Source organism: Lagenorhynchus albirostris, chromosome 17 (genome assembly GCF_949774975.1).
Source record: "Lagenorhynchus albirostris chromosome 17, mLagAlb1.1, whole genome shotgun sequence".
NCBI classification, from domain to species: domain Eukaryota; kingdom Metazoa; phylum Chordata; class Mammalia; order Artiodactyla; family Delphinidae; genus Lagenorhynchus; species Lagenorhynchus albirostris.
Genome location: NC_083111.1, coordinates 79,663,456 through 79,803,504, shown reverse-complemented (window position 1 = coordinate 79,803,504; position 140,049 = coordinate 79,663,456). Strand labels below are relative to the sequence as shown.

Genomic DNA, 140,049 nt, shown 5'->3' with positions numbered 1-140,049 from the left:
ACCTGAGCCCAGTGCCAGGCACACGCTGGGCTCTCCAGAAAGATCCGTGCTTGTGGGGCCGGGATCAAATCCCAGATCCTGTCCTTAGTCGCTGTGTGACCTTTGGGTAGGTGAGTTGACCTCTCTGAGCCTCATCGGTAAAGTGGCTATGCTCATGCTAATTTGAACTTCTCAGGTTGTTGTGATGAAAATGCAGGGGAGGGGATGAGGGGTTCAGCTGACCTCTACCCACACGTTAATAGGAACAGTCCATCGATGAGCCACTCAGCGAGCACTTACCGAGCACCTGCCACGTGCTGCCTGGCGCAGCGTGAAGGACACAGCCACGGTCCCTGCCTTGCGGAGCCCACCGTCTGCTGCAGGGTGGCGAGGTCCTGGTGGAGACCACGGAGGGCTCCACTGCCAGCCAGGGGGCTGGGGGGGCTTTCCAGAGAAAGGGGCATTTTGCTGAGTTTTGGGGGATGCATACAAATCTGGCCTTCAGAGAAGCAGGCTAGGACATCTCCCGGGGTGGCAGAGCCCCCGGGCGGGGGGGGGTGGGGTGCAGCTACGTCATGGAAAGCATGGGGTCAGAGGCCAGCTGCCCGGCAGAAGGCCCTCAGGCAGGTCACTTCCCTCCCCAGCCTCAGTTCCCTCGTCTATAAAATGAGGATAAAAATGCTGTCTCCCCATGAGATAATGGCCATGGAAAGGGCCAGGCGAATGCTAATATTCCCTATTTAATTTTCCATGTTCTTTTTTGAGGCCAGGGTTATTTCTGTGCACACTTGGCTATTTCCAGGCCAGAGCTCGCCCTTTCCCACAAAGGATCCCCACTCCCAGGCTGCGGCAGGAGGACAGGGCCAGAGGCACAAGGAGGAACAGAAATGGAATGTCTTCCCACGAGGGCAGCACAGACCCCCCAATGCGCAGGGGCCCAGGGCGCCAAGAGCCCAGCTTGAGAGCCCCCAGCACACAGCTCCAATTCCAAGCCGCCCTTTAACAGATGCCGTGGAACTGATGTCCACAAGATGTCAGGAGGAGGAGACGAGAGAAATTACCAACACCATGTGTGACCTCATCACCCCCCCGCCCCAGGAGCCCCCCCCAGGAGCCCATCCCCCACCCAAAGGACAGACCCTGGGGCTGACACCTGGAGGACAGGTGGGCAAGGAGGGAGCACAGGGTGCCACGTCACCTCCTGGGGTCTTCCCCTGCCCTCCAGCCAGGTTCTCTGCCGCTGGCCAAGGAGCCTGGGCACCCTGGGCAGCCTCCCCCAGCCTCTGGAAAGCCCTCTGTCCCCACCACCTCTCCCCACAGGAGAGCCTGCAGGACCCTCTCTCGGGGTCCACCCCGGCTGTCACAGGCCCTACCTCAGGCACAGGATGGAGGGGGGCAGGAAAGACCAGGGTCCCCCAGGGTAGGAGGGGGCAGGGAGGAGCCTGGGGGCATGAGAAGGGGGGTGGGAGGCCAGGAGGGAGGGAACGGTCAGCTGGAGATGAACAGTTTGCTGGAAGCAGGGGCCAACAGGCCTCACCCCAGTTGGGTGGAGGTCCCCAGCCCAGGCCCTTGCAGGGACCCTAAGGCCCAGCTAGCTCGATTAGTGATATCTGCTGTGGGGCTGTGGGTGGGGACGGGTATCTGCGCAGAACTCTTCAGCTCCTGGAACCTCGGAAGCTGAGTGTTTAAGAATCTTCAGATCCAAGAGCTCTGAGACCCTGGAACTGTAGGATTTGCCAATTCTGGAACCTCAGGCCGGAAGGTTATCTGCAGAATATCTGCTGTGCTCGATCTCAGTCTGGAGGGACCTCACACTCCCCACCCAACCCCTCCCCAGCCCAGCCTGACACGCACCCTGGAGGGGGCAGAAGCCCCCAGTCGCTAGGGGAGGGCAGGCCTGGGGTGGTGAAGCCTGTGGGAGAGAGCACAGCCAGGACTCCGCAAAGAGTTCAAACCCCGACTTCAGCACAGTTAAACAGCCATGCAGTGGAATATTATTCAACCATCAAAAAGACGGAAGCACTGACACACGCCGCAACACGGATGAAACGTGAAAACATTACGCTACATGAAAGAGGCCAGACACACACACACAAAAATCATAGTGCATGATTCCATTTAGAGGAAATGTCCAGACAGGAAAATCCACGGGGACAGAAAGGAGATTAGGGACTTCCCTGGTGGTCCAGTGGGTAAGACTCCACGCTCCCAATGCAGGGGCCCAGATTCGATCCCTGGTCTGGGAACTAGATCCTGCATGCATGCCGCAACGAAGACCCAGCACGGCCAAAATAAATAAGTAAATAAATAAAAAATAAAATCTTTAAAAAAAAAAAAGAAAGGAGATTAGTGGTTGCCAGGGGGTGGGGGCAGGGAATGGAGAGTGACCGCTTAATGGATCCAGGTTCTCCTTTTGCACTAATGGAAATATTCTGGACCTAGGACTTCTCTGGCGCAGTGGTTAAGAATCCGCCTGCCAGTGCAGGGGACATGGGTTCAAGCCCTGGTCCAGGAAGATCCCACATGCCGCGGAGCAACTGAGCCCGTGCGCCACAACTACTGAGCCTGCGCTCTAGAGCCCGTGAGCCACAACAACTGAAGCCCGCGCGCCTAGAGCCCGTGCTCTGCAACAAGAGAAGCCACCGCAAGGAGAAGCCCGCGCACGGCAACGAAGAGTAGCCCCCGCTCGCCGCAATTAGAGAAAGCCCGCACGCAGCAACTAAGACCCAACACGGACAAAAATAAATTAATTAATAAAAACTATATTTATTCTGGACCTAGATAGAGGGGGTGGTTGCACAACACTGTGAATGTACCAAATGCCACCAAACTGTACACTTCACTGTGGTGATTTTATGTTATGTGAATTTCACGTCAATAAAAAACAAAGGAAAAAAAACTATTAAAAAACCCTTATCTGAAAAACAGGGGTAACAACACCCCACAAGACCGCGGACAGGATTAACCAGAAGTACCATCTGTACGGTTTGTGGCCCGCCTAGCACGGCCTGCAGCCAGCCTGGTGCTCAGACAAGGCCGGCTGAGGCGAGTCAGCAGGGGAAGGGCAGCCTCACCACCAGCTCCAGAGTCTCCAGGGAGACCCCAATGTACCCCAGAGAGTGGCCAGGAGACTCCACCCACTTCCGTGTCACCTGCCACCCCTGCCATTCCCCTAGGGACCCCAACCCCACACAGGGGGCGGGGGATGCCTCCAGAAGGGCCTGCCTGTGGCCCGAGGGGATCACAGCCCTGCACCAGTCCGAGCCCTAGCCCACCCCTTTCCATGGGCCTGCGGGCGGGGCACTGCCAAGGGCTCCTGGTGACCGCCACTGGGGGTTCGGGGATTGGCCTGACCCAGCCCTGCTCCATGATGGCAGCTGGGCGGGCCTCGGGCCTCTGGGCCTGGAAAGCCAGTCGTAGTCTCCTAGGGCTGCTGCACCACACATCTGGCGGCTTAAAACAACTCACATTTAACCTGTCACAGTTCTGGAGGTCAGGAGTCCTGCGACCCAGGTGCCAGCAGGGCTGGTTCCCTCCGGAGGCTCCAGGGGAGAATCCCTTGCCTTGCCCCTCCTGCCCCTCCCAGCCAGGGCCGCTCCCCTCAGGGCCCCTGCAGGGGCCCCGCACCCCGGCCCAGGATCCATCATCTCCAGGCACACTCCTTCCCTCGCCTCCCCCAGCAGACTGGTGCCCCGGGTGGGCGGGTCCTCGGGGCAGTGCCCCCTCGTCCCAGCGCTGGCCACAAGGCCTGCTGCCCAGCAGACCCTGGGGACGGCGACCAGGTGCCTGAGAAGGGACATCCCAGGCGCTGTCCCTGCCCTCACCCCAGCACCCTCTGCCCAGCCTTGGCAATGAACTCCTGTCTCCCAAGGCCTCGGCTGCGCCAGCCACTCACGTAAATAAATGTTCCCATCGCCACTGACTCACGGATGAGAACACCGAGGCCCCTGCCCGGGGCCACCCACCTCCGGCCCGCCTGGGAGCAGCCCTTCCCCTGGTGGGGACGGTGCCACGAGCCAGCCGCATCAGGGCCACCTTGGCGTCCTTCCTATTAGAGTTCAGGGTCTTGGTGATCTAGCTCCAGACCGGGGGCCAAGCTCCCTCCTGGCCCTGACCTGTAGGGAGCTGGAACCGGCCGCTAAGCTGGAGGCGGCTTCCTGGCGCTCCCACCCGCGTTCCAGTCCCCCTAGCGAGGAAAGCTTCAGCTCAGCCTTCCGGGACCTCAGGGACCCCATGTTCCAGGAGACCGCCCCCCCAAGCCACAGGGACCTCAGAGACCCTGTGGTCCGGAAGACTGAGACCACACAAAGAACTCAAGAGAGAGCAGAGCTCTGGACGGCCCCTGGACGCCTTCGGCCCCCTCCCCTAGGGGCCGGGCAGCTGGGCCCGGCTGCAGCCCTTCCTGAGCTGGGAGGGTGAGCTGTCCTAGCTGAGAGCCCAGAGCGGCCCGGCACGGAGGCATGCTCAGTGGTGGCAGGGCTACTCTGTTCTGAGGGGTGGCAGGACGAGAGGGAGTGTGGGGACACCCGGGGGTGACCAGCCTGCTGCTCCGACACGGCTCTGGGTCTTGGTGGGGACCACGGTGGGCCTCCATTTCCCCCTCCATAAAGTGGGCGAAAGTGGAGCCGGCACTCAGGGTTCAGAGGGCTGGGGGAGGGGTGGGACGCCAGGGGCTTGACCAACACCAGCAGGAGCCCTCCCTCAGCTGGTCGGCTCCGAAGGTGCAGCTCGGGGATTGGAACCCAGCTTAGGCTGAGCGCAGAGCCCACCCCGAGATGGACGTGGGAGGAAAGGATTGCTGCCCAGGCCACCCGGGCCAGGGCCTGGGGACCTGGGTCTTTCAGCACATTTTGCAGACTGAAAACTGGATTAAAAAAAAAAATTCATATTCTATGAAAATCTACTTGGGGTATGCTCTCATTTTTAATAAGTATTTAAGATCTACAATAGCACAGGACGTCTAGGAATGTTTGACTCGGTTATTTTTAGCAAACGTTTTGTATGATCACCTTTCGAACGAAAAGCTCCTGAACATTCAGCGGCACCAGAGGTGGGACAGGGAAAGGAGAGGGCAGGGAGAGGTGTCTCCCTCCTAATCAAGGTGTGGCTAAGGTCAGGACATCACTTACAAACAGAACAGTGGATTAACCGGGAGAGGGAGAGTCCTGGAGATAGGAAGCAGGAATCGATGCTATCAGGGTTGCTGAAATGTTAATTACAGACCTCCCCAGGCTCACAGACCAGAGCGTGCTCTTTATCTGCCAGCCTTCTCACCTCTGCTCTTCCCAGGCAGCCTCACCAGGAGGGGGAGGGGGCTGTTTCCTAGGTCACAGAGTAAACAGGCACTAGCACACAGGGGCCTCCGGAAATCCCGCCAAGCACAGGGTGAGATGTTTGGCCTGAGAGTACCTACTCTTGGGCTAAGCATTGCCCTGCATTTAAAAAACAGAAGGATCACAGAAGACCACCAACACCCTAGCGATATCACCGTGATATCCAACAGGACCGAGTCTAGGGAGATCTGAGTGTGGTGTGAGGCTGGAGCCCCCAGTCGAAAGGATTGCCTTGATCCACTGCAGCCATAGTGGTGAGCCGCTTTTCCCCATCTCTCTAGGCTTCCTCTGCTGTGCCATGCAGGGTGAGCCTGTGCCCTCTCTGGGCTCAAGTTGCTCCCTGCAGAATGAGAGAATGGGCCCCCCTGCAGCAGAGACGCAGGCCCTTCCTCAGCTGGCTGGGGTCAGCCGGGGTGGCGGGGGACTGGGGGGTGGTCCTGCCTGAGGCACCTCCTTCTGATCTCCACCCCACATTACACTGAATCCTCACAACATATTTTTAAATCATAGCTTAGTAACCTACTTGATAGAGGAGGACACTGCGACTCAGAGAGGTGAAGTAACTTGCCCAAGGGCACACAGCTCTTTCATGGCAGAGTTTGAATCCAGGACTGTGGGACCCCATCCCCATCCCAAGAGCCAACTCCTTTCCCTGCCATCTCAGCTGCCTAATCAGCTTCATTCAGCCTGTTTTCAGGGGTCTGCTGCTCCCATCAGGGTTAGGGTGGAGGTTCTAAAGATGAATCAGGGTGCTCCCAGACCCATCAGCACACAGGCAGGGTTCCATCCTGCTTCTGCCACCCCCCAGCAGGATGACCTTGGGCAAGCTCCCTAACCTCTCTGAGCCGCTGTTTCCTAGTCTGTAAATGGGCTGTTAAGAGGATTTATTTCCTGTATAAATAAGAGATAATGCAAAAAAAAAAAAAACGAACAAAGCCTGCTACACGGGACACCTTTAATAAGTGTCAGCTGCTGGCAGCGTCTCATTAGTGTTTGCTTAACACTGAAAAATCCAGGAACGTTATAGAATCAGAGGGATGTGACCCCAAGGGTGGCGTTTCAAGGCTGTGACAGTAGTCGGGGGAAGGGAAGGCCTGTAAAGGCCCAAGGCCCACGTCGAGGCCCCTCACCGTCCGCTCAGTCACCAGAAAGCCATAGCTCAGGGGATTACGGGGTGCTCAGGATGGATCTTATCGGATCAAGTGCTACCCTCCACTCAAGAGAATGAGTTCCCATTTCTGCTCAGCATGGCCTATCTCCCAACGCGGCGTGACACCCTGCCATCCCCCCAGAACTTTGGCTCTGAGCACCGTCACAGCCCAGCGACCCCCTCGTCCTTCAAAGTCCTGATACTGTGAACAGAAATAGGTGCCGGCTCAGAGCCCCCCTTGCGGCTCATCCTGTCCCAGCGCCCTGGCTTCATCCTCACGCCCATCTGCCCACCCGGGTCCTTGGTCACAGGCCCCAGTGAAACTGAGCAGGAACCTGTTGGGCCCTGCTGGACACAGAAGCCTTTCTGTGTCCCCCCCCCCATTTCTTGTTTGTAGGAAATAGGCTTCATTCGGCCTCCTTGACCTTCCCTGAGTTCCAAAGGGCAGATTCAAAGAGTTACTAAGCAGGGAAGGGAGAGGATGGGGGGGGGGGAGCAGTCAGGAAACAATAGTGCAGCCCCGGGGCAGGGTCCCGGCTCCTCCTCAGGGAATATACATATCAATACCTTTGAGTTCTCCGTCAGGAACTAAGGCCCCACCTACCCAGGTAGAGGAAGGTAACTTCAGGCGGAGATCAACATTCCTGGAGCACCGCCAACCAATCAGGAGAAGGCCACTCACCCTGCAGCCCTCACTCCAAATCCTATCTGTAAAAACTTCTCCCCGAAAACCATCGGGGAGTTCGGGGTTTTGAGCCCGAGCCGCCAGTTCTCCCTGCTGGACTCTGCGACAAACCTTCCTCTGCTCCAAACTCCAGTGCTTGGGTTTGCTTGGCCTCACTGTGTGTTGTGCACACGGACTGGTAACACCAGGACCCGCACCTTGCAGGCTAAGCTGGTCTGGCTCCGCAGTCCCCACCAGGCAGGCAGCTGGGGAAAAGGAGGCTGAAGCGGGTGCCCCTGGCCTCATAGGCACAGGAGGACAGGCCTATGGGGCTCCTCCCCTCCCCTAAACGTCCAGCCCTATCTACCCATGCCCACAGCCCAGCTGCAGCCAAACCCTGTCCCCCATCAAACAACAGCTCCCCATTGGGTGGCAGATCCATTCTCCTCCACTTTTCCCCAAAGGGCCAGCCTGGCAACAGACAGCTCACGACAGGGGAATGGAGATGAAATAGAGCCTGATATATTTGAGGCTGGAAGCAAAAATCCCAGGGGGAGGGAGGGGTGAGAACGGGGGGGTGTGGGGAGGCAGGGCCTGAAGGATGCATCAGGGGTCAGTCCCAACCTGTAGAATGAACTCTGGAACTTCAGGAGGGAGACAAAGTCCTGGAGAGTAACCCCCATCCCGCCACCACGCTCTCCCTCCAGCCCACGTGCCGCCCAGGTCTGGACCGAGACTTCGGCTCCTCCCCACCACCACCCACCTGTGCGGAGAGCAGATGATGCGCCCCCAGCTGCCCCAACTTAACCCTCAGTGAGCAGATAAAAGAGTAAGGCAGAGAGGCCAATGCCGCCTTTATTCCTGAGTGAGCGGATACTGGAGAGGGTGCTCAGGAGTACGGCCACAGTGGGCTGCCTCTCGATCCACCCCAGAACGGGGCAAAGGCCGGACCGCGGGGTCCCAGGGATTCAGCGGCCTTAGCAACTGCGGCGAGCCAAGGCTCCCTTGGCTGGGCATGCGCAGTGGGCACGCCGCCGGTAGAAGGGGGCTCCTGGGCTGGGCATGCGCAGAGGGCGGGCCACCTGCCGCCCGGGCTCCGGGGTTGGGCATGCGCAGAGGGTGCACCGCCTGTGGGCGGGGCTCCCGGGCGGAGGTTCCTGCGTGCCGCAGCTACCCTCTTCTCACCTTTTATGCCCCTGCTGTCGTGTCCAACTCGGCCCCACCCTTGCTCCCTCCAAGCACTGTCCCAGGAGCCAGGCTGATCTTTTAGATCAGAACACACCAACCCTGCTCAGTCCTTCCACGGCTCCAGCCTACCCTAGGAGGCCTGCCCGCTCTGCCCTGCCCTTGCCTTCAGCTCCTCCCCACACCAGGCAGTGGAGATGTGGCCACAGGACCTTTGCACTCGCTGCTCTTCCCCCATACCTCCCGATCCCACCTACTTCACGCTTCTTTTAGCTCTCAATAGTCACTTCCCTGTTCCATCCCTCTGCTCTTTGCCCCCCTGCTGCCAGCCAGGCATATCTCCAAAGGACTAAAGACAGTCACAATTTTGCGCCTACTCTTTATTTAAGTGACTAGTGTCTGCCTCCAGGCTGTCAGCTTCAGGAGGGCAGGGCTTTGTCTATTTTGTTCCCAGGGAAATCCCCAGTGCCTGGCATAGCATCTGGGACGTAGTAGGTGCTCAATATATGTTTGGGGGGTGTGGAGGAAGGGGAAAGGAAGGAGAGAGGGAGGCACCCCAAGGCTAGGCATTGTGGGATCTTTGGAGTACCCCGAGTACTTATTCTGAAGGAGGATGGACAGAGCGTGAGGGAGTGAACTCCCAGAGCAGGGTAGGGCTTAGGTCCTGGGAGCACAGTTCAGCTCAGGTGAGAGGAGGCCTCACACCAGAAGTGAGGAGGGGCCTGAAACTTCCATGATGTGGCCACAGATAGCTCTCTTGTGGGGACCCACATGCTCACACATGAGCTCATTGAATTCTCACCCTGGCCCGTGAGAGAGGTGTCCCAATGCCCCCATTTCTCAGAGGAGCAAGCAGAGGCCAGAGAGGTGAAGGGCCTCATCCCGGCCCCACAGCGAGGATGCGCTCCTGACCCCGTTCTCTGGTGCCCCGAGTCCTGGGGCAGCTGGCCCGCTTGCATGTTCCCTGAGAGCCCCAGCTGTCATGTGGGGTTAACCCTGGTGTACCCCCAGACCCGGGTGCTGAGGCAGTTCCTCAGGAGCCCCAGGAGCTGGTGCTGGCCCTCCCTCCCTGCACCCGAGGCCCTTGCCTCCTGCAGCTGCTGGGGGCTGCCCTGGCCTAGTGCCCACCAGCGTGTGAAGTGCTTCCCGAGGGAGTCCCCAGGGAAGCCCCCGCCAGCCCAGCACTCCCCACTTCGGAGTGCATCAAGGAGGAGGCCTTCCTTCCGGGCTCATCCGCCAGGGCCGCCAGGGTCAGGCCTCGGGTCACCCTCCAGCTGCGACAGGAAGCCTCACATTAGTCTGGAGTGGAGGGTGACCTGGCCCGCTGGGGACACCAGCTGTCTGGGCTGAAACCAAATTGTGCTACTCTGTGACCTGCCCGCTGGACACTCGACAGAGTCCAGACCTGGTGCTGCCTTCTGTGCAATCTTGGACCAGTCATTACAAGTCCCTCCTTGTGTGCCCTGCCTAGGCTGGTGTCTGAGGGTGGAATCCTTTCCCCCGGAAGGTGGGAACTTTCCCCCGGACGGTGGCCTCCCATCGGCCTCCCTGTCTCCACCCCGGCCCCCACAGCCCCTCGCCTACACCTGCGCTGTCCAAGACGGTGGCCACCAGCCTCAGGTGGTTGCTGAGCACTTGAAGAGCAGCTAGTCTGAACTGGGACGTGCTGTAACTGGGATTTCGAAGACCGAGTGTGAGAAAAATAATGTAAACTATCTCAGTCATTTTTATTATATTAGGTCAAATAAAATATATTATTAAAAAAAATTGTATGATTTCCTTTTCCTTTTTATAAGATTTCCTTTTCCTTTTTTAAAGTTGCTTATGTGTCTGGCATTGGATTTCTCTCGGAGACCACTGTCCACACCACCAACAGAGGGAACTTTCCAAATCTAAATCAGTCTCCGACTGAAAAGGACTCAGAGAAAGTCCTTCACGCCCCGTGTGGACTTTTCTTAAGACTCAGTGTCATTTCTAGCTGCTAACCCCCCCTTCCATCTGCCCCACTGTGCCACAGGCCCACCCACCTCGGGGCCGCAGGAGCCGTTCCCTCTCCTGGGAGTGCCCTTCCCCCTTTGTCTGGAGTGTCAGCCCTTCCTGGACGCTCCCCTGACCACCTCACTTGTCCACTCCAGCAGCCCCTGATGGCTTGGGCTTGAAGCAGGGTACGCGGTGTCAGGGTCAGGCAGGGTCGGGCTGAATGACACACCTCTGAGGCTCAGTTTGCTCACCTGTAAAATGGGAGCCCACGAACAGGTCCCACTTCACAGGGCCGTGGCACAGCTCAGAGAGTGTGCTGAGGCGCCCGCACGGGACCGGCACACGGTAGGTGCTTGGGAACCTTTGGTTGGAGGTGTTAAATGGGGAGATCACTGAGGCAGCCACCCTCCCAAATGCAGCCAGGAACTTCACAAACTTCCTGCGTCCGGTGCTGGGCTCCCGGGTGGTGGAGCAGATCCCACCCTTGCTTCCCAGCCACCCTCCCCCGCAGTAGCTGGGAGGTAAACCCTGAGCTCTGCTTTCCCCCAGGGCTGAATACAGGTCTTGACATTGTTTTTGTTTTGTCAAGGGTGTGATGGGCTTTTTAATGTTAATGGAGGTCGCCCACACCTTTTGGAGGCCCACATCTGCCAGACATTGAGGTAAATGATCTCAACTACCTGCCTGTATTATCAATAGTTTGCTGGGCTGCCTAACCCGTGCCCCCGAGGGGGCGGGGCCGCTGAAACGGCTGACTTTTATTGTCTCAGGACTCTGGAGGCGGAAGTCTGAGATCAAGGCTCCTTCTGAGGCCGTGAGGGAGATTCTGTTCCAGGCCCTCCTCCTAGGCTTGTAGATGGTGGTCAACGCCGCGTTCTCCCTGTGTAGCTCTGTGCAAATTCTCCCTTCTTAGAAGGACACCGGTCAGATCGGATTAGGGTCACCCTACCTCACTTTAACTTGGTGGCCTCTGTAAAGGTCCACCTCCAAACTAGGTCCCACCCTGAGGTCCTGGGGGTTAGGACTTGGACGTATGAATCTGGGGGGCACAATTCAACCCATAACACCCCCGTTTCCCAGAGGAGGGAGGCCCAGGTGGTTAGGAAGTGGCCCGGGACCACAGCGGGGTGCAAGCAGAGGGGCAGCTGCATTACTTGGAGGCAGGGAGGCTCCGGAGAAGGTGGCTCCCAGCCTGTGGGTGAATCAAGTTCACCAGGGCGGTTGTCACAGTCAAATTTCAAAGTCTGGGCCCTTGCATCAGCCTCCCCCTCCTCCTCTTCAACTAATTGGCCGTGGGTGCCCAGGGGGTGTCGATGTTTCTCCTCCAGGCCGCAGGTGATGGTTCCCACAGACAGTGTGGGTCTCTCCCTGCCTGCGGAGCAGCCTGGCACCTTCCCTCCTGGCCACCCGACCCCGGGGCCGGGATGCTGTTTTCCTCCCAGCCACGACCCAGGCAGGCATTTTCTCCCCTCACTGTGCCCATCTGTAAAATGGGCTGTGAGGAGGGTTGAGGAACAGGAAAGCCCGCAGTAGGTGCCCCAAGGTGCTTTGTGGGGAGCGGGTCGCTGGAAACCCCACTCCGGACAGCGGTCTCCACTCTGCTGAGCTCGGGCAGTCTGTCTAATACTCAGAGAAACTGCAGGGACCTGACCAGTTCGGTTAGTGGTGGTCGGGCTCAGAGAGGAGCAGGGGAGGGCAGAGCAGGGCTGGACCTTTAGGTTAGGCTGAGCCCAACCTAAAACACTCTCACCCTCTGTCCCTCTTTGGCCCCCAGGCTCTTCCTTGCCCCCAGTCCCAGCTGTGGAGTCGCTCCCACAGGGAAGCCTCCCCAGCCAGCCTCCTCTCCGTGGATTTGGAGCTGGTCCAAGCATGGCATGGCTCCTGCTCTTGCATTTGATGGTGGAGAGGAAAGTCTTTGAGAGCAAGGCGGCATCCTTGTTTAGTTTGGACGCAGTGGAGAGTGTGGGCAGGGCCGGGTGGTACCATGGCAGAAGGAACAGCGTGTGTGGTTGGGAGTGTGGCTGACCACGGGCCACCGCTCAGGGCACCCTCATGGTGCAGGTGGGGAGCCTCCTGCAGCCCCCTGCACCCTGCCCCGCCCCCACCCACCCTGGCTCCAGGCCTCAACATTTTTGCACATGCTGTTCCTTCTGCTGGAATGCTTTTCCCTATCCTGTCTGTTAATAGGGACCAGTCCCTCCTCACCACTTGGCTCAAACACCACCCATGCCAGGCGGCCTCCCTCAGCCCTGGTCGCAGTAACACAAGCAGCAGCAAGGTCTGGCTGTGCCCTTGCCCACGCTACAACCCTGCCCCATTTCCCAGGGGAAGAAACTGAGGCACGGAGACCCAGTCACTCTCACGCGGTAGCCAAGAGCCCACGTGAGCTAAGGCAGGGCCCCATGACTTCCTCTGTGAGTCTCACCTCCCAGAGCTCAGTTTCTTCATTCTCCTGCCCCCCCTCGCCCCAAGAGGGCTGTAGGGCCCGGGAGCGGGGGGCGCTGTGGGAGTGGAGTCCTCACCAATGGCAGGTCCCACACTGTGCCGCAGGACGCTCAGAGCCAGGCCACGGCCAGCAGCAGGGGCCCAGGGCCTCAGACCCTATGGCTGTGGCTCCTCTGGGGAGCAGGGAATCACAGAGGACGCCTGGTGTGTGAGCAGGTGGGGATGGGGCTGGGGGGAGCTGCAACCAGGGTGCTTGGTGTTGCGGGTGGGTTTCCTCCACTCTTCTTTTTTTTTTAAATTTTTATTTATTTATCTTTGGCTGCGTTGGGTCTTCATTGCTGCACACGGGCTTCTTCTAGTCGCGGCAAGCGGGGGCTACTCTTCGTTGCGGTGCGCTGACTTCTCACTGCAGTGGCTTCTCTTGTTGCGGAGCACGGGCTCCAGGCATGTGGGTTCAGTAGTTGTGGCTCACGGGCTCAGTAGTTGTGGCTCACAGGCTCTAGAGCGCAGGCTCTGTAGTTGTGGCGCACGGGCTTAGCCGCTCCACGGCACGTGGGATCTTCCCGGACCAGGGATGGAACCTGTGTCCCCTGCATCGGCAGGCGGATTCCTAACCACTGCGCCACCAGGGAAGCCCTCCTCCACTCTTCTGAGGCCACAGTGAGGGCCCACTGAAACCCCAGGAGCTCAGAGTCAGAGATGGACCGTGTGCTGTGGTTACCAAGGGCGTCACCCTGCAGAGACGGGGCAGGATGCTTAAAGTTCCCCATCAGCCTCAAGGAGTCTGAGAAGCGTCCAGAAGGACCTCATGTCTAAGGGGGGCCATGGCCTCGGGGATAAAATTTTGTGTCTCATCCTTGCTGTCTCCATCTTTGCTTTCCTTTATCGAGGACACTTCACGTAAACTACATCTTATATCCTGCCCGCAAGTCCTGTGCCGCAATGCTATCCCATCTTATGGATGAGGAAACTGAGGCTCAGCCAGGTAAGGGCCAAAGTTCCTCCCACACACCGTTGGCAGAGTCCAGGCCCAGTGTCCTTGCTGGGGCCTTGAGGGACAAGCAGAGGCCTCCTGCAGGTGGCCCAGGACACATCTGGCTCCAGAGCCGGCAGTGATCCTGCCAGGGTCGGGCCACTCACTGTGCGCTTCACTCCGTAGCTCTCCACTGGTACACAGGTGGCCTGCCAAGCGCCCCCATTTCACAGGCGAGGAGACTGAGGTGCAGGGAGCCCAGCGCCACACCGTGGTGTGTGCTGGAACCAGGATTGCAGATGGCATAAGGAGCGCGTGGCGGGGTACCCGCTGTAGAGAGACAGGCTGACGCCCAGAAAGGAGGGGCCCCTGCAGACTCTGGCGGCTGCTGCTGGGCCCGGGGGTCCACAGGGCACGGGGCACAGGCGAATGGAGCTCCGTGGGGTTCAAGGGTGGAGAATGGATAGGGAGTGACCTCAGCCTGTGGGGACCCCACGGGGGCCCAGGCGGGGACAGCAGGAAGGAGGGCCTTTGCCGGGCGCCTGGCTGACTCTCTCTAGAAGCCGGCGTCTAGAGAGGGGGCCAGGGACCAGGAGGGAAGCAGAGCAGACACCTGTGCCAGGTTCCAGGTGTGCCTGGGCCCGGGCATAGGAGACAGAGAGACCGTGCGTGTGAGCCCGTGTACGGTGGGAGGTGGGCGTGGCATCTGGGCTGGCTCTGTAGGCACGCGTAGGAGAGTGTGCCCGTTTGTGTGGGCACACGTGTATGAGCGCGTTCGCCTGCGAGTCTGAGGGCAGAGTGTGTGTGCGTGGCCGTGGGTCCACATCAGGTGCCCTGGGGGTCCCCCCACGTCGCTCTGGGAGGTGTCAGAGAATCGAATGACCCCAGACACCTGTGCTAGTGCCATGGGCCGTTACACACGGGGACACCAAGGCACGGAGAGGGGAAGCAGGTTGTCTGGCTTCACAGCTGGCAGAGGGTGGCGGGGACGTGAAAATCTGCATCTGGTTTCAGCCCGCACCCTCTGACCCCAACCCCAGAACTAGGGGCTGAGTCTCTTGGGGGCCGGGCGCTGGCCCTGCACTAAGAGCCATCACTCCACGGACCCCTCCCCGGGCTTCTGTGGGCTGTTCACTGCCTCGAGTTGCAGATGTGGACACGGAGGACCCAGCTGGCAAGGAGAGCTGCCCGCATGGAGACTGGCTGTCTGCATCCTGAGCAGGGCTCGGGAGGCACAGCTGCCGCAGGGTCTGCGTGGGCCCTGGGCCATCACTGCGGCTCACCTGCTCTCACCCGCCAGGCTGACGGACTTGAGGCGTTGCCCGGCTCCTCGTACCTTGCTCGTCCCCTCCCGAGACTAAGGAGCGCATCCCAAGGACCTGCACCTCTGTGGGCACAGCTGGCTCTCAAAGTCCTTGCTCTTAGAGACAGCCAGTGGGGATGGTGTCACCGGAGGGCTCCCCAGGCGTGGGGCTCTGGCAGAGCCAAACCAACCCAGCAGGTTCGGTGGGAACTGGGTGGGCCTCCTTCCATCCCTGCACCCCACCCATGCAGGACGAGGGTGATATTCCTGGCCTTGAGGACAGCCTGGGGCAAGGGACAGAGGGTGAGAGCTCTGCTGTCACCTGCAGTGGGGTCAGGCCACTGTGTTGCTCTCAACCTTTGTTCTGCGTCCTTCAGTGGAGCTCAGGACGTGGCCCGCAGGTTGCAGGGTGATACTCACGTGAGCAGGGGAGGAAAGGGCTTAGCACAGAGTAAATGGTCAATAAATGCCGGCCGTGGTTAATTAGGCTCGATGAGGCTGTGTTTATGAGAGTGGCCGGCACACCAGTGTGAGGTGTCCTGGGCAGGAGGGGACGCAGCAGGCAGGGCCCTCTGGGGGTCTGGGAGGGGCCGGGGCAGGACCCACCAGCCCCCGTTGCCAGTCGCCTCTGAATTCAGATATGCCCCCACCCCATGTCGGCACCACGTTCCACTCTTTTTTTTTTTTTTTTTTTTGCGGTACGCGGGCCTCTCGCTGCTGTGGCCTCTCCCGTTGCGGAGCACAGGCTCCGGACGCGCAGGCTCAGCGGCCATGGCTCACGGGCCCAGCCGCTCCGCGGCATGTGGGATCTTCCCAGACCGGGGCACGAACCCGTGTCCCCTGCATCGGCAGGTGGACTCTCAACCACTGCGCCACCAGGGAAGCCCTCTTTTTTTTTCTTTCTTTCTTTTTTTAATGCTTATTTATTTATTTGTCTGCACCGGGTCTTAGTTGCAACATGTGGGATCTAGTTCCCTGACCAGGGATCGAACTCAGGCCCCCTGCACTGGGAGCGCGGAGCCTTAGCCACTGGGCTGCCGGGGACGTCCTCCACGTTCCTTTCCTGATGGTCCTGACAGCTCTCGGGGTTCAGAGCTCCGGCTCTGGGGTCAGCCAGCCTGGAAGCCAGCCCTGGTTCTGCCGGACGTGGCCGGGGGACTTTAGGTGCCTCATTCAACAGCTCTGGGCCTCATTGTCCTCATCTGAGCAAAGGGAATCATGGTAACACCTGGTCCAAGGGAACGGGCTCTTGGAGGATAGAAAGAGCTGTTGTAGTGGTGCAGCCCCAGCTGCCACCTCGTCCCCCAAGAGCCCCAACCTGCCTGCACCCTAGCTGGCGCCACCCCACCTGCAGGCTCAGGCCGCGTCCTTGGGGTCCACCACCTCCCCAGCCGGCACTGGCACCCCCAGCCCTCCCCGCTGTTGGGTCTCTGAGTTCTCCTCCCCGTGGGCTCTTGGGAGGCAGCCCCGCCCTCTGACAGCCCCACCATCAGCCCTGGAGCCCTGCCTCGGCCCAGCGACTGCCCTCAGGTAGGGTGGGGACACATGAGCCAGGCCGTGGGAAGGTTCCTGAGTAGCTGGTGGCCTGGTCCAGGGGCGGGGGTGAAGGGGAGCCGGAAAACCGGAAGGGGGTTGAGCAGGGCAGAGCCTGGTCCCCTTGTGCTTGAAAAAGGTGACTCCAGCTCTGCGAAGGCGGCTGTGAAGCGGGCCCGACCGGATGCCAAAGCCGAGGTCTGGGCAGGCCGGAGGCGGGGGCCCAGCCGTCCTGCACACCCCCGCACGGCTGGCAGAGCAGAGGGAGGACGCCCCAGGCCCGGGCCTGCGAGCTGGGTGTGGGTGGCTTGAGGCTGCAGGGACTTGGCCAGTGGACCAAGCGCTCAGAGACGACGCCCCGCTGGGAGCCCTGCTGCCCAGGCCCCCACTGCATGTCCCTTGCTGATGGTGGCTCTCCCGGGTCTGTGTGCCGCCTCGCCCGCTCTGCTGCCCTGGCCTCTGCCCAACCTCGCTTGTCCTTCCACCCCTTCCCACAGTCGTGTTTGTTGGCCTCTCGCACCCTCATTCCTTCCCATTGTCTGCTGCATCTGACCCACCCACTGTGGGCCGCCTCCGGGGCAGGGAGGGCCCACCAAAGCGAACACCCTGTCACCTGGAGGCATCTGGCTGGGGCTACCTCTGAGCCTGTGCAAGCATGGCCTCCTGTCCCAACAAGGCTAGTCCGCACGTCACTCTCTGAGCACTGGGCCCTATTTGTCCACAGCCGGCCCCCAGCTCTGACACTGGCCAAGCGCTCACCTTGGCAACCAGATTCCCTTGCTCTGAGCTGACCAGCCCCCAAGCCTTTGCTCAAGCGGTACCCCCTGCCTGGAATGCGCCCCTGCCCACTCCCTTGAGTGAACCAGCCTTCAAAGCCTTCTCCAGGAAGCCTTGAGTCCCGAGGAGAAACACGTCACTGGTCCTTTCTGGGCTCCAGAGTATCTTGTAGGATGCGGACCTAGGCTGAGGCACCAGGGGATGGGATGTCCTTCAGGGCTGCGACTGCAGCTAAGTGACCTTGGAGTTTGAAGCACCTAGAACAATGCCTAGCAGAATTCTTTTCTGTTTTTTTTTATAATGATCGTGTCTTTTTTTTTTAATTTTTATTGAAGTATAGTTGACTTACAATGTTGTGTTAGTTTCAGCTGTACAGCAAAGTGAATCATTTATACATATACATATATCCACACTATTTTAGATTCGAGTAGAAGATTCTTAAATGAAAAAGAGGAAGCTGAATGGGGCTGAGCTGCGCAGAGAAAAGAGACCAGGCAGCCCTGAGTCTACCGCAGGGTTGTAGCTGCCATGTCAGGTTCACGGGCAGCCGCCCCGTGCTGAGCCCCGCGGTCAGTCACCCCTGAGTCCTGACCCCACCCATAGACTCCTCCCAATCCTAGTAACAGACTGACCCCTGACCCCCACTGAACTCTGATCCTAATGACACACTAAGCCCTGATCCCAGTCACAGGCTGAACTCTGACCTTGCCCGTGGACTGAGCCCTGATCCTGGTCACGTGCTGAGCCCTAATCCCTGCTCACATTCTCAGACCAACCTTGGTCAGACGTTGAACGCTGACCCTGGTTATACATTAAGCCCTGATCCTACTCTCCCCTTATCACTGGCTCTACTTTTACTGGCTGAACCCTGACCTTCTTTGCTCCCAAACTGAGCCTGTCCCCATTTCCTGAGTCATGACCCCTTTGCATCTGCTCCACCCCCTCCTCACCAGGCAGCCTGGAGAAAGGGGTCTCAGCTCACTTCCATCCCAGCCCCCAGCTCTGAGCCCCGGTCAGGGGTGGGCCTGGGGTGGCTTCCCGGGCCTGTAGATTCAGGAGGGGCTGATGAGCCTGCCCCCCCACCCCCACCCCCGCCAGAGGCATCACAGCCACCCGCATCGCTCCCTGCCTCCCAGCACGCTGTCAGGGGGACAGACAGCCCCGGGAACTCAGCCCACACGAGCTCCCTGGAGCCAGAGGACCTCAGTAAACACCATGGAAAAGAGGCCCCGCCGCCCGGGGGAGTGGGGTCAGTGCTCTGTGCAGCCCGCGTGCTTGGCTCCGGACTCCAGCCCCCCGGCAACTTCTCTTGGGCTCTCCGACCACAAGGTCAGACAATAACGACCCTGCCACAGGCAGCCACCCAACACGGCTACCACCTTGTCCCCCACGAGGCCTGCCTCCACCCACGCACGGTGGCTCTGGTTCATTACCAGCACCTCATTGCCTTTGGGTTCAGCATCGCCCTCTCCCACCTCCTTTTACAAAGTAAGAAACCGGGGAGTTCCCTGGGGGCCTAGTGGTTAGGATTCGGGGCTTACTGCCATGGCCCGGGTTCAACCCCTGGTTGGAGAACTGAGATCCTGCAAGCCGAGTGGCGCGGCCAAAACACACACACACAGACACACACACAGACACGCACGCACGCACGCGCGCGCGCGTGTGCACACAAAACATAAAAAATAAGAAACCACCGTTTGTAAAGCACCTACTGCGTGCTGTACCCTCCGGGCTAGACCAGGGCCCAGCACTGACCAGGCCTCAGTAAGGCTTCCCACGCTTTCCTGGCTTCTCCTCACCAGAGCCTGGGCAGTAAGGTCCTAGCACCCCACTGACAGGTGAGAAAACTGAGGCTTAGGGAGGCTTAGATAAACTTTCACCGTGAATAATGACTCCACAGCCCGTCCACCAGTCAGTCCTGCGGCTCAGCGCGTGTCCAGCCACCGCTCTTCTCACTGTCACCGGCAGCTCTCCCCTGCACAGTCACAGAAGCCCCCATGGGTCTCCCTGCTCTGCCTCTGCCCTGGAAGACCTTTTATTTTATTTTTAAACATTTTTTAACAAGTGTATTTATTTATTTATTTGGCTGCGTTGGTCCCTGTTGCTGCGCTCAGGCTTTTCTCTGGTTGCAGCAAGCGGAGCTTCTCTTGTTGCGGAGCACGGGCTCTAGGCGTGTGGGCTCGGTAGTTGTGGCACATGGGCTTAGTTGCTCCGCGGCATGTGGGACCTTCCCAGACCAGGGCTGGAACCTGTGTCCCCTACATTGGCAGGCGGATTCTCAGCCACTGCGCCACCAGGGAAGTCCCCGAAAGAGCTTTTAAAACGTTAAGTTCCCTGTGTCTCCCTCCCTCCTGCCCAGACCCTCCTGGCTCACACTCCCGCTCAGGGGGCCTTCCTGGCCACCTGCTGCGGAGAGCAGCCCCCCCCTCCCCGGCCTCCTTCCTCGGCTTTCTTTTTCTCCATAATATTTATAACTATGGGCTCCTATTACTTACTTGTTGCTGTGTCTCCCCACTAGAATATAAGCCCCTGAGAGCAAGGACTTAGTCTGTTTCCCTCACACAGGCTCAGCGAAACCTTGTAGACAGCCTGTTCTATTTGCTGTACGAGCGACCGTGTGAACTGGTGACCGCGTGGATGTGTGAATGGACGCGAGGGCAGCTAGTTTCTTTAAATATTAATTAATTAATTAATTAATTAATGTGGCTGCACCGGGTCTTATTTGCGGCATGCATGCAGAATCGAGTTCCCTGACCAGGGATCAAGCCCAGGCCCCCTGCATTGGGAGCGTGGAGTTTTACCCACTGGACCACCAGGGGCCCAAAGAGGCCCCCCTGCACTTGGTGGGGTTGGGGGGAATGCCCAGCCCCCAGCATGAGACCAGGCTGCTTCCAGGGTGGGCAACCTCAGGGCTGTCCCCTCCCCTCCAGGCCTCTCCCACAGTCCCCTTTGCAAGGGGTGCAGATTGTAGAAGGAGGAATTGTGTTGGTCTGCTTCCTTCACGGCAGCTTCCACAGCCTCTAGGACAGTGCCTGGCACAGACCGGGTACTAGTCCACATTTATTGCATGAATGAATGAAAATACGTGGGCCAGCCCTTGGCACCCAGGGAGGTAGCAGTAAGTGCTAGCCATTGGTGCAACTACCCCCCACCTGAGCTCAGGCCCTTCCCTTGCTCTTAGGTCTCCATCTGCAAAATGCGGACAAAAAAACTGACTCCATAGGGTTCCTGTGAGGCTCCAATGAGACCGTGGACAGGAAAAGTGCCTTATAAAGTGTGCATTGCACTGTAAATGGTGATTCAGGACACAATCAAAGCCCAGCTCTTTTTTTTTTTTTTTTTTTTTTGGCCGCGCAGCTTGTGGGATCTTAGTTCCCCGACCAGGGATTGAACCCAGGCCTTTGGCAGGGAAAGCGCCAAATCCTAACCACTAGACCACCAGGGAACTCCCAGCCCAGCTTTATTTTTGCTGTGTGTCGGGGGAGGCAGGGATGACTGTGCGCTGCAGTGGTCTGGGAGGGCTTCCTGGAGGAGGCATGCATGGACAGGCAGACCCAAGGAGGAGGAGGGAGGGCACTGCTGACAGGAGGAACAAAGGCAGGAGGAGAGAGGAGACCCACAGGACTGAGGGAGCTGCCGACCACGTAGCAGTGGGGGTGGGAGTCCTGGCTGAGGACCGTGACCTGGCTGGAGCACCCCAGAGGCCTACCCTGCCCTTGTTGACATCAGCAGCTGTGGCCTGCACCAGAGGCCCTGGGTGGGGTGGCCCCACGCATCACCTGCCTTCACCCTTCGTTCTGACAGGTCCTGCCAGGTGCCCCACCCTCCACCTGCCATGGGCGGCTGCCTCCCCCCTTCTCTCCAGGTCACCCTGGTCATTTGGTTCATGGCTGAGCTGAAGGCACTCTGACTGCTCCTCAGTGTCCCGACAAGTGGACTCGAGATGCCGAGTGGATGCTGCAGCCCCTCTGCACCCTGACAGTCTGGGAGGTCCTTGCTCCGTGGCCTTGGGCAGAAGACACGAGGACTCAGAGCCAGCAGTCTGCGTTCAAATCCTAGCTCGGCCACTTGCCCCTTGTGTGACACCAGGTCTGCCACCTTACCTCTCTGTGCCTTGGTTATACAGGGACACTGACACGCTGAGCACAGGGCTGCTGTGGGCGTGAGGGGACCATGACCAGGCAGGGCCTGAGCTGGCGTTCGGTCTGTTCTGGCGATCACCCTTTATCATTCCCCAGGCTCTTGAGTCCAAGCCAGATAAGCATTAGTACTGAGCCCATGCACCCAATTTACAGATGAGAACACTAACGCACGGAGAAGCAGAGAGATTCATTCACAGCCAGGACCGACTACACAATTTTTAGGCCCCCAAGTAAAATGAAAAATCGGGTTCCCGTGTTCACAAGTTATTAGGAATTGCAAAATCGAGATGGCGGCAGCACATTAAACCAAGTGTGGGGTCTTTCTGAGCGTAGGGCCTGTGTGAAACTGGCAAGGAAGGGGTAAAGCTGAGACTGGAACCCAGATGGGCTGGTGCCCAGCTGGCCCCACCTGAGGATTCCTGGGTCCCTTTCTGCCAGAGCCCAGGCTGCCCAGGTATAGCCGGGGGTTCCTGCAGTGACTACAGGCCCCATAGGGATTTGAACAGGAGGGATCACTTAATAAGGACACCAGTCATTCCATTGAGAGGCTGGCATTCCAGCTATGGTGTGTATGTGTCTGTGTGTGCTCACCCAGGACACAGAGGCAAGAGAATGGTCTGGAAGGAGCCTGAACTTCCAAGGAGATGCACGTGTGAGCCCAGCTGTCCATATGACCCCGGTAGCTCTGTGACTCTGAGTGGCCACATGACCATGGGTCACCCTATGACCGGGTAGCCATATGACCCCTGGCAAATGTCTGACCACAGGTGATTGTATGACTCCAGGTAGCCATATGACCCCAAGAAGCTGTATGATCCCAGATGCCCATATGACCCCCAAGAAGCCCTGGGAGGCTGTATGACCCTGGGCAGCTGTAGGACCACAGGCATCTCTATGACCCTAGGCACCTAGATGGCTCCGGGCAGCCATACACCTCTGAGAAGCTGTATGACCCCACGCACCTCTGTGACCTCAGGGAGCCTGCTACTCTCTTGCCAATTCCAGCACCTGGAGGTCCCGCCATGGATTTGTCCCCCTTGGGGCTGGGCAGGCACTGTCCTCTCAGGTCTCGGGTTCCATCATGGGCAATTGGGGTACTTTGCCTTGCTTAAGATCTGGGACCTGTAAGGTGTGGGCCCACCTACCCTGCATCCCTGGAAGTCCACACCCCACTCTCTGGGGGCTCCCAGCCTCTGCTTTCACCTCTGGGCTCAAAGAGATGAGGTCTTTCTCCCAAGGTCACACAAGGAAGTGGCAGAGGGAGGAGCCTGCCCCTATGCTCTCTGTTCTGGAGGGAGGGTGTCTGTCAGGCAGACAGCTGCAAACCAGCACCCTGAGAACCCGGCCTGGCTCAGAGCAGGTGCTCAGAAATACATAGTGATAAATGAGCTTACTAACTGAGATCTTGGGACTCTGCAAACGAGTCTGTTTTTAAAAGTGTTTGTTGCTGAAAAAAAACAAAGGAGAGGGGACTTCCCTGGTGGCGCAGTGGTTAAGAATCTGCCTGCCGATGCAGGGGATACGGGTTCGAGCCCTGGTCTGGGAAGATCCCACATGTTGCGGAGCAACTAAGCCCGTGCACCACAACTACTGAGACTGTACTCTGGAGCCCACGAGCCACAACTACTGAAGCCCACGCGCCTAGAGCCCGTGCTCAGCAACAAGAGAAGCCACTGCAATGAGAAGCCCACGCACCACAATGAAGAGTAGCCCCCGCTCGCCGCAACTATAGAAAGCCTGCACGCAGCAACGAAGACCCAACACAACCAAAAATAAATAAAATAAAAATAAATTAATTAAAAAACGAAACAAAACAAAGGAGAGGTTTGCAAAGGAGCAGAGGAGGCATCCACTAAGGGTGTCCAGCCGGCACACACGTCTGTGTCAGCGTGTAGACCGCAGGCTCAGGAGAGAGCTCCTTGCCTCAGTTCCCTAAAGAGATGTGGTAAGGTAGGGAAGGGGCCAGGAGCACAGTAAGCCCTCAAATAATGAGCAGGCTTATTGTCTCAGTGAAATCCGCGCCGTCCCAGGCTACCGAGTTCCAGGCACACCAGCTCCCTTCCCCGTCTAGACCCTGGGAAGAGCTGCTCACTCACGCCGGCGGATGCTAACTCATCCACTTCTCACAACAGCTCTTGAGGCAGGAGCTGCCACTCTTGCCTCCTGGAAGATAAGAATACCCAGGTCCAGGGAGCTGAGGGCAGAGCCAGGCTTTCAGCCCAGGCGGGCGGCTCCCAGGTGTGCTCCTGACTCACCTTCTCCAGGTAAGGTCCCCTCCATTTCGCAGACTCAGGCTCATGTACAATGAGGTCAAAGTTCAAACCCAGGCCCTGTGACCCCCCTGAGCCTGTCTGCGGATCACCCCTTCACTTCCCAAACCCTGTCCTGCCCCGAATCTTGCCCCTCCCTCCTACCTCTCCCAGGCCCATGCTCCCATCCTCCCCCTGTCTCCTGGCACCAGAATCAGGAATGCTAAGTGTCACAGGGGCCCCATGCCCTCTGCTGCAGGTGTCCCGAACCTGAACCGGGTGGGGTCGCAAGATGAAGATGAGAGCTCCTGACCCATGTAGGCATGTGACTGTGGGAAACAGAGTGCTGAGTCCATTCCTCAGCAAGTGCCCAGTCAAGGTTGGCTCATGTTGTTTCAGGGGTCCATGGACCGCCCCCCCAGAGTCTCTGCATGGGCCCTAATTAAGAAATTCCTAGGGGAAATTCCCTGGTGGACCACTGGGTAAGACTCCATGCTCTCAATACAGGGGGCCTGGGTTTGATCCCTGGTTGGGGAACTAGATCCCACATGCATGCCGCAACTAAGAATCCGCATGCCGCAACTAAGAAGAAGTCCACATGCCGCAACAAAAGATGCCACATGCCACAACGAGGATCTCCTGTGCCGCAACAAAGACCCGGAGGAGCCAAAATAAAGAAATTAAAAAAAAAAAAAATCCTCTTCTCTCTCTCATCTGTCACCCTCTCCATCCAAACATGTCTGCAGCCGTACTGTGGGCAGGCTCTGGGATGTATCAGTGAACCTGGCCTGGTACCCGTCCCTTGGACAGGACTCACAGACCACTAGAGAGGCAGACAATGCCCAGTTACAGTTGGGAATGATTGGTGAAGGGGCAGAGTGCCTCAGAGCTCATGGGAGGGAGCCACTCACTCCTCCATGGCAGAGCATCCTGGAGGGCTTCCTGGAGGAGGTGATTCCTGGCAAACTTCCAGAAATGGTCAAGGTTACAGTTTTATATTGATAGTTCTTAGGCCTTGGGGGGGGAGGTCCATGGATGAGAGGGACATAGCCCTGCTCCAAGAGTCCCCAGGTGAGGTGGGGAGAAGGCAAGCTCACACAGGCAGTAATGGAGATGTTGTCATGCCCCAGGCTCCCCACAAGTGTCCCTGCAGGTCAATGTGCTTACAAATGAGGACACAGGATTCGCTCCATCATTTTGTTTAAGATTATTCAGAATGTACAGAGTGCCAGCCGAGCAGTAAAGCAAAGCAGGTGTGAAGCTCTTCTGAGCACAAGGCCTGTGCAACTGCCCGGGTGGCACACCTGTGACAGGTAGGTGCCCACACACACCCTGCTCTGGAGCCAGGCCAGAGTCCAGGGCAAGAGGGTCTCCCATGTGTCCAGCTCTCTCCTTACACGACTGGGGGGCCAGCCATTCAGGGGGAGTGAGGAGAAGCCGGGTAGGGGCCCCGTCGGCCCCGTTCGCAGGCCACGCTGGGCAGCTGGATGGTGGGGCCACAGGCCACAGGCACATTTTCTGCTCCATCTTGGTCAGCTCAGGCTGCTACAACAAGAATACCATAGACTGGCCGGCTTAAACAGCAAACACCTATTTCTCCCAGCTCTGGATGCTGGGAGATCTGAGATCAGGGTGCCAGCAGGGGGTTCTGGGGAGGGTGTCCTCCTCCGGGTTACAACCTCACCCAGCCTTCCTTGGTGCACGCACGCAGAGAGAGCGGAAGACAGCTCTCCCCTGTCTCTTCTCACAAGGGCACTAGTCCCATCAGGAGGGCTCCATCCCCACGACCTTGTTACCTCCCAAGGGCCCACCTCCAAATATCATCCCACTGTGGGTAGGGCTTCAAGATGAATTCTGGGGGGATACAAGCATGCAGTCCACAACACCTTACTTGGTGGTAGCACCTGGATGAGGACCTGGCCGGTTAGGCTGGCATGGAGTGTTGGCAGAGTGGCCCTGTTCCCGGTCCTCGTGCAAATGCGTGCACATGTACATGCATATACGCACGTACATGCACACGTGCAGCGTTGGGCACGTGCACATTGGAGCTGTGCTTTTCTTTAACTTTGTTCTCTGTCCAATCTCTGTGTGGAGCTCTGGATTACAGAAGGCAATTCATCTGATGTTTCTGTATCTCATGCATTTCTTTACACTTTCAGAAACACTTGTGGAGAGCCTACTGAGGGTCAGATCCTACGCAAGGCTCCACAGCTACAGAGGCTAGTAAGCTGCATTGTCATTGCTGTCATTCCATTGTGTGACTATCTCACAATTTATGTATCTATTCTATGGTGGACGGGCATCTGTGTTTCCCATTCCACTATGGGATCCTTAAGGCTAGCAAGCAGATCTTGCTGCCAGCTCTTGTCCTAGAACCTGGCATGGTACACAGCACATAGCAGGCACTCAGTAATTATTTGCTGAATGAATGAAAATAAAGAAGATTCAATAAATACCAGCGTTTAGTGAATAAGTAAACAAAGTTATTAAGTCCTTATGCTGTTCTCCTTACTATATCAAGTCTTCTTAAAAAGTGTTCTTTAATCCTCATGATGACTTGTGGGCTAGGTATTATCAGAAGTCTCATGAGCAGATGGGGACTCTGGAAGGTGAAGTGAGGTGCCCACGACCGTATAGCTGGCACACAGGGCAGGTGGAGCTGCTTCTCCCTCCATCCTCTGGCCGTAAGAGCCAAAACCCAACAGGGCAGGTCAATAGATAGTTATGAGCACTCACAACGTGTCAGGGGCCACTTCGGGCTGTTTATATATACACTCCTGATGTTCTTAGTAACCCCTCATTGAAGTATCACATACACACGGAAAAGCACGCACGTGATGAATGCGCAGCTGGAGAACATTTCATAAACAGAACACGTCCCTGCAACCAGCACCCAGATCAAGAAAGAGAACCTCACCAGCACCCCAGATACCCCCTCTGTGTCCTGGCTCTGGCACTCCCTCCTCCGAGATTAATCACTATCCTAATTTCTACCACCATTTATACATTTCTACCAATTTATCTACATGGAATTCTGCATGCTTTAGGGTCTGGCTTTTTTTCCCCCTCAAAATCATGTGTGAGAGTCATCCACATTGTCGTATGTAGTAACAGATTATTCATTGTCATTGCATTATGTGAATATATCACAATTTATGTATCCATTCTATGGTTGATAGGCATTTGGGTAACTTCCACTTTCTGGCTATTACAAACAGTGCTGCTATGAACAGAAAAAGACTCATATAAGATAAGCATCTAGGAGGTCATAGGGTTTACATAGAATCCAGTACTTCTAAACAGATTTCCAAGATGGCTGCATCACTTTGCAGCCCCACTAAGTGGGGTATGAGAGTTCCAGTTGCTCCACTTCCCTGTCAACACTTCATATTCTCAGATTTCCTCATTTTTACTGCTCCGGAGGCTGTGCAGTGCACTCTTTATGTCTCAATCCCTTCAGCAACCCCATGAGATGGATTTTATGATCTCTATATTACAGTTGAGGACACCCAGGCTCTGAGAGGTGAAGTAATTTCTCCAAAGCCACTTAAACCCTGGCATGGGCGCAGGGCTGTCTGACCTCAGCGCATTATATCATCTGTTTCACTGTTTATCAAGCTGCCTTCCCCGACCTTGTCCCCAGGAGTTCCCATTAGCCCCATCCCAGGGATTACAGCCACTCTGCTTGCTGGCTGATACTGGATCGGTGCCGTGCCATGAGTCAGGCTGCGGAGTGGAAGGCCCCAGGTCCGGGGTCCTCCCCAGCTCTCCGGGGCGCTCATCGACTGGAAGGGGCAGGGGGTGGGGAGGGGGGCGCACTGAGCGTGGGAGATGGGGGTGGCGCGGGGAGGGGGAGATGTATCAGGGCGAGGTAGGGACGACCGAGTGGAGGGTAAGAGGAGGGTGTTTGCCGTCGCAGCTGGCGGCGGAGCCCACCCTTCCCGTCAAGGGCTGGGGGCGGGGGTTGGGCTGGGAGGAGGGAGTTTGCAGAGGTCTAGGCTGGTGGCGGGCCAAGGGGCTCTCCAGGCCCCTCTGCGAGGAGGGCGTTTGGGGAGAGGGAGGAGCGCGGTGAACGGGAGAGACGGGGGTTGCAGGTTCTCCCTCCCGCGGCTACCGAGAGGCACGCAGCCGGGGTCGGGGGTCAGGGCTCCAGGTTAGGGTCTGGTGCTCATGCCTCGAGGAGCGGGGGCTGGGGGGGTAGGCACGGCAGCCCCTACCCCGAGGCCGGAGGCTGGATGCGGCCAGGGGCGGGGCCTCGGCTGGCGGGGCGGGGCCGAGCAGTGGGCGGGGTGCACGGAGACCAATCGGCGCGCACGACGCGAGCCCCGCCCTGACCCCCGCGGCGGCTGCTGCATAGTCATGAGCGCAGGCCGGCGCTGCGTCAGCGGAAGCGGCGCGCGGCGGCTGTTTCCGACCTGATAAAGCGGCGTTGTCCCCGCGCGCCGGCCACAGCCTCGCAAGCGCTCCTTCTGACCCCGGGTCTATCGCTGACTGACCGCCTGCCCGGCCGGCCGGCCGAGGAGCAGCCGTCGCCGGGTCCCGCCGCCGCCGCACCCGGAGCGCCGCGCCCCCGCCGCCACTGCCCGGCCCGGCCCGGCCGCCCCGCCGCGCCGCCGCCCCGCGGCCCCGGCCGGAGGAGACAGGTGAGCGGCCGGGCAGCCGCCCCCGACCCCGCACCTGGGCACCCGGCACCTGCTGCTTCCCATGTCCACCCCACCCCCGCGCGACCTCGAGCTCCGGGTCCCGCTCCCGGCCCTCCTCGGCATCTCTTCCCCGGGGAGGGTGCTCCCACGCCATGGCCGGGAGCCTTCTCCCGCCTGGACACCCGCCCCTGTCCTTGGCCCTCTCCCTTCTCCCCGACTGCACCTGCCCGTCCTCGTCTTCGTCCCCCCAGCCTCCTGGAACATCCCGGGCCCCTCGCCGCGGTGTGCACCTTCCCATGGACCCTGTCCTGGTCGCATCCCTCAGCGTCCCCCACCCCTGTCTTCTCGGGTTACTCTACTCGGAGGAAGCCTGGCGCCTCGCCCCCTAGGTCCCGACCCTTCCCTGCGCCCTCGGTTTGATGTCGCCAACTTCTGAGAGTTCAGCCTCTGTCCCCTTTGCCTGAACCCCTCCTGCCCCCAGCACACGCACGCCCTCAGCACGCCTAGCCGGGCTTCCACACTTGGAACTCCGAGCTGACCCCCGGGGCTGTGCCTGTGTTTTTGTCTTATCTGCACTGTCCTCTGGTCTGTCCCTTTGAAGACACCTCTATTTCCCGCAGCCAAGCTGTGCCTGGAGGAGAGGGGCCAGTGCCTCGGTGCATCCAGGTCCAGAGCCCCTGCCCTGCAGAAGTCCCGGCACATTCATCTGCATCTCTGCACCGCTTTCCCTTTCCCTCCTGCCTCGCCCTCCTAGAGCTCTTGAACTTAACCCATTCCTCCCCAAGGTGTGTTGCTCTTGACTGGGCTCCGGGGGAACACATTCCAGCAAAGGGCTTTTTCAGAGGAGGTATGTCAAAATGGGAGGGGCGGTGGTTTGAAAAAAAAAGCACAGCCTCCTGATTAACCATTCATAGTGATTCTAGGTGTGTGTTTGTGTGTGTGTGGGGGGGACACACACTTGATCTCCTAGGGAGTGTGAGATTTTTTTCCTTTCCAGTGGGGGCACAGATGGGTCAGACTGAGCCAGTCAGCCCCATTGGATACCCCAGTTGACTCCCGCAAAAAGGGGCCTTGTCGCTTCTGGTTTGGGGGGCATCTCGTAGCCTAAGGCCTGGGGCGGCAGGAGGGTGTAGGGGATGAGTGATCGAAGCAGCTGTTGTGGGTTCACATGATTGTCCGGATCGAAGCCTGTTTCTCCTGGGAAAACCCGGGCCGATCTTTGCGGCATTACGTGAGTGAGCCCTGCCCTTCCCTGCACCTCAGCGTCTCTGCTTCTCCCGTCAGTAACGGACAGGTAGGGTTACCCACAGGGGGAATCTTTCGTCTCTTCCATTTTGTGCTTGTAGTAGGAGAAAAAGGAAGAATATAAAAAAACTGGAGCATTGGTTTACCGATGAAGTGTACTAAATGGCTGGGCATGAGAAACAGTGACCCCAGCCTCCTTTAAAAAAAAAAGCAATAATCTTCTCACTTTGCTGCTAGATCTGAATTATGTATTAAAAGAAGGAGTAAGAGTTTGTTCAGTGCTTGAGAGATCTTGCAGAATCCACTTGAAGGTGGGGAGGTGCAGTGACTGTGGCCTGGAGCTATGTAGGCCCCAGGTGGGAAGACCCAGGCAGACATAAAACGCCAGGGGTTCTGGAGAGAGGGTGGGGAGTAGGTTGTCTTAAAAATCAGGACTTTCAGTCCCATTCAGGCTAATTGTTTTTCATGGGCAGCAGCTGTAAAGGGGAGAAGGGGATCTTTTGAGATACATTTGAAATGCATATGAGGTATTTAGTGTCGGGTGTTGTGTGGACTGGGTGTCCCCCCGGGGAGGCTGCCCAGGGGGCTCTGGGCCTGTGAGAGTTGCCAGCTTTCCTTGCAGAGATGCGTGCTGCAGCCTTGGCCCTTGTCGCATCGTGAAAGCAGAGCAGAGATTGGACTGGGTGATCTCCAAGGCGGCTTGCAGTTTTTAACGTCCTGGGGCCCTCTCTGCCTTCAACTTTGCTTGTTGGAGAGTGGGACGGGGCGGGAGGAGCCTGGGAACGGGACCCTGCCCTCTCGGAGCCGGGAGATCCCGCCCTGCAGGTCTGCAGGGGAGGAGGGGCTGCGGCTGTGGCAGCTCCCCAGCCCCAGGGGAGGAAGGGGGCCCAGGAAGGTATTTTAGCCAGCATTTAGGGTACTTGGTGTTGGATTGGTTTTGTCCGTGTTGTCAGAGGGGCGGGTGGGGAGGAGAGTGGACGGGCTTCCCCGGGGTCTGGGCTTTGCTCTCATTTGCTGCCTGTGGCGCCGGTTGGTCCCTGTCAGTCGTCTGCACCCTCTGCCCTCTCTCACTCGTCCTGTGGGGCCCCGAAGCCCAGACCTGTGTAGCCGGCAGGGGTGGTTCGTGACCTAACAGCCTGGCACGGAGTGAGGGTGACTGGTGAGCGCCGTAGGTGGCAGACAACCCCAAATTGCAGTGCCCTCCTCGGGAACACCCCTGGCAGACCCGTGTCTGTAATTTGCGGAGCCGGAATGCGCTGGAAGCCGTTTTCCCTACTGAGGACGGGCGAGGATGCTGCTCCGCACTCGCTTCCTCTGGTTTCCTAGTTTTTTTTTTTTTTTAATCACAGCAGAATTCCGTTGATGAAGGTGTACTCAGCAAAACCCCATTAGGAGGGCTGCCTCGACTCCAAGCCAGGAGACATGAGAGCACTTTAGCTCTGCCGAGTGGAAATCTGACCGGAGGGAAAAAGCCTCCCAGATGAAGAGAGGCCACATAGAAAGGAGGGGGCGGGAGGGGATCCCCCGAGCAGGGGCTCCCAGGCCGAGGCCAGGCCCGCCACCCCTCCCCCACCCGTGCCTGGACAAGGTCCCCTTGTTTACATCAGCTTAATTTTCCCACCAAAGTCAATGAACAAGGATCTTTTTAAACATGGAACTTTCAAAATGTGCTTCGAGTGGCTTTTTTTTTTTTTTAAGGGTATGAAATGCTAACTAAGCCTTTGTGAAATAAGGCACTTCCGCGAACGGGGAGATTGTGGACCTTTTCAATGTGGGTGCAAAGGAGGCTTCCCTGCCTCTGTTCACAGCAGTATTCACGGCAGTCATTTCCATCCCGCTGCCACTTGGGCAGTGGTGACATTGCTTTGTGTCGCTGCTCCTTTGGCAAGTGACTTTTAGAGGAGGCATTTTAAGAAGATTAAGACCCACAGGCTTGCGGGGCAACAGCATGATCCCCGCTGTTTCCGTGGCACTAAGTGTTCCTTTTACACCCGGGTCCTGCAGCAGGGCCTGGACACTTGTCGTTCCCAGCATAACCGATGCGGATGTGCTGCCCGGATGCATGGGCAGTGGGTCTGTCTGGGTCGTTTGTTGAGTGCGCTCATCTTGGGTTAAGTACACTGCTAGCTTTTTGAGAGAGATGATGGGAAAGGAAACAGGTTCCCAAGGTTGGAGAGGTTTCTGAGTTCTCTTTGGCTAGTTTGGAAGCTCACGCAAGACAGAGGTCACCAGGGTCCATAGCAGGGCCCGCAGGGAGCCCCCAATGAGGGCGCACGCTGTGCTGGGCATTTTGCCCCCCAAGTGCAGGGTTGGGGTGCTGGCTGTCCTAAGGTGGGATCCTCCCGCAGCTGGAGGATTTGCAGAGTCTTTTCAAGTTACTGAGCAAGGCTGCCTTGCCCTCACTCCCCCCCACTCTGCTTGGCCCCAAGCCCAGGTGAGGGAAGCTTTGTTCCACCTGGGTCGTTGGTGTTTGCATCCTCCCAAGCCTGTTGAAGGATTTCGCTGGCAGTGAGGAAACCTGCATTCCTGAAGCAGTGCCCGAGAGGTGCTTTATTGTGCCGCCTTGAAAAAGTACTTTCCAACCTGGGATTATGTGGCGCAGCTGGTTTTGAGTTTTTGGAGTTTGCTGGAGGGTCTCTCCTGGGGTTTTGTCTTTAAATCCTGGAGCCAGGTGAACTGGTTGGCAATCAAATTCTTCCCATTTCAAAGAAAGGAAAATCTTGAGTGCAAAATTCATAGCAAACCCTTAATACAGATAAAGAGAGTGCATTTCTGGTCCAGATGTAGTGGTTGCTGTACTTTTACATGCAGATCTCGCTGCACAGTTTTAAGCGACCACTTGGATATTGCAAGGCCAGACAACAGTAAATAAGCTCCTCGTTGCCAACGTTTTCGTCACCATTTTAAGGAAACGTATTTATCCAAAAGAGGATGAGTTTGGGTTTGGAAAGAGAAAGGAATATTTTCCCATCAATTATCTTGAGGGGAGGGGTTTGGGATGAACTTGTTTATCCAGAGGGCATGGACGGAGGAGGGGCACCAGCTGAGGGTGTGGAAGGCTGCGCTTTCACCATTGCGATCACCTGTTAAGTTGGGGCTGTTTCAGAGGTATATTGCCTTAAAGCAGAGATCTTCAGACATTTTTGACCCGTTCTGTAAAATAACTTTGAAAAACTATGGGCACCTTTTTAAGTTGACATCTAAACTTTTTCCTTGTCGTTTAAAATAATGAAACGCTCTAATGACTTGAAAGCCTACCATCGCCCTTTGAAAAAAGGAGCAAAGTGTTCTGAACAGTTTTAACATGTGCATCTTCGTTTCTTCCTGAGCTCCTATGTTTGCTCCACTTTCCCTCCCGGATTTTACTCTAAGGCCACGCACTTTGATACTTGAAAGCCTTTTGTCGATCATTGTTCACACTTCTCTGTCACCAGAGTACACATAAACCGCAATTTAAAACATTTCTGTGATTGTGAGGCTGTGTTAATCCAGAAGAATTTTTTGTCACTGTAAATATCGTCAGTGCAAAAGTGGTCACAGAAGCAGAAATGTATTGTTGATCTCGATAATTACTGGATGTACAAAATAAAAACATTGGCAAGCGTGTCTTAAAGAGCTAGCTGGGTTGTGGGGGGAGGGTCCCTTTAAGGTGCCTCAATTAAAGGAATTACCCACCTGTCCTTGATGCCAGTTACACCCCACCACAGGGACTGAGGAAGGGAGAGTGTGAAGGTGACCTTGGTGGAGGGGGAGGGCACTGAGGCTGGGACTTCACCACCGGCCCTGTCACAGGCAGTTCAGCGCTGAGGATCTGTGAACTCAGACTCTCCAAGTCACCCACACCTGAGAACCCTGAGAACGCCTTTGCGTTTGCACCCATGCCTTAAGGTGCGGTGCTGCTCTGTCACCTTACTGTGCTCGGTGGATGGAGGGGTAGAGTATCTGCCACTACTTCACTAAGTGGTGGCGTCCATGCTGATACACGTGTACTTGCATATTTGATTGCATGTTTCCTAGATGGACTGTGTTAAAGGGCAAAAGGCAATACAGCTTGTAAGTGTGCGCATTTTGGTTAGTGGCAACGCGTTTTTATTTGGTTGGGTTAAAATTGAAGCCTATGGAATAGTGCTTTGAGTTAAAGAGGTTTTCGTTCGCCCTGCGGGGATCCTGTCAGCTTGCTCTGCCCGGCTCCCTTCTCCGGCTGCAGTGAGTGTGTCTGCAGGGAGGAGAGCGCGGTCTTTGCTGGTCTCCAGGGCGAGGGCCCCTGGGCTGGGGGAGGGCCCCTGGGGGTACAGAGGAGCCTGACGGGTCGGGGTTTGTGGAAATGGGGCCTCTCTCCCTGAGAAGCGGGTGAGGTTGGTGTTAGTTCCCAAACCTTCCTCCGAGCTGTTTGGAAGTCCTGGGCTGGTGTTCTCTTAGCTCAGCTGGAGATGCTCTCAAAGCATGGACACTTACTGTGTTTAGCCTAAGAGCCAATTGAAATTGGATAGGAAAGTAAGTTTAGTAATTAAACAACGACAGATTGCTCTGCCTTCACGCCCTGAAACAGGAAGTTCTTTGGCTCCAGGGCTGTAGAACGCGGTGTTGGGGGATAGCCTGTGACCCGTGAGAGATCCTGAGTAGCCAGGGGTCTCTGCTAATTCACGTGGTGGGGAGGAGGGCAAGGCTGCTCGCCCAGCTCTGTGGACGTTGCTCATGGGGGTCAGCTTCAAGTCCTACCATCGTTTGTCCTCAGATCCAGCTGTTAGCAATCCACTTAGGAATGCTTCACGTTGAATGTGGACAACATGGTTCCTCAGATTGTGAGGCAGAACCTTTGTTTCTAGAGATAAGTGAAGGTGGGGTCATGTTCCAGGGATCCTGGGGTGTATCCAGGTAGTGAGGAGATGGGCCAGGCGGTGCAGCCTCACCCGCCCTGTGGAGGGGGGTTGGGTGAGGAGCCTCCATTGAGCTCTGCGCACAAATCCCAGTTTACACTTGGCATTTTGGGCCTTGATGCTAAAATCAAGGGTTAAGGCCCTTACAACAAGGGCTTAGAGACAGGCCTGGGCTGCCCACGGGAGATCAGGGTGCCCAGGTGACCCTGCACAGCGGGGTTCAGTATGCATGTCGTGCTGGGGGAACTGGGATACTAGAGTCACCATTAGTGGCTTTTTAACATCACTTACGTAAAACTGTCGCATTAAAAGCTCGGTGGACAAAAAGCCTCCCCATCAGGCCCTCTGCTGGTTGGAGCTGGGCCTTCCGGGGGCCTCCAGCGCTGCTTCTCTGTCACTCTGGGCACCCACCGAGGGCAGCTGGGATTTGGAGCCGGGCCTTCCGGGGGCCTCCAGCGCTGCTTCTCCGTCATTCTGGTGCCCACCGAAGGCAGCTGGGATTTGGTGCTGGGGAGGATTGTGGGGTTGAGGCTGCCCTTTTCTTGGATTTGCCAGACGGTGGGCTAGGTTCTCAGCGAGACTAGTGGGACGGGCAGCTGAGACAAAGCTCAGGGCTGTCTAAAACATGCCTAGCTAGCTCATCCTTGAATTATTCAGATGTTGAAAGTGTTCTTAATTCTGAAGAGGATCCGGAGGGGCCCTGTGCCTTACTCTGCAGCAGAAATGTCGTAGAGCCCGGGGCTGTGCCATCGCTGACGTGGTGACCTTGGCCCAGAAGCCGCCCACAGCTCGGAGCTTCAGCCTCTGTTAGAAGCAGGGGAGCATAATGCGTATTTGTTCCTGGCACTTAGCAGGCCCAGGGAAGTAACATGTGGAGGGCTGGGTCCTGTGCAGAGCACTCGGCTCAGCCTCTAACAACCCGGCTGGGTCTGTGCTGCATTTCAGAGAGGAAAAGGAGGCACAGAGAGGTTAAGCGACTCGCCTGAAGCCACACAGTAAGCGGCTGAGCCTTGGAGCTCACCCATGGGGGTGCTGGGCCCGAGGTCTTGGGTCTCCTCTGTGGCACCGTGAGCCCTGGGGGTCGCCTCCACCCAGACGCATATACGTGTTTCTGAAGTTTGGGGATCATGGTTTTCTCTTCAGTGCTGTGACTCCGTGTGGAAAATATCGGTGCATTTCCACAGAATGAAATGTTTAACACTCACCAGACGCGAAAGAAAATGGCGACCATGTTTTCAGCAAGTGAACAAGGCGGTGGCAGTCACGCTAACACCGCAGACGGTGAGAAGAGACGGAGGGCTCGTGCGGCATCCTGGGGGTGCAGGTAGACGACGGGCAGTGTCACCGGCTAGCTATCAGTCCTTGGTTAATTCCTGACCGTTTGAGCAACTGCGGAGAGGCTGTGCGCCGATAAGAGCCCTGTGGAAGGGGGCAGTTTGTGGTTGTGAAGTTCAGATAGGCCTTTGATTCAGTCTCGAGGGGCTGGGGGAGAGCCTGGAAGCCCAGGGAGTGCAGGCCATGCCGCCTGCCTGGCTACCATATGGTTTGGGGAGAGTTTTAACAGTTTTTTTTTTTTTTTTTTGCGGTACGCGGGCCTCTCACTGTTGTGGCCTCTCCCGTTGCGGAGCACAGGCTCAGCGGCCATGGCTCACGGGCCTAGCCGCTCCGCGGCATGTGGGATCCTCCCAAACCGGGGCACGAACCCGTGTCCCCTGCATCGGCGGGCGGACTCTCAACCACTGCACCACCAGGGAAGCCCCCGGGTTAACTTCTGAATTTGCTGGTCACTCTGCACGGGAGGGGTGGTATCCCCGGTGTATAGATGAGAAAACTGAGGCCCAGAGGCCTTAAGGAGTCCATCTGGAATTCTATCTCGGGATTGAGTGCCTCTGTTAGAAAATCTGCTAGGGACAGTGGGAGATGCAAAAACAGTTTTAGCCTAAGCAGAGAGGTGACAGCTGAAGAATAATACACAAACAAGAGTGATGACTGTGCTGGCCGAACACACAAGATAATTATTATCATCCTCAGGTGAGCCTATTCAGGGAGGGTTTCTTGGAAGTGGAGGCTCTTATAGCTGGCTCAGGAAGAAATAAAGCCTGACTGTCAGGGCCTGAGGACGCAGTGCTGCTTTGGATGGTGGAGATGGGATGCCCCTTCAACTACATCTATTTTAATAAGTGACGACCCCACCTGGGTTGCCACAGTGATGTGTCCGGGGAAGAGGCACCGCCAAGCTTCGATGGTGCTGCCCTCGCCGGAGCCTGACCGCCTGGACTGCTGGGCGGGGCAAGGCCTTTGCCCCAGAGCTGGAGGACGGGGCAAGATGTGCTGCTGGCCGGCATGGAGTCCTTGAACTTCTCAGATCCATTCTTCTCTGCCACGAGTGGCATCTGTGGGGCCCCGCTGTGCCCTGCCCACTGCGGTTCGGCTGATGGGAAGGAGCTGCCTTCAGCACGTGCCCGTCGAAGCACACGGATTAGCCGTGGCTTAAGTGTGTTTGCTCACGGATCAGCCAAGCCCCCTGCCCCGGTCAGCGCGTGTCGCTCCCCACTCACCCAGCTGCTCTGCTGGCCTGGCTTCCAGTCTCCCCTCCTCAGGGTCCCCGTGTTCTTGCTGCGGCCGGGGCCCCTGGGCAGCTCAGGAGATGAGACTGCAGCTGTACCCGCTTGGTGAAGCCTGCACACCCCCAGGTCCCCGCGGGAGGGTGGCTGCTGCAGGCCAGTTTCTCTGCCGCGGAACCGTCGTAGGGTAGCAGGTGGGGGGCCGAGAAGGGGCTCGTCCGCCCTGGCGTCTGCTGAGTGCTGGGCAGCTTTCACGCACAGCTTCTGGCATTTGAACGTAAAAGAGCCCTTGATGAGCTGTTATCCCCGTTTCTATTGATTGATTGATTGCTGTGTCGGGTCTTCGTTGCTCTGTGCGGGCTTTCTCTGGTTGTGGTGAGTGGGACCTACTCTTCGCTGTGGCTCGTGGGCTCTAGAGCGTGGGCTTCAGTAGTTGTGGCGCACGGGCTTAGTTGCTCCGCGGCATGTGGGATCTTCCCGGACCAGGGCTCGAACCCGTGTCCCCTGTGTTGGCAGGCAGATTCTCAACCACTGCACCACCAGGGAAGTGAGATATTCTTATCTTTAATAATGGGATTGAGGGACTGACAGTGTTCATTTCCCAGCATAACTGCCTCCCCACCCCTGGAAGCCAGAGGGAGCACATGTGGCCATCGGCAGTGGTGCCTTTGTGGTTCCATCCTGTACTTTGCAGAGCGCCATGCGTTTTTTCCACGTTGTGGGTGTGATATAAGTAAATTGCTGTCTTTACGGTGAATTGCTAATTTGCGTTAAATAGGGCCTACATGTCCAGTTTATGTGGAGTTGCCTTTAGGTTCTGTTTTCCTCGCCACTGACCCGAGTGGCAGTGGCTGCACGTATGTGTGTGAACCCAGTTCTGATGAGTCACGTGTGCCTTGGGCCCTGAGGGCACGCAGGCCTCAGAATCTGCTTGCACTTCCTACTTACTGTCTTGCAGCTGAGGGTCAGTTTCAAGGCTGATGGGTTTTGTCTTGATTTGATAACAAATTGACCAAGAACTTCAGAGAGTCCCTCCTTCATACTTGTCTGGAGGTCGCGGGATTTGCCGTTGCCAGCTTCCGTGCCCCGGGGTGACCGCATGTGTGTCAGTGTCATGGAGGGGTACTCTGGCTGTATCGTTCTCATCCTGCTGGTGGCAGGAAGCAGGTGGCCTCCACAGGCAGAGCCGGGAGAGTTAGCACCATACAAAGGGGTGGGCAGGGCTCCGGGACCACAGCAGCCCCTCTGGAAGCCACCCCTGGGCCGAGGGGCACTGGGAGCAGCAGTGACCAGGGCCATGCGAGGGGAGGGGTCTGTAGGAGGTGGGGTGGCCTTCCACAGGGGGTCCTGGTCAACCAGTGGTGACGCGTCAGGGCGGGAGCCTGGGAGCCCAGTGCCCTCGGCTCTCCTGCTCTACCCCTGGGCAGAGTGTGCCGGCATGTGGGACCAGCCTCCTGCCTTCTGCCGCCTGGCGTGGGAGCTGACAGCTGTGGGTTTTATGGTAAGTTGGGGTCTTGGCAGTGCCGCTGAGAAACCCAGGCCCCCCATGGGCTTGTGGGTTTCAGGCCCCTTGTGCACAGGCCGCTTTCTCCTTTCCCGGGGCTGCAGATGGGCTCCGTGGTGTGCAGGGTAGCTTTGGAGCATCTCGAGGGCAGCTTGAGCCCCCTGATGCACGTGCGCTGGGGGTACAGTGAGGGGCTGGAAGAGGGCGGAGAGCCTGGGCTGGATCACGGTCTGAACCCCGTGGTCCCAGCGCCTGGTGGACGGCTCTGGAGCCAGGCACCAAGGGAAGAGCAGGACTGTTCTCTGGGTCTGAGGGAGGTGGGCGATGCCCAGACCCCACGTTTAAGTGCAGATCAAATTAACGTATTACCTGGAGTACAGCTCGTGTTTGTTTATGAAATGTGAGGCCAGTGTTTTGCTGGCCTGTTTTTTTCTCACTCGTGCCTCCCCAGCTTGCCCCGTCCTGGGTTACTTTTCAAAATGAATGAGCTAATACAATATACAGAAGGTTCAAAACAAGCTCATTATCGCCCTGGCGAACCACGTAAATAACATTTATCCTGGACTCCAGTCCAGACATCAGGGCTTGCCAGGCTGACTTTATTTCGTTTGACAGAATGACAGTCGTTTTACTTACAGTGGTTTGTATTTTTGTCTCTTCCTTTAGGATAAATTGTAGAAATTGTGGTTTGATCTTTACTTTCTGATGTCACCGTGTGTGTGTATGTGCGTGCGTGTGTGTGTGTGCGTGTGTGTGTGAGTGTGTGTGTGTGCTCCAGAAAATTCTCAGCTCCGCAGTAATCTGGGCTGGTCCTTGTCGGTTTTCCTAAATTTAGAATTGATCTTTCCACTTTTCTTTGTTTCTACCTGCCTTTTTTGTTTGTTTGTTTGAACCTAAATTGCTCAGCTAAATTCTAAAGGAAATTACAAAAGTAAAGACTGACTTTAAAAAATCATGAAAAGATGATGTAACAGCCCTATCACAGCAAGAATCCCTCTGGGCAGTTGAGTGACTCTGCTTCCCTCCTCCTTCCCTCCACCTGGTTGGGGTCATGGACTCCTTTGAGACTTTGCTGAAAGTTATGGACCTCTTTCTCTCAAAAGTGCAGAGACACCATCTTTTGTGTGTGTTATGGAGGATTCATGGGTCTCCTGACACCCCCGAGTATGGTCCCCCGGGCCCTGGTAGAGGGCCCTGCACGGTGGGCTGCCTGGTCTGTCGCATGGAGCGGCTGGCGCTCCCCGATTGGCAGTTCCAGAGATCAGCCCCGAGGGCGGTGGCTCGAGGTGTTTCCCGGCTGCTGTGACTGGGATGTGGGGCGACGGCCCACTGTACTCGGGGGTCCGTCAATGGCACTGGAGAGTCTGAAAGCCGTGGTCCGAGCGCCAGCTAGAGCGGCTGTGGGATGCTGTCATGACAGTGACATTGGGATGCTCCAGTTCACTTTGTGGGGAACGTAGTGTAGTTAAAATTAGCAGCAGGAGCCTCCAAGAGTCAAGGTTGTCCAAGAGAACCGAGCAATGTCGTATTGGGTGGCGGGTGGAATTCCCAGCCCAAGCTAAGCCGAGGTGGAAGGGTCAGGCTCACAGCTGCCACTCGCGGGGCCTTGGTGCTAGTGCCAAGTCCTCAAGAGGGGCGCTGGGTTAGACCTCTGCCGGCGCTGCCCCTTATGTGGTTAATCCCAGAGGTGGATGTGGCCGTCTGCTTGGAGAGCGGGCCACCCCGCACCTGCGGGTTTCCCATCCACGGATATGGAGGGCCGACCACACCATGCAGTTTTATAGTGTAAGGGAGTCCTGAAACCAGTCCCTCATGGGTACCATGAGACGGATGTATTCATTTATATAAGGTGTAACATTATAGTACAGTATACTCTCTCATATGTGTGTGTATTATGTTATAGCAAGTTATCTGTTATGACATTATTTAACTGTACAGTATAGCATATTGTACATAATACACATTATATGTATGTAATGTGTATAGCGGAGTCTAATATCGTAATGTGTACTTTTTAAGTTTTGCTCTTTTTTTTTTGTTTTGGCTGCGTTGGGCCTTTGTTGCTGCGCGTGCGCTTTCTCTAGTCGTGGTGAGCGGGGGCTACTCTTCGTTGTGGTGCGCGGGCTTCTCATTGCGGTGGCTTCTCTTGTTGTGGAGCACAGGCTCTAGGTGCGCAGGCTTCAGTAGTTGTGGTGCACAGGCTCAGCAGTTGTGGCTTGTGGGCTCTAGAGCACAGGCTCAGTAGTTGTGACTCACGGGCTCTAGAGCGCAGGCTCGGTATTTGTGGCGCACGGGCTTAGTTGCTCCGCGGCATGTGGGATCTTCCCGGGCCACGGCTCGAACCTGTGTCCCCTGCACTGGCAGGCAGATTCTTAACCACTGTGCCACCAGGAATGTGTATTTTATTTCAAGTTCTTTGGGGGGATGTCTAGGATTCCAGTCCCCCACCAGCTCCTTTTCATTGATAACTTGAGGGACAGCGTGTTTCTTAGGTCTGAAGCTGCAGGGCCAGGCTCCCCTTGGTGCCCCTGTGTCCTGGGCCTGCTTTGCCCTGAGTCTGTTTGCCTGGCAGAGCAGGGGGGCCTGGGGTTTCCTCCGGCCTTCAGCACCGGCCTCCTCCGGGCCCCCTCTGCAGAGCCCAGAGCCACCCGGGACCCCCCCGCCCCCGCCTCTGCCACTGGGCCAGTTAGTTTTTCTTGAGACAGGACGTGTGATCCTTTCCAGCCCACCTCCGCTAAGTGGGGAAGAACCCAGAGTCCCACCCGCTTATCAGATCACCTCTGCATGCTCTCCAGAAAAGGAAGCACAGCAGTTCCTGATAATTCTCAGCAATCTCTTACCCCATCTGCAGCCCTAAAGATTAGAATTATGGGAAGCCACAAGTCAAATCACATCTTTGTGACTTTATGCTTCACTCTAATGGTTGTTATTGTGTGTGAAAGGTGAAGTAAAGGTTGTTTTAAACTTTTTTTTTTTTTTTTTTTTTTTTTTTGCGGTACGCGGGCCTCTCACTGCTGTGGCCTCTCCCGTTGCAGAGCACAGGCTCTGGACCTGCAGGCCCAGCGGCCATGGCTCACGGGCCCAGCCGCTCCGCAGCATGTGGGATCCTCCCGGACCGGGGCACAAACCCGTGTCCCCTGCATCGGCAGGCGGACTCCCAACCACTGCGCCACCAGGGAAGCCCTAAACTAAGACTTTTGATCAGGCCAGGTTTTAATTTCTTCCTTGAAAGGAGCAAGCACAGCCCTCGCTGGCTCCCCACCTCGCACCCAGCAGCCTCTCTGTGCCGTTTCACGCCACGTTTCCAAAGTGTGCCGTGGTTCTAGACACCTGTGTCCAGCTGCCTGCCTGACCTCTTCATTTGGAGGAGGAGGATTCCCACGAAGAAGCAAGACCAGGATGGGGCTCTGGCCTCTCCCCTCTGATTCCTGCTGTCTCTCCCAGCCCATTAGCAACACTGTTGATGGCTCATAAGAGCACTGGGAGGCGGTACCGCTGGCAGGGCTGCTGTTCCTGTGTGCCCACCACTTAGCATCCTTCTGGACAAGTGACCTCTAGTGCCTCAGTTTTCTCGTCTGTAAATTGGGGCTAAGAATAGTATTCATCACGTTGAACTGTTGCAAGGATGGAGTGAGTGCACATATAGAAAACATCAGCAATAGTAATTGGCGCCTAGGAAGTACTTGCAGAGTTTCAGCTGCAGTGTTGCACCCGCACGAAGCAGTTGAAGACCCAGTATCTGTGGAGAGACTTGCCGGCTCCCGAGAGGAAGGGATGAGATCGCATGGGAAATCGGGCCTTCCGGGGGCCATCCACTCCTGGGTTGGGTGTTGGAGCGTGTGCCTTCGTGCAGGGGCAGAGCCAGCACTCCTGGGCGCAGGGACGTCGGGCCGAGCTGGGCGGGAGCGGAGGGAGGTGGTGCTGGAGGAGGCCAGCAGGGGGACCGGCAGCTGGGCTGTGCGGCACGCTTGGCTCCGTGTCCTGGCAGCAGCTGTGGAATAGGGCGGGCTGTGAACAGAAGTGAGGTTCTGGTTCCCTGGGTGGGAGCTGGTTCCCCAGTGCCGGGTGGGGGGGGACTAGCTTGGGGTCGGGGCGTGGGAGTGGCCGGCCTGTACGCACAAGTTGTGATCCGGTTGGGAGGGTTGGAATTCTGGGAGCTGGGAGGGGCCTGGGCCTGCACGGGGTGGGGCAGCACAAGAGCCCAGGGGCCCATGGCTTGACCCCCCCAATGGAACCCTTAGGGTGCTGGTCTGCTGCTGCCCGTCTGAGCCCCCAGCCCAGCGGCCATTGGCCCAGCTGCACCTGCTGCAGCCCTTGGAGGGTGGTGTGATGGGAGGTGGCACAGTGAGCCTTTTACGGCCTGAAGTCTTTTCTTGATAGACTTATCAGATGCCCCAAAGAAAAACACCTCTTTAACCAAATACATAATTTTCCTATTTGTAGTTAACTGCCTGTAATTGGCTGTTCAGCCAGCTCGGCCATCTTGGCCTTGGGAATGTTCCATGTTCCTTTGGAGGAATTTGGAAATCCAGATGCACCACGCAGGGTTAACAAGGGGGCCAGCCCTGGGGTGGTCAGGGGGGCGCAGGGGCTTGGAGGGCCTTGGAGGAGGGAGGCTGGGGAGGGCGGTCCCGGGCGAGGTGCGCACCCGGCTCGCCTGACCCTGTTTGATGGTAGCTCACTCATGAAAACACCCATGACACACCCAGGTGACCTCACCTGTCAGGCTGTCAGGGCAGCTGAGTCATGATGCTGTAAACTGTATCCCCAAGGGAAGGTTTGTAGCTGTGGTTATGTCTTCTCCCTGTTAAAATTAGTCTGGAGGGGAGAGTGAGGTGTGCTGAGTTTATAGCTTGTCTATCACAGGCTTCCTGCCAGCCCAGCAGGCCTTTCTCCTGTGATGGCAGTGCTCTCCACGTGTGGTTTTAAGCGGGATCCGAGCTCGTGGAAGTGGGAGAGGTGGGACGGTGCTTGCGGCCTGGAGAGGACAGTGGCTTCCTTGGTCGGGCAGTGGTCTTGGGACCTGGTTTGCCGCTTTGCTGTTCTGGCATTCTTAGTGTAGGGTGATGGATACTGCAGGCGGAGCCCTACAGCATCACGAGGAGCACCCCGCCCCCTGCAGCTGGCGGGGAAGGTATCTCGGCGGGGCTGGCCGCACGCAGGTGTGAGCAGTTTGCAAAGGGCAGTGACTTTTGTTTCGCTGGGGGCAGGTGTGCACAAGGTGGACGACAGCGGCGTGGAGGGGAGGGCTGCTGCTGAGGGGCCGCCTCCTGGCTGGCTGCAGACACGGGCAGTCCTCCCGCGGGTTAGGGGGCTGAGGGGCCGCGGGAGTCTCCTGGCTGGCTGCAGACACGGGCAGTCCTCCTGCGGGTTAGGGGCCCAGGGCGGGGGCAGGTTAATGCAGGTTATTGTGTCCATTGGGCCTCAGTGGGGAAGCGCTTGCTGTTCAGCTGTAACTTATTGGGCTTATATTTGCCTTATTCTGGAGAGGATTTAAGATGGCTTAGGTAGAGAATGTACTTCAAAGGCGTTTTTTCCAGATGCAGCAAGGTATGTCTGTAGCCCTGCATGCTCATACCTCACTCTGCCTTGGTCTGTTTGCAGTGAGCGCACAGGGCTCCCCGCCGGGAAGCTTCCCGGGGGCACAGAGGGGCATTTGCTGTAAGCCACCGTTGTTCCTCCTTGTCTGTTCCCAAGTCCCATCTTTCTGTCAGGGAGCTGGAAGCAGAGGGACTGTGAGCTCAGACTCCCGCCTCGCCGGGGGCTGGGAAGGGGGCACAGGTGGAGGTGTTAGGGCCCTAGCCCAGGGGCTGCCAAAGGGCTGGAGCCAGGCCTGTCTCCCTTGTGCCTTTGAGGCAGCTCTCTCTCAGGAGATGCCCAGAAGGGGGGCCCGAAGTGCCCCCCACGGCCCTCCCTCCATGTGACCCCCTCACGCCCTCCCTCCCCGCTGCCCCTTCCGGCTGACAGCCCTCATATGTGTCCTGAGAAGCGGTGTCTTGTGGACTCCCTGCTTGTGGACTGACGTCAGAGGGTGAAAAGCCCCCTCACTGGTTCTAGAAGCGTTGCTAAAACTCCTGATGGAGCGTCTTCAGGGACTGTTTGGGGAAGACTAAACACCCTCATGTTTGCACACATCCTGGGCTCCCTCGGGTGGGCCTCAGGAAGTGTGTACAAACCTGTGCGTTCAGTTGCTCCTTCCTCTGTCTCTTGAGCGTTTGGTACCAGCCTCTGTCATGGGCCTTCAGTGTGCATCCTGTCCCTGCCTCTCGCTTTCCCCCTCGCCTTGCTGGCCTTGTTTCTGGGGGCGTGCAGGTCCTCGGGAAACACCTTCAGTGAACGTGGGCACAGATGTGCACCGCAGGACATGCAGACGCGCAGGAGTTTAAAGACCAGCTGCTCGGATGGGATTTATACCCTGGGAGTGTGTGTCCAGTCCTCTGAGTTGGGTCCCTCTGCGGAAAAATGGGACACGCTGTGGTCTGGGCTGAGCACAGGGCCTGTCAGCCTGGAGGGGGCACTCAGCGATGCTTCAGGTGAAGGTTGAACAGCTGTGGGTGACTGCCGGTATTGCAGCCCAGGCAGGGACCGGCCGTGGCGCGAGGCTGTGGCCCTCAGCTCAGAGTGATAAGTGGGGTCGTGACCCAGGAAGGCCTGTTGAGATTTTGGGTGTCGGGTGTGGTCCCAGCGGCTGCTGTTGCAGAAGCTCTCGGGCCGAGGCCCCGGGGTGAAGGCAGGGACTCGCGCTTCCTTCTCCCTCGCTGGAGACGGTGAAACGCGGGCGGTGGAGGGAGCCGGCCTGGGCGGTGGAAGGAACCCTGCTGGGGAGCCGCGCTGACCCTGAGCCCCACTCAGCTCCGTTTCTGGTTCTTCTCAGGCCTTTCCAGTCATGCGTTCTCCGGAGTTGGCCTTGCTGGGGGCCGGTGCGTGGGGTGAACGCCCAGGAGACACACGGCGGAGTGGACACTTGCTTTCTCCCGTGTGAGGCCCCGTGGGGACACAGAGGAGTCCCTGGGCTGGGGAGGGGGCAGCGTCCAGGAGGACCCGCCAGAGGGAGCGAGAAGCTTTCTGCATCTCAGCCTCTTTGCAGAACTGAGCCGGACAGGGGCCAATTTGGTATATTGGATTAGGTTTTTATCCCCCAGGAGAGAGACCAAATAAACAGAATAGAGTTACTTTGGGCCACTGGCCAAACGGGAAATATTTTGGGTCTGGTGACCTTTTTCTTCGGGTCACTATTCACTGTAGAAGGTTTTGACCCGTATTCCATTTCAGAATAGGAAGAACGGCTTATTTTTCAGAGTGGCAAATAAGGAAAAGAATGAAAGTATCTCGGAGTCTCTGTTTCCAGAGGCTCCCCCGGGAGGAATATTTTTATAGACACCAGACGTCCTCACCAGCCCCGGCCAACTTTCCATCCCGGGATGATGGGGTATGCCGTGAGCTGGCTGGCGCCTGCTGGGCCCCTCCGCTCGCCTCTAAAGCCAGCACCTGCCCCTCTTGTCGCTGCGGCCAGCCGGCCTCGTTGGGGCCCGTGCTGCGTGCCTCTCAGCTCCCCCTGTGACTGCGAGCTCTCCTGGGATCTTCGCAGATCACAAACCTCAACACGATTGAACTGCAGAAGGTCACTGTCATCCCTGAATCTCAGGGTACAGCAAGTGCTTATATAGCTGCTGTCAAAAGCCGGGGAAGCAGTGTGACCTCAGCCCTTGTTAAGGCAAGGCTGTGCTGTGAAGACCACACAGACGTCCCACGGCTGACTCACTCAACCTTGGTAACGGGCACAGGGTCCACGCAGCACGTGTGTGACGTGTACAGCGGAGGCTCTGCCCCGTGTAGACGTGCGCGTGGCTGGCACGGACTGTGGTGCTGGACCACCAGGCACCGTCCGCCTGCACCCTGACTTCATGTTGCCGTCGGGGTTGGAACTGCTCGGCATCTCGGGTCTCGACTGGGGGGCAAGTCCGGGTCTGCGTGGCCCCTCCCTCTTCTGTGCCTTTAAGCTACGGAGCGGTCGTCATGGAAGAATCCCTATAGCTGTGCGGTGAGGGGACTGAAGCCCCTTTGCTGCCCTTTGTCCCGTGGCCCCGGGGTCCCCCTAAAAGTGTAGGAAGAGTTGGGAGCAGCGTTGACCTGGGATTTCTGGAGAAGCTGAGACCTTGTAGGCTTCCTTGTTTGTGTTCCATGCTGCCTGCGTCTCCCGTGTGTCCCTGGGCACTGGACGGGAAGCAGGGGGTGGGGGTGGGGGGAAGCCCAGAACTTGGGGGCGGGGGCAGCTCCTGTGACCTTAGACACCGGCCTGCTTGGAGGGGCTGCTGCTGGCTCCCCACGGGGAGAAGCGCCAAGTGCCCCCAGCTTTTCTCAGCGTAGAGGCCCTTGACGTCCTTGGGGGGGTCCTAGGCTCGCCACCCTTGGCCCCCCCCAGAAGGCTCTGCATACAGCTCAGGACGTGCAGGGTCGTTTGGTGGTGAGGTTGTGGAGTTCGGATGTAGCAAGCTGTAAAGGAGCAGAGCTCAGGTGGTTGGGTGGTTTACCGATGATCCCCTGTACCTGCAGCCTGGCCAGAAACGCCTGCTGGCCGCCCGGCGCTGGTTCCACGCGGAGCCGGACCCAGGTCCCCTGCACCAGGCCCGCCCCGCTGGACTGGGCGGAGGCCGTCTGAACTTGTGCAGACCCTGTTCTGCCACCTCTCATTCTGGCCTCATCCAGCTTGTGCCACTTCCAGGCGGCCACACAAACAGTAACCCTGGAGCCTTAGGCGGGAAAGAGACAAGTGCAGGCCCCAGACCTGCGGCCGCTTGCTCAGGCTCAAAGGCATAGCCGCCTCCACAGGGAAGGAGGTCGTCTGTTGCGTGCAGCCTGGGCCTTGGGCGATGAGGGGTGAAGTTGGCCACTCTGGAGGGCGAGGAAGGCGAGAGCAGAGGGACAGCAGAGGGGAGATGTGAGGGCGGGGTACCAGGAGGGCTGAGCCGAGACAACGTCCGAGGTGCCCCTCAGTCTGGCTACGCCTTGTGCTGGGGACAGAGGAGCAAGGGGCCTGGAAAGTCAGCGGGAGGAGAGGGGGGAGTGAGTGATGCCCCCAGTGGGGGCAGGACAGCCTAGGGAGGGAGGAGGGGCCACAGGCTAAAGGGAACTGTGTCACTGGTCACAGGTTGCATGGGATGTGGCACACCTGTAGATTCTTCTTGTCGAGACAGGTGAGCACGCGTATCGGGCTGTTGCGAGTTCACAGAGCCCTCCTCCAGCTCCGTTCAGGACAGACGGCCAGGTTTCAGAACTTTGAGGAGGCCCCGGTATGGGGGCACCTGGGAGGCCAGGAGGGGCTGGTGTCTCTGTCGCTGTCGTCCGGCACCCCGGCCTCCTGGCCTCGTTTCTCCTTTGAGGGTGGGGGAAGGGCTGCACCATGTCTGGCTCCTCCAAGCCGCCACCGTCTCTGACCTGGAGCCCGACGATTGTGGCTTCTTGTTCTGCTTCCAGAGGAGCTTCGTGGCCGTCCTCACATTTGCTCCAGGCTCCTTGAAGCCCCACGGCCCACCTGGGTGAACTCCGAGCTCTTGCCCTCCCAGCCCTGCGCGCCCCCGGTCTGCCTTGGGGCTCTGGACAGCACGCCTGACCCCCTCCCAGGCCTGCCCGCTGGGCTGTGCCGTCCACACGTGGGTGTCCCCATGGAGGGGAAGGGCGGGTCACGGTGGAGGGAGCGAACCCACCTGCTCTTGCTGGAAGCCCCGTGCCCGGTGGCTGCTGGGGGGCAGGCAGCGCGGACACAGGATACCGCGTGGTCTAGGCCAGGGCGCCTCCCCTCAAGGCACCTGAAAGTTGGGGGTGGGAGGGTCAGGGAAACCCTCACCTAGACGTCCAGTTGCCCGTCCTGCTTTCCGCTCTCCCACTCTCCAGCACCTGTTTACACACCTCCTTGCTGGTCATCCTAGTGGTAGGGCAGGTACTGTGCAGGAGGCAGGGTTGTGGGTCAGCGGCTCGGGACCTTCCTTGACAGAGAGAGGCTGCACTTGGTTCTGCTAACTGAGTAGGACCCTCAACCTAAATTGTTTTACTAATAAATATTTATCTTTCCTAGTGACCATTCTGGGTAAAAATCCTCAGAAAACTGACGGCATCGTCATTATTAGATTACTTTTTAATTCTTCTGGGCCATTCAAACCAAACTTAAATTCTCAGTTAGCCGGTTCCCGGTTGTTTTGGTGATTTGTGTTCTTTAGGACTAAGTACCTGAACAGCGCATCCTCTGCAATGGAGGCGAACAAAGGGTTCCATTCGCCTGGGAGTTTTCAGCACAGTCTTCTCCGAATGTGATCAGAGGTGCCCGTCCTCCTTCACAGCCCTGAAGCAGCAGCATTATTCCGCATCACTGCATTATTCTGCATGACGCGTCGTGGCATTATTGCATCCCCCAAACTGTGTGTTGGTGTGGCCGCCACCTCCAGGTGTGGGATCTGCAGGCAGAATGTCTGAGTCACAGCTGTTACCAGCGGCTTGGCATCCACATCTCTGCACCGTTTCCTGCCGTCGAGTTCAGAAGCTCAGCTCGTTTCCGGAGCGTTTTGAGCTAACTCGTGGGATGCTGAGACTCTTGAGGCTGCCCTGCTCTGTCTCGGAGGGAGCATGGCATCTGAGGAGCCAGGATGTGGGGGTCCAGGTCTGTGGGACCCCGGCTGAGTCTTCTGTCCCGCCCCTTTTGCAGCCACTCCCTGAGCCACCTGCTTCGGGGGAGCCTTTCGCGTCCCCTGGTGATGCCTTCGTCCCCTGTGCTGTGGCCGCCGTTGTGAGTTTGCATCCAGCTCCTGCTGAGTTTTAGGCTCACAGGCCCCCCGGGGGAAGTCAGGGTCAGTAACTTCTGGAGCCAGTCGTGGGAATTGGCCACAGAGCTGTGCCGCGCGCCCACCCGACTTGGCCACGGGGGTGCTGACCGACAGGGATCCCTGGGCGTCGTGTTAGCCCGCCCTCCCCTGGCTGCTTGCATTTGGCCACCCAGGCGACCTACCTGTCTGTCAAGAAATTAAGTTTAAATCACAGTTAAGCTGGAACGCTCCTTGTTCACTTTCACCCCAACGGTCATCTTAAAATCTCTCCTTTTAATTAACTCCATTTTCCCTGCCAGGGTGGTTTGCAGACAGAGTACCTGTCAGGGGCCCAGGAAGGGAAGCAGGGGCGCGGGGCCCGGGTCCCAGGGCACGGTGGCTTTTGCTCCCGTCCGGTTACTGCTGTTCCTTCTTTTTTTCTTTGTAAACCTGCTTCTTTGGCAGCTTTCACTTCTCATGTAGGCTAGTCCCAAGCTAATATTTATCCTGCGAAGTATCTTAAAAATGCTGGAGGGCGAGTTATTTTCTGAGAGCTTTATCAATCTTTGAAAGAGAGTCATTGTTACATTGATAAACTGAGGCACTGCCTACAATGGCCAGATTGTGTTTGAACTTGCAACCTTTAACGCAACAGTTAGTTTTTGTTAACAGATGGAATAGTGTTGGCTCTTCTTGTAAAGAGGTCTTTATCCTTGTGTTTTTTGTTTGTTACTGGGGTGCACTGGGAGAGGGGAGACCTGGCACAGGGGAGCTGGTTTTGTAATACATTCGGGTGTTACTCATTTTATGATTGGCAGGCTTTTTAGGAATGTGGACTTTTGTACTCGGAGCCCTCACTTTTTATGAATTGTCCCTTTAAAAGTGGAGGTGCCTCCTTCCAATGGGAATACTGGCCTCGCCATGCAGTCTTCAAAGACCTGACAGCGCGCAGGGAAGGAAGAGTGATATAAATAACAAGAATGTGCAGTAGGCGGTATTATTTGTGAGTGGTCACCAGGTTTCAGGTCTAAAGGAAAGCACACTGAGAGTGAACTTAAATAAAGAGCTTTCCTGAGGGTGTTATTTGTCAGTAAAAGGAACCACTTCTGGGTCTTCTCCAGAGCCCGTTTCCCCTACCTGGCAGCCCCGCTCGACTCTGGACTGGGTGGACTGGAGGCGGGGTGCTTCCTGGGGACAGGACGGTGCCAGGGGGCCCATGTCCACGCCCCCGCCCGGTGGTCCAGGAGCGAGTGTTGGGTGCAGGCTCAAGCGAGCAGAGGTGAGTCCGGAAGTGGGTCCTGCAGCTTGGGCACAGGGACAGACGTGGGAACTCGAGCGTGGCTGGTGGGGGGGTGGGTGGATAAAGTCTGGAGACGGAGGTCCGGAAGGGAGTTTAAAACGTAGTTACTGGGGGCTGGGAGCCCGGTGAGGGCGCGGGGCCGGGCCGGTGTGGGCAGAGGGGACTCAGGTGGGCTGCCCTGGGGACCAGAGGTGGGGGCATGTGAGGTGCCGCCCGTGGTGCCCTGCCCTGCGGAGGTCTCAGTCAGCACCGAGCACTTCCTCCTGGTCAGGCGACTCGCTGTTCCTCTTTTGTCTCTTGTCGTTCTGTGTGCCTCTGTCCCTCCCTCCTGACTCACCCCCTGAGCTGCACACGGAGCTGCCATGGCCTGAGGGGGGTCGGGAGGCAGTGTGTGTCCTGGGTCTTCCTGCTGCCTCCCCGCGGTCACACGGGTTCATCCCTGCCCATGCCCCAGCGTCCCTGTGGGTTCAGCATCCACGTTTAAACCACTGATGGTTGGCCGAATTGTTTGGGGGATGCACGGAGCTTCTACAGGGGAAAATGTGATTTCTTGCTCACATAACTCTCCAGGTCGTCTTCTAGGTGTCTCTCAAGCACTATACATCTCCTGAACTTTTTCTTCTCCCCCAGTGGAAACTCTGTACCTCTTAAATCAACCAATCTACCTATCTATCTATTTATTTACCTATGGAGGGATTCCAGCTTTTCATTTTTCCCCTTTTACACAAAACAAAGTAGAAGAGATAAAGTAGGATTAAAACTGCAAAAGTAGTTAATTGGTAGAACACATATACACAGAAAAAATCCGGATAGGAAGACAAGCTTATTTACAATGAGGAAGCACGTGCCTTGCGTTTATGTTTAATACATCTGGAAAGTCATCGTAAGCAGTAAGGTCCTGTGGTTAGTGCTGTGTGTTCTTAAATTTAACTCCTGTTTCTAGAGGTTGAAACACAGGTTCTGGTATGAGGATGCTCTGCTGGGCTGACCTGAGGGTGTGTGTGTGTGTGTGTGTGTGTGTGTGTGTGTGTGTGTGTGTGTGTGTGTGTGTGTGTGTGTGTGTGTGTGTGTGTGTGTGTGTGTGTGTGTGTGTGTGTGTGTGTGTGTGTGTGTGTGTGTGTGTGTGTGTGTGTGTGTGTGTGTGTGTGTGTGTGTGTGTGTGTGTGTGAGTCCAGGGTGCAGCGTAACTGATTCGTGGATGGGAAGTGAGTGCTGTGTTTAAAAAGCGGTGACTTAAGAGCATTATCTTTCGTTTTCAGTAGAGGTAAAATCTACTCTGTTTTGATCCCTCTCGTCTCACAGGCACATGCAGTGACTGTAATACACGTTCAGGTCATGCTGTCATGTGGCGTTTACATAACTAGATACAGTATGTTTATGTATTTGAGGATTCCATTGTGCCCAGGGAGGCTCGATTTTAACTATTTCCCCAGGTTTTAAATACTCTTGTGCTTCCCTCTCATAAACTTTTTTTTTTTTTTTTTTTTTTGCGGTACGCGGGCCTCTCACTGCTGCGGCCTCTCCCGTTGCGGAGCACAGGCTCCGGACGCGCAGGCCCAGCGGCCATGGCTCACGGGCCCAGCTGCTCCACGGCATGTGGGATCTTTCCGGACCGGGGCACGAGCCCGTGTCCCCTGCGTCGGCAGGCGGACTCTCAACCACTGCGCCACCGGGGTAGCCCCCCTCATGAACTTGTGTCCAGCTTAGTGGAAAGGTATCACTCTTTGGGCACTATCGGTGGTCATTCTTTGTACTTACGGTCTTACCCGTGGCTTCCTGACCATGTTTGCATCCCAGTCGCCACTGGATTGTGCGAGCATCAGGCACCCAGGTGGGGGGCCTGGTGGAGCTTGCTCGTCCCCCGGACGGTAGAAGGCAGCACTTGTAGCCACATTTGGCAGCCCCTGTGTCGATTTGCACTGTGCGGTGTGGGGTATCGTTTTGCAGAAGGCAGCATATGTACTTCTGGCCCTGATTGTGTTAGGTGTGCTTGGAACCATCTAGCCCTCGCACCGGTGCTGGCGCTCACCTGGATGGCAGGTGCCTGGGAATTCTGGGCCTCCTTTCGGGCTCAGACTCTACTTCCCGCTGCTGTGTTCTTTTCTGTTTTTTTAAAAATAAATTTATTTATTCATTTGTTTATTCTTGGCTGCATTGGGTCTTCTTTGCTGTGCGCGGGCTTTCTCTAGTTGCGGCGAGTGGGGGCTACTCTTTGTTGTGGTGCGTGGGCTTCTCTTTGCGGTGGCTTCTCTTGTTGTGGAGCACGGGCTCTAGGCATGCGGTCTTCAGTAGTTGGAGCACGCGGGCTCAGGAGTTGTGGCACACAGGCTCAGGAGTTGTGGTGCGAGGGCTCTAGAGTGCAGGCTCAGTCCTGTGGTGCGCGGGCTTGGTTGTTCCACAGCATGTGGGATCTTCCTGGACCAGGGCTCGAACCCGTATCCCCTGCATTGGCAGGCGGGTTACTAACCACGGTGCCACCGGGGAAGCCCCCACTGCTGTGTGTTGGCTGTGTTCTCAGCTCCGGCAGGAGGCAGCCCCTAGATGGAGGGCAGTGCTTAGTCCTGGGGTGTCAGCACCCATGGTTAATGAATGAGAAAGAAAAGGGGCTTGTTGGTGTTTGCAGCCTTGGGCCTGGGGAGTCTGGTGCCCTCTGGGCTGCAGGCAGGGGAAGATGCTTTGTAACCCCTGGACAAGAAGTAGAGCTCCTCAATCCAAAGTGGACCTGTTTCAGACCTTGCTGCAGGGCTTTTCTGTCTTGCCAGCCACTCTTGGCCTGGAGAGAAAAGAGTTGACCCTGACTCCTTGCTGGTAGTCGAGGCTGACCATGAGTACCCCTGAGTGCAGTGCATTGTGGGCGAATCTGTGATGAACAAAGTAGGCGGTGGTGCAGCTCGGGGCGGGTGTCTGACGTCGGTCCAGTGGGGAGAGGGCTAAATAAAGCAGAGATAAATCTGAGCTCCAAGAGGGGCTATAGGTGTTAGCGAATGCAAAGCCCCGCGGTTGAGATTGGAAGCTGGAGTAGCCACCGAGTGAAGGGTCTGGCCAGGGACACAGGAGGGGGGAATAGCCTCCATGTACCAGAATGTTTGGGAGGGATCTGCTGTGTTCCTGGGTGCGGTTATAGAACAATCTTGAGTCACTTTATTGCTGGTGTCAGATTGGGGAAAGCTTCTGAGAGGCTTCTTGGTGATCAGTTTCGAGTCCGTACCAGCTTTCCGTGGACCTGCCAGCAGCTCAGTGAGTCCACAGGTGGCTTTTCAAACCTGCCACCCCTGCCCCTCCTCTCCCATCCAACCCTCTCAGGCTGCGTGGCGTTGCAAACCTCTCTCTGCACTGTCTAGGCCATCTGAGATTCATCTTCGTTGTAGAACACTCCTGAATATCATTCCACATATCAAGGTCTTATGTGATGTTTGGATGGGGCAACCGGAAAAATCTGTTACCTTTTTTTAAATTAAAAAATAATTTGGGGTTCTACAGAAGCAATAAGTGTAGATAGATAGAGAGATAAAATGATGAATCACTCAGAATACCTCTGCATCCATGCCTTAAAAAAAAAAACTTAACGGGACCATAATGTGTACTTGACTTATAACCTGCTTCTTCCCCCCCCCTCCGCCCCCCACAAGTAAGGTCTTTTATTTGTCACCATTGAAAGTCTGATTTTTTTTTTTTTGCGGTACGCTGGCGTCTCTCCCATTGCGGAGCACAGGCTCCAGACGCGCAGGCTCAGCGGCCATGGCTCATGGGCCCAGCTGTTCCACGGCACGTGGGATCTTCCCAGACCTGGGCACGAACCCGTGTCTACCGCATCGTCAGGCGGACTCTCAACCACTGCACCACCAGAGAAGCCCAAAAGTCTGATTTTTAAACAGATTCTTGGACTGGTGGCTCATATCCAACAGCTCGTTCAACTTTAGCACCTGTCTCATCCCCAGTAGCTTTTCCAGAACTACTACCTTCACCATGTAGCCCCATGAGTTTTCCCAATTCAAACTTGGGCTTCTTTAGATTTTTACTTTCCTAACAAAGACTTGATGGAGTGGATAAATAGATTGGCAGGCCTTTTTCTATGTCTTTTTCAATGCTGTCTGGAATCAGTTTATCGACCACCTCTTTCAAGTCATTTGTCTGCACCTCTCGGGTCACGATTTCCATCATCATCTTGCGGATCTGGTGGACCTGCTGGTGCCGGGCATAAGAGGTCTTCTGAATCTGATTGTTGCTTTTTTTAGTAAAACCCACACAGAATAGACGAAGCAAATAACCATCGGTAGTCTTGACATCAACATGAGGTTCAATCATGGTCCGCCATTTTTTGACCGTGGAGCACGTTTTGTTACGGGTAAGATAGTAAGATCCATGCCCTGGGAATTAGTCAGGGAGTTTTTGCCCTGAACATCCTCAGTAATAAGCTTGATTTTCTAAATGCAACTTCATCATTCTGCAGATCAGCAAGGCTCACTGCAAGCACACGACCCTTGAGGCCATCAGATGTGATTTTGGTTCCGTGAGTTCTCGTGACTCGTGTTTTCCCAGTATTTCTTATATTGAACATAGCTGGTGCTTTCACATCACACTAATCTTTCTCAGAAAATGGGCCAGCCGCTGTCTTCTCGGCTCCCTCTTGACCGCCTTTCGTGAGGCGCTTGTTCTTTCTGACTGCCGTGGTGCTTGCTGCTCCGAGAGCCAAAAGGGCTATAATCTGCTTTTTTCTACCTAATTTTCAGCACGTTTCCATGTCAACAGGTAATCCCACAATGTGGATTTTGTGTCAGGATCTGCCTTACTTTATGTGACCAGGTCTTTTTTGGACACTTGCAGGTTTCTCGGTGGTGTAATCAGCATCCCTGTACAGGGCTTTGCTTTCCAGAGAGTTCCAAAGAGCAGAATTGCAGGATCAAAGGGCGTTTACATCTTAAGGCTTTTTATACATACTGAAAGCACTGCAGTTTTTTTTTAAAGAAGACCTTGGGAGTAGGAGTTTATTAATTAATTAATTTATTTTTGACTGTGTTGGGTCTTCGTTTCTGTGCGAGGGCTTTCTCTAGTTGTGGCGAACGGGGGCCACTCTTCATCGCGGTGCGCGGGCCTCTCACTGTCGCGGCCTCTCTTGTTGCGGAGCACAGGCTCCAGACGCGCAGGCTCAGTAGTTGTGGCTCACGGGCCCAGCCGCTCCGCGGCATGTGGGATCCTCCTGGACCGGGGCACGAACCCGTGTCCCCTGCATCGGCAGGCGGACTCTCAACCACTGCACCACCAGGGAAGCCCCAGAAGTCATTTTTGATGGAGCCAGGACTGTCATGATTAATTGCACAGGTGATAGTACTGCTTACTTTGAGCACTTCAGCTTCCGGGGTCCCAGGAAAGCACTGGTTCTGAATAGCTGACCTTTCCAGGCAGCAGGGGGATTCAGGTACCAAACTGGGTTTCTTCCTCACAGAACATCGGGGGCCTCGCAGGTGAAGGGGTTACCCCTCTCTGTAGAGGGGAGGACCGATTCCGTGAGCTTGCAGTCTGATTGGCACCATTCGGGAAGCTCCCTCCTGCCCCTCCCCCTTCGTGGCAGCTGTCCTGTGCGCTCCAGCCGGTCCCCTGAGCTGGGCCGAGGAAGCCACTGCCTTGCCTTCCCCTGTCCCCTGCCTGCAGTGGGCCTGAGGCCCAGCACAGGGGCTCCCCGATGGGGAATGTCCTTGGACCGCGCCTCCCTCTGGGTAAAACCGACTGTAGGTAACCATGAGTTGGTGGGAGGGGTTTTGAAGGGTGTAGAGACTTCACGAGGTCTGCAGTGTGGCTTTAGACCACGTCCTTGGTAGCTCAGCAGTGCCAGTCTGTCCTGTAAATGGTGCAGGCATGGCTCATCCCCTCTGTGGAGTCCTGACCTTCAGCCACATTCAGGTGTGCAAGGGTCGGGGCGGTGACTGCAGAATGGTGGGGGTGGTGGTGTTGTTTTAATTTATTTTATTTTTATTTATCTTTGGCTGCATTGGGTCTTTGTTGCTGTGCACAGGCTTTCTCTAGTTGCGACGAGGTGGGGCTATTCTTCATTGCGGTGTGCGGGCTTCTCATTGCAGTGGCTTCTCGTTGCGGAGCATGGGCTCTAGGCGCATGGACTTCAGTAATTGTGGCACGCGGTCTCAGTAGTTGTGGCTCGCGGGCTCTAGAGCTCAGGCTCGGTAGTTGTGGCGCATGGGCTTAGTTGCTCTGCGGCATGTGGGATCTTCCCGGACCAGGGCTTGAACCCGTGTCCCCTGCATTGGCAGGCGGATTCTTAACCACTGCACCACCAGGGAAGCCCCTGTTGTTTGTTTTTATGGTCTCAGAGAGTAAGAATGAATTTAACCCCAAACTAAAGCTGTGTATGTTCCCTTCATTCACCAAAATGTTACCTTTCCAAAAAAAACTAGTTTTGATTTTAACATTCCTCAAATATATTTCGTACTTCCTCTTTTGAAAAACATTGACATTTTGTGTTTACCTGACACATGGACCGTAATTCACATAATCCCATATTGTTAGACAGTTGAGTTGTCTCCAGTTCTCCTCTTGTAGCACCGCGTCCTTTTTTGCCTTAGGTACACGGAGAGTCTGGAAACTGCTTTGATTTGATATCCCACGTAAGTACCATCAGAAGGGTTCATTACATCTCGGCAGTCTTTAGCGGTATCCCTTAATTCTACCCGTCTTTGAGGTCTATTCTTTTTCCTTTTCGTTTTGGCCGTGCTGTGAGGCTTGTGGGATCTTAGTTCCCCGAGCAGGGATTGAACCCGGGCCCACGGCCGTGAAAGTGCTGAGTCCTAACCACTGGACTGCCAGGGAATTCCTTGTTTTTGATTATATGTATGTAACGTGAGGAATCTTTCTTTTCATTTTTTAAAAGTACCATTTGGTTGTCAGGAGTAGGCAGCTTGCCTGTCTCTTCCATATCGTGGATGACAGAACCTGCGTTTATTGGTACCTGGCCCTGCGCCTTAGATGAAGTAATGCGAAGTTTGGCATTTTAGGTGGAGCCTGGAGCTCAGTTTTCCTAGGCTAGCTGGGCTTCCAGGAAACGCCCAGTTGAAAAGCATGCTGCTGTTTCCATGGTAGCCAAAGCTTCACTCTGACCCCAGCAGCTTAAACTAGCAAATTGATGCTAGAAGCATTCAGAAGAAGGGGAAGGAAAAAAAAACCTCTGGCAGCTTTTTAATTAGAAAACAAAAACCCTCCTACTCACCTGATTGTGCAAATGAAGGAAAACCATGTAAAGGTCAGAGGTGAAAAGTTAGGTGAGCGGGTCTTTCTGTGTTTTCCTAAGAAGGTAACTGTTGCAGAGAATGTTTCCTTTGGGGACAAAGCAGTGTGTCCTTGTTTCAGTGCAATTTCCTCCCACATGAGCATTCTGGGTGTCGGATGCTAGGCCTCGCTTTCCTTCGCGTGCCGGGAACAGTTTGCTTTAGTGGAAGGTGAGGACGGATGTTCTGTTCGGGAGCGTGCTGGAGTTCCATCCTCATGCCGTGCCCTCTCGATTTTAGGAAGCAGGATAGATAGTATGTGCTTTGATAGGGTCCAATATTAAACGCGTCTTCTGTCATGTAAGCTGTCACTAGAGTTTGCCGAGTTTGCTTCCACGTGCTTTTCTGCTTATTTTAACCTGACACTGCTTTTAGATGGTCCGGAGCGGCAGCCGCCCTGTCCCCGGGGCAGAAGGGCAGGGGCAGCACGGAGTCCTGTATGGTGCTCTCTGTGCTGGCGGGGGGCGGGCAGGGGGCTCCCACACACCTGGCATCGGAGCTGACCGGGGCTCCCCCGAGGTCCTCCGGTGGAGGAGAGCCGAGCCTTCCTTGCTCCTTCTGGACTGGAGTCAGGAAGGGGGGCGCTGGCTCCCTGGTGCTTGTCATGAGCTCCACGCCACTCACCCCCTCGTCCTGCTGTAGGTTCCTTTCCTAAGAGATGATGCAGTCCTCCATGTCTGGGCAGGGCTGCAACCGTGCGGGACCTGCAGCTGTGCCCTGTCCCTGGAGGTCCTAGGAATTCTTGGTAGGAGTTCGTGGCTCTGTTGGCAATTCTGATGTTCCCTTTTTGGATGAAAAGGGGGCTTCTGGAGTTGGGTGTGCTGTCAGAGAAAACCCAAGGCCCTGGGAGTGGAGAGAGCCAAGCTGCCTGGCGTCCTTTCCATCAGCGCCCTGCCCTTGGCCGGTTGCTTCGCAACTGGAGGGTCATTGTTCTCAGGGGCCTCTCGGTACCCTTCCAGGAGGGCTCTGCCCCTGGTGCGCTTCACCGCTGTGGGTGCACAGCTGGCCCAGTTCAGCCAGCGTGCTGGGCGCACACGGATGGGCTCGGGCGTGCCTGCCAGACCCTCTGCAGGGAGCACCGTGGGCCGAGGCTCTTCCCCTCTGGTTTAGATGTGACCGCACTTGTCCTTTAGGTCCATCTGAGCCCCTGCCTCCCATCCTGCTCTCTGGGGTCACAGATGTTGGCCGGGGTGGGGGAATCAGAGGTGGTCCTCCTGCCGTGCTGGGGACCAGGAAGCCCAGGGCTGGCGGAAGCCCTTTTGATGCCTACAGATTACCTCTGAGGAGGCAGGGCCAGCGCTGGCCTCCCAGCTGCTCGGGCACGAGTCTGCTTAGACGTGTTAGATGTGTTGGCTCCACACAGGGCACCGGGAACCCCGACAGGCAGGACGGCGAGGGTTTGGGGTGCGCCACATGTAAACCCCAACAGTGAGAGCCACTGCTCTTGCCTCATTGAAGACAGTGGTTCCTGAAGAATCCCACATAGGCGTGACGTTGTGAGATGCTGTGCGCTACCTGGGGTGGGTGGGGGTGACTTAGCAAGTAGTTCTGCGGCAGAGCGCGTGCTCTGAAAGCTACGCACAGTGCAGTGTACCAGTTTAAAGGCGCGTAAAGAACGGTCTCTGCTGCTCCTTGGCACTGACACGTTGGCTTCTGCTTCCTATTCAAGAGAGCAGTGGATTTTCCTCGAGCTCTGCGATTATCCTGCTCTCGCCTCTAAAGGGGGAGGGATTTCTAAAAGTTAGTTTTTCTTTTTTGAACAGAGTAATCCTGCTTAGCCTGGTCCTCTGCCTTCTGTGCTTGCGAATTCATTATTATAGAGCCATCCGGGTGCCTGTGCCCACCCAGAGTGACCCAGGCTGCTCCTCGGTTGGCCCGTGGATGGGCGGCCCAGGCGCACTTACCTCCTGCAGGGAGCGCCTTCTCCCTTCCCCGGGGTGCCAGGGTGGGAGAAAGGTTGGGATGCTGGTGTTGGGTGCCCCCCGGGTCTGATGGCTCCTGAAGGCAAAGAGAGGGCCCAGGCCACCTCCAAGGGTGCCGCGCTGCCAGGACCTTGACAGCCGGGACTGTCTGTCCTGCAGACACACAAGAGGGGCTGAGTCCACGGCTCTGAGAGCTCACAGTGGGTGTGGCGTGTGCCGAGAGCCGCCTTGCAGGGTGCCCTCTGGTTGAAGAGACCGGGCACTGTCTGGGGAGGGATCAGGGTGCAGGGCTGGGCTGTGTAGTCAACAGAAGAGAAGCCCAGGAGAAGCGAGCTGGATGCCTGCAGTGCCCAGGCCTGGGCTGTCTCTGCTCATTGCGGGCTACTCATCCCTTGGGAGGCACTTTAATTAGACTGACTTGTTACGGTGTAGCAGTAGTTTCATCCCCTGGCGCCCTGGGGCCCCTTTCCAGATTTCTTTCCATTCAGTCTCTTAATACTCCGAATATTTGACAGACACACATATGCACGCACAAGAACACACACAGTCACATCCCTCCTCGTCCCCCCCACCCCGACTTCACAGCAGACAGATGGAAAGGAGCACAAGTCAAAAGGGGCGTCAGGTCTGGCGGGCGTCACGTTCGGTTTCTGAAGTGTCCTTGACTAGGTCTCGTGACACAGAACGCTCAAAGGCTGGGTTATGAAGAGGTAAGTCGTAGATCAGCTTTTGGTCATTTCTATCTAGAGGGGCAGTGCGCTGGCCGGCCGGGACCCTCGAGAGCGAAGGGGGCATGGCCGCCGGTGCGCCTGCAGCCAGTGGCTCACACTTGGAGCGAGTTGGCCTACGGGTTCTTGGGCCCTTCGGCAGAGTTCTGTCTCGGTGGGCCCAGGTGGAACCCAGGGATCTACTTGTTTCAGACAGATTCAGTGTCTCAGTCCATTTGGCTACCGTAACAGAATACCGTAGACGGGGGAAGTCTGTCTTGGGGGGCCTGCTTCCTGGTTCATAGATGTCTCTGGGGTCTCATAAGAGCACTGATCTCATTCACGGGGCTCTGCCCTCATAACCCGGTCACCTCCTGGAGGCCCCGCCTCCTAAGCCATCACCTTGGAGGGTAGGGTTTCAACGTGCGTATCTGAGGGGGACACAGACGTTCAGGCCAGAGCACACACTAATCCACATGGATGTTGGGCTGTGTGTTAAACATGTCTAGTTTAAGTCTATGTTAATTTTATAATTCTTTAGCCCAAATACGCTAGACTAGAGGCACACTTGAGTGAGTGATCACAGGAAAGTGACACACATAATACCTGAGGCAGGTCAGTTCGCAACTGGATAGTTTCAGGTGTGAGAAAGGGTCCCCAAGTCATGGCACGACCACCTCTTCATGCCTTTCTGGTCAGATGTTTTTGACTGTGTCTTCTGTTTTTCTAATGTAAGGACACAACATTTAAAAAAAATAAACTTTATTTTTTAGAACAGTTTTAGGTCCACAGCAAAATTTAGCATAAAGCAGAGAGTTCCTCCTGTAAACCCCCATCCTCAGACACACACAGCCTCCCCCATTACCAGCTTCCCCCGCCAGCGTGGTGTGTTTGGTAAATGGTCGATCCTCCATCCACACGTCCTAATCCTCGAGAGCCCAGAGTTGACGTTGAGGTCGCTCTTGGTGGTACGTTCCTGGGTTTGGGCACACGTGCAGTGCCGTGTATCTGCCATTAGATAGTGGTGGTTTCACTGCCCTAAACATCTGTGCTCATTCTTTCCACCCTCATGCCACACACACGGCGGGTGGCAACCACTGGTCCTTTCACTGTTTCCGTAGTTTTGCCTTTTCCAGAATGTCATGTAGTCGGAATCCTCTAGCGTGTGGCTTTCTCAGGTTGGCTTCTGTCACTTAGTAATGTGCGTTTAAGGCTTCTCCATGGCTTTTCATGGTTTGATGGCTCATTTCTTTTTAGTGCTGGATACTGTTTCATTGATGTATTTATTGATTCACCTACTGCAGGACATCTTGGTTGTTTCCAAGTTTTGGGCATTATGAATAAAGCTGCTGTAAACATCCATGTGCAGGTTTTTGTGTGGACCTAAGTTTTCAGCTCCTTCGGGCAAATACCAAGGAGCACGATGGCTGGATCGCATGGTAAGAGTGTGTTTAGTTTTGGAAGAAGCTACCAAACTGTCTTCCAAAGTGGCTGCACCATGTTGCGTTCCCACCAGCAGTGAACGAGGGTTCCTGTTGCTCCACAGACTCACCAGCGTTCGGTGGTGTCAGCGCTCTGGACTTTGGCCATTCTAATAGGCGTAGAGTGGTATCTCATTGTTTTAATTTGCATTTCCCTGATGTCAGATGATATGCAGCATCTTTTCAGGTGCTTATCTGCCATCTCCGTGTCCCCTTTGGTGAGGTGTCTGTTCAGGTCTTTGGCCCATCCTTTTTTGTTTGTTTAAAATGTAAATTTATTTATTTATTTATTTTTGGCTGCGTTGTTGCTGCGTGTGGGCTTTCTCTAGTTGCAGCGAGCGGGGGCTTCTCATCATGGTGGCTTCTCGTTGCGGAGCACAGGCTCTAGGCATGCGGGTTTCAGTAGTTGTAGCACGTGGGCTCAGTAGTTGTGGCTCATGGGCTCTAGAGCGCAGGCTCAGTAGTTGTGGCACACGGGCTTAGTTGTCCCGCGGCATGTGGGATCTTAGTTCCCTGACCGGGGATCGAACCCACGTCCCCTGCCTTGGTAGGCAGATTCTTAACCACCGGACCACCAGGGAAGTCCCGAGAGGAAATAACTTTATAAACAAATTTACCAGAATGTTTTTTCTTTCTTATCAAGGGTACTTTGACCTTGCTTGATTTGATGTTATACCTTTTTAGCTCTTGGTCCAAAAGCTGGTCTTCTGTGTGGTATGCAGGTGTCGTTGGTCCGGTTTCCCCGGCTTCTGTGTCGACCTAGATTAGTGTTGTGTGCTGCAGAAAGTTAGGAAAGTCAGATGGGCTCAGCTGAGGCTAATAGTTGGCGATGTCTTATGAAGATACTAGCAGTTGTAGTGGATTTTCCGAGGGTAGAGATGCCTGCTTTATTAAATGGTGCGTGCACAAAGCCACCAGGCACCGCGCAGCCTGCGCCGCCCGTCTCCCGTGCCTGGAAGGCTGCACGCACGCCTGCACGTGCGGGCCCGTGAAGGGAACAAACATGCGTTAACCCCCCTTCGTCCATTTTCCAGCACGTGTGGGTCACTGACCTTCGTTACCGCATTCACACAGAGTATTGTGATTGTCATGTAGCCTCTTCACTGTAACTGAAGCTGGGATTGCCTGTCAAAAATTAGTCTGGGGACTTCCCTGGTGGCGCAGTGGTTGAGGGTCCGCCGCTGATGCAGGGGACACGCGTTCGTGCCCCGGTCCGGGAAGATCCCACATGCCACGGAGCGGCTGGGCCCGTGAGCCATGGCCGCTGAGCCTGCGCGTCCGGAGCCTGTGCTCCGCAACGGGAGAGGCCACAGCAGTGAGAGGCCCACGTACCGCAAAAAAAAAAAAAAAAAAAAAAAAATTATTCTGCAGTTAACTTTCTGATGACGTGACACAGCAAATGGTAGGAAGTCACGTGCTTTGGCACGAGTTACCCTTAAATTAGAAGCAGGACAGTAGGGGAAGTTGTTGATTGGAACAGTTGTAGTTTCACTTGTCTCAGTGCACCTGCGAATCATAACCAAATCGTTTTCAGTGACAGCCCGGCAGGCCCTGCGGCAGGCTCCAGGGTGAAACCTGTCTTCGGAGGTCGTCTGGTTTCTTTGAAGAGCAGACGCCGGAACAGGTCACAATGCAAACTTCTCCACACTTTTCAGCAGCTCGAGAGGAGGCCCTTAGGAACACGCAGCTGCCAGTGCTTTCGGGAAGCAGCAGCTAATCCTTGCATTGCTTCAGGCTGTTGTCATTTAGCTTGGGCATGTGTTTTTACATTAGGTGCTTCAGAAGAGAGCATTTTCATGGCTTTAGGTATTATATAGTTAACAACACCAGCCTTTGTATGAAATAGCTTCCTTAAAGAAAACAGTTTGCCTGCTGTAAGATTGCTTCACGGCACCATGTCATGAGCAGCGAATCTGGTTTTGTGTGTCCCTTCGGTCCCCTGGGCGTGGTGACACCCTGAGCGCAGGCGTCCTTACTCCACTCACGCCTTCCTTTTCTTCTTCTCAAAGCTGCCCTCCTTCCCTTTTCTGGCAGAGCAGAGCACTGATGTCCTCAGTGGGGCCATCTGTCTTGGGGCCCTCAAGGCAGAGTAAGGGTGGGAAGCTATAAAGGGAAGGCTTTCAGAGCCCAGGAAAGGTGCCTGCATGCCCCCTGGGTCCCTGTCCCACGCCCCGAGCAGGTGCTGTGCTTAGTTCAGACTGGGCCGGGGGTGGGGGTGGGGGGCGAGTCCAATTCTCCATTCAGGTAAGCGGGGGACTAGATGCATGTTGGTAATGGTTAGATTTGCTGTTAATTGGTTATAGTCTCCCTTTCCTCCATTTTCACTCAGTTAAAGAACTAGGTTATCAAATTAAAGTATAAAAATCGCTAGCATTCACTTGATGGGAAGGGACTCACATGGACTTTCCAGGGCATTGGAAATGTTCTGTGTCTCCACATAAACTAGTCAAAACTGATTGAATGGTACCTTTTCACCGAGTATAAATTATAACTGAGGAAATGAACAAGCACTCCTCCCCTTCACGTATGCAAACCGACCAGTTGGAAAATACAAAGGAAGAGAGAATCCCGTCTACAGTGGCCACAAAAAAGATAAAATAATTAGGAAGAAACTTAACAAGAAATGTGCAAAACTGTAGAAGGATCTTTTGACATCCTCCCGAAGGGCACTGGGGTGGACTGGGGTACATGGAGAAACTGCCCTAAGGATGGCAGTTCTCCCTCGGCTAGTTTATAAAATCAGTGGAATCTCACTGAAAATACCAACAGCCCCCCTCCGCCCCCCGAGCTAGTCAAGCTCTTAAAGGTCACACACTCATGAAGCTCTTGCAAATAAAAAGGCAGGAGTGAAAAGGAGAGCTCTGGGAAGAGAAGCTACAGAGGGAAGTGGCTCCCCAGACCTCAGGACCTGCTGGCGGCTCTGTCCTTGCATAGTGCCTTGCTGGGTGCGGGCAGACGGGCTCGCGGGACGGAGAGAACCGGGGATGAACCGAGACATATAGACCCAGTGCAGACGGAGTCAGTGTGAGATGATAAGGGAGAAATCTCCAAGTGCTGGGAGTGGACTTGTAAATAAATCATGTCGAGACAACCTCACGGCCATTGGGAAAATGGGACACAGCGAGGGTGGAGGGCCCTCCTGCCCTGCAGGCTGAGTTCTTCCCTCTGCCCCCCTCCCCCGCCAGAAACAGCGTCAGGGCAGGATCTGGATGCTGGACGAGCCCCCCAACAGGTCACAGCCCCGCCCCAGCCCTGGGCAGGCTCCCCTTTTGAGAAGACGGTGCTCGTGGCCGGGGCTAAAGTGGGACCCATGGGTACGTCTGGAAGTGCACAGTCCCTGGGCCACCAGGCTGGCCAGCAGCACGCCGAGTGTGAAGCAGACTCCGCTGACAGGTTAAGCGGCTGTGCCCGCCCCTGGCTGTGAGGGAGACGGTCACCCTACCCTGGAGAAGTCCTGCGAGTGGAGGCGTCCAGCCAGGGGCTCCCTCCCTCTCCCTCACGTTCTTTCCAGAGGCCACTGTTGGACCATTCTTAGAAATTTAGTGGGAACCCCAAACAGGAGGGACTCGGGTGTGGTGACTTGCTTTGCATCGTAGAGGGGACACGCTTGCACTGACCTGGTGGTCTGTTGGCGTGCGGCTTTCCTAAGGACGCAGGGCCCTTTGCTCCCCAAGGGTTCGGTCTCTACCTCCTTGGCTTTCCCAGTAAGTTCAAGACCTCTTGCTTAGCCATCTTTAGCCGATTCCGCAGGCCCTTCAGCACGTGCAGCCGTAGGCCTGGGGTTGGAACCCAGAGCCTGAACATGATGGAGGCCAGGCAGCTGGCTGTGCTTCCTCTGCAGCCCCTCGCTGGCTCTTACCCACCTTCTCTTTGCAAATAAATACCAGGAAATGCCACCACCTGTGGCCTAGGTGATCGACGGGGAGGGAACAGGTTGCACCTCTTCCTGCTTATAAACCTGACCCTAGACGCCACCCCTCCTCGGGGAGCCAGTGCCTTGAGCTCACCTGCGCTTCCTGTTCTGCTTTGAGCAGAGGCTGTTTTAGGAAAACAAAGGGAAGTGAGTTCACTTCAACTCAAAGTGAAGTTGAGTTTGCAGCTTCTGGGCTAGCTGATTGATTCAGAGTGTGATAAGGTTTCAGCGTTTTTAGGAGAGCCTTTTTCCTGTCTAATAATAACCTTAGGGAACAACCATGCTCTGCAGGATGCTGTGGAGGCATCCTGGCTGCTGCAGGGCGCTGAGCCCATCCCTGACCTCCACTCTGAGCCTCAGTAGCAACCCCTCCCCCTAGTCGTGACGACCAAAAACATCTCCAGGCATCACCCAGGGCGGGGTCCCCAAGGGTGCGGGTTGGCCCCGGGTGAGACCCACGGCCTTAAAATAATTCGAGTGCGCCGTTACACAGCTTTATTGCCTACTTTTTAGCCGTTGCTGAAACGACTCCTAGCGGAGTTTGCTGTATTTCGGGCCTGAGTCTCAGGATAGATACACAGTGGTACAAGGGGTGATGGGACAGAACTGAAGGGTTTGATGATTATAATTGAGTCCTTAGCATTTCTGAGAAAACCAGTCACAGTCGTTCGGCTGGTCAGTCAGTGTTCAAGACACGTCTGGATGTTCTGTCTTCACATGAAAATGACCCCTTACCTAGTGGAAAAAGGCATTTAAAATCACTGATCCTGTTCTGGTGTAAGAGTGACACGTTGGCTCAAGGGAAGGTCCCGAGATTTTTGTCTCAGGATGGGAATCACTCGAAGGGCAGGGGTGGGATGAGAACCGTAGGGTGTTGGAAGGTGTTCATGCTGGGTGTTTTGTTTTCATACTGTTTTGTTTACATTGTATATGTGAGAGAGTTTCATGGTAATGTTTTGTAAAAAGATTGTAGCAGGGCGCCAGTTTGGAAATACTTTTTTCCCCTCAAATAAATTCATTCATTCATTCATGCATTTATTTATTTATTTTTGGCTGTTTTAGGTCTTTGTTGCTGCACACTGGCTTTTCTCTAGTTGCGGTGAGCGGGGGCTACTCTTCATTGCGGTGCGTGGGCTTCTCATTGTTGTGGCTTCTCTTGTTGCAGAGCACGGGCTCTAGGCACACGGGCTTAAGTAGTTGTGGCACATGGGCTCAGTAGTTGTGCCTCACGGGCTCTAGAGCGCAGGCTCAGTGGTTGTGGTGCACGGGCTTAGTTGCTCCGCGGCATGTGGGATCTTCCCGGACCAGGGCTCGAACCCGTGTCCCCTGCATCGGCAGGTGGATTCTTAACCACTGCGCCACCGGAGAAGCCCGGAAATGCTGGTTTTAATCCGGATACTGATTATACAGTAGAGAGGACATTTATAAACGTGATAGAAATCTCAGGTGTGAAGGCTGCAGTTTGGAATTGTCATTAAACTTGAGGCCTAAGAAGCAAATTTGTAGGTAGGATCACTTGGACCTGTGATGCCCTGGGAAGTTTGGGCTGAAGGAAAGAGAGCATGAGGAGACCCCAGCGTGGGGGAGTAGTGAAGCTGGGGTTCCGGAGCCCCAGGGCAGCAGCTCAGCGGTGCCAGCAGTCGGGCTGGGGCTGGGGGCCCGCCATCACTTCCAGGGCTCCCTGAGGAGGGCACCCGGCGTAGGCCACCCCTTGATTTCTGGTCCTTTCTGGGGAGAAGGGGAGAAGGAGTTAAGATCATCTTGGGTTAAGTGAATATTAACCAGAAGTATTTTTATTTAAAACGATGGTTGAAAATTTTCAGTAAGCCCTCAGCTACCGACCTACCTTAACGTAACATCACATTTTCTGTGATTTCACCTCGGGTTGAACGGAAGCCGTGTCGGAAGGCCGTGTGCAGAAGAGCAAGGGTGTTACTGCATCCGTGCTCTGGCCTTGCACAGGGCAGACGGTTGCTTTCCTAAAACCTTTCTAAGGGGACGTTTCTAGTTAGGTTCTCGGCAATCAATCCACACTTGGTAGTGGTGTGTTCATCCAGGTAGAGACAGCGGCACAAAGCTGGGTCATAGGTACCGGGATGGTGGAAACAGGATTGAGGGACGGGTTCCAGGGCCCCGTGGAATGTCCTGTGCGGGTGGGGGTCCTCAGGCCCCTCAACGTGGTGTTCAGTGTTCGGCACGCGTTGCGTGTATGTTTTTTCCCGGAGAGGCACTCTTTCATTTCATTAGCAAAGGGCTTCATAACAAACAGGTCAAGGACCACGGCTGTAGACGGCCCACAAAAGGAATCCAGCGCCTCAGGGTGGACTCTGAGCCTCCCATGTGCCCCTTCCCTGGGCGGGGTCCCCGCACCCAGCGGGCTGTCACTGCCAAGGAGCTCTCTTTCTGTCTCCCTTTCTCCCTTCGTTGTCCCGTCTCTATCCTCCCCCCACGATTGATTCCATGCAGGAAAATGTTGTTCTTCTAAAAACTGGGTTTTGTTTTCTCCGCAGATGACCTAGGGTAAGGACCAGTGAACGGAGGCCCATGGTCTCCGAGAGGCTGAGGACCAGCCCCTCGAGCAGGGCGCCCGGATCCCGGGGTGGGAGGCCCTGAGGCCCCGTCTGACCGGGCAGGGCTTTTCCTCTCTTGCAGATCAACCAGTCCCTCGATGGGGAGCGACGGCGGCCTACCTCTGTGTGTCACCTGCCCACCTCTCTGTAGCAAGGAAAGGAGCTTCAGCACTTCTTCAGTAATGATGATGAAACTGGTATTAACTGAATGGCATTTATGGATTTTTAACTCTAATTCACAGTAAACCAGCAAGCCATATGTTGAATCCAACCAAAAATCGTTCTATTCTGCTGCGTGTCTCATCCGATTGTGAGAAGTTTCGAGATACCTGTTTGTACAAAGAGGAATATAAGTATTATTACTTGCTGGAGGAACACACTGAAGCAGAAAGAGAAGACGTCTTAATTTATCCTTAAAGATATATGATAGAATTATTTATATAGGTAGAGTAAATATATATATATATATATATATTTTTGGTGGTAATGAAAATGGCCCCGCAGAATGCCGACTCGGAATCTCTGCGAGTTCAGGAGTTGCCGGTGCCCCTGCCGGACCTGCAGAAGCCGGGGAGCGCGGAGGCGGAGACGCACGACGAGACCGTCAGCGAGGGGTCCATAGACCGCATCCCCGTGCGCCTGTGGGTGATGCACGGGGCTGTGATGTTTGGCAGGGAGTTCTGTTACGCCATGGAGACGGCGCTGGTCACGCCGATCCTGCTGCAGATCGGTAAGTGCCGCCTGGGCTTCCACGGGGTCCTGGCCCCGGGCCTTACACGCCCGTGGTTGTCGGCACGCACACGGAGCACCGCACGCTGGCTGACGGCTGTCCCCGGCCTCCTCTCCCTTCAGCCTCCTCCGATGGGCTTTCCCCGTGTCCCCTGGCGGGGGTGGGGTGGGGTGGGGGGGAGGTCCTCGGATGCTCTCGTGGAGTCAGAGGTCCCAGCCAGCTGGTGGCTGGGCGTTCGGGCGTGTGTGGCGTTCCCAAGCTCTGGCCCAGCGCGTGCCCACCTCCCCTGAGGCGCCTCCAGACGCGGCCACCAGCTGGGTAAGCCCTTGAACCCCGCTGCCCCTCACTCGTTCGTAAAGTGAGGTCAGTCGCAGACCAGCCCGGGTTGTTGGGCAGGAGACATGCCCGCGCTCAGAATAGGGCCTGGCTGAAGAAGACACCAAAGAATGCTGTGTGTGTTTGTTTGTTTTGTTTTACTTTCATCATATTGTTGTTATTATCGACTTAAATCTGAGTTTACTGTGGACTTTAGGTGGCTGAATGATGGATATTTCCAGAAATTCTCAGAGGTAACACTCAGGTTAGCATTACTAAGCCTGGTATATGAAAACGCTGGCATCCCTTCCAAATTACCACTGGGGGTGCCTTAGGCCCTAAAAATGTGGCCAGGGTATTTAATTTTCCCCGTTGTCTAAGAAAGTTTTAAAATCTGTAATTTTCCAACTGGATAAGGGGCCAAACTATTTAGAAGCATGTTTCATTCTAGAATTCCACATGTGTCTAGTAAAATATTTAAACAATCTATTTATTTTGGCTGTTACAGGAAAGTTTCTCTGAACGTGGTAAAATGTTTCTTGTTCAGAGAGCACAGGCTAAGGCCCAGCGTGGTGCATATCAATTAGAGAAGCATGCGGCCCGTTCAGTTATGAACAGGCCCCCTGGCGTCAGGGCGCTCTGCAGGCAGATGCACTTGGGCATTTCACAGCACAGCAGGTGCCGTACCTGTCTTGTCAGGCACGTTAATAAAGGAGCAGGCTCGTCACTCTTAGTGTTTAGGTTGCTGTGTTTCAACATGTTTTCCCTTTGGCATCGCCGGTGTTTTATTTTTCATCTTTAAAAATAAGAGGCCTGGGCTTCCCTGGTGGCGCAGTGGTTGGGAGTCCGCCTGCCGATGCAGGGGACGCGGGTTCGTGCCCCGGTCCAGGAGGATCCCACATGCCTCGGAGCGGCTGGGCCCGTGGGCCATGGCCGCTGGGCCGGCACGTCCGGAGCCTGTGCTCCGCAATGGGAGAGGCCACAGCAGTGAGAGGCCCGCGTACCGCAAAAAAAAAAAAAAAAAAAAAAAAGAGGCCTGAGAAAGTGGCCCGGATGAGTTAAGAACCTTTTCTGGAGAGCTGGGGGTGGTGGAGTGTGCACCACGTGGGTCACTCTTTGTTCTTTCATCCGTGTGTTGATCACCTCTCATTTACCCTGCTCACCTTCCTCGGGTGCCCACATGTGCCAGGCCACTGGGGGTGGATAGGGCGCCATGTCTGTCCCCGTGCGGCTTAGTCCTCGTGCTGGAGGTGGGGGAGTGACCCGCCTTTGCTGAGAGGAGAAGAGCTGGGGTGAGATGCCGGCCCCCAGAGGTTGCGGCACCCCCTCCCGGGCGGGCTGGGGAGACCTCTCAGGGTGGGCGGCTCCAGAGTGGCAGGGAGGCGAGAGGCTTGGAGACCACCTTTGTGGCCAGACCTCAGGGTGGGGTACATCCGGTGGCAGTTGATCTTACCAAGCATTTATTTTGTCCCTTTGATGTGCAGCGATGTGGGTTCGTGGGTTGAGGCCTTAAGGAGAGCAGTGTGGCTAAGCTCATGGGGTCAGAGTCAGGCACCATTATTTAACTTCTAGATCGTCTCACCGTGGTTATGGTGACAAGTACAGAATTCAGAACCTCTGATTACTGAGAAATAAGTTGGTAAGATTGGTAGAGATTTGGGAGCTCTTACTTCCACATTTCCTTGGTGATAAGTCATGTGTATTGTGGCTCAAAACCCTGGAACCAGCACAGCTCCTTGGAACTTTCACACTTTACAGGCTGTGAGTCTCAATTTCCACACAACTTACATTTCATTGTTTGGTTTTGAGTATTTCGTGTATTACATGAGACTTGTATCTATTTTAGGTATTCCGGGGTAATACGTATTATGTGTTTTACTATATGATACGTAGGCTAGACATTAAATGTAGCTTTTGAAAGTCGCAGGTACGTTGGTTCCACATGAACATCCAGAAATGGTGATGGAAAGAGGGAGGATTGTCCTCACAGGTGGCCGTGACAGACTGACCCAAAGGAGATGAAGGTGACCCTTGTCACTGACCCTGAACACTGCATAGGTCATGGTCATGGGCAGAGCAGGACTCTGGACAGAGGCTGTTTGCCCAGGTTAAAGGAATGCTGCTTAATGAGAGTTGTTCCTAGATGGGCTTAGACTGCAAACAGACGACAGATGGCCAGTGTATTTCTCAGGGTTGTACTTTCATTATACTCTTAGGGGCAACATAGTATTCAGAGTTTTCTGATCTGAGTCAGAGCTTCTTAAAGTTGTCTGTCACACCCAGAGGTGTGGTGTTTATTACTGGATTTTGTATATTAATAATTATTAAAGCTGAAACAGTATTCTCCCACTCAGCGTGGACAGTTTGATCCCCTTGATAGACACATGTCTGCAGTTGGAACCAACACCACAGTTAAGACCAGGAATATTTTCATTGTCCCAGGAGCCTCCCTAGTGGCCCCTCACGTCAGTCCACCTTGACCCCCGTCACCACCCGCCCGCCTCTGTCATACATAGTTTGGCCCTTTCTGAAGTTCGTGTAAACAGCATCACAAGTCCGTGGCCTGGTTTCTGCAGTGCTTTTGTGGTTGAGCCATCCGTCCTGCTGCACTGACTACTAGCCCACTGAGTGGACCCACCCCCCCTTTGCTCTATTCATTCACCAGCTGATGGACAGGTGGATTGTTTCCATTTGGGAGCTGTTTTAAATAAAGCTGCTCTGACATTACCTGCAAGGCTCTGTGTGGACCTGTGTTTCATCTCTCATGAGCAGAGACCTCGGAGTGGGCGTCTGGCCGCACGGTAAGTGCCAGGGTTACTTTATAAGAGAAGACCGTTCCCTCCAGCCTCCACATCCTTCACGGCATTTGTGTTTCCCTAATGAATACTGACTCTCAGCAGCTTTCCGTGTGCTTAGTGGGCATTCGTGTATCTTAGGTGAAGTGCGTGTTCACGTCTTTTGCTGACATTTCAGTCAGGTTGTCTGTCTTCTTAATGAGTTGTGAGAGTTCTTTATTAAAGAGTCCTTTATCAGATATGACGCCCTTGGGCGTCTAGTTCTGTCCGAGGGATGATCCTGTCTTGCACGTCGCTTCTGCGGTGAGTGGCGGTTTAGATGTGATGACGCGCAGCCCGTCCCCGGGCCAGGCTCTTGTGGTCAGTGTGTGCGTGTCCTCTGCCCCCGGGGAGGCTCCGAGCAGCGCCCGCAGCGCCGTCGTCCCGTCACTGTTCCTGCAGGGCCCCGCCCCGCCCCCTTTAAGGGCAGATTCAGACGGGCTCACCTAGTGGCCCGTGCCCAGGGGAGGCTCACCGTGTGTGTGTGTGTGTGTGTGTGTGTGTGTGTGTGTGTGTGTGTGTGTGTGTGTGTGTGTGTGTGTGTGTGTGTGTGTGGAAGGAAAGAACGAGTGACGCGCCTTAGATGCCAGACGTGTCCACGTGGCCTCGTCAAAGGCCGGACTCCTGGTTTCCTCGGTCCCGGACGGCCTGCCCCGACCCGGGCACATGAGGCCTCTGTGGACCTGCTGGCGTGTAGGACACAGAAGGCCTGTGGGGAACTAGGGAACACTAGGGTCAGTGCCCACCCCAAACGGAGCTAATATGCATTACCTCTCGTTCCAATTGCGTGTGTTTGCCCTTTAAGCGGATGTGGCCAGTCTCCGTTAGAGATGCGCAACCACTCAGATGAGGACACACGTAAATACTATGGAGACAGCGTTAGTCACCATCCCACGTGAGGAAGCAGAGGCTGGGAGGGCTGGTCCACCTGCCTCCCACCTGCCTCGGGGGAGCCCACCAGGGGGAAGTCGGGTGTTTAAACCTTGAAGTGTCTGGCCCGTGTTTCAGCTTCAGCATCCTGGCAGTGGAAGCTGTAGGTTTCACTGTGTTGCAGACCTTTCTGGTTTGTGGTCTCACGGCCATCTGCGAATAGAGCAGGTGGGCTGCGCGGTGAGCAGAGCTGAGGGAAGTCGGTGGTTTCAGCTTAAATCCCCAGCCCTCGGCCTGGCCCCTCCCTCCATCTGCATTTCAAGTCCGCTGTGTTGAGGACCAGGGGAGTCACAGGCTGGGAGATGGGGTGCCCTCCACCCCACAGCGGCCCGGAGGGAGGATGGATGGGGCGGGGAGTGGTCGCCGCAAGGTGGTGCTCGGAGGATACACGGAGTGTGCAGGCCCCAGGAATCGTGACTGGTTCCCATGTGCTTCTGTTGTCCCCAGCGGGCACCGAGGTGGGGAGCTCATCCGCCCCCTGCTGGCTCCACTTCACGGGGGAGACACTGAATTCTGAGTCCTCCTCCGGGAGGCGAAGCACACGCCCTAATCGGGAGGGAACAGAGCCCCACGTGGTCTTGGTTCTGATACCATGGAGATCCTGACAGCTTTGGGTGCTGGGCCCCATCAGGAGGGCGCCAGGGTGCGCCTCACCCGCCAGCAGGTTCCCTGCCCCTGCTTCTGGGAAGGTCCTGCCACATCCCCCCTGCGTGGTTCTAACCAGTGGCGGGCGTCCCAGCCCGTGGCCGCCCATCTCAAGTCGTCTGGGATTCACTTGGTAATTTTGTGGCATACTGAAGGGTAGTGGCTTTGTTAGAATCTGTATTTTCTATTTGGTTGGAATAATTCTTTTCATAATTGAGTGTGTCGCTGGAATCGAAACGGCTCCTTCCGAAGGTCGGCGGCCGTGCTGGGCGTGTGTGGGTGCTTCAGGAGTCCGTCTCATGGCGGCTGCTTTGAAACCCCACCATCTCTTCCCAGGTTTCCATCGCCTGGCGTTGAGGATGACAGCTGAAATCCGTATTTAGGTTAGAGTTAACTTCCGTGGTCCGTCTGTGAGCTCAGACCGTGGTGGTGGGGTAGGTACCGGGGAGCCAGCCTCAGCTACACGCCCGGGCTCTGCACACGCCCTTGGAGGAGGCCAGGTCATTTCTCTTCCCAGCGGTTCCGGGGGGCCAGGGCAGGAGCAACCCCACTGACGACAGGTCAGAAAACCTAAACTGGGCCGAGCAGCTTGTTACCTGGGGCACCCACCACCCAGGGAGCTCCACAGGTGACAAACCAGGTAACTTCATTCTCATGAGATGGTTCTTTTGCCAAACCAATATCTATTCCTGGTTCCTGACACGGTGCAGTGTGGTGGCTTCTCTTGTGGCGGAGCATGGGCTCTAGGTGTGCAGGCTTCAGTAGTTGTGGCACGTGGGCCCAGTAGTTGTGGCATGCGGGCTCTAGAGTACAGGCTCAGTGGTTGTGGCTCATGGGCTTAGTTGCTCCACGGCATGTGGGAGCTTCCCGGACCAGGGCTCGAACCCGTGTCCCCTGCATTGTCAGGCGGATTCTAACCACTGTGCCACCAGGGAGGCCCGTAAGTGCAGTTTAAATTGGAACACTGTAAACCGTTTGTGATTGCTGGCCCCTGGCGTGAAGTGTGTGCCCCGCCACCAAGGACACCGCAGCACTCTTGGCCTCGTCCACAGCAAGGCTTTTGTCCGGCCAGTTTGGGACCTGCATTGAGGGCCCCTGATTCCAAGTGAGCACCTCTTGTGCCGGAGCCTCTGGACCAGCAGCAGTGCTATCCCTCAGTGCTAGAAGGCGATGCTGCGTTGCTGGGCTGTGGAGGACAGAAGGCCCCTGTGACAGCAGAGGAGGAGGTGGGTGTGACGCCAGGACAGCCCTCCCTCCCTGGTCCTATTGGCCGAGACCTCTGGTCGGCACAGCATAGGAGGAACGCCCACCTCTCGTGGGAGACACTGCAGGCCAGCAGTCCCATGACTGCCGTCCCGTGAGCTCGGGAAGAAAACGGAGCAGGCCCAGTGCAGCCACCATGGTTCTACGTCGTCCCTCGCAGGGGAGGGTGCCTTTAAAAACTTCAGTTCTGGGCTTCCCTGGTGGCGCAGTGGTTGAGAGTCCGCCTGCCGATGCAGGGGACACGGGTTCGTGCCCCGGTCCGGGAAGATCCCACATGCCGTGGAGCGGCTGGGCCCGTGAGCCATGGCCGCTGAGCCTGCGCGTCCGGAGCCTGTGCTCTGCAACGGGAGAGGCCACAACAGTGAGAGGCCCGCGTACCGCAAGAAAACCCCCAAAAAACAAAACAACTTCAGTTCTGCTTTCTTGAATATACAGCATTTTCACCAAGTTCAGCGGTCACGTAGTGAGACTGCCGCCCCTCCTGCCCTGCAGCACCTGGTGCTGCCCCTGCAGGCAGCCGGTTTCGTGCGCCTTCATCAGGAGGTTCCCACACGTGTGACACACGCGACAAGCCCCCAGCAGCAGCAGAGCATCCAGGGCAGGTAGAGAGCCCAGGTCCAGGTCAGAGCAGAAAGCCCGTGGCTTTCTCTCCAGGCCGAAGCTGTGTGGCAGCCCTGGGGAGGGGCGGGGCGCCTTGGCTCCGCCCTCGCAGGAGGCTTCCCGCTGACCTCGGGGCTGCCCTCAGGTGCCTTCAGCATCACCGTCATCTCTCCCGCTTCCTGACAGGCCAGGTCTGTTAACACACTGGATTCCCACCGTTCGTCAAGCACTGCAGCTTTAGGAGGGGCCTGTAAAAATATGTTCTTAGGGTTCAGGCTCAAAGCGTCAGATAAAGGAGGTCAGGGGGCACCTATAAAAACTGCTGTTTTGTTAGTGTCGAGGGGGTTCTGGTAAGACCCACAAACCCGAGGCGAGGAAGAGGGTGAAGGTGTGGCATGCTGGGGGCTGGGGGCCCAGAGGCCCCAGCAGGCATAGCAGCACCCGTGCCTGCTTCCTGCAGGGCCTGTGGTCTGAGGGCAAGGGAGGGGCTGCCCAGGAGCTCCTGCTCACCAGCTCCTGCTGCATGCTGGCACTGGAGGTAGGTGCCCGTCATTTGCATGCCGTGTGTGTGCGCGTGTGTGCGTGGGTATAATGTGTGCGCGTGTGTGCACGGGTATAATGTATGCATGTGTGCATATTAATGTGTGTGTGCCCTCAGGTGCAGCTGATGAATCTGGCCTCAGAGTTGGGATCAAGTGGGAGCGTGGGGTCCCCTCTGAGAGTCTGGGAACAGCCTGCCCAGAGCCCTGAGCAGACCTCGCTGAGGGGCAGGCGCCCTCCTGGGCTGACCCAGTCTGTTCCCAGACAGCCTTTTCCCTTGGGAAGCAGACCCCCGCCCGTTGTTTCCTTCTTGGTTCAGGAAGAGTCCTGGAGGGAAGAGGAGAGTCATAGAGGAATGTCCTGTGGTCTCTCAGTTGACGGCGAGACGCGACTTCTCGAAACCTGCCTGATGATGGTCGGGGGCGCCGTGATGGCCTGGGAATGACCAAGTGGTTTGCAGGGTTATTTACGCGGAAGGTTAGGTTTAGTCTTGTCTGTCTCGTTCAGGAGGGGTGAAACTTTGTTCATTTTGTATATGTCTAGTTTTCTTCTTGAAACACTTTTCCACTTTCTGTCCTAGCTTAATGTGAATCAGGATTCCTAGGATATGATTTGTCCCAACTTGAACCTCACCTCTTCTTCCTGTGGGAAAAACCTACCCTTTAAAAGCACGCCTTAAAGAAAACATTCGAAGTTTAAGTGCCTTAACTGCTATAGTCATTTTCCTCCACTCCCCCCCCGGATTGCTGAGGGAAACTGACAGCGAGGCCAGCGCCGCTGCAGCAGAGTGGGAACGTGACCCGGGGGCAGCCCCACTGAATCACCCGCCGCATCAACACCCTTCTGTAATCCAGGCCCCTGCCCCCTCACCCCACCCTGAGCTGGAGGTTACAGCCGGGCCCGCCCAGTGCCTTCTTGTGCTGTTGACTCAGGCTAGCGTTCAAAATCCACAGGGCAGCGCCCGGGAACACAAGTCTTTGGTGAGAATTGAGCAATGCAGGTTCATATGCTGTATCCCAAGTGCAAACGCATGTCCCCTGTGGCGTCCTTGAGTGAGCACGATGTTGCCCACAGGTGACCTGCTGCGAGTTAACCTTTTGCACGACGCATCTAGCGTGGACCTTACAGCAGGTGTGCTTTACACTCTGCAGCGCTTCTGCGGCTCAGATGTGCCCGCTGCCTTCCTGGGAATCCCCTCATGTCTCATGGGCCCAGGGGCCTTCTGCAGGTGGCCCTCTCGGCTGGGCTTTCTGTTTTGTGAAAGGAGGTCTAGCACCTCACTGCCCTCGGTTTCCTTTGTGCCACAGAATTCCTGAGGCATACCTTGCTGGTTCACCTGGCACTCCTCGTTTTTTTTTTTTTTTTTACATCTTTATTGGAGTATAATTGCTTTACAATGGTGTGTTAGTTTCTGCTTTATAACCAAGTGAATCAGCTATATATATACACACCTGGCACTCCTTGATTTCACGAAGCTGCGTCACTTACGGGCTATTTTCAGAGAATCAGGCCACCATGTCGCCTGAAAGAGGGACAACTCAAGGAGTCTGGAGGCCTCGTACCAGAAGGCCCGGGAAATGGGCAAGTGGTCCAGGCGCGAGTGGTGGTTCTGGGGACCAGAACCCAGGGGAAGGACACAGCACCCAGCTTGTAACTGTGTTTGCTTTCGTTGCCCAAGCCGAGGCGATGCCCACAGGCCTCCAGAGGCTTTCAGGCCGCCGGCCCATGCCTGGGACATGTGAGGACCCTCGCTGTCACAGCGGGCAGGGGGTCCTGAGGCGTCTGGTTCTGGGCCCGTCCTCCGTGCCACCGCTGTTCAGTGCGTGGGAACCTCCCCTGTGTGGGGGTTCGGTCCTGGGCTGAGAATAGCTCAGAGTCTTTGAGTTTGGATTCTGCGTTGATGCTTCCAGTTTTCATTTTCAGCGAAAACCGGACCAGGCTTGGCCATCCTCCTTCAGGTGGTGGAGGGTTTCTTTGTTGTGCTTCTTATCCAATAGTTCTTCTCACATCGCTGGAAACTGATGCTGTCCAGTCCTGGAGAATGCTATCAGAAGGCCCTCTGGGGATGGGTTTCCCCTGGACCTGCCCGCCCTGCGTGGCGCTTGGCTCACCCTGAGGCTTATACTGGGTTGCCCGTCTGCAGGCCCGAGGGTAGGGGCAGGTCTGCTCTGCTCCCCAGGGTCCCCTGCTGTTGGGAGACGGTGCTCAGGCTACTCCCGTTGGGACTTGGGGGACGATTGTCTGGCAGTCGGTCCTTCCCTGTGGAGAGAGCGCTGGGCTCAGTCCTCGTCGTCCCCCTGCCCCCCGAGTGCCATCTAGCGAGGGGGCAGGTGCCGCCCACAGGGCTGGAGGATGGGCCTTGAAAGACTTTCAGTCTAAGTGAAAGAGTACAGACGCAAAAGGGCAAAGGCTGTGTGATCCCACTCCCATGAGGCCCCGCGCGTAGAATGTGGGCCCTGGGGGAGGGGCACGGGGAGTGAGTGAACGGGTCAGAGTTTCAGTCCTGGGGGGATGGTGGGGATGTCCCTATCACTGAACCCAGCGCCCACAGGTGGTGAGAGTGGTCACTTTTACGTGATGTATATTTTACCCCCATTTTTTAAATGTGAAAGAAACCTGGATGGGCCTTACAGAATATCTGACTGAAAACTGGATTTCCTGCTGACGAGAGACTAAGGAAGCCTGAAGGGTGACACATGGCCCAGGCTGGGAGGTGGCAGACTGCCCGCTCTCTCAGTGGACGAGAGTTCCAGACACACATGTGTGTCCGTGCCCGGGAGCCCTGACGTGACCGCCCACCCAGGCCGGGGGACCCTCGCAGTGCCCCCCAAAGCACAGGCAGCATGCCGGGGGGACCCATAAACGGGCAGGAGTTTGTCCAAGTCTCCTGAATTTTGACTGAGGTGATTGAAAACCTGTCGTGCAGGGCTGTTTTGTTTGCGTTGGGAAGTCTGGATTTCCTTGTGTTTCAGATCATTGTATTTTAGAAACAATGAAATGTCAGCTGCAGTCGTTTTTCCCAAGGAGCTCTGTGCCTGTTGTTCTTCCATCCAGCGCTTACTGAGCACCTACCTGCCAGGTGCCGGGGGGTGGGGGGGCAGTGCGGGAGCAGCCTAGGCTTCTGCTTCAGGTGGAGCCGTGTGCACGTAGGGTCCGTGTGGGCATGCCGGTGCCCTCATGCCAGCGATCGAAGGGCCCCTGGTCAGGGAAGGCCTGGAGGGAGGTCATGTAGCACGCTGGCGCCGAGGCTGTGCCTGGTGCTCACGGGGCCTGGGGTCAAGGTTGTGATTCATGGTCTGGAGAGGAAGAGTAGGAAGGGCAGTCAGAGTACAGGTCACTGCCCGCTCTGTCAAAGGGGAGCATGCGGACAACAGGAACAGAACAGGAGGCAACTCCCGGGCACAGAAAGGGGGCGGGGGATGGGGAAGCTGTGTGGAGGACGTGGCCCTGGGCCTCCTGGTCGCAAAGAGTAATAAGTAGGGGGTCAGTGAGCGAAGGTGAGTTGGCACATTCCAGGCCGTGGCACGGCAGGGAGAGGCGTAGAGGGAAGTGCGGCGTGTTGGGGAAGCTGTGACTAAGCCTGCGTGGCACGAGCTTGGTGCAGAGTCTGTTTGAGGGAGCTCTGGCCCCTGGTGGGCCAGATCCTAGGAGGCCTTCTGTGCCACTCCAAGGAGGCGATTTACAGAGAAACCCAAGCGATTCTGCCCTTGGCCAGTATTGCACACACGAGCAGCGGTAAAGCAAGAATGGTTTTTAGAAGTCTTTTTTTTTTAAATTTATTTATTTATGGTTTGGCTGCATTGGGTCTTTGTTGTTGCGCGCAGCTTTCTCTAGTCGCGGCGAGCAGGGTCTACTCTTCGTTGTGGTGCGTGGGCTTCTCATTGCGGTGGCTTCTCGTTGCGGAGCACGGGCTCTAGGCGCACGGGGTTCAGTAGTTGTGGCTCGTGGGCTCTAGAGTGCAGGCTCAGTCGTTGTGTACGGGCTCAGTTGATCCGCAGCAGGTGGGATCTTCCCGGACCAGGGCTTGAACCCGTGTCCCCTGCATCGGCAGGCAGATTCTTAACCACTGTGCCACCAGGTAGGTCCTACTCTTTGCTCTTAAAAGCAACCCGTATAGAATGTGTCCACCAGCAAAATATTTCCCAGATGATGGTAATTTTGTCATTAAAAACCCAGCTATTTAAATCTTACACGAAATACATACACATATATCAGTAAATTACATAAATCGTATGTAGATGAATCATTTGTCTTGGGGTGAGTGTAGGTTGTTTGTCCCCCGTTTAAGTGGAGAGAGGATGTGGGGTGTATCTTACAGCTTGTAAACTGATGGAAACATCACAGAAAGAAACTTGAAGGACTGCCACCCATCATGTTGAATTGGGAGTGATTGTTAGAAGTACTTTTATCTGCAAATCCCGCAGTGGAGGTGTGTGTAGCACGCAATGCAAAATGGGCAGAAACTGAAAGCGTTTAAGCCTCCGTTTGAGGCGATCAGGGCTGGGCACCTGTGTGCTGTGCTGTTGACCGTGGCTGGAAGAGCCCTGCCCCTGGGCCCGCACAAGGTCAGCACAGCCAAGGGTCAGGCCACAGGCTCCGCTCAGGAGGGGCGGGGGCAGCGAGCCTAGTGAGAGGGTGTGAGGCTTCATCAGTTTCAACCAAATTATTTATGTGTCCTTAAAGTCCCTCTAGACTTACACACCCTTGCATTTTGCTGTCATTTCACAGCACGATTAGGGGGTGTCGCTGCCTGCTTTGATGGCAGGTCTCTGGGCCCAGCAGCAGCTCCGCAGGGCCACTCGCTCTTCCTCTTCCTCAGCCGGGAGCCTGACTCTGCCCCCTCTCACTGCCGCCCTGCATTGCAGGCCTGGCCGAAGGCCTTTGGTCCCCGGGTCCTCCCCACAGTCTCCGGACTATGAATAAGTCCTCATTTTCTTCGCCGTTTTCCGGGCTAGACTGTGACAGCAAAGCAGGGTTTAACCACAGCCAGACCGGAAATGCAGTCTGTGTAGACCCAGCCACCATTTGGGTTTGAAGCGCCTTTCCAGGCACCAGCCGGCCCCCTGTAATCCGACACTCATGACTTATAAATGGGGCCTGTCGTGCCTCTCATGAATTTTAGTCATCCCACCTAATTGAAGAGCAGGGTAGGTGTCTCACGCTGTTGGTTTCGCGTGGGGTGGTCGCCAGTGGTGTGGCCTGGGGCAGGGTGGGCCAGGCCCAGCCCTTGCAGGTCGTCTGCGTCTCTTGGCCCACGTGTTCCACCTTCCCTGGCGGTGAGGCCACACGTGCGGGGGCACTGCAGCCCCTGTCCTCGGGGAGGGTAGGCCAGCTTTAAGGGGAGGACACCCACTTTCACAGCGGGTTCCGAGGTCGCCACGCAGGACAGCACTGCAGGCCGGGGCACGGAAGCCCCGAGAGCCCGGCTGCCGGGAGGAAGGCTCAGAGCCGAGCCTGGACGGGGAGCCAGACTGCGACCGCTGGCTTTCCCACATCACCAGCTCCGGGGCCCTGCCGCGCTGCAGTGTGGCGAGGCCGTGGCCGTGCAGAGGAGAAGGTTCTGGAGGCAAGCTGCCTAGGACCAGGGCAAGGGTGGGGCTGGCCCACCCCCTCACCACCCCTGGGACCCTTTTCTGGTGGGCGGGGTGGAGGGATGCTCTAAGTGCTAACAGAAGGGCGATGTCGAAACGGGCTCGTGAATAAGGCTCCCACGCTGGCCCAGGGATGTGGCCTGTCATCCGTCAGTCCTCCCCAGGGTCCTGGACAAGGCCCTCTGTGCCGAGGGAGCTGGGGCTCAGGAAGGGAGGTGGCTTGCCCAGGGGTCCATGGCCAGAAAGTGTAGACTCAGAATTGGAGCCTCTCCTTTTCTTGAGGGCAGGCCAGGCCTGAGTCTGCAGCAAAGGAGGAGAGGAGAGCGGGGCTAACGGTGTTGGTTCCCACTTCCCGCTCTTAGAAGTGAGGTGTGCGGACCCCGTGGTGACGATGCCAGCAGCAGCTGTTCCAGCGACCTAATCCCTACACGGATCTGCAGGTGACATCCTCTTACAGAGTTTTGCAGGTGAGGAAGGAGGCGCCCACAGAGTCAGGTCAGTGGTGGAGCTGGGATTTGAACTCGGCTCTCAGCGCCCCTGCCCCTCAGGAGCTGCGCCTGCTGCGCTTGGCGGAGATGTGATAACGGGAGATGGGGTTAGAGGTTTTTAAAAAACACTCCAGATCTTTATTGACAAAGGTAATAGCAACGTTTAGTAAGAATTTAATTTTTTGAGTTTCCAGACACTTGTTGGTTTTCGTGTAATAGCGTTTCAGGAGGCAGGATATGATGCGCAGACCCTGAAGGCCGCGCTGCTCGCAGCCCGGGGCGCTGGGGCCACAGCTCCTGAATTTCCCAGAATCCTCTGGGTCCGTCCTTGGCTGAGCACATCCATTATTTAAACACTAATTACGCGCTTGCAGGTGAATTGCGTTGACGAGGAAGGTAACACACTCACGTGCCTAACTACCTATCCATCTACACTTCACTGTCCCCAGCCCTTGGAGGTGACCTCTGTGTGTCGTGTCTGCGTGTGGAGATGTCACGCAGAGCCTCTCTGAAACCCCGGTTCACTGACCTCGCTTCGGTACCGTGAGGTCGGCCGGAGGGAGCACTGACTCACACCAGGGAAGTTGGCCGGCGTCCGCAGGAGGGGTCCCCCCGCCCTAGCGCGTGCTCCATAACCTCGCTCCACCGGAGCTTTGGGGGTGTTGCTGCCCACTTGTTATTAAAACCAGAGCTGTGGATCGCAGCAGATAGGGTGGTGGCTGGGTTCTTTCCCCTGACCCTAATTCAGGTCGCAGACTCTCAGAGTTGGGAGAGACCTTGGCTGCCACTGTGTCCAGGCCTTGCACAGGGGCCAGCCTGGGCTGGGGTGCCGAGTGGCCGTCGCGGGGCTCGGGGCGGGCTCGTTCCCCCCACCCCTGCCCTGGGCACGCTTGCTTAGTGCAGCATCTGTTTTGAAGAGTGTGGGATGGGTGCGTGGGGGGGAGGGGCCGGTGCTCCAGTCTGCAGTGGGCTGTGCTCCTGGGAGCTGCGGGAAGAAGGACCCCCGCAGCCAGGCCCCAGCAGAGCAGGAGGGGCGCCCATGGGTTTCCCAGAGCGTCAGTGCCTGCGTGCACCTGGCCGAGGGCATCCTGCTGGGCCCTGGAGGCTCCTCCTCGTTCCAGCATAGGACCAGTGCTCCCACCGAGGTGCTGGGCAGCCCCCGGGGGGGGGGGAGCTGGCGGTCTACTCCCTAGAGACTAAGCCCAGCCTCAGGACCAACATGAGGGGCTGGAGCATGTTTATTTTACCGGAAGAAAGGCCGTTCGGAACCTTCCGGAATTTGACTAATGGTGCCTTTGGTAAGTGCGAATCTGCTATTTCCAGACTACTGCCTCTCCATCCGAAATAGCTCATTCGGCACCAGAGTCCACCCTCAGGGAGCACCTAACGCATACACCGAACGAACTCTGCGTCACATGGCTCTCCCCGCGGCACTGATGTCGCTGCTGTCCCCGACGTCACTGGGACTGGCCCCCGCGTGGCCCAGGTGCTGGGGTCTGCACCTTCAGGCACCCATCCCTGCTCTTTAATGCTGTGATGAGGGACATCTGTGTTCGGTTCTGGGCTCCCAGGTCCAGCCCGGGGCGAGTGCCTGGACTCTGGGAAGGGGCTTGGGCCGCACAGGAGCCCCCGCGGACACCCACAGGGTCCGGCCAGTTGCACTCGGAACACCAGGGGTTGCTGTTCCAAGGGGGAGGCCCAAGAACAGGCATCTGAGCTTCTTTTTCTTAATCCTTCTTCCTACCTTCCTGGGATTCTGGAAGGCTCCTTCAGCTCTGTGGCCCTCCCTCCAGCTGGACGAGGCGTTGCCCCGCTGCCCAGTGCAGACCCTCTCTGCTCGGGGCGGGGGCGGGGGCTTTCCTTGGGACCATGGCTGCGTCTGGGCCCCGGGGCCTCGGCCGGACCCGTTCACGGCTGTGGCCCTCAAGGGGGCTGCTTAGTGCCACGTTCCCCGCTGGGTTGGTTACGTTCATCCCGGGTTACTGCAGGCTGCCAAGGTTCCCACAGAGAGCGGGTTCTCATGGCTTTAATGTTATCATGAAGGTTTTGTCTGAGAATACAAGCATATCTTGATGGGGAAGGCTTTGTCTATTGAGAGAAAGAATGTAGTTCCTATTCCCATTTCAGATCTTTTGTTAAAGATTTATAGGCAGCTTTCCCAGTCCCCTGGCCCCCTCCCCCCAGAAGAACCAGTTTATCAAAAAAGCCGCTGGCTGTGCTGAATGGGAGGCCGCGCGCGCGTGACTGAGCGTGGCCGCTGTCGCCCGTGACCTCACACAGCCCTCAGCGAGCGGTGACACCCTCGGCGTTTCCTGTGAACGGGGAGCCTTTCTGGTCCCACCATTGTTGTTCATTTTTGCCGGGAAGAAAACAAAAATTATTTACTACGCACCGGTGCTGCGTGTGTTTAGAGCCTTGCTGGGAAATGCCGTGTCCGGGGCATCCCAGCGGCAGCCACGCCAGGGACGGACGGGGTTGGGGCTGTGTTCTCAGGGCTCGCTCGCTCCTCCGGGGCTGCTCTGGGGACGTGATGGGAAGTGTTTGTCTTCCTTGCCCAGCGCGGGGTGACCCCGGCTGTCCCCACACCCAAGCACTCAGCTCCTGGTGGGTTCGCACTCCTTCTGCAGCCCAGGGGGACGTTAAGGAGAGCTGGGGACAAGGCAAAGGAGAACAGAGGCCGCTGTCGGTCCAGTCGGGCCTCCTGGGCGCTCCTGCCTCCTCGGCCTGACCAGCTGCTCCTGGTCCTGCAGCCTCTGCCCGGTTGCCCCTCCACGGAGGCCTTCCCTGGGTGTGGGGTGTCCCGTGCTGAGGAGGACGGGGTGCGAGTGGAAGGGCCCGGCAGCGTCTCGCGCAGCAAGCACGTGGTCCTGGCGCCCATGCTCACCGGGCTCTGCCGGGAGCTGGCATTTGTGCCAATGCCCTCTACCCTCCTGGGGCCTCCGGCCAAGTCTAATAAACAAGGGCCAGCTGGGTTGGCAGGTAGGTGGCCTGGTGACCTCCGAGGGCAGTTTCGGGATGGGGGCGGGGGTGCAGTAGGTGGAGGGAACGGGAGATGAGGAAGGAGTCGTTTGAACAGGGTCGGGTGGGGGGGCGACGATGGCACCCTAACCAGAGGAAGGTACAGCCCAGCCGCCTCGGCAGCTGTCGGAAGGACAGGCTGGAGCTGGTGGGGGCGGAGGGCAGAGCTGAAGGGGCAGGTGGGTCGAGGGTCTGACTCCCTGCCAGCCCTGAGCCATGTCCCTCGGTCTCTCGGGGTCGGTGCGCTGGTGAAGGTGGCCGAGGCTCTGGGGAGCCTGCAAAGCAGGTAATCCATACGCACCTGCAGCCCCTCCAGCTCCCTCTTGAGGCGGCCAGCGCTCTGGGTGGTGAGAAGCCTGGTGATGGTGGTGTTTCTGGGCGAGCAGGACACAGGTTTGGGGTGAATTGCTAACCAGCACCCAGCTTGACAACTTTCCTAATGAGTTCCTAAGAGTCACTTTAAATTGCGTGCCCGTTGTAATTTCAGTTATGTGCGTGTTTTCAGAGAAGGTGGACAGAAATTGCCAGTTTACATCTGTGAAGCACACGGGTCAGAGGTCACCTGCGTCTAAGGGGATGTGGCCGCAGAGCACAGGCTCCCCCGGCAGCCCTGCCCCGAGAGGCCACCTTCATCAGACTTAGCACAGGGCACAGCTCGGTGCAAAGGAGCCTTTTGGGGGGAGCGGGCGGGCGCTGCAGCCCGAGCAGAGTCATATGGAATGGAGTCTGACTCTGGTGACGCGCACTTGAACCTCAGAAACTGCGTGCGGGCTGAGCCGCGCTCTTAACCCGGGCAGGGCAGTGTCCTCAGCACAGCACCTCCTTGGGCGAAGTACACACACGACGGCCAGCGGGCACAGGGGCCCCGGGAATGTAAGTGCCGCTGCCCGAGGGGAACCGGCAGTGGGTCTGCCTGTCGGGTGCTGAAGCGTGAGCTGCCACGTGAGGGCTCCTTTGGGCTCCTGTCGCGGTCCCGGGGCAGTGCAGACTGCTCACGCCGTGCTCCCTCCCAGGGAGGGGCGAGAAGCCCGGGTTTCCAGGGGGCGCCTTCGGTGAAGATGGCCTTCTCTGTCGCCTTGCATGGCCAGCCTCTCCACGCATGTCCATGTCGTACATGTCGTAGTGTGTACTTGGGAAGAGCACAGGCTTTCCATCGGCCAGACCCTGTGTGTCCCACATTTGCCGGCCCGGTCAGTCAGGGGTGGGCAGTGGGCACTTAGCAGCCAAGGGCGAGCTGGGGCCGGGGCATGTCTCCCAGGCACTCCCTGTGTCCTCTGTGGTCAGTCTTCAGTTGCTCCCGTCTGACGCAGAGCCTTGCAGCTCACAGCCGTTCACAGAATGTTTGTGTAGGCCAGAGAGAGAGAGAGTGTGGACAAGCAGTTCTCTTGTGACCAGGCCCTGTAGCCCCTCTCAGCACATGGTCACCACTGTGGTAATGAGCCCATGGCCAGCAGCAGGCACTTGGCCACTGTCTGTGCCCCTCCAGCTAAGAGGCCGAATCTTCAAGGAACAGTTTTATCCGTGCAGTTTCCCCTCTAGTGCCTGTCAGCACTAGAGAGCATCCAGAGTAGGAGAAGGCCGGGCACCCGGTGAGCTTCTCATTGTGTTTTATGGCTTTTTCCCTGAAGATTGGCCTCACATGATGCCGCCCAGAGGGGCTAAAACACAGCTGGGTACCCGAACCCAAGGGCAGAGTGAGAGCTGGGGAACCCCTAATCCCATGTGTCATCTCTGCTCGTATCTCTTGGCAATTCCTGAAATGGGACAGATTTTAGCTAAAGCTAAAAAGCAGGGAGACAGTTTTGAGTCCGAGTCCAGCCAAGTTAATTGTTTGTTAAAACAAAAGTATCAACGGTGGTAAAACCCGAGAGGGACTGGGTAGCATGAGCGCGTCTCCTAAAGTTGGCTTCTCTACTTCTTGTTACGTGTTAGTGTTGATCTCATTTAAAACAGACACTCTTATGTGCTGGATTTGTGAACAGTACGAATGTATCTCATCCCACCAATGTCAGGACAAAATTACTTTTTTATACTCATTTCTTTTTCAAAACAGAGATCCTGAATATAAGAATAACAGTCCAGCATTTTGTCAGTGTTTTTCAAAATTGACGTATTTTAAGATCACGTTATTCCTAAATAATGTTCAAAGAGTGATGGGTAATCTGGATAGATACTTTTTTCTTGTATTTTCTCCTAGGAAAACTTTTAAAAGGCAAAAGCTTAACCAATAAGAGTATCAAATCAAATGTCAAGAAAGTATTTCCAGTGTTAGGACAATAAACGCATGTGCCTCAAGTTAAGCTGCAAAAATTTGTTATTAATTTCTTGGGTTTTTAAGCTCTGAAATACATATCAAGTTAAACTTAGTCAAGGCTGTTCTAAGACGTACTTAAGGAGAGAAGGAATCTTTATGTTCATTTTTTATATGTGTTTTATACCTGCGTATCTGTGCAGAAACGCTTTTACCAGAATTATTCATCGAAGTCCAGTTATTGACCTTTGTGTGGGGGGGAAATACATCGTTGTTCATCAGAGGAATGTAACAGAATATAGTCTCTGCCACACATCGTTTTACAATGTCTACGCTACAACTCAATACTATTAGGCATTTGGGGAGAAAAGAAAACGGAAAACATGACCTTCACTCCAGAGAAAAGGCCACAAGGCACCTGACCCCAATATGATGACTTGTGTTGGAATCATCAGACACGTTCTGACTCTGCTCGGGGACATAAAGGAAAACAGGCTCCAGGTGGAGAGTAGAAGATCTCAACAGAGAAATAGAAGCTATTTAAAAATCTGGAATTGAAAAATGCAGTATCTGAAATAAAAATTAACCTTAGGGATGAGAGAAGATTCAGTGCACTAAGAAATTGGTCTGTAGAAATGACTTAACATGAAGAACAGAGAGAACAAAGGTTGAAGAAAGAAATGAGCAGAGCTTCAGGAAGCAGTGGGACAGTGTCTGATATACGTGTAATTGGAGCCCCGGAAGAGAGGAAAGAGAACGGGGCATCAAAATGTGAAGTAAGAAATAACTGAAAACCTCCTAAGTTTGGTGGAAGCTTAAATCTACAGCTTCGTGAAGCAGGATGAATGTAAAGAGAGCCTCGCCTAGGCTCACCATAGTCAAACTGCTGAAAAGCAGCAACAACTGCTGAAAAGCAGCAACAGAGGGGAAATCTCGAGGCACCAGAGGAAGAAAAGATGTGTGTGTGGTCATGTGGGCTGCAGCCTCCTCAGAAGACAGTGGAACCGTGCCTTCCAGTTCTGGCGGGGAGAGGAGTTGGCCCAGAGTTCTGTATCCAGCAAAAATATCCATTAGGAACAAAAAGTGAAGTCGAGAGAATTTAGGTAAATTCTAAGAGCATTTGTCATCAGCGGACTCTGTAGGAAATGCTGAAGAAGCCAAAAACAGCTCTTCAGGCTGAAGAGAAGTGACAGCACACGGACACTGGGACCTCGAGGAGGAAGAAGGAAGGGTACGGAAATGGTAAGACGGGTGGTAAAGATAAAAGACCAGCTTCCTATTAATTCTTCTAAAATGAATGACTGTTTCAGGTAAAACTCGCAGCACAGCGTGGGGTTTATCGTGTCTGCACGTGAAACGTATGTTCCAGCTTCAACGTAAAGGGGCTTGGGGTCAACGGGCACAGACAGTCACTAATTTCTTATGTGATGTGAACGATATCCACTAATAGACTGAAAGCTGACATGTAAGGCAGTCTCTAGAGCAGGCACTACAAAATGATGCTAAAATGCCAACGTGTAAATTAAAATGGAAGGTGGAGAAATAGTTAACCAAAAGAAGGCAGGAACAAGAGGAACAGAGACCCCAGGAGGGGGCAGACAGGAAGCAGGTAGCAAAACGGCAGCCCTGACATCACCCACGCGAGCAGTTACTCGAAACGCAAGTGACGAAACACGCCAGCGAGGAGACACACCAGAGTGGGTGGAAGAGCAAGACCTGCCCATCTTCTTGTAAAACACCGTGACTGACGCAGAGGGTTGAGGTGAAAAGGTGGGAACAGGCAGCCTGAGTCGGCTGGGGGGAGTATTAAGCCCAGATAAAGGGGGCTTCAGATACAGACGAAGCACTGCTGGGGGTACAGAGGGCAGCTCACAGGACGGAAGGGTGGGCTCAGGAGTGAGGTGCCTGTGCTTCTGAGGAACAGAGCCTAAGACACGGGTGAGGCAAGGACAGGCAGAATCCAACAGTCATTCGCCGTCATTGTTGGGAAATTTCACACCCCTCTTTCCTCAGTAATAGGGCCGACTGAGCACAACTCAGGAGACGGACAAACCCTGGACGACACACAACCGCGCTGCATCTAGAGCAGGGGTTGGCAGGCGGTTCCTGTTGGGGCCAGAGTGAATGTTCCTGGCGCTCTGGCCGCGTGTCTGTAGCAGCTCCAAGCTCTGCCATGGAGCTCAAAGCAGCCGTTCATCAGCGGACAAGTGTGGCCTCGTTCCAATAAAACTTTATTTACAGACACTTTTTACATGTCAGGAAATGTGCTTACTTTGATCTTTTTCGACCATTAAAAAATGTAGCAACCTTCTTAACAAAAAGGGGCCACAGAGTTGCTCAGTCGTGTTCCAGAGCATTGACCTTGAGAAGGAGACGGGTTGGAACGAACACCTGTCCTCTGAGCAGCGTTGGGATGACAGTGGGGCCCTGCTGGCCGCCCTGCCCAGCAGCCTCCCTCCGGCCACGCCGAGCCGAGGTGCCAGGAGGGATCCAGTGCTGACTCCTCCCGTGTCCCCGACACCCGGGCAGCTGCGACGGATGATGCTGCAGGTCCCGCAACTCCCGTCCCTTGTCCCCTGTGAGAGGCCCGGCCGGGCTCGCAGGGCCTTCTGCTCTGTAAAGAGCTCCACCTGCCATGGCCAGAGAAACACCCACCCCCTCTGCCCCCGCCGCCCGGCACCCCATCCGCTTCTCTCCCTCAGACTCAAGGATGCTGCCCTCCCGACCCCTCAGTCCCTGAAGCGCCACGGGTCACCCTGAGATGCTTGTCGCCTGGTGAGTTTGCTGATGCCCGTCTCCCTGGGACTGGAAGCTGCCGAGGCCAGGAACCACCGCTCCCCCGCTGCATAGCAAGCACAGCCGGCCCCAGGGGTGCTGTGAGCCCAGTCTCCCTGCTCCTGGACAGTGCTGAGTGCGTTCGGCACCGGGAGCCAAGATGACTGATGCCAGGAGGCATGTGTGTGGTGGGCTGGCTGGGGGTGGGGAAGGTGGCCTGGGGCAGATGGTAGGCCTGGCGGGTGAGGGCACCGGGGGGTGGGGTGGCCAACCACAGCTGAAGATCAGACCCGGGCTGGGGGCTGGCCAGCAGCAGTGCGCAGGGTCAGAGGTCGGTGGTTGGGGTCTTCAGGCTGACCCCGCTGCAGGGGCACCTCGGGTTTGGTTCAGTTCAGCTGTTGTTGGTACCTCTGTGGGTCTCCACCCTCAGAGCTGCCCGTCTCTTGGGATCGCATACAGGTGGTTCAGCAGCTGTGGACTTAGAGCAGTGGTGGTGAGCCCTGGTGAGTGGGAGCCTCCTGGGTGGGTGACCCGTCAGTTCTAAGAGGTACCAGGTAGGGAGGTGAGAGTCAGCAGGTGCAGAAGCCCAGAACACTTCCTTGTGCCTGAAGCAGGAGGGCCAGGCCCCCGGGGAGACGGCAGGCACACGTGCCTGCGTGTGCGCAAGTGCATGCGTGCTGCAGCTCTGCACGGAGCCCCGTCACCAAGCTAGTCACCGTTCACGAGTAAAGTTGTGGCGTTTGAAAAGCCCAACAATAGTTAAGAGTCTGTCCATTGGGGTAAAAATGCTTTCCTTTCTCTCTGAAACCGACTACACCACACGCGCTAAATGGTTTTGTGAGGGAGCTGTTTTTGAGAAGCCTGATGCTTCGACACTGTGCGTTCTTGAGCATAGGAAGTGTCGCCGCGGCCGATGTGGCCGGTACCGCTGTCGTTTCCCCAGTGCCTGACTTTGACAGTGAACGCCGAAGACCCGGGCCTACCATGTAAACCACCGCTTGTCAGCAGAGCAGACTCGGCGAGCTTCTCATTTCCTGAAACACCAGTGTGTTCTGCTGACTTGAATCAGGAACAGAATTCGCCCTTCCTAAGGTTCTGTGTGGTGTAAAGGTCGAGGCTGACACCTTGAATTCTAGGCTGAATGCATAAATATTTTAATGGGCACGTTAGCAACGATTTTGAAAGGTGCTTCCCTCCTCCTTTGAAAACGATTTCCTCCTCCTACACAGTTTATTTTTCCTAGTAGTTCAGCACAATATTCCGTTTCTCAGGGCCTTTGGTGGTGTAAGACATTAGCTAACAATCGCTGGGGTGCCAAGGCACGCTTTTATTTTTTTTATGTAAACTCTTCACTGAAGTATGACACAGAGAGAAGGTGCATGGTCCAAGTCTCCAGCTGGGTGAGCTGTCACCAGGGACCCCCATCCAGATCAAGGTCAGAACACACCAGCCCGAAGCCCCTGCCCCTCCCCCGGGCGACCAGCACCCTGGCTTCTGCCAGCAGACACTCCTTTGGCCCCGTTGGACATCCTGTAAATGGAACCCACAGTGTGTGCCCTTGTGCACCCAGCATGTGCGGGATTCTGCCGCGTTGTCCTGCGTATGAATGAGACAGACTCAGTTTCTCGTTGTTCCAGTGGCGATGGGCGTTGGGTTTGTGTTATAGGGAGGAAGCATGTAGAGTGGGGTGGGGGGTACATAGACTTCGAAATCAGGCAGCCCTGGGTTTAAGTCCTAGGCTCCTACTTTTTCGCTCTGTGACCCAGGGCAGATTGCCTAGCTAAGCCTCTCTGAGCTTCGGATTTCCCGTCTGTGAAATGGATACAGTGATCCCTGCCTCCCTGGGCAGTTAGGAGGATTAAGCGCCGGACACAGCCCCCTGGTTCCAGCTGGACACACTGAGGCCGCCCCTCTTGCCGCCCCTCGGTAGCCGCTCCGAAGCCCACTGCTGGGGTCATTTAGTGCGTCCGTGGCTGCAAGAACCCTCTGCAAACCCTCGTGATTTAGATTTCAGCTGTGAGGCCCAGGATCCCGGGAGCGGAGCGTCAGTCCCCCGCCCGCCTTGTTGTGGGCTGACGGGCTCAGTGCCTGGTTCCCGAGGGTGGCGTTGAGCAGCCCCTGAGACCCCAGGCCCTGGTCAGTGCCAGAGGAGTGAGAGGGTCTTGCCCTCATGCTGCTGCCCCTGCAGGTGCCTCTCCATGTGTGCATGGCGGCCCGGGCCCGCTGGGTCCTGTGTCCTGCACAGTACGCTGTGTGCCCGCCTGCCGAGTGCGCCCTGGGCAGGTTCCAGGACACGGGCTCTTCAGCCCAGGTCTGGCCTCGGGCCACCTGATGCTTCACCGTCGGGCTTTGGCTGATTTCAGACACCGGGCCTGGCAGGTGGGGACGTCTGGCTGGGGGCTCTCTAGCTGGTAGGGGTGTGTGCGCGCGGCCCGAGCTGCCTGGGGCAGGCGGTCTGCAGCGCGCCCGCCCGCATGTGTAACGGCCCGCGTGTCTGTTGCAGGCCTTCCGGAGCAGTACTACAGCCTCACCTGGTTCCTGAGCCCCATCCTTGGCCTCGTCTTCACCCCCCTCATCGGCTCCGCGAGTGACCGGTGCACCCTAAGCTGGGGCCGCCGGCGGCCTTTCATCCTCGTGCTCTGTGTGGGCGTGCTCTTTGGAGTGGCACTTTTCCTTAACGGCTCTGCCATCGGTGAGTGTCCTGCAGAGCCCTGCCTGGGACTCGATAAGATGCGCATGTTTAAAGAATTTAGACCGGCTGGTCCCGGACTGGGCAGCTGTGCAGAGCCCTGGGCGCCCGGGCGGTGGCCAGGCCACGGGCCCCACGTGGGAACGCCGTGGGAACCTGTTCTCAGGGAGCGTTTCCTGTTGTGATCCGTTTGTTTTTAATGTGTATCTGACACCACGTCCTGTTTCCAGCATTATTTCAGAAATTATCTTTTCTCTTTTTTTTTTTTCTCCTTTTCTTAGGCTTGGTATTGAAAATGTCCAGACCTAGTGTGATACTTTTTTGTTTCTTTCGTGTACTTGTGGTTTGTTTTGCTTCTTTTTGTTGTTGTTTTGTTTTCAAGTAAAACAACTACATGTGGGAAAATAGCTTTTGCTTGAGAGCAACCGCCAGCACTGGTGAAAAACAAAACCCTGTTTTCTGGCAACGACTTTGTAAGTCGAAGGCTTGATCTGTGTTCTGACATAGGCGAGCCTGCCCCGAGTCCGCATCAGTTCAGGCGGGGGTCACTGATGCTAGGAGGCTCAGGAACTGGGGAGGGCGGCGCAGAAAGAAAACTTCGCTCAGCTGCTCAGAGGCTGCATGAGACCGCCTGGGGCGAGCTTAGTGCCAGCTTGGTGGGGGCGGCCGAGGAAGGCCTCCCTGAGCTGAGCGCCCACCCACCTCCCCTCCATCCAGATGCCCCCGGATCAGGAGTCCGGGGGTGCCGCCCTCCTGGCACCTGCGGGCACAGTTTAGAGGGCACGTTGCGGCTTTGTCGAGGAACTGTGTGTGCAGGTGGACCCGGCCCACTGTGGCCCAAACGCAGCGGCTCGGAGCTCTGGCCCGGTGCCCTCTGTCTTGCTGCACCTGTGTTGCTCCCGGGCATTGCCGGGTCCAGGTAGCCAGCAGGTCCCCTGCCCTCAAGCAGGGAGGGTGTGTCTGAGACCCGCCTCATCTGCAGAGCTCAGGGGCTGGTCCTGGCTTCCAGACCATGAGCCCAGTGCCCCCTCATCACTTTTGTGCACAGAGTGCCCCTCGGTCCCACGGCGGTGAATCCAGTAAAACCAGCTTTAGCTCAGCTGTCAGGGGAGCAGGTTGGTCTCTGGGTTCAGGGCCAGACTCACCTGAGGCAGGTGTGTGATTACGGCTCACAGCCTCCTTCCCAGAGCCAGGAAAGACAAAACTCTCCTTCCGTAAGGAGAGGCTGTGCCGAGGAGCACGTGCCCTTCGGGCTGGGGCGGGAGGCCGCTGTCTCCCCGGGAGGTCACTGCCTGCCACTGGGCTGAGATCGGCTGCTCCTTTGTGCCCTGTCAGGTCTGTCCCTCGGCGATGTCCCCACCCGGCAGCCCATTGGCATCGTCCTCACGGTGCTGGGGGTGGTGGTCCTGGATTTCAGCGCTGACGCCACCGAGGGGCCCATCCGCGCCTACCTGCTGGACGTGGCGGACAGTGAGGAGCAGGACATGGCCCTCAACATCCATGCCTTCTCTGCCGGTGAGCGCGCCCTGCCCCGCCCGTCCCCAGGCCCCGGCCCCCCGTTCGCCGCACCCCGGTCCTTACCCGGCTCGTCTGAGGTCGGCAGGGCTGGTGGAGGCTGCTCCCATGGCCTCCGCGTGAGGCTTTTTTGTCTCAGACGCTGGTGGGCGAGGCAGTGAGCTGAGATCCTGGCAGGGCCAGGTGACTGTGGTCTGGGGTGGGGGACATGCTAGCCGGGCGGCCCCAGTCCAGGGCCCTGTGCTGGCCGCCCCCTGCAGTCAGGCAGCTTTCCCATCCGACGGGAATGTGGGAATGTGAGTTCAGGGGATGGCGGGGAGCGCGGAGAGCATTCCCCGGGCGGGCAGGCGCCCGTTTCTGTCCGAATTCATGAAGCAGGAACCTGTCAGGTCAGGATTCCAAACCTGGGCTCAGGTGTCGTTCCTCATGTCCTTGTTCCTCCCATTTTCTCTGCGTGGCGGCCCTGGACCGGTGTGTGTGTGTGTGTGTGTGTGTGTGTGTGTGTGTGTGTGTGTGTGTGTGTGTGTGTGTGTGTGTGTGTGTGTGTGTGTGTGTGTGTGTGTGTGTGTGTGTGTGTGTGTGTGTGTGTGTGTGTGCGCGCGTGCGTGTGTGTGCGTGTGTGTGTGTTGGGGGTGTTGAACTCCTGCTCACTACCACCCCTCCCCTTCCCTCAGGCCTTGGCGGGGCCATCGGCTACGTGCTGGGGGGACTGGACTGGACCCAGACCTTCTTGGGCTCCTGGTTCCGGACGCAGAACGAGGTGCTCTTCTTCTTCGCGGCCATTGTGTTCTCGGTGTCGGTGGCCCTGCACCTGTTCAGCATCGACGAGGAGCAGTACGGCCCCCAGCAGGAGCGCAGCGTGGACGCGGCCGAGGCCCCGGCCCCCGGCCCCCGTGCCGGCGCCCTGGACGGCGGCGCCCTGTTCCCGGACGAGGTGCAGTCAGCGCACGAGCTGGCCCTGGACTACCTGGACGCGGGCATCGTGCGCAGCAAGAGCGACTCAGTGCTGCACGTGCCGGACGCCGCGCTGGGCCTGGAGCCCGAGCTGCTCTTCTTGCACGACATTGAGCCATCCATCTTCCACGACGCCTCCTACCCTGGCACTCCCTGCAGCACCAGCCAGGAGCTCGCCCGGGCCCGGCCACCCCGCCTGCCCCCGCTGCTCTGCGAACCCGCCGGGGAGGACGAGACCCTGCTGGAGAACCACCTGAGCACGGCTGGGCTCCCCAACGGAGGCAGCTCCCCACCCCACGGCGGCCTCGGCGGCTGCAGCCGGGTGGACGTGAAGCCCACGGCCACGGCGGGCTCCGGGCGTCGGCGTCGGCACATGTTCCGCCGGCAGGCCTCCAGCACCTTCTCCTACTACGGCAAGACCGGGTCCCACCGCTACCGCTACCGGCGCGCCAACGCCGTGGTCCTGATCAAGCCCTCGCGCAGCATGAGCGACCTGTACGACCTGCAGAAGCGGCAGCGGCAGCGCTGCCGCCGCCGCAACCAGAGCGGGGCCACCACGTCCAGCGGGGACACAGAGAGCGAGGAGGGCGAGGGCGAGACCACTGTCCGGCTGCTCTGGCTGTCCATGCTGAAGATGCCCCAGGAGCTGGTGCGGCTCTGCCTCTGCCACCTGCTCACCTGGTTCTCCGTCATCGCTGAGGCCGTGTTCTACACCGACTTCATGGGCCAGGTCATCTTTGAGGGGGACCCCAAGGTGAGCGCCCGGGCAGTTGGGGGGGCGGAGCCTGGTTGTGGTGACAGCCTGGTTCCCTGGCGCCCAGCAGGCCGCCCCCAAAGCTGCAGGGGCGCATGGTGGGCCGCCAGCCAGCGTGCAGCCCTGCTGACACGGTCGGGAATCATCATGTGTGCCGGAGAGGGCATTCACACTGGGGTCCGCGGCGAGCAAACGGCAGGCTTCGGCAAGTACTGGAGCGCCGAGGAGCCAGAGGCAGGAAGGCCCGCTCCCGCCGCGTACAGACGCCGTGCTCAGAGGGTTAAAGCAGCGATGTGCTGGGTTGTGGCCGGGCCAGCTGGGCGTGGGTCCTAGTCCCCGTGGCGTCAGCTGACTTGCACCTGTGCCCGTGTCGCCCAGAGTCGGGCTGGGAGGTCTGAGATGGTCCCAGCGCAGGCTCAGGCCTTCCCGCCCCACGTGGTCCTCACCGTCCTGTACTGTCTGAGCTGCGTCACGCGGCCTCTGGGCTCCAAGAGGGCAGAGGCAGGAGCTTCAGGTCGCATCTGCCAGAGGCGGGGCAGGAGCGAGGCTGGAGGGTGCAGACGATCTGCCACAGGTCCCGGCCTAGGCCGCGGCTGCTCCTCCGTGTGGTGCTACCACAGTGCTACACGGCTCGTCTGCAGTCGAGATGTAAACTTCCACGTCAGTGACCTCCTTTGCCCAGAGGCACAGCACGCTGTCCCCACCCCCTGAACCTCAGTCTCGTTTCTGGAACAGGCTCCATCCAACTCGACTGCATGGCAGGCCTACAACGCGGGCGTGAAGATGGGCTGCTGGGGCTTGGTCATCTACGCGGCCACCGGTGCGACTTGCTCGGGTAAGCGGCCCCCAGTCAGGTGAGCCGTTTGTCTGGACGTGCTCCATGACTGGAAAGACCGACGGGCATCCTGCTCTGTGGATGGCGGGCCCTGACCAGACGGGGCCACCCCTCAGGGACAGCAGTGTAGAAGTCCACTCATCCTCACCTTGGGAATAAGCCACCTTAGCCTGATACTGGGAACTGGTGTCCTGAGACCCGCCGTGGGCTGTCCTCTGGGCAGGCGCCTGCCCAGGCTCCTCGGGGAGGGGTCTGACCACGGCTCAGGGGGTGGCGGCACTGCAGGAGCTGTGCCCTCAGCCAGGGGGAGGTGAGGCAGGCCTCCTGGGTCCTGCCTGAGCGCATACGGTATGTTTGGGCCCTGCCGGAGGTCAGGGTGGCTGGAGGAGACAAGCAGCCTTTCCCTGGGGTCAGCTGTCCTGGGGGTAGGGAGAGGGAGTGGCAGGCTTCAGTCCCGGGAGCGACATGCTGGTACAGCTTCTGGAAACGAGGCAGAGCCGCAGTTAGGGGTCTCCTGGCTGAGCCTGGCCCGGGCCCCCTGCCTGTGCTCTTACCTGAGGATGACCAAGACAACAGCCAGGGGCAGCAGGCAGCCTTCATGACGGTCATAGTGCTGTCGATGCTTTAATAGAGGACTTCTCGGGAGAGCTAGGTCAGGAAGGGTGAGCAGGAGTCTGGAAGGGTGAGTCCTTCCAGACCCAGAGGGGGTGGGTGCTCGCGAGGAAAACCAGCAACAGCTCGGTCTTCGAGGCAGGACCAGGCACAGGGCCCGAGAGGGTGCCGAGTGGGCCTGGACTGGTGGGAGGATCAGGAAGGCCTGACCTCGCAGGGTAGGGAGGCCCCAGGGAGCTGCAGGACAGCACCAGGTCATGGGGTCTGGGACCAAGAGCTCCTCCTTCCTTCTGCGGTGCGGAGCCCCCGGCAGCCGCGTGGGGCACAGTGAGCTGTGGCCCGTTCGGGAGCACCATGTGGTGGCCTGGCGGGCAAAGAAGAGGGGCGGCCGCCTGCTCCTGGGCCGGGCTGAGCGCGGCGGTAGAGGGAGGGTAGCGCGTGGGCGGTGCCTGGCAGTCACCTGGTGGCCTGTCTCCGCAGCCCTGCTACAGAAGTACCTGGACAACTACGACCTGAGCATCAGGATCATCTACGTGCTGGGGACGCTGGGCTTCTCCATCGGCACGGCCGTGATGGCCATGTTCGCCAACGTCTACGTGGCCATGATCATGATCAGCACCATGGGCGTCGTCTCCATGAGCATCTCCTACTGCCCCTACGCCCTGCTCGGGCAGTACCACGACATTAAGGAGGTGCGTGGCCGGTGGGGGCGTGGGGAGCGGGTGGGTGAGGTCCTGGGGCAGGGTCAGCAGCTGTGGGCGGCTCTGGGGTTCTCACCAGCCCTGCTGCATGGGACATTCCTGCTCACGTCTTCCCTCGCACTCGCACCCTCGGCCTGTGGCCTGCCTGGGGTGGACTTCGTGTGTGTGGTCTAAGGTAGATCAGAACTTTTTGGCTTCCTCACAAAGGATGGGGATGGCCTTGTGACCCAGTGTCCCCCCCGCACTGCCGTGCCGTGATCGTCATAAGTCAGGTGTCTGTCTGGGGGCATCTCTGTGTTCTCTTCCGTGGGTCTGTCTGTCCTTAGACAGGTGATCCTTCACTGTCTTAAGTAGTTTTATAATAGGACCTGAAACCTCGTAGTATAAGTTCTTCAACTTGGTTCTTCAAGATTGTCTTGGGTATTCTTGACCATTTAAACGTTAGAATAAGCTTCTGGGATTTTTTTTTTATTGGAAACACATTGATTACATATATCAATTTAGAGAGAGTTCAAAGTTTATAGTATTGAGCCTTTATGATATTCCCTAAGTATGGTGTATTCTCTTAATTGTTGTAGTATATTTATAGATTCTTCTGGGCTTTCTGCATACACAATCACATCATCCATGGATAATGAGCTTTGTTTCTTGCTTTCCAATTCTTCTTAAAGACAATACTTACGTTTCTCATTTGTATTTCTTTTTAAAGGAATTTAGTTTGGGCTGCGTTGGGTCTTCATTGCTGCACGCAGGTCTTTTCTAGCCGCGGCGAGAGGGGGTTACTCTTCGTTGCAGTCCTTGGGCTTCTCATTGCTGTGGCTTCTCGTCATGGAGCACGGGCTTTGGCGCGCGGGCTTCAGTAGTTGCGGCATGCAGGCTCAGTAGTTGCGGCTCGCGGGCTCTAGAGCGCAGGCTTAGTTCTTGTGGCTCACGGGCTTAGTTGCACTGCGGCATGTGGGATCTTCCCGGACCAGGGCTCGAACCCATGTCCTCTGCATTGGCGGGCAGATTCTTAACTACTGCGCCACCAGGGAAGCCCCTCCAGTTCTTTTTTTTCAAACATCTTTATTGGAGTATAATTGCTTCACAATGGTGTGTTAGTTTCTGCTGTATAACAAAGTGAGTCAGCTATATGTATACTCCAGTTCTTAATAGGTTTAATTTATTTTCCTTACCTTATCGCAATGGCCAGCACCTCCAATACTATATGTTCGATAGAAGTCGGGTGAGGACGGGGACAGGCAGGCTGAGGGGAAGGCAGGTTTTGTGTCCAGGCTTCTGAGCTAATGTTCAAACCCTGGGAAGGATGATCGACGGCTTGACCCCCCGGCCCTCACGCCTGTGTCCTCCTCTCTTGCAGTACGTTCACCACAGCCCCGGGAACTCCAAGCGTGGCTTTGGCATAGACTGTGCCATCCTCTCCTGCCAGGTCTATATCTCCCAGATCCTGGTGGCCTCCGCCCTGGGCAGCGTGGTCGATGCGGTCGGGACTGTGCGCGTCATCCCTATGGTGGCCTCTGTGGGCTCTTTCCTGGGCTTCCTGACGGCCACCTTCCTGGTCATCTACCCAGAGGGGTCTGAAGAGGCCAAGGAAGAGCAGAAGGGCCTGTCTTCCCAGGCTCTGGGCGAAGGCGGGAGCAGCGGCATCGAGAAGCCCACGGTCCTGAAGCTGTCCCGGAAGGAGGGCCCGCAGCGGCTCGCGGAGACCCAGTCGATGGTCTGAGCCGCGCCCCGTGCACACACATTCCAGGGTGGGCAGGGAGGCGGGGAGGGGCATGGGACATCGCCCCTGCAGGCTGGCTGCTGTGGCCTTAGCGGCAGCGCAAACCAGAGTGGAGGCTCGGTAGTTGTAGGGTAGCTTTGCGCCACTAGGCAAAAATACCACGTTAATTACTTTTCCCACAATTAAAAAGAATCATTTGAAATCTTTTTTTTTTATTGAAAAGGATCTTTTAATTTCAACTTTGTCTTTTACTCTGCAGGTATATTATTCTGCATGGTTTAAAAGTATAAACCAGATTTACAACATAGACCATAAGTGATTTAGAAAAAAATAAGGATTTTGCATTTCTAAAGTTATAATTGAAAACAAAAAATATCTGATGTATTTTGCTATATCTTATCTGAATTCTTCAGATAGCAGTCATGTAGTCAGTGACTAAAACATTTTTATCAAATTTTTTTCCCTGTGGATGCCTACAGGTATTTGGACGTTCAGTCAGATCTCATCACATTTTGTTGGTGCTGCAGCTATTGGAGAGTATTTTTCTCTATGATTACTTTAGGAAAAAAAATTTTTTCTTCTTCTTTTTTTTTTTTTTTTTTCCCCGAAACTGTGGTTTTCTTGGAAGAACAGCATCTATCTCCTGTTTTCCTCAGAGTCTGCCGCATTGTGCCCGGGCAGCCCTGTTCGTGGGCGGCGGGCAACAGTAGTAGTGACACCAAAGCCAGGAGGAGGCAAGGCCCCCGGGTTCTCGTGGGGTGACCAGGGCAATTCACAAGGGCCAATTCCAGACCCCCCGCCCAGCAGGCTGGGATGGGCTGCCAGCGCCGGGGTAGCCCTTGAACTAGCAGACCTGCCCCTGCCTGCGGGCCTACCTGTGTGTGGCTGCCCGTGCCCAGCCCTCCTGCCCGTCGTCCTGTCCGAAGCTCCCTGGAGAGGTTCTGATTCTTGTGTTGCACTTTGATTTGTCTGTAAACCATTTGTGCGGGAAATCACGAGGGCAGAGCTCCCGGTGTGGCTCTGCCTCTGGCGCCCCACCACCAGGCCCACACGCCGGACACTCTGCACCCTCTGACCTCTGCGCCTGCTCACCCCGCTGGCCACTGGAATCGGAGCCACCTCACGGTGAAGAAGTGGGTCTTGGGACGGAAGGAAGGTCCAGTCCACGGGTCAACTCGGCGCGGTGTTTCTAGTTTCAGCGGAGAGCCAAACTCGGGCCCCGGGGAAGCACGGTCGTCACATGCTGCATCTGTTTGGAAATGCTTTTCAAACCACACTCTCTTTATAACTAAGCAGTTTCTGCTTTTCTTCTTTGGAACGGTCAGTCTAGGTTTACTGAACTCAGGAGAAAGAAGGGAGGCCTCCCGCCCATTACCCGGATAAAGTGAGAGAGGATTGTAATACTTCGCTGCCTCAAGTTGATGTTTTTTTAAATAAAGTACTTTAAAATGCATGAGAATCATGCTGCAATATGATCATTCTAAAGCAAACATATATTTCAAGATGAAGTTAAGCAGTTTTTAAATAAACTACTTGAATTTCCTGTGTGTTGAAAGGAGTAGCGGTATTTGATGTATTTGACCACAGCCTCTGGTCTTGCCCCGTCCGTTGCTGGTGGTACTTTGTAGGTTGTGGTTTGTGCCCAAGGAGCAGCGGTGCCTGTCCATGTCGGACGTGTCCACAGGCCACGTGTCCTCCCTCAGAAGCCCAGGATCACAGAGAACCGACCAGAAGATGGGAGTGTTTTCGATGGCATCATAGCTGGAGCATGACCTTGGGAATCTCGTGCTTGGATGGGAAAGCCCTTCCCACCACTGGAGGCCCTCTCGGTGTTCCTGAGGCCCCCACTGACCCACTGGCCATCCGGTGTGTGCTTCTCAACACCCTCCCCCTCGCCGCCTCCCGCTCCCCCCAGCCAAGCGGGTGCCCCCAGCAGGTCACTGACATGCAGTTCAGTGGCCTCCATAGCTTTCGGATGGTAGGTCCTCCTGCTGTGAGTCGATCGCAGCCTGCGTTTAGCTGCTCCTCGAGGGTTCTCCTGGCAGCTAGAAAACAGGGAGGCCGGAGAGCATAGACTATATGGGGATGGTGGCGGGGATGGTGGGGAGAGGGCCACCCCTCGTGGGCCCGCCCCTATCCACAGCCAGCGCTCCCTTCCAGACCCAGGGCCCTCAGGGCCCGGCTGGGGTTTGATTTATAGGAGCAAGAGGGGCTTGTGGCGAGACCACCACCTGGAAAGCATGTTGACCCTGGAGATCCCAGCCTTAAACTTGATCGTGATCTGCACCAGCGAAGACATCAAAGGACATTTGCTGAAGTCACTGTTAGGACAAGAACCACGCTGGAAAGTGCTGTGATCAAGGCCCGCAGGGAAGGGCGTGGCCGCTGCTAGCGGCTCCGGGCAGAAGCGAGTGTCCTGCCGTCGAGCTTTACAGAGTTCAAAGCCTCTGGCTGTTTGTGACCAAAGTGTGTCTTACTGTGTCGGTCTGGGAGGGCAGGTGCCTTGCGGTCTGGATCGGGGGCAGCCATGGAGCCGGCCCGCAGCACTGCCCTCCCGGCCCCTCGCCTGGGAGCGAGCAGGCACCATCCTTGCAGTGAGGTTATTCCCAGCTCGCACTGACTTGAAGCTCTGTCGTCACCTTGTGTCTTAAGAGGAGCCGAGAGGCAGGGCGGGCGGGCTGCGTGCACGCGGCGGTTGCCGCCCATGGCTCAGGGGTGTGTCCTATCGCTGTACCTCAGGGCGACGTGGGGCGACTGCCCCAGAGCGGTCCTCTGTGGCCTGCTAACTCGAAGGTCCTCTGTCTGGTGCTCCGGCCAAGGGGACTGGTCAGGCTGTGACCGGTGGGCTGTGACAACCCCTGGGTAGGCTGGCCCGGTGGCTGATGCTGGAGATGACCCTGGAGTTGGCCTTGTGGGCCCAGGGGGTCTGCGGGCACCACTCAGGGCCCGGCGTCCCTGAGCAGAGGGCCTGGCAGGGATTTGGTTGGTCGCCGTGTCATATAAATGGACTTACTACCAAAATAGGGTAACATAGGTCTGGTTTGCACCCCTGGTTCCCTATAAAAGTCTGCTGAGTGGAGAATCAAATCGATGCCCCAAACACGTGGCGGGGGTCTGCCCCGTGTGGGAGCGCCCCCGTGGGGAGGCTCGAGGGGCCATCGAGGTCGGCCAGGTGGGACCTGGTCCCCATTCTGTCGGCAGGGTCAGCACTGCGATGTTCCCCGGGTGGCTGGAGGGCCCCTGAGGTGGGGGGACCAGCAGTGTCCCCCAGAGGGAGGCAGGGCGGCTGGCTCCAAATGGTCCTCGGTTGTTTTCTTAAAGGCTCGAGTGTGTGGAGACGTAGATCTCTGGCCCCCCAGAACCCCAAGGTGGAGCCTCTGAGAGGCTGCAGGGGCAGGAGTGGCTGGTAGAGCTTGTGGGGAGGGCCGTCCTCTCTGTCCAGCCTTCGCCTTCCGGGCACCACAGGCCCCTGTAGCCTGAGCTGGAAAAACGCTCCGGGAGGTGCCAGCCGATCCCTTGTGCAGCTGAGGGCGCGCAGCAGCCGGTGACAGGGACAGCTGCGCGGAGCAAGGCTGTCAGACACCAGATTCTCTGGACATGAGCCACCTGCGAGCTGTTGGGCTTCCACCCGGGCTTCTGTCCACCTTTGGCTGCCCCGGCTGTGAGCGCAGGCACCCCTGTGAGGGGCCTCCTGGGAAGGTTGCTGCCAGAAACGGACGTGCCCGACTCTCCGTGTTCCATCCGCAGGCAGCTGCTTCTAGGACACACCATCCATCTCCTGCCCGCTTCCGGGCCTGGGGCCTCAGGCCTGCCTGACAGGGCTAACGCGAGGGTCCACCCCCTGAGCGTTCCTGGGGCTCAGCTGTCAGCGGAGTGGTGTCGATTCATCGCGGCCCTTGGGCACCCGGTACGTTTGGGGGCTGTTGTCATTACCTCCTCGTGGGGAGCCGCCCACCGCCGTCCTGGCCCCTTGGCCAGCCCATCCTCGGGAGTGGCCGCCTCTACTGGGCCTCCACCGAGCTGAGTGCCCACCTTGCCCTCTTGCCCTACCCCGGGCTGCCAGGGGCACAGCTCCACGTGCTGTGGACCGAGACTGTCTCTAGGTGGCAGAATGACCCAATTGTTGGAAATGCCTCTTGCTGCCAGAGAGACTCCCCAGGCATCTCGGAACAAAACTTATTTAGTTCCATTGTGAACTGGCCACAGGACAACGTTTTTTTTATCAACTTAATTAAGTTGGAGCGCTATAATAGCTCTTGCTGATTTTAGCAGTGATATGAGTGTGTGTTAAACACATAACGTTTTATGAGGAAAAGGGGTTATAAAGAAAAGTAATATCGCACATCACTTAATTTTTTTATTAGGTGGGCACAAGCGGCCTGGTGTTCGTGTGTCTTGATGCAGAGCCCTAGGTCTCAGGGCTTCTTCCCGGTAGAGGTGGCTGCGTGGCACTCTCTGCCTCATCCCTGTGCATAAGGTCCTGTCTGTGTAACACGCTCACTTTCCGGTGTAGACCAGGCTCTCCCTATGTCTGTTTCGCTCTGTCACTCTGTGGTTGAAACTGAATAAACCTTTCCCTGCCAGGTGACAGCGTGGGTGTGTCTGTGTCACTTCTCCAGAACCTCTCCCTCTGCCCTCCTGTGGCTGGGCTGTGGACCCAGGCCCGCCCCCTGCCCTCCTGGAACCTGGGTGGGTCCGTTGTGGAGAGGACAGAGACGCCCTGCTCTGACCAAAGGCTGCCGGTGGGTGTGGACTAGGTAAGGGCTCCTGAAGTGTCCCCAGAGGCTCTCCCAGCCCCAAACCTGGGGGCCCGTGTCAGAACTCCCAGGCCCTCCAGGGCACCTGCCGGAGGTGAGGGGGGTTGGGTGGGTGGGTGGGGGTCTCAGCTCAGCCCACCTCACCTGGCTCAGGTGGGCTTCAGGCTGAGCCAGCTGGGGGCGATAACCACCCAGCATGCTGGTGACCTGACAACAGCCCTTTCAGGCCGGACCCCGAGCTTGGGGCCCCAGGCCAGGTGTGGGCAAATGTCTGGCAGCCCTTCTTTGCCAAGGCCTGTCCTGGTGGGTGGGTAATGGGGTCCTGACGGCTGGTAAGAGAGCCTTCCAGGGAAGGGTGGAAAACTCGGGAACGGCCCTGGTTACCACCAGCCAGCCAGGGAGCGGCCAAGCTGCCATCAGGCATGGGGTGTGTGCCACACGGACTGGGTGGGACCCTGGGCAGCTGCAAGCCACCCTGCACTTGGCAACAGAAGAAAGGAAGGGGGAGGGGCTCGCTCAAGGTCACGCAGCCGGTGAGAGATGAACGCAGGATGGGTTGATTTGTTCCGAGGCTGCTGACCTGCAGTGGGCCGCAGGCTGGCTCTGAGTTGGGGCACTGGGGAGGCTGCCTGGGGATGTCGGAGGGGCGAAGGGGCCGGCTCGGACCCTCGGCAGGGTGGGGTTGGGGGCGAGATCACCACGGGGTCCCGGGGTTGCGCCTGGGCATCAGGAGGATGGAAACTGGGAGGCCCTGGCCCTGCGCTTGTGCCCTGAGCGCCCCCGCGGGCAGAACCTGGCCACACCTCCCTGCCGTGGGGACCAAGGGGGTCGTGCCTCCCTGTCGTGGGGACTGAGGGGTCCGCGCGTTGCCCCTCCTGCCGCTGTGCAGGCAGCGAGAGGCGGGCCCTCCCCGTGGGGAGGGGCTTGGAGCCAGGGCCCGGCTAAGCGAGCGCGCAGCGCCTCCTGGTGTCCGTCCAGCCGCTGCCCAGGATGCGCAAAGCCCGCGAGACCTGGCGCGGGGCGGAGGTGCGGCGGCGCCACGCCTCACCTGGCGCAGGTGCAGTCACCCGCCAGGGGAGGCCACTCCAGGCCACTGGCTGGAGGACGCACACACACGGGCGGTAGATAACGGAAAAGCAGTGCCCCAGACCCCGTCCAACCCGCACGCCTCCACATCTGTCCCACATGTGCTAAAGCAGAAACAATCTTTTTTTTTTTAACAAAAATTGGACCACACTGTGTAGAGTTTGCAATGTACGTTTTTTTGTTTCGCAAAATAGTTGATCATCTTTCCTTATTAGCACACATGGGTCTACTACATTGTTTTAACAGTATGAACAGAGGTTTTTGTTTGGAGTATTTGTTTCATTTTTATCGGAAAATCAGAAAAAAAGTTGTATTTATGTCTATTTACCTTATCTATTTTCTGTCTAACCTGTCTATACCTCATCTATCATTCTAAAAACTCACTAATTTGTGTTTCTGGGACGTATGCCTTAGGATTTTCCTGGGAGTGGGAGAAGAAAAATTTATTATTGAAGAGTTGAATTCTTAGAAATCTCCCATTTGGCTTCAAACTCAGTCTAGAGGACACATTGGCTTTAATTATAAAGCTTTTATATGCTTCCCATTTGCACAGTTCTTTTACATCATTCTGTTACGTGCTTGATTCTGCAAACAAAATGGAGAGACTTATAATTTTTAGATCAGGAAACTGAGCTCTGAGATACCAGAAGGTGGACACACAGTGTCTTTTCCAGGCCCTTAGAAATGATAGAAAACACACATACGCACTCTCAAAGACAAGAGTAGGACTCTTCCCAGGGTCCTGGAAGGGTGGAGAGCAGCAGGACGCTGAAGAAGGAGACCCAGCCTGAAGGACCACAGAGGACTTTTGCCAAGTGGGGTGGCGGCAACTAGCATATCCACCACACGCCCTCCTGGCGGTAGATGACAGATCCAGAGTGACACCGTTCCCGGCACAGCTGCTGCAATGCACATAGGAGACTTTGGACTCGGCTGGGTCTGCATGGCACAAAGTGAGTAGACCTTTGGCGTCATCTTGTTAATCTGAGCACTGAGCATCAGGAAAGTGTGTAATTCAGGATTAATCATGATTTGCCTCCTTTTTCTCTTTGATTTCAACTTTTATTTTTTCTTTACAAATTAGCTTTCTTGAGGTATAGTTTACAGGCAATAAAATTGACCAATTTTTTAAAAATTTATTTATTTTACTTATTTATTTTTGGCTGTGTTGGGTCTTCATTGCTGTGTGTGGACTTTCTCTAGTTGCGGTGAGCGGGGGTTACTCTTTGTTGCAGTGTGCGGGCTCCTCATCGCGGTGGCTTCTCCTGTTGCGGAGCACAGGCTCTAGGCGCGCGGGCTTCAGTAGTCGTGGCTCGTGGGCTCTAGAGTGCAGGCTCAGTAGTTGTGGCACACGGGCTCAGTTGCTCTGCGGCATGTGGGGTCTTCCCAGACCAGGGTTCGAACCCGTGGCCCATGCATTGGCAGGCGGATTCTTAACCACTGCGCCTGCAGGGAAGCCCCAAAATTGACCAATTTTAAGTGTGCCGTATGATAAGTTCTGATAAATGTGTAGAGAGTGTAACCAGCACTGCAAGCATGATATAGTGCTTCAAAAAGTCGAACACACGTCGGGTTAAGATGCAACGCAGCAATTCCACTCCTAGGGATATACCAGGCGAAAGAAGACACATGTTCACATAAAAACTTCTGTACACATGTTCACGGCAGCATATTTTGTCCCCCCAAGAAGTTCCCTTGTGCCCCTCTGTAGGCATTCCCTTCTCCCACCTCCTATGCATGACAATCACTCGTTTGCTTTTGGTCACTATAGTTTTTGCCTTTTCTTGAGTCTCATATAAATGGAATATAATAGTATGCAGTATTTTGTGATTGGTTTCCCTTATTTGGCATAATTTTTTTTTGTTTATTTATTTTTGGCTGTGTTGGGTCTTCGTTGCTGTGCACGGGCTTTCTCTAGTTGCGGCGAGCGGGGGCTACTCTTCGTTGCAGTGCGGGGGCTTCTCATCGTGGTGGCTTTTCTTCTTGTGGAGCACGGGCTCTAGGTGCGTGGGCTTCAGTAGTTGCGGCACTCGGGCTCAGTAGTTGTGGCGCCCAGGCTTAGTTGCTCTGCGGCATGTGGGATCTTCCCGGACCAGGGCTCGAACCCGTGTTCCCTGCATTGGCAGGCAGATTCTTAACCATTGTGCCACCAGGGAAGTCCCTAGCGTAAATGTTTGAGATGCATCCATATCATTGCAGGCACCATGAGCTTGTTCCCTCTTATTGCTGAGTAGTAGTCCATGAAATGAATGGACTGCAATTTGTTTATCCATTCAACAGTTGATGGACGTTTGGATTGTTTCTAGTTTTTGGTTATTATGAATAAAACTGCTGGGGGGCTTCCCTGGTGGCGCACTGGTTGAGAGTCCGCCTGACGATGCAGGGGACACGGGTTCGTGCCCCGGTCTGGGAGGATCCCACATGCCGCGGAGCGGCTGGGCCCGTGAGCCATGGCCGCTCAGCCTGTGCGTCCGGAGCCTGCGCCCCGCAGCGGGAGAGGCCACAACAGTGAGAGGCCCGCGTACCGCAAAAAAAAAAAAAAAAAAAAAAACCTGCTGGGAACATTTGAGTAGGAGACTTGTGTGTATAGTAATGAAATGTGCATTTTCATTTCTCTTCGATAAATACCTGAGAGGGATTGGTGAGTATGTATATTTTTAACTTTATAAAAACTGCCAAACTCTTTTCTGATGGGTTTGAGAATGGGCTCTACCATTTTGCGTTCCCACGGTCAAACGAATGAGGGCTCTGGTCTCTGCACATCCTTGTCAGCATCCTAGTCAGCGTAGTTTAAAAAATTTTAGCCGTTCAATGGGTGGTGTAATGGTGCCCCATTGTGGTTTTAATCTGCATTTCCTTAGATGTTAAGCATCTTTTCCTGTGTTTGCAATTTGTATATCTTTAGTGAAATGTCTAACGTAGTTTTTTTGTCCTGTTTTTTAGTTGTTTTCCTTGTTGAGTTTCACGGATACAAGTCTTTTATCAGATACATTTTGTAAATATTTTCTCCCAATCTGTGAGAGAAAGCAGTCTGCCTCGTTCCTGATTGCACAGTGAGAACGTTCAGTCTTCACCAGTAAGTACAGCGTTTGCTGTGGGTTTTTTGGTAGCTGCTCCTTACCCAGTTGAAGAAGTTTCTTTCTGTTCCTAGTTTGCTGAGAGTTCTTAACATGAATGGATGTTGAATTATGTCAAATACTCTTTCTGAATCTGTTGAGATGAACTCGTGTTTCCTCTTTTTGCATTTGTTAAGATGGTGAATGACATCAATTGGTCTTGAATATTAAACCAACTTTGCATTCCTGCGATGAATTCCACTTGATCATAAGGTAATGTCCTCTTTATGTATTGCTAGATTTGGTTTTCTAAACTGTTTCTAAAGATTTTGATGTTTATGAGGGAAATTAGTCTGTATTTTTTTTCTTTGTACTGTCTTGTCTGGTTTTGGTAGCAAGGTAATGTTAGTCTCATAAATGAGACAGTAAGCATTCAACTCCTCTTCTGTTTTTATGAAAAAAATTATCGTAGAATTTGTGTTATTTATTCCTTATATATTTGGAAGAATTCATCGGTGAGTTCTTTATGTCATTTTCTTCCTGTGAAGGTTTTAAATTATGGGTTAAATTTCTTTATCGTAAATAAGCCTATTCAGTTATCTGTTTCTTGTTAAATGAGCTTTGGTTGTTTATATCTTTCACATAGATTTTCCATTCCGTCTAAGTTGTCAAATTTATTGGTATCAAATCCAAAATATTCCCTAATTCTTTTTTAACAGCCGTAGAATCTGTAGTCTTGTTTTTTAAGTGAGGTGAATTTACAGTGACACACACAGGTCCAAGTGTGCAATTCCATGAGCGTTTTGACAAATACCTACACCTGAGTAACTAACGCTCGATCTGCATGGAATAATTCCTTCATTCCAGAGAGTTCTCTCTTGATGCCTTCCAGCTCAATCCCCCACACACCCCGTACCACAGGCAACCACTGATTATGAATTCGGTCACCGTGGACGGCTTTTGTCCGTTTTGAACTTCTGTAAATGGAAACGGTTCGTAGCCTTTGTGTCTGCTTTTGCTCAGCATGCTTTTGAGAGTCATACACGTTGCTGTTTAGTTCCTTTTTACTGCTGCATAGAATTCCATTGCGAGGATATATCACATCCATTTTCCAGTTGATGGGTATTTCCATTGTAGGGCTGTTACAGATAAAGATGCTATGGACATTCTCATAAGAGTCTCTCTGTAGACATATGTTTTCATTTCTCTTGGGTTAAAAAAACTAAGTGTGGTATTGTGGAGTTGCAGGGTAGGTATGTGTCTAAAAGAAACTGACAAACAGCTCTCCCAAAGTGGTTATGCTGTTTTTATCCAGCAGCGTATGAGAGTTCCATTTATTTGCTCAATAGCCTCATCTTTATTTGCTATCGTGAATGTTTAATATTAGCCATTCTAACGAGCACCAAGTGGTATTTCAGTGTGGTTTAATATGTATTCCCCTGATGACTAATGACTTTAAGCATCTTTTCAACCTGGCCAACCATATAGCTTCATTAGTGAAGTATCTTCTGCCTATTTTTTAATTGAGTGTTTGTCTTCTTATTGATTTGTAGGAGCTCTTTATATATTCTGGATACAAGTCTTTGTCGGATGTAGCACTGTCAATATTTTCTCCCAATCTGTGGTTTCTCTTTTCACCACATTAATGGTGTATTCTGATGAATCCAATATATTAATTTTTTCTTTTGTATTTAGCACTTTTTGTATCATTTCTAAGAAATCTTTGTCTACACCAAGGTTCCAGAGAATTCTCCTATGCTTGCTTCTAGAGCTTTATAGCTTTACATTTAGGTGAACCACCTTGAATTAAATTTTGTGTAGTGAGATAAGGGTTGTACAGTGAGATGAGGGTTGAGTTTTTTTCTCTTTTCCACTAATTGCAGCACTGTTTTTTTTTTTTTAAAGACTTTCCTTAGTGAATTGTCTTGAAATTTTTGTTGAATATCACCTGACTGTACACTTATGTGTCTAGGCCCTACATTTTGTTCCACTGATGTGTTTATCCTGAGTCTTAATTACTGTATCTTTTAGTAAAGCTTTAAATCACGTAGTGTGAGTCCTCTGGGTTTGATCTTCTTTTTAAGGGTTATCGTGACTATTCTGCTTTGCATTTCCAAATATATCCATATATCTATATCGATATTGTACAAGATGTTAGTTCTCTCCAAGTTGACCCAGCAGATTCCAATTGATCCCAATCCAAGTCCCAACACAACTTTAATAAGTATATATTGACAACTATATCTATTTTAAAGTTGTGTTGGGATTAAATGGAATCTGTTGGGTCGACTTGGAGAGAACTAACATCTTTACAATATTTAACGTTCCAGTCCATTAACATGGTGTATCTTTTCATTTATTTAGGTCTTTTAAAATTTCTCTCAGCAATGTTTCTGAATTTTCAGTGCACAGGTCTGACACATCTTAAATTTATTCCTATTTGATGTGTCCTTAATGCTATTGTAAGTAGTATTTTTACATTTTCCAATTGTTTGCTGTTAGAATTTGTTTTATATTGATCTTGAGCTGTGACCTTGCTAAATGTGCTTACTTTCCTAATTTAAAAAAATAGTTTCTTTTCAGGATTTATGTAAACAATCATAATTGCCTGTGAATAAATGTACTTTTCCCCTTCCTTTATTTTTCTTGCCTTACTGCCATGACTGGAACCTCCAGGACCATGCTGAATAGGAGGGATGAAAGTGAACATCCTTGCCTTGTTTCCAATCTTAGAGGAAAGCAATTAGACTTTCACTATTAAGGATGTTTTTTGCTGTAGGTTTCTTGTAGATGCCCTTTATCAGTTTGAGGAAGTTCCCTTCTATTCTTAGTTTGCCAAGGTATTTTATCATGAATATTTTATTTTGTCAATTTTTTTCCTGCATCTATTGAGATGATCATTATGGCTTTTGTCCTTTATTTTTTTTGTTGTTGTCCTTTATTTTGCTAATATGTTGAATTATATAGATTGGTTTTCAAATGTTAAAGTAACCTTGTATTCCTGGAACAAACACCACTTAGTCATGCTATATTATCCTTTTAAAATATTACTGGATTCAATTTGCTAATATTTTGTTCAGGAATTTTGTATCTATGTTCATGAGGAGAACTGATCTCTACTTTTATTTTCTTGTAAGATCACTGTCAGATTTTAGAACAGGGTCATGGTGGTCTCCTGAAGTGAGTTGGAAAGTGTCTTCCCCTCCTCTATTCTTCTGAAAGTTTCTATGGAATTTTAGTATTCCATCCTTAAGAGTTTGTTAGAATTCACTAATGAAATCAACTGGGCCTAGGATTTTCTTTGTGAGAAGGTTTTTGACTAAAGTCAACTTCTTAATAGATATAGGAATATTCAGATTTTCAACTACTTCTTGCATTGGTTTCATAAAGTTGTTTTTTAAGAAATTTATACATTTCATCTAAGCTGTCAAGTATATTGCCATAAAGTTTTTCACGATATCCTTTTGATGGCTATAAGATTTCATCCTCTGTCTCATTCGTGATATTGGTAACTTGTGTTTGCTTTTTTTTCTTGATCAGTCTTGCTAGAGCGTACCTATTATTTTTAAGAGCCAATTTTTGGCTTTGTTGATTCTGTTTTCCATTTCATTGATATTTGGTCTTATCTTTATTATTTCCTCCTTTCCTTGTTTTGGTTTAAATGTTTTTATTTTTCTGTATTCCTATAATGGAAATTCAGATTGTTGACTTTAAACCTAGTAGAGGCATTTAAAGCTATAATTTTTCTTCTGAGCACTGCCTTAGCTGCATCCCATAAATTTTGAGATATTGTGTTTTTACTGTCATTCAGCTGAAAATATTTTATAATTTCCCTTATGATTTTTTTTTTTAGACCCATGGGTTATTTGCAAGTATGTTGTTTAACTTCCAAGATAATTTTAATATGGAGATTTTTGTGTAATTATTGCTGTTGATTTTTTAACAATTAATTAGAGGTTTTTAAAAAATATAATTTATTTATTTATTTAGGCTGCGCCTGGTCTTAGTTGCAGCATGCAGGATCTTTACTTGCAGCATGCACATTCCTTAGATGCGGCATGCAGACTTCTTAGATGCGGCATGTGAACTCTTAGTTGCGGCACGCATGCGGGATCTAGTTCCCCGACCAGGGATCGAACCCGGGCCCTCTGCTTTGGGAGCGCAGTCTTACCCAGTGGACCACCAGGGAAGTCCCCGAGTTCTAATTTAATTTGGGCATGGTCTGAGAACATTTTCTGTGATTTAAATCTTTTCCAACTTGTGGCCCAGCATACGGTCTAGCTTGATGAACACCCCACGTGCACCTGAAAAGAACGGATATTCTGCTGTTGGGCGTAGTGTTCTGTAATGTCGGGTCACATTGGTTGATAGTGTCGCATCTTCTATAGCCTTGCTAATTTTTTGTTTGCTTGTTCTATCAGTTCCTGAGAGCAGTGTGTTAAATCTCCAACGAGAGTAGATCTGTTTTCTCCTCCAGTTGTATCACGTTTGCATCACATATCTTGAATCTCTTTTACTAAATGCGTATACACATAGGATCATCATGTGTCATCTTGATGTACTGACCTTCTCATCCTCGTGCACATCCCTGTTTGTTTCTTGTAAATACACCTTCAGTTGAAGTCTGTCTTGCCGACATTAACAGCTCTACCAGCCTTATGCTTATCATGTGCAGGGTACACGTTTTTCATCCTTTTTCTCTTATTCCATTTGCATTTTTATATTTAAAGTGCAGCTCTTGCAGTCGACATGCAGTTGGCCTCTCCCCTGTGTTGGTCTCTTCTCTCATTCTAAGGACGCTTGTCTTTGGGTTCAGGACCATCTCATCATGAGATCTTAAACTTGGTTATATTTGCAAAGATCCTTTTGCCAAATAAGGCCACAATCACAGGTCCCAGGGGCTATAGGACATGGACATATCTTTCTTTTTTTTAAATTTTATTTTATAAATTTATTTATTTTTGGCTGTGTTGGGTCTTCGTTGCTGCACGCAGGCTTTCCTCCAGTTGCGGTGATTTTGTTGCGGTGTGCGGGCTTCTCATTGCGGTGGCTTCTCTTGTTGCAGAGCACAGGCTCTAGGCGCACGGGCTTCGGTCGTTGTGGCACACGGGCTCAGTAGTTGTGGCTCGAGGGCTCTAGAGCGCAGGCTCGGTAGTTGTGGCGCACGGGCTTAGTTGCTCTGTGGCATGTGGGATCTTCCCGGACCAGGGCTCGAACCCGTGTCCCCTGCATTGGCAGGCGGATTCTTAACCACTGCACCACCAGGGAAGTCCCTGCAAGAAATATGATACAAACATTTGCAGGCAGCAGCAACAGCAGGGCAACTTTGCCAGGTTTTCCAACTGTGCCCTCCCTAGTCATGTGGATAAAACACCTCTTCATCTTCCTAAGGAATCCCCTAGAAATGGATCAGAGTCATGCACTTGTAATTCAGATGTTACAATCACATCCAATACCAAGGTTGTCATTTGAGAGCAAGCAGTGCATTCGCATCTTCCGAGAACAAATCATAAAAATATTCCCCGTGACCAGGGAGTGGGTTGAGCTTTTCATTGTCATCGTGGCGCCGTGCCAGCCCCCAAACCAAGCTTTCTTGTCTGTTGTCTGAAATACGGCTGGAGAGCTGGAATTATATTAAAGTAAACGAGCTTCTGGTTCAAGATAAACACTTTTTTTGGTACCAGTTTAATTCCGGTTTCTAAAGCTGAGGTAGGGAAGGCATCATTGTCTGTTTAATGAATTCTGGCTCATTTTGGGCCTTCCCACGACAAATCATTCATCGTGGAATCTCTCCAAAGCACAGAGGAAACACGGAAGGCATGAAGGTGCCCTTTTCATTTCCACAAACTCCACTGGCAAGATTCTTTTTACATAAATACAGAACCATACACTTGCACCAGCCAATCTATTCCCCTTTTAACCCCCTTGTTCACCTTTTTCCTCTTTTATATAAAGGATCATTTCCTAAAAGCCTCTGATTTTTCTGTACTCATTTCAGTTGCAATCAATGTCAAATAAGATCTTGAAAATTATCACCAAGAATAAAGGAAATGGAAAGTCTGCATTAAAGTAACTTGACAGGTGCTTAGAATGAATAAGAACAAATCCAAAATGATCCTGTATTAATTTTTTCCGGGGTTAGTATTTTTCTTGTTGAAGTATAGTTGATTTACAATGTTGTGTTAGTTACTGCTGTAGAGCAGCAAAGTGATTCAGTTATACATACATACACACTTTTAAAAAATATTCTTTTCCATATGGTTTATCATAGGATACTGAATACACTTCCCTGTGCTCTACCGTAGGAACTTGTACATCCATTCTATGTGTAATAGTTTGTATCTGCTAATCCCAAACTCCCACGCCATCCCTCCCTCAACCCTCTGCCCCTTGGCAGCCACACGTCTGTTCTCTGTGTCCGTTGAGTCTGTTTCTGTTTCGTAGATAGATTCATTTTGTGTCATATTTTAGATTCCACATATAAATGATATATGGTATTTGTCTTTCTCTTTCTGACTTACTTCACTTAGCATAATAATCTCTAGTTGCATCCACGTGGCTGCAAATGGCATTATTTCATTCTTTTATGGCTGAGTGATATTCCATTGTGTGTGTATGTGTGTATATATATATACACACCACATCTTTATTCATTCATCTGTCGGTGGACGTTTAGGTTGTTTCCATGTCTTGGCTATTGTGAATAGTGCTGCTATGAACATTGGGGTGCCTGTGTCTTTTTGAATTAGTTTTGTCTGGATGTATGCCCAGGAGTGGGCTTGCTGGGTCATATGGTGCTTCTAGTTTTAGTTTCGTAAGGAACCTCCATACTGTTCTCCATAGTGGCTGTATCAACTGACATTCCCACCAACAGTGTAGGGGTGGGGGGGGCTCCCTTTTCTCCACACCCTCTCCAGCATTTGTTACCTGTCGACTTTTGACCGTTGGCCATTGTGACTGGTGTGAGGTGCTACCTCGTTGTTGTTTGGATGTGCATCCCTAATAATTAGTGATGTTGAGCAGTCCTGTATTATTTTAAAGCGCTGCCACCAGTTAATGTTGGATAAAGTAAGGAAACCGCACAGCAGTGTTTGTTTTGGTGAAAAAGAGAATTTATTACCAACGAGGTGAAAATACCTGGTTACGTGTGGGTTGGAATTCAATAATTTACGTGGATTTCTGACAGGCTTTTACTCGAATTTTTCATGTGTTTACAGAGGCAGAATGCCACCTTCTGCCAGTTGCTGCTGGCCTAGTCTTCCTTCTAGAAGTCAGTCAGGGGAACACACCCTCCCCAGGAGGACAGACTCGGGGTGGCGGGGGGAGGGGAGGGGCGGAGTAGGCCGCCTGGCTGTTCTCCGCACCACGGTCTCAGAACATTCCCAAATGTCCGTCAGTGATCGGACCCTCCAGGACGCTTGGGTGCTGCGGGCACAGCCGGAGGCCTAGCCAAAGCTCCCACCGGGGAGGCACTGCAGATGCCTCTGAAGCCTGGCTGTGTGCTGGGGGCCTGACAGAGACCCTCACAGACCTCTCAGGGTGAGCGAGGTCCAGCGTGATGTCTATCCAAGTCCCCAGAGCCCAGGGGGAGGGTCCGGCAGCCAGCCAGCCCCCTGTGGCAGAGCGCATCGTGGGCCCACAGGGGACAGGCCTCGGGCCTTCACGCAGTGCAGCCGTGCCAAAACCTCCCTTGCTCACAACTGGGGGACGACAGCTCAAAGGTAATGGTAAAAAGGTACAAAAGGTCCCTTTTGCAAATATTTATAGCTAGTAAGGTAAGAGCATAGCTAGTATTATCCTCAGTTAAATAATAAGGCACCACCTACATACACATACACGCCGTGCACCTAGGATGCAGATGCAGCGGAAACGGACACGAGTGTCTGGTAAGGGTTTGTTTGTGCTATTTTAGATGGAATGCTGACCTTTGGTTGAAAAAGTCTCTAGGTTTTTTCATTATAAAAAACGTTGCATTAATTAAAAGGAAAAAACCCAGCGCTTGCGTCAGCTGGCCCAGCCCTGTCCCGACAGCCTCAACCCAGTGTTGTCCCCCTCCCTGGGCAGGCGCTGGTCACCTGCTCTGTCGGGGGACAGCGAGGGCAGGTGCAAACCTGTTCAACCACGACGTGGTCATTTAAAACTCCCCCCTTCTCATGAGCTTCGCTGCGAACAAGAGGTCAGTGTCTGGCTGTCGGGGGACAGCGAGGGCAGGTGCAAACCTGTTCAACCACAACGTGGTCATTTAAAACTCCCCCCTTCTCATGAGCTTTGCCGCGAACAAGAGGTCAGTGTCTGTCTGGCTGTCGGGCGCCTGTGAATCTGGTGCTTAGTATCTGGCGAGTGAGTGAAGTGGAGGAAAAGCAAGACCCGAGGTCTGCAGGTCACGGGTGCTCCGGCTAAACTGCTCCCGGATGGCCTGGTGCCGGCCCAGGTCGTGGGTTCTGGAGCCGTCCAGGTAGCACAGGGCGACTTCTCAGCAGAGGCTGCCTGACAGGCCCCCCAGCCTGAAACAGTCCAGTTTAATCAGCTAAGTCCAGGAGAGAAAGTGCGACACTATCGGTCTCGTAACTGAGGCCAGAGAGCCACACAGGCCCCCGCAGCGGGGCCCTCCCAGTGCCCCCGCCCCAGGCTCAGACCCGCCTTCTCTGGGGAGGCGCCAGGAGCCGGCAGAAGGCGTGTCCCGTGCTCACAGGGCACACGCGCCCTGGGTTACTCGACCTTCCAGATGGCGATCTTGCCCTCGTCGCGGCCGGACCCGCTCAGCACGTATCTGTCCTCCGCGGAGCACAGGGTGTTCACCGTGTCCGTGTGGGCCGCCAGCTCCTTCTCCACCGTCTTCCTCTCGGCATCGATCACGTAGATTTTCCCCTTGGATCTCCCCTGCGACAGCCCGGTGCCGCCCACCCAGATCTGCTGAGGAGAAACGGGCACCACACAGGCAGCCCACTCAGAGGTGTGCGGTGCTCTCGGGCACCCGCAGACCCACGTCCTTCCCGGGCCGGCCTTGACCAGCAGCCCCGGGGCCGCCGTACCTGCTTCTTCACCTGGATCATGCAGTGGATCCTGGAGCAGTCCTGCAGGTGGATCCTCTGCGGGGGCTGGGCGAGGTCCTGCAGGCTCCACACGTAGATGTCGTCGTACCCGGCACAGGCCGCCCAGAGCTGCTCCTGCTAAAGGGGAACGGGTCACGACGCGGGCGGTGGCAGCCCAGTGGCACGGGGGCACCGGCCCAACCTGCCGCACGGGTTACCTCGGGCATGAGCTGGAAACCCAGGAAGGAGGTGCTTATCTCTTTAAAGTTCTCGCCAATCTTCAGTTCTTGATGAAGAAATCCAGCCGTGGTCACGACCACGATACTGTTACCAGTACCTGCGGGGCGGAAGAGCCAGCATGAGGGGCAGGCAGAGCGAGCTCGGAGCACAGGGATGAAAGCGCCGGGAGAGCTGCGGTGTGACCTGCGGTGTGCCCGGTGGGGCCACGGCTCCTGTACCACATCTGACCGTGGTGTCGGCATCTCTAACTGTAGCTGCCCCTTCGCATTTTCTCGCAGGGACACTCAGACCATTAGCCCCATTTTTACCGACAAGGAAACGGCTGGAGTCCAGCACCCTCTTCTGAGGCTTTCGGAACCCTTCCTGCCACGGTTATTTGGCATTTCCTATCACTTGAGGCCACAGCATCTGCTACCCCCGGCGGTGAGGATCAGCGCTCTAGGTGATGGTGCCCCGCCACGGGACACGTCTCTCTGTTTAAGCTCTTCTCTGTCTCTTTCTGTTACTCACTCCAGCAAACCAAGAGTTTCCACATCACGAGAGCTACAGGTCATCAAAATTAGTACTGCAGGTAGGAGGTCAGATCAAGGGTCAGATCAGGGGAGACGGAGTCAGGTTCAAGGGAAGGTGAAGAGCTGCAGGGCTGTCCTCTCTTGGCTTTTACTGCCTGCGTCCTCCACCTCCCGCCCTGTCCTGAGGCCACCAGAACAGGAGGACACAGCCCTGCCCTCAGGCAGTGCCATCTGGCTCCAGAGGGAGGGGGCACGAGTCCCCAAGGTGGGCTCCGGCTTCCCGTCATGGTGGGTGGACTCCAGGTCCACAGAGGAATGACCCCTCTGTCCTTGGCTGCCCTCAGGACTCGGAAGCTCAGCTGGGTTCTCAGTCACAGGTGGCGAGAGCCCGCCCATACCTCTCTTTCCTGCCTGAGACCTAATAAGCAAACCCCAGCATCCCTCCTTTTATCCCGAGATGCCATTATCCACTTGGACTAATTAACAGGCCCCTAGGATGCCGCTGCCTGTCAGCAAGACCTGGGTGGCAGGAAGTCCTGCCAAGAGGCGCTAATGCCCCCGGGGGCGTGCCGACCAGCACGCTCGCCGCCCGCCAAGCTGCACAGGGCGGAGTTCACAGCGACCCTGCTTGTGCGAGCACGTAGGGGCCCTGCTGCACACGGAGCGGGGGACGGGGGCGACAGATGTGGGTGAGACCCATCACTGTCCTCGAGGTGGGCCGGGTACCCAAAGGGAAGGTACGCCTGCCGTGGGCGGTGGAAGGGAGGAGGACCTGGGGAGAGCTCTGTCCACGAGATCCGGGGAAGTGGTCCTCTGGGGTAACTGTCACCAACCCTCACACTCACGGACGCTCCAAGGCCCGCTTTCTGCCTCTCACATCTCCCAGCCGTCAGCGTGCTCTCCTGTGGGAGGGATGGTATTTCCATCTCACTTTCCAGATGAAGGAACAGAGACTCCAAGAGAGCAGGGGACCAGCCCAAAGTGACCAGTCATCGGTGACAGCGCCTGGATTTGAACTTGAATGCACATGGAGGCTGCAGCCTGAGCCACAGGTGTGCCAACAACATCACAGAGCAGACCTCCGGCCACAGGAAGCAGGGACGGGGTCCGCCCCCTCCCAGAAACGCCAGGCCTGGGGGAGGGGCAGTGCTGCAGGAAAGGCAGCTTCCATCCAGACACAGGGAAGGCATGCAGGGTCTGAAATACTGGGACGCAAGTAGAAAGGGAAGCCGGGGACCCTCAGGCTCACCTTGCCACGGGCCTGGGGAGGAGTCAGAGGCGTCACCTGTCCCCCACCACACACACGCTCAGGGCACACCTCAGTGCCCACGGACCACAGCTGATGAGTGACCAAGGCTTTAGCTGTTATCCTTGTTTAGATAAAGACTTGGAACAACACTTCACAGCAGACACTCTCTTTTACCCAAAGAAGCCCTGCTTTCCTCTTGTCCTTTTCTCATTGTTGTTAAATAGGAAAACTACTTACTGTATTCGTTAAGTTGAAAAATAAAGAGGGATTCCGTCCTGAAAACAAGGTTATCCATCCTCATTCTAATCTGCCATGTCTCTCACTATACTTAACAGGCAACTTTTGGTCCAAAATGCGTCCACGGATGGACACACGCACATCTGACAGTCACTGGAGGTCAACCAAAGCTGAGGGATATGGTCTTTGAGAGAAAAGAAAGACACTCAGTGAGCTGCACAGTTACGTGGGCTTCCTCTGAGGGGACTTCCTGGCTCTTTGTGGGGCACTGAGGGATAAAAATTCTAGCAGTACGTAGCAGGCCATCTTGGGTTGAGGGTATAGTTTGGGGCTGCCGCTGCCAGTGGGGCTGGACATAGAGGGGGGATATCTCCCAAATGAGGGATCCCCAAAATGCACGTATAAATTCTCCTCAAATCCTTGGCTGACTCCCAAACTAACTGTGTATAAACAGCAGAACTGGAACATTCAAGACCTGAAGAGAGATTTCACAGGGCTACAGAGATAAGAGTTCAAAGTTCTAGCTCATCCCTGTAGGAAAGGCTTGGTATATACCTTGGGCATTCCTCGAAACCCTAAAAGGGCCATGCTGTAAGAACAAAGACCACATACCAGGACTAAGGTCAGAACTGAAATATACTCACCCTAGAAAAGCCTAAGACCAAGCCTCCCCACAGGATCAAGATGATCTGCCAGTAACTTAATGACCTTCTAGAACAAGACCTAAGGAAACCGTCCAGAGTCTCCTCAGCACGTCATTAACAATATCCAGGATGCAGTGAAAATCACAACACACGTGAAGCTTGAAGATGCGACTAAAAGCCAACAGGAAACACAGCAGACAGAAGCAGACCCACAGATGATCCAGTATCCAGCAGACAAGGACTTTAGACCAACAATTACAAATATGTTTTAAAACTCAGAGAAAGATATGGAGAGGATAAGTGAAGAATATAGGATTTAGGAGAGAAAATCAAAGTTCTTTATAAAATAAATGGACGTTCTAGAACTAAAATGAAAGTTTGCTGGATAGGTTTAACTGCAGACAGGACACAGAAGAAGAGAGGTTCAGGTCTTAGCCAGACTAAAGCACACAAGAAAAAGAAGGAAAAAATTATAGCAGTGCCTGAGACCTGTGGGACATTATCAGATGGTCTAACTAATAGTATAATTATACACAATTATAATATATATTACTAATATATAATTAGAATCCCAGAAGACACGGAGAGAGAGAATGGGCAAGAGAAATAATGGAAGAGGTAATGGTTACGTTTTCCCCAAATTCAAGAGAGTAAACTGCAAGCAAGATAAACACAAAGCCCTTCACACCCAAGCACACTGTAGTCCAACTCATGCAAACCAGAGACAGAATCTTAAAAGCAGCTACAGAAATCACATTATAGTCAGCAGAACAGCGGGAATGACGGCAGACCTCCCGTCAGGAACGAGCTAAGCTGCGAGACAACGGAATGATATTTCTAGTGTGCCGGGGAAAAAAATAAAAACCATCAGCCTAGAATCTGTTTACAACAGATTCATATCAGAAGAAATACTACAGGAAATTCTTAAGGCTAAGGGGCAGTGATGCAAGATGGAAACCTGGATTTTAAGAAGGAGTGAAGCTCAACCTGAAATGGTAAATATGTGGGCAAAAAATAATTTTTTTCTTAATTTCTTTGAAAGACCCTTGAGCACTCAGGCAAAATTTTTAAAAATAGGTTTATCACAATCATAGAAATAAAATACTGCATTTAACAACAATAGGAAAGGGAGAGAAAGAGGTAAATGGAATTAATTTTACTGCTGTGCTCTGTGTCCATTATACATGAAGTGGTGTGTTAACAGTTATTTAAAGTAGATTGTGAGAAGGTAAGGTTGCACATTGAAATCCTTAAAGCAACCACTAAAAAGTGGAACAAAAAACACAGAGTTAGGGACTTCCTGGGCAGTCCAGTGGTTAAAACTCCATACTTCCACTGCAGGGGGCGTGGGTTCAATCCCTAGCTGGGGAAGTAAGATCCCACATGCTGCGTGGCATGGCCCCCTCCCCCCCAGAAAAAAACCGAACATAGAGCTAAAAAGACAATAAAGAAGATTAACTTGAATTTAAGAGCAGTCTAAAAGGAGGCAGGAAAGGAGGAACAAAAGAAAAAAGTACAGATGTGAAAAATGGAAAAAAAAATAAGGGTACACTCAACCATACGATTAATCGCCTTGAAAGTGAGTAGACTGATTGGCACAGGGTATGAATAGACATTTCTCTGAAGAAGACACACAGATGGCGAGCAGTCCATGAACAGATGCTCCGCGTCATAAGCCATCGGGGAAACGCAACCATACCCGCAACGAGATGCCGCTTCACGCCCACGAGGACGATTACGGTAAAAAAAACAGATAATAACAAGTTCTGCTGAGGACGGGGAGGAATGGAAGCCTCATATCCGCTGCCAGGGATATAAAACGGTGTGGAAAAGAGTGACAGGAGAGCCGATAACCAAGCTGTAGCATTCACACAATAAAAAGAATGAGCTACTGCTATTCAGACACTGTGGATGAATCCTAAAAACATCATGTTGCCGGAACTGAGCCAGATGAAAAGAACACATGCTGTAGAGCCCATTTATAGAAAGTTCAGGAACAAGCACAACAAGTCCATAACAGAATTCAGGAGTTGTTTCCCTCAAGCGGGGGCCACCTGGAAAGGGGCACAGAGGGACCAGCAGTGGTGATGGAAATGTTCTGTGTCTTGACTGTCGGGTGGTTATGTCGTGTATACTTTCGTCAAGACACAACAAACTGAACGGTACGGCACTGGCACAGAAACAGAAATGTAGAGCAGTGGAACAGGACAGAGATGCCGGAGATAAACCCACGCACCTATGGTCACCTCCTCTATGACGGGGGAGGCAAGAATGTACAATGGAGGAAAGCCAGTCGCTCCAATAAGTGGTGCTGGGAAAACTGGACAGCCTCAGGTAAATCAATGAAATTAGAACATTTTCTAACACCATACACAGAAATGAACTCAAAATGGATTAAGGACCTAAATGTAAGGCCGGACACTTTTTATAAAACTTTCTGAGGAAAACACAGGCAGAACACTCTATGACATAAATCACAGCAAGATCCTTTCTGACCCACATCCTAGAGGAATGAAAATAAAACCAAAAATAAACAAATGGGACCTAATGAAACTTACAAGCTTTAGCACAGCAAAGGAAACCATAAACAAAAACCCTCAGAATGGGAGAAAATATTTGCACACGAAGCAACCGACAAGGGATTAATTTCCAAAATATACAAACAACTCATGCAGCTCAATATCAAAAAAATAACCCAGTCAAAAAATGGGCAGAAGATCTAGACACTCCTCCAAAGACACACAGATGGCCAAAAAAACCAAGAAAGTCACTCAGCATCACTCATTATTAGAGAAATGCAAATCAAAACAACAAGGAAGTATCACCTCGCACCACTAAGAATGGACATCATCAGAAAATCTACAGGGCTTCCCTGGTGGCACAGTGGTTAAGCATCTGCCTGCCGATGCAGGGGACACGGGTTCAAGTCCTGGCCCGGGAAGATACCACATGCCGCGGAGCAACTAAGCCCGTGCACCACAACTACTGAGCCTGTGCTCTAGAGCCCGCGAGCCACAACTACTGAGCCCTCATGCCGCAACTACTGAAGCCCGCACACCTAGAGCCCGTGCTCCGCAACGAGAAGCCACCGCAATGAGAAGCAGCCCGCGCACTGCAACAAAGAGTAGCCCCCGCTCGCCATAACTAGAGAAAAGTCCGCGTGCATCAACGAAGACCCAATGCAGCCAAAAATAAATTAATTAGTAAATTAATTAATTAAAAAAAAATCTACAAACAATAAATGCTGGAGAGGGTGTGGAGAAAAGGGAACCCTCCTATACTGTTGGTGGGGATGTAAATTGATACAACCACTATGGAGGTTCCTTAAAAAACTAAAAATAGAACTCCATATGACCCAGCAGTACCACTCCTGGGCATATACCTGGAGAAAACCGTAATTTGAAACAAGATACATGCACCGAGTGTTCATTGCAGCACTATTTACAATAGCCAGGACATGGAAGCAACCTAAATGTCCATCAACAGAGGAATGGATAAAGAAGATGTGGTACATATATACAATGGAATATTACTCAGCCATAAAAGAACAAAATAATGGCATCTGCAGCAGTATGGATGGACCTAGAGATTGTCATACTGAGTAAGTCAGAAAGAGAAAGACAAATCCCATGTGCTGTCACTTACATGTGGAACCTAAAAGAAAAGGTGCAAATGAACTTATTTACAGTAAGTACAAAACGGAAGTAGAGTCACAGATGTAGAAAACAAACATGGTTACCAGGGGATGGCGGGGGGGATAAATTGGGAGATTGGGATTGACATACACACACTACTATATATAAAATAGATAACTAACAAGAACCCACTATATAGCACAGGGAACTCTACTCAATACTCTGTAATGGCCTATATGGGAAAAGAATCCAAAAAAAAAAAAAGCGGAGATATATATATAACTGATTCACTTTGCTGTAACCTGAAATTAACACAACACTGTAAATCAACTATACTCCAATAAAAATTTTTTAAAAACACAACAACCTGTACATACGTTTTGTGCATCTCATCATACGTAAAACATGCTTCAATTTAAAAAGCGTTCACGACCATCACCCATGTTACCTGGCATACACCAGGGAAGACTTCAAAGTGCAGGCAACCTCCGTGCGGTGATGCGCAGAAAATGCAGAACGCCCACGTCACTAGGTACAGCGTCTGTACCTCCCCGTCAACCCCGAGGTGCCCCCTCAGACCCCCAGACGTCCCCGCCCGAGGTCTGTGCTGGGAGGGGCAGAGGGGAGCACACAGCACGGCTGGGGAGACGTGACCCGCACGCAAATGACCGGGCCACAGAGGGCTGCCGGGAGGAGTGGCAACGGCCCCCCGGGGCACGGCGAGAGCAGAGACAGGAGCAGGCGGGGAGGCCGCGCAGGGAGTAGGGCCGCCGGGGACGCAGCAAACTCAGGAGGGGTGTGGGGAGCCGCGTGCATCAAGAAGGAACCAGGGTTTCACAGTCAAAGTTGGAAACGCGTGTGGCAGAGGAAAGGGGCCTTGGCTCCCCTGCCGTTAGCCAGGAGCCAAGGGCAGGGACCAAGCACTTACAGCACCAGAGGCGGCCGCCGTGCAGTCTGATGGCCAAGAGCCCGTCGCCCGGCAGCTGGAACCTGCTGGTCACCTGCAGGGAGCTCGCGTTCCAGGCCAGGACTGTCCCGTCCGCGCTGCACGAGTACACAGTGCTGTGGGGTGAACACGCATGCAGGCGCTTAACTGTGGCCCCGAGAACACCGTGTGCTTTTCAAGTTCCCACCAGGTAAGCCAGCGCCATCGGGGGGCGGGTTTCTGAGCGCCCCCCCCCGCCGGCACCTCCACCACGGCTGCTGCCTCCGCCAGGAATTGTGAACAGAGCCGTAAAGGGCTGTTAACTAAAATCCACCCCTCCCGCCAGGGGCCGGGAACGGCACACGCCCCCACGGCGTCGTCAGCGACTGGCAGCTGCGGGGAGGCGGCCCTTCCACCACCTGAGGGCATGGCATCTTCACGTGAGGACCTAAGTCCACCCGACTGAGGACAGGCGGCGGCCCTGAAACTCGGGGCACAAGGGGATGGGGGTGGCACAGAGGGAAGCAGCAGAAAAGCTTAGGAGCTGTGGCCACCTGCGCCCAGGGCTGGGGCTGTCCGTTCAGGGTGGGTGACCTCAGCATACCTCACACACCCACTGAGCCCCGCTTCCTCACAGAGGGAAACAGGGACCCTGCCTGGTTCTCGCGTCTCCCCTGGGCACCTGCTGTGTCCAGGCCCTGTCCCAAGCACAGGACACGGCAGACAGCAGGACAGACACAGGGCTGCCCTTGGGGGGCTGGCATTCTTAACCTGGTAAAGCCGGTGAAGGATGAGGTAAATACATCTTACAGGTTGAACTGTGTCCCCCAAGAAAGATATGTTGACATCCTAGCCCCCCAACACCTCAAAATGCCACCTTATTTGGCAGCAGGGCCTTTCCAGAAGTAGTTAAATGCCGCTAATAGTTGGATGGACCCCCATCCAACACTGACCTGTGTCCTCATAAGAAGGGGACGTTTGGACACGGGCACACAAGGGGTTCCATGAGAAGACATGGGGTTAGGGTGATGCCCTACAGGCCCAGGATGGCAGGCAAACACCAGAGCCAAAGAGCAGGCAGGGAAGGCGGGGTACCAGCTGCTACGAGCACCGCACGCATGCTGGACTCGGTCTCCAGCAGAGGCCGCTGCTCTGCACCCATCATGGCCACACCACACAGGAATGTCCCCGACTCACCTTCCAGACCCACTTTGCTTCCCCTGCGCAGCCCGGGCCCTGCAGGCCATGGCCCACGGCCATGGGAACCCTTCCCTCTGGGACCCCTGACCCACGCAAGAGCCAGACAGCCCCTCCTCCCAGGGGAGCCTGGCCAGACCTGGGTGCCTGCGCTCTGTCCTGCACGACCAGACCCGTGACGCTGGAGCGGTGGTCCGTGAGCTGCTTGTTGCAGGACATGCTGTGGACGTTGATGATGTAGATGACCGAGTCCTCCGAGCCGACCCACACCTGGGTTTGCTCCGCCATCACCATGCAGTTCTGAGGGGGCCGAGGAGAGAGCAGAGCAGTCAGTTCCCCGTGTTCCCGGCAGTCGTTCTGTCCTGTGCGCTCACAGCCAGCGCTGAGCCGCCGCTCAGGGACCGACAGGCTTAGGGTCCTGCCGGTCTCTGGTCACGCTCTTGTCATTCGATCAACACATCATCTTGCCGTGTGTTCCTGTTTAAGGATGCCTCTGACCCTTGAACGACACAGGTTTGAACTGCAGGGGTCCACATTTTCTCCGTAAAGCACATTCCAGCCTCTGGCACCTCAGCTCTATACTAGGGCACCACGTTAAACAGCAAAATCACGATACAAAGCACAGAAATGTGAAGAACGTGGCACTAAATAGGCCGTGAAAAGGACACGTGTCTACAGTTTGAGCTGAACCAAGAAGGCAGAGTCGCCTGGCTTGAGCTCGGCTGGGAACACGCACACAGCTCCCATTTCTCCCTGCTCTGGAGACGGGCATGTCTGTGGAGAACCATGAAAGCGCCGTAAGTATCTGCTCTGGAGCTACAAATAAATTTTAGCGGGTAGGTAAGTTTGCAAATATGGAATCTGCACATCATGAGGACAGACTGTATATTAGCCGGTGCTCTTGCAGCTAAGAGAGCAGCGCTCTCGGGGATTCCGGCTTAGCAAGGTCAATGCCAGTGATCATCTTCAGACTTTCTGAAATTAGAAATTAAGAACTAAAACACTGAAGAGTTGTAAAAGCCACATAAACATGTGAAACGCAAATGTGTCTGCCTGTACATCTCAACCAACCCGACTGCATCCCTAAAAAAGCGTTCCCTAAACGTTGCCTGAGCGGTGTCCGACTCTATCCATGATAATGGGCAACATTTTACTGGTAACCAAACGAGGGTCTCAGATTGTCAGATCCAAGCAGCTTTCAAAGAGCAACAGTTACATCACTGTGGAGGCGCTGAGGCTAGATCTAATCCTGTATAATCAGTACCGATGGTGCTGACTGGTACTTATCTTTGTCAGAAGAAAGAGCTCATAAAAATTGATAGCTTTTGGGGCTTCCCTGGGGGCGCAGTGGTTGAGAGTCCACCTGCCGATGCAGGGGACACGGGTTCGAGCCCCGGTCCGGGAAGATCCCACATGCCGCGGAGCGGCTGGGCCCGTGAGCCACGGCCGCTGAGCCTGCGCGTCCGGAGCCTGTGCTCCCCAACGGGAGAGGCCACAACAGTGAGAGGCCCGCATACCACAAAACAAACAAAAAAATTGATAGCTTTAATTTTACCAATAAACATTCTCATAAGTTAGAAAAAGATGCTACCTTGCTAATTTCAGAACTAATCATTTAAAAAAGCCCTCTCTTTTGAGGCATCTACCTGAGAATTGTTGTAACATTTTAGTAAAATGTCTGTCTTTAGTGGCCCAAAGATATCTTAGATAAACCACTTGGAACTTCAAATTCCAGATGAGGCAGCATTTTCTAGAGATAATTGCCCCAGTTGCTGTCTTGTTGAAACAGTACAAAATATCCCTGTGAAACCAGTGGGAAGATATTTTCACATAACTGGATAACTTTGTGCTTTAATTAAATGTTACCTGGCCTAACTGGGGAGCAGAAGAGATTGATACAAAATGCAGCCGTATGATTTTATTTTCACAAGGATTTTAAGTTATTCTGTTATTAAACAGTCTTTGAAATGCTTGTAACTAAATTAACAGGAAAGAAATTAAATTTTAGAGTAAGAGTGAAGTCCTTAACTTCTCCTCCTTGTTTTTCATTTCACCTAAAGCGTTATTAGACTTTTGTACATGTTTTACTTTAACGTGCCTTGGATTCCGTTCCTTTATCATCTGAGGCTCACTGTTTGAACGCGGGGAAAATGGTTCAGCAACTTCTTTAGAACGATCCCGCACCCTCTTGGCAACGTATATTTGGATTCACAATTTTTCTGTTTCACCCCAGTTTTGAAAGCATAGATTGTCACATTATCTTTAGATGGTGGAATGTGGCCATCAAAGTTGATGATACGAAGTAATGAGGAACACTTAGGTACGTAAACTTCACTACACCATGCTTTTTACATTAAACGTGAAAAAAGAAGTCTTGTGTTAAAGGAGTTGGCCTGAGGATTTTCCTAGCAAGAATCCCTTGGGACAGTGGCTTCCTTTGTGCCCTCAGAGGGTCTTGAACAGGATGAAGCCCACCAAGGAGTAGGTGTGACAGCATTTTGAACAGTAGGGTGGTATCGCCAAAGATACCTGGAGTGCTGAGTTAAAAGGCAGCCCCACCGGAAAGAAACCACTGATCACCCCTCATCTGGAAACACGAATTCACACGACACGTTCCAGGCGTGGAGGCCCTGGGGCACATGGCTGACATCACGTAGTACAGAAATAAGACATGATTTTCAAAGGGCCGTGCAAGGCCTCGAGAAGTCTCCAAAAAGCAGGGGGCTGATCCTGGTGGCACTGAGGGCTACAGACCTGAAACTTGACCTCAGGTTTGTGGGGGTGGGGTGAGGCTGTGTTTGCATGAATTTAACTTTTTTTTTTTTAATTTATTTATTTATCTTTGGCTGTGTTGGGTCTTTGTTGTGGTGCACGTGCTTCTCACTGCGGTCGTTTCTCTTGTTGAGGAGCACGGGCTCTAGAGCACAGGCTCAGTAGTTGTAGCACGTGGGCTCAGTAGTTGTGGCTCGCGGGCTCTAGAGCGCAGGCTCAGTAGTTGTGGCACACGAGCTTAGTTGCTCCGTGGCAATATCTTCCCGGACCAGGGCTCGAACCCGTGTCCCCTGCACTGGCAGGCGGATTCTTAACCACTGCGCCACCAGGGAAGTCCCTTAACTTTCTTTTAATTAAAGTTGACTAGGCTATCAGTCTAAAAGCTCAAAGAACTGAGGTTTCTCAACCACGAGATAACTATAATATCATGCAGATTTGACTTAAATGGTTCTTAGTTTTCGAACCCAAATGTGTTAAAATGATTCTAGTGTCTGCTTTTGGTGACTGACAATGTAAATGTGAGACTACCACACTGCCCTTTCCATGACTGAAATCCTGTTTTAGATTTCAGAGCGGGGATGGTTAAAGCCATTATCTGCTCACTTAAAGAAGAATATTTAAGTGAAGGATGGAACAAGCTTACATTTTAAAACTCGAGATAAAAATCAAAGACTTGCAGGATTCAGCGACGCCGTGGGATTCGTGAATCCTGCTACCTGTACAGGTGGACGTGTTCAATTTCCAAAATCACAAGTTAACCTGGAAGCTGACTGAGTACTGTGCGCGTTCGTTTACTCACCAGTTTAGAAGTGCCCACTTTAAAGCAGTGCTGGTGAACTGTCCAAGAGGAAGCGTCAAATACAACCACCTTGCCTTCGTTCAGAGCGCACCATAATTTGGGGTGAGCATCCTCCACTTTTTCTGCTGGGTCAAGATGCCCTAAAGAGGAAAGCAACCCGGAACGGTGAGACCCTCTGCTGCATCAGCACGTGGTTCCTAGGTGACACAGGTCCTGCCCGGCCAGGTGCCACCCTGGGTGCCCAGGATCCAAGGTGAGCACGGCCCGAGCTTCCGTGCCCCTCGGAGCTTCCAGTCTCGGGGACAAGCTGGCTCCAGCTAGAGAAACACGCAGACAGACGGAGCCCGGGGGTGGCTTCCCTGAGCCGGGATCTGGGGGAGGCCTGAGGATTCACTCGTGGGCAGCGTTTCAGGCAGAGGGAAGTGGGCGCAGGGACAGAGGAAGGAGGGAGCCTGTGGCCACGTCCCCGAGGGCAGCTGGGCTCCCGCTGCCTCACGTCACCGCCAACACGAGGCCTGGTCAGCGCTCCCCGTCTTGGCCATCCTAACGGTGTGAAGACTTTGGTTTTTCATTTGTGGTTTATTTGCGTTTCCCTGATGCCGATGAGGCTGCTGGCTTTAGCTGGGCGTCTGGATCTCCCCCGTGGTGAAGCCTTTACGTCTCCTGCCCATGTCTTTTTTTTTTTTTTTTTTTGCAGTACGCAGGCCTCTCACTGTCGTGGCCTCTCCCGTTGCGGAGCACAGGCTCCGGACGCGCAGGCTCAGCGGCCATGGCTCACGGGCCCAGCCGCTCCGCGGCATGTGGGATCTTCCCGGACCGGGGCACGAACCCGCATCCCCTGCACTGGCCGGCGGACTCTCAACCACCACGCCACCAGGGGAGCCCCTCTCCTGCCCATTTCTGAATCGGGCTGTCTCATGCTCCTTGACTTGTAGCCGTTCTCTAAATATCCCCAACTTGAGCCCCTTGTCGGTTCTCTCGTCTTGTGAACATCCCTTTCCCAGTCTGCAACCACCACTTTCACTCGTTTGGAAGTTTCTTTTAAAAATCCTTAACTCACCAGTCTGTTCCTTTATGGCTAGTATTTTTTATATGCTATTTGTGAATTTTTTCCTTACCGTAAGGTCATGAATATCCTCTTCTATGTTATCGTCTCCAAGTTTCATTTGTTTATGTTTTTGCCTTTCACGTTTAGACTGTGAAGTGATGGCCACGTGTGATCTGAGGTGTGGTCGAGCTTCATCTTCTCCACACGGATGCACAACATCCCAACGCCTTCTGTGATGGAGACCGTCTTTCCCCTCCCCTGCTCTGTAGCACCACCTCTGTCACAAGTGCAAGAAGTGTGAATCTGCCAGTCTTTCTGGGGTGTTCACGCCATTGGTCTCCTGGCCCCCTTGGGGGAGATCCTGCCCACTGAGACACAGTCTTCAATCCCCCAGAGACTGGGATGCTCTGAAGCCGGGCTCGGTGCCTGGGGCCTGGCTCCCTTGACTCTTGGCATTCTTGGAGGGGTTGCCCGCTTCTTGACGGGTGCGTCCTGACCCCAGGCTCGTCCCCCTGACCCCACATGGCTGGCCAAAGCTCTCTCAGCCACTGTTTCCAGTACCAGCAGCTCCGTTCTCCTTTGTTTTCTTATATGTTGTCCGGCCCTTCTAGATGTTCTCAGCGGGACGGGAACTAGCCCTTGATGACAGGAAACCCAGAGTCTAGTCAGGCTTAATTTAAGGGAAACTAGCGTAGATCTAAGGACAGCTCGTCTACTCAGAGGCCGTGATGAAAAGCGTCTTGGTCTGTGCTGTCACAGCCGAGTGACATCAACAGAGCGCCTCAACTGGATAAATGACGTCTCCAGAGGGATGGGCTCGGCTGCTCTCGACTCTCTTTCATCTGAGATCTGTTGCTTTACTGGGTCTTCTGGACGTTCAGGGAAGAGAGGAGGCTGCTTTGCCACAGAAACTCGATTTGCCCATCGGAAGCCATGTGGAATGTGAGCTCCTGGCTGTGGATCGCTGGACTGCCCTGCAAGGTCACGAACCTCGGAGGGTGAAGGACGGGGGTGCACGGATGCCGCCACCGCCAACTCCTGATGCGGACAGGCCGAACACGGGGCGACCGGACTCAAAGGCTCTCTTCTGCCCAGAACTGAGCTCCTTTGTTCCCAACACTATAACCTTGAAGCAACACTCTGCTGCAACTCTCTGCAAGTCAGAATTAAGTAAAAGCATTTGGACAGTTGTACGCCTGTGACACAGGGCCGTCTTTGTTTACCCCCAGGCCTGGGCAGCGACCCTGTCTTCTTGCTGTTATCACTCTGACGCAGCTCGTAGGGGCCTTGAAAGTCTGTGGGACTGTCCGACCACTCCAAGCAGGAAGAGCCGTGTTGTCAGATGTGCACATCAGCATAGGAGGTGCAGCCATCCCATCCCGGTGACAGTGGGCTTGATCCGACCAAAGACAGAAGCGCAGGGCCTTTATCCACCGGACGTGAGGATGGCGAGGCCGGACGGGGACTCGGCCCCTCACGGCCCCGCTCCAGCCTCTGAGTCCACAGAGAGGCCGCACCTCATTGCTCAGGGTTCCGCCCTCCAACAGTAGAAAACCACCTGGTCCCCGTCCACCCTCATCCTGCCATCGCCCTTCCACTTCAGCGCTGACCCTGACCACAAGTCTTAAGCTCTCAGATTGTTCCAAACACAGCAGCGACATAAACAACCAGGTCCTACTGTACAGCACAGGGAGCTGTATTCAATGTCCCGTGATAAACCATAAGGGAAAAGAATATGAAAAGGAACGTATATATGTGTATAACTGAATCCCTTTGCTGTACAGCAGAAATTAACACAACACTGTAAATCAACTATACGTCAATAAAATTTTAAAAACAAACAAACAGCAGTGACAAAGCAGGGAATGGCCTTCACCTGGGGTGTAGAGCAGGACATCGATGGCGCGTGGGAAGGTCTCTCCCGCCGAAGGGTTGATCTTGTGCTTCAGGGTCTCTGAGGTCGTCTTCGGAACTGCCATGGGCACTGAAATGCAGACACGGGGGATTAGTTCCCCAGACTGGAGGAGACCCAGGTTATCCAAGAGCCTTGCACGTTCTGCTTTCCTTAGGGTATTAGCTCTGGGGTAAAACTTCATAATTTGTGAAGACGACGCTCTATTTAAACTGGACATTAAAGTAAAGCCAAGCGTATCCGGCCAGAGGGCGAGCATTTGCCAACGTCTCACATTGCTTTTTGTTTAAACACAGCTCTCAAGCTAAATGATCTGACCTCTGTCCACACTCAACCGTTACGTATGGTCTAGTCAAGAGAAGACTTTACACGTTTCTCCATAAATCTAACCCACAAGTGGTTTCTCACCCTTGTCACATAACGTGGCTGCCGTGGGTGCGTCCTGTGTGCTGTAGGACATTTAGCAGCACCCCTGGCCTCACCCAGTCAATGCCAGTAGCAACCTCCCCACTGCCCCCCCCCCCACACATACACCCCGCACACTCTCACACACACTCACACACACACACACACACCACAGATCTCTCCAGTCATTGCCAAATGCCCCACCCCAGGGACGGGGTGCAGATTGCAGAAAGTTTCATTTTTAGACCTTCCATCACGAATGGACCATAAACTCTTAACTTAAGCCCAGGATCACGTATGGTTGCCTCATTACGCTTTACACAAGGGAAAACAGTTCCTGATTGGGAACAAGGAATCAGGGACACTGAGCTTGGACCATCCCCCCTTTGCCGTATGGAATTAAGAGTGTCATTTGTTGGGTGCTGCCATGGTAACTGTGTGTGTTATTTCCAGAGGAGTGAGAAGGCTTTTCTGTAAACTCTTGACAAAGATCAGGCATGAGCTTGGAGTGGTCTAAGCAGCTGAAGTGTAGTGTGTATTTGATTTTGTTCCTAATTAAGGGGGGGGAAAAAACCCAGCAATCGATGTCTGGTTCTAGGACTGTTGACAAGAGCGCCTCCAAGTCACTCCAGCAACTGGAGCATCCTGTCTGCTCCCAGGGGGGGGGGGTCCTCGGACCAGGAAGCTCCAGGGGTCACACAGTTAGTGACAGACACAGCAAAGAGGAAAATGCACCAGGGGGAATCCACACATCACTGAGGCTTGTTTGCCCTAATTCTGGGATGACAGTTTAAACAACAGTGTCTTCCTGGCTGTATACACCCAAGAGGAATGAAACACACGTCCAAACAAAAACCTGTATGTGAGCGTTCACAGCAGCACTATTCACGACAGCTGGGAAGTAGAAAAACTCAAATGGTCAATGGAGGGTTGGATAAACTGTGCCGTATCCACAGAGCAGAATACACGCAGCCACAAAAGGAATGAAGCAGTGACACCTGCCACTCGGGGGAAGCCTGGAGCGTGATGCTACATGAAGGAAGCTAGACACACAGGACACACCCCGATGAGTTCACTTAGAGGAAGTGCACAGACTAGGCCAAAGTGTGGCAAATCCAGAGAGACAGAAAGGAGGTTAGCGGTTGCTGAAGCAGGTGAGGGGTGGCTGCCAAATGCATGGGGCTTATTACTGGGGTGATGAAAATGTTCTGAAACCCATCATGCTGACGACTGTACAACTCGGAATACACTCAAACCAGTACGGCGTGCACTGTAAAAAGGAACGGTATGTGAACTGTATCTCAATAAAACTTATTTTTTAAAAAGTGCATACAGATAGAACTAGATGTCATCTTAAAAACATCCTACAACTTGTTCATCCGTGTTTCATGAATTAATTTCATGTTGTGGTTTAATCTAGCACACGTGACTTCCGGCACATAGTAATGTTAATAGCGATAAGTAATCCTCTACTCTCTGCTTCTTTATGCAAAGCACAGGACAGTTGGTTTTAGGAGATCATTTAAAAGTTGAAACAAAATAGAAGTAGCTAAAATGATGCATAAAGCTATTCTTACCTACTTGCTATTTCCTAGACTTGAAAAATCTTCTAAAAATAAAAAATTGAGCTTACCACCAACCTCCATATGGCTTCCAGAATGTGAGAGCCAGATTTCAAGCTACAGGCGGAGATCAGAGAATTGCTATGGAGGGAAACTGACCAAATCAAGAGAAAAAAGAGAGATGGCCATCGGGGGCCTCCACGCGCTCGCGCGGCAAGGTCCAGCAGCCAGGGCCAGCCGGGCACAGAGGCCCCCGCAGCTCCGCAGCGGGCGTGTGTCTGACCGCAGAATTCAGCGACCACGACAGCGATTCTGTGAGTCACGCAACAGCCTTCCACGAATTTCTGCTCTGCTTGAACCAGCCAGCAGCAATTCTGTTGCCAACAACTAAGATTCAGGAGCAATATCATCCGGGGTAGAGTGGACTCTAGTAACCCAGACACTGAAACGGTGAGGTGCCTCGACGTGTCCTTAGGAGCACAGAGCTCCAAGGTGTTATTAGGTGAGGAAAGGAAACATGCAGAACAACGTGTGATATTCAAAAATGAAAAGTACAGAAGAAAAAAACTTGAGACATTTGGGATTGGTTCTAATGGACAAGACAAAAGTCAACCAGATAAAAATCACTTAAGACATAACTCAAGACACTGTGGCTGCATTGAACACATGCTGATCTTACTTTCGTTCTTCATCTTATCAAAGTAAGACAACTTGGAGGCCGCGTAGATGGCGCCGGGCGACTGCAGTGCACCCACGACGGCGTCCATCAGCAGGACGTGGGTCAGTGCCTGCTGGACGTACTGGGGGTCCTGTGGGAGGGACAGTCATCTCAGCACAGCTTCACTGAAATCATTTCACTCTAAGACTTTGTCACGTCACATAAAACAACCCTTTCAAAGATGTGTGTTTTTCAAAGCCACGTGAAGAGTTTAGATTTGGATTTGATGTCACGTGATCACGTCCTCTGAGTTGAGACATACACTGGCTGTTTATACCAGGGGTCAGCAAACTTCTGTAAAGGGCCAGGTGCTGAACACTTTAGGGTCTGTGGGCCATGCAGTCTCTGCCACAACTCAGCTCTGCCGTCAAGGGCAAAGGCAGCCGCAGACACTGTAAAGGAGAGGGCGGGATGTGAGTCCGTACGACTCTCCTTAGACGTCTGCCAGCCCACGGGCTTTGATGAGGCAGCGTGTGCTAAAAAACCAGTGGGTATAAAACCAGTGAGCCGCGAAGTCACAGAGTATTGGAATCTTAGGACCTAGTCCCCGCTTCCTGCTCCAAACAGAAACGCTCCTTCTGTCTCCATGACCTTGGGCTTCTCCAGTGACAGAACGTCCATCAGAAACGGCAGCTCTCCCACCACTGAACATACGTTCTTCCTGACGCTTTCCACTGGGTGCCGCCCTCACCTGCATCTCCCTGAGGATCCGTGGGCACAGCTCTCCAGAACCTTCTGAACTGCTCCCTCATGGGAGTCCCCTATTCGTACTCTTTGCCCACTTTGTTGTGGGTTTTCCTGTCTCATCTTGCCATTTAGACAAGACACATATCTCCCCTGCACCGTGTGTCCTCAGTCTTACCCTCTGTCCACGGTACCCTTCATGACTAGGAAGTCTTAATTTGGTATGATCAAAGCCATCAGTTTGGCCCGAAGTAAATGAAGGTACAGAAGTCCCTAGGATATAAATGTAACCCTGTGGAAGGAATCTAACACCTCCCCCCAACCAAAACCCTAATCCTGTGAAGGGGAAAAATGAAGAGCCGCTTAGAGCAGGGTGTGCCCGGACCACCCAGCTCAGACCTGCCAGAGTCCAGCCCCCGACGCTCCCTTCCCTGGGGTGTCACCAGGGGCAGGGGGCAGTGCAGAGTGGTCACTCCCACAGTCCACCCACACCACCCTGCCGGCCCTTGCGTTTGCCCCCAGGGCGTCCCCCAAGACCCAGGGCTTTGCACCCCAGGGCTTTGCACTGGGTCGCGTGCACCGCAGCATCCTTAATGCCTTCTGATGAGACCTCATCTAATTCAATGGATCCCGCGCCCAGGCCCAGGCCCAGGCCCCAGTCCCACCCGGCTTTATGCTGAGCATTATTATAGAGACATGAGCCTTGGGTGAGAATAAAAAGGCAGACCGAGCCACAGACCTTGTGGTCGTCGGCCAGCTTCTTCCCAGCCCACATCTCCTTCACCATCAGGTGCCACAGGTCACACTCTGTTTTAAGATTAGCTTCAAAGACTTCTTTCTTGGACAGCACTTTGATTTTTAAAGTGGGAATTCTCAGGAGCAGAAAAGCTACTGTGGTGTTTCTGACTTCCTGCAGAGGGAAAAAGAGGCAAGTAAGTGAAATGACACCCGCAGGGACCCTGGAGTCGATAGGAAATACATTTAGGGGTGGCGGTCTGCACACACTGAGGGGACCCACTGGGCACTGGCTGACATCCCCATGGGAAGGCAGAGTCCTTGAGGCTGGCCTGGGGCTGGGGCTGCCCGGGTGGGAGGTCCCTGAAGTACCCGGAGCCGGGTGCCGGGGGTGGGGTGAACAGGGCTCCTCCAGGTGGTCTGTTCTCAGAGACAGGTGACGGGGAGTCAGGGTCACGGCGGTGTCTGGAGCTCAGCGAGCCTTCCTGGTGGGTCTAAGTGTGACCTGTCAGCCACACGTCGACAGAGACACACCGGTGGACTCGTCCTCAGCGTTTGAAGGTGCTTCACTCTTTCACCTCCTTAAATCTCTGTCTCTGGACTTCTGGGAGGAAGCCCGTCAAAGCAGGCTTGGGGGGAAAACTGAAGGAACCAGTGAGCCCAGCCTTAGGCATGGGCCACAGGGGAGTTCTCATGCCTCTTACGTCTCTGGGAATATGCAGTAACTGGATTAACACATCTAACACACCGCTTATAGATTTAGGAAATAAACCTGGGAAAATAAAGGTAAGCCATGAGTCAGGATCTCGACTCAGATTCCCTTAGTGGGGAAGATGACATTTAAAGTTGTTATAAAATGAACAGCGTGGGCCAGCCAGGAACCTGATCAGGAAACGAGATGGAACCGCTCACGGGCTGGCCCACGGCAGTTTCCCAGCAAAGCAACGTCTATGCTTCTCCTACATTGTCGAACCAGGTCAGCGAAAGGACAAGCCTGCCTTGCTTCTTGCTCTTCTCCCAAATACAAGTCAGCTGAACAGAGAATCTGCTGTCGGTGCACTCACTGCTCTGAACACATCACCCACTCCATCTATTCAGTCCTCACATCACTCCTATCCGGAGGGTGCATCCTTATTCCCACTTTACAGGTGAGCAAACTGAGGCACAAACCATGAGTGGCTTGTGACGGGCCCACGGCTGGCAGAGCCCGGTGGGCTGTCCGGCTGCTGCACCTCCCAAGCCCAGGCGGCTTCCAGAGCTGCCCTCACCTCTATGTTTCTGAAGGTGGAAATCTCCACGTAGCCCGGCCTCCCCTCAGTAAGGAGGAACAGGCGCTTCTGGGTCATGGCGATCTTGCCCACGCCGCGATTTGTTTTGACGGAGCTTGACAGCTTATACACACACTCGTTTTTGTCCAGCTGCTCCGTCACCGAAAAAGGCAGGTTGACCCCTTGGGCCTCTGCTTCTGCCTCCTTCCAGCAGTTGTAGAAATCTTTGAATGTTTCTGGGTCAATCTGTTTCTGGTGTCCTTAGTTTTATAAAGGAAAAAAACGAGAGAGATTCTTACAGCCACGGACACAGGTGCCTCAAGAACGGTTGCTTTACAATCGGGAAGCAGCACGTCACCCGCAGGACACAGCGGGTGACGTCAGCACCTAAGTCTGCCTGGATGGAAACCACCTGGAAAGCGCCCCCTCCTTCCCCAGCTTCCCCAGGTGCCCAGGTGGGCACTTGATCTGGCCTGAGCCCATTGCCCTCTCCAGCCCCTACCTAACCAGGTAGTCACAGTAACTCCTAGGGCACCAGGTAGGGACACTGGGACAAGGACAAAGTCCTGTGTCACCTCTAGAGCTGGTGGCAGCCATCTTGGGGCCAGTCCCAGGGCGAAGCTAATGCTAAAGAGACCAGATCCTTGGTGCCACTCCCACACCACTGGATCAAGCCTTACCTGAAGCTGCCTTTATCTCAGTACTCTTTGGGTATGTGAGCAAATAAGTTATTATTTGTAACCGTGATGATCTTAGTTGATACAGCAACCTTCCCAAATGTCCAATATTCAGGGGCTCCGGAGTCAGAGAGAGACCCAAGTCCGGAGCCCAGCTTCACTACTGTTCAGCAGTGTGACCACGGGCCAGCTGTGGAACGAGCCTGCTTCCCTGTCTGTAACGTGGAGCTGGAACCACCCCCAACTCCCACTCAGCCGCTAAGAAGTCCGGCCCGTTCTAAGCTTGATGTCTCCCTGTGCCTGGCTCCTGCATCCTCCATTCTGCATCCTGGATCTGTCTGCCCTCCGTCCTCAGAGGGCCCTTCACATCCTACCCAGGAAGAAGCTCCTTAGTGGCCTCCCGCCTTCTAAGCTGCCCCCGCCGGCGGCCTGCTTCACTCCACGCCTAGAATGAGGCTCCTCGTATCCACCAGGCCCAGATTCCTCCAGGATCAGGCCCCTCCTCCCCTTCGCACTCCTGCATCCCAGCACAGTGACAAGCATGTTGTTACGTGCCTCTGCACATGCTGGTCTGGAGTGCTCGGACCAGAAAACTCCTACCTATCCTTCAAGACCCAGATAAAATGGCCC

At 54.6% G+C, this 140,049-nt stretch overlaps 2 protein-coding genes and 1 pseudogene across 9 annotated transcripts in view; 1 reads left to right on the top strand and 2 right to left on the bottom strand.

Annotated features, from left to right (window-relative positions):
* The first annotated feature begins 28,284 nt into the window (after positions 1-28,284).
* SLC45A4 (solute carrier family 45 member 4) lies at positions 28,285-101,728 on the top strand. 2 transcript variants are annotated; one of them, XM_060128492.1, is made up of 8 exons: positions 28,285-28,356; positions 68,589-69,236; positions 92,990-93,178; positions 94,511-94,690; positions 95,365-96,398; positions 97,134-97,233; positions 98,326-98,537; positions 99,907-101,728. In XM_060128492.1, the coding sequence occupies exons 2-8, from the start codon at positions 68,993-68,995 to the stop codon at positions 100,267-100,269; spliced, it is 2,322 nt and encodes a 773-aa protein (XP_059984475.1). In that variant the 5' UTR covers positions 28,285-28,356; positions 68,589-68,992; the 3' UTR covers positions 100,270-101,728. The 2 variants fall into 2 exon arrangements, with proteins under 2 accessions (XP_059984475.1, XP_059984476.1); XM_060128493.1 differs by lacking the exon at positions 92,990-93,178.
* On the bottom strand, positions 54,500-60,630 carry LOC132507986 (small ribosomal subunit protein eS1-like; annotated as a pseudogene).
* Positions 101,729-116,255: 14,527 nt separating the features above from the next.
* Positions 116,256-140,049, bottom strand: part of DENND3 (DENN domain containing 3) — a 60,606-nt gene continuing 36,812 nt past the window's right edge. For 3 of the 7 annotated variants that reach the window (XM_060128486.1, XM_060128489.1, XM_060128490.1), the window contains 10 exons: positions 138,743-139,002; positions 137,479-137,649; positions 136,017-136,146; positions 133,335-133,442; positions 130,411-130,550; positions 126,979-127,139; positions 125,646-125,779; positions 118,419-118,537; positions 118,201-118,338; positions 116,257-118,081 (listed from right to left, as the gene is read on the bottom strand). In XM_060128486.1, the coding sequence (XP_059984469.1) occupies positions 117,878-118,081; positions 118,201-118,338; positions 118,419-118,537; positions 125,646-125,779; positions 126,979-127,139; positions 130,411-130,550; positions 133,335-133,442; positions 136,017-136,146; positions 137,479-137,649; positions 138,743-139,002 (1,565 nt within the window). In that variant the 3' untranslated portion in view covers positions 116,257-117,877. Of the gene's footprint in view, positions 118,082-118,200; positions 118,339-118,418; positions 118,538-125,645; positions 125,780-126,978; positions 127,140-127,170; positions 127,815-130,410; positions 130,551-133,334; positions 133,443-136,016; positions 136,147-137,478; positions 137,650-138,742; positions 139,003-140,049 lie in introns of those variants that run through there. The other 4 variants (XR_009536547.1, XM_060128487.1, XM_060128488.1 and 1 more) reach the window with 4 other exon arrangements.

Coding starts and splice junctions, on each gene's coding strand:
- SLC45A4 (XM_060128492.1), top strand. CDS start 68,993: ATGAAAATGGCCCCGCAGAATGCCGACTCGGAATCTCTGCGAGTTCAG. Junction 69,237..92,989: donor GCCGATCCTGCTGCAGATCG/GTAAGTGCCGCC, acceptor TGTCTGTTGCAG/GCCTTCCGGAGCAGTACTAC. Junction 93,179..94,510: donor CCTTAACGGCTCTGCCATCG/GTGAGTGTCCTG, acceptor GTGCCCTGTCAG/GTCTGTCCCTCGGCGATGTC.